General features: G+C 39.1%; 8 protein-coding genes across 12 annotated transcripts; 6 read left to right on the forward strand and 2 right to left on the reverse strand.

Moving 5' to 3' along the window:
• The first annotated feature begins 20,687 nt into the window (after positions 1-20,687).
• Positions 20,688-33,351, forward strand: xpnpep2 (X-prolyl aminopeptidase (aminopeptidase P) 2, membrane-bound). Its single transcript, XM_029441187.1, is given in 22 exon segments — positions 20,688-20,821; positions 21,498-21,559; positions 21,783-21,893; positions 22,003-22,066; positions 22,761-22,865; positions 23,797-23,883; positions 24,044-24,187; positions 25,026-25,127; positions 26,026-26,107; positions 26,767-26,920; positions 26,922-26,969; positions 27,679-27,768; positions 28,073-28,182; positions 28,343-28,420; positions 29,147-29,218; positions 29,312-29,372; positions 29,643-29,712; positions 29,892-29,996; positions 30,752-30,811; positions 30,941-31,017; positions 31,136-31,225; positions 32,877-33,351. Coding segments are annotated over 22 exon segments (2,028 nt in total). The 5' UTR covers positions 20,688-20,766; the 3' UTR covers positions 33,078-33,351.
• A 697-nt stretch (positions 33,352-34,048) lies between these two features.
• Positions 34,049-47,493, forward strand: sash3 (SAM and SH3 domain containing 3). Of its 2 annotated transcripts, none has more exons than XM_029441180.1 (9): positions 34,049-34,094; positions 36,916-37,031; positions 38,791-38,883; positions 40,536-40,670; positions 41,171-41,306; positions 44,113-44,270; positions 45,349-45,561; positions 45,652-45,796; positions 46,766-47,493. In XM_029441180.1, exons 1-9 carry the CDS (start codon positions 34,076-34,078, stop codon positions 46,969-46,971), a joined length of 1,221 nt encoding a protein of 406 aa, XP_029297040.1. In that variant the 5' UTR covers positions 34,049-34,075; the 3' UTR covers positions 46,972-47,493. The 2 variants fall into 2 exon arrangements, with proteins under 2 accessions (XP_029297040.1, XP_029297038.1); XM_029441178.1 differs by lacking the exon at positions 34,049-34,094 and adding an exon at positions 34,131-34,270.
• Positions 47,494-49,101: 1,608 nt separating this feature from the next.
• On the reverse strand, positions 49,102-73,885 carry zdhhc9 (zDHHC palmitoyltransferase 9). Of its 3 annotated transcripts, XM_029441181.1 has the most exons (11): positions 73,828-73,885; positions 73,373-73,550; positions 73,066-73,279; positions 65,082-65,242; positions 61,049-61,207; positions 59,473-59,610; positions 58,974-59,022; positions 58,036-58,138; positions 54,579-54,682; positions 54,211-54,382; positions 52,309-52,470 (listed from the first exon to the last, which is right to left on the reverse strand). In XM_029441181.1, the coding sequence occupies exons 3-11, from the start codon at positions 73,227-73,229 to the stop codon at positions 52,309-52,311; spliced, it is 1,212 nt and encodes a 403-aa protein (XP_029297041.1). In that variant the 5' UTR covers positions 73,230-73,279; positions 73,373-73,550; positions 73,828-73,885. The 3 variants fall into 3 exon arrangements, with proteins under 3 accessions (XP_029297043.1, XP_029297041.1, XP_029297042.1); XM_029441182.1 differs by having other exon boundaries at positions 73,066-73,288; positions 73,373-73,879; XM_029441183.1 differs by lacking the exons at positions 73,373-73,550; positions 73,828-73,885 and having other exon boundaries at positions 49,102-52,470; positions 73,066-73,229.
• A 2,071-nt stretch (positions 73,886-75,956) lies between these two features.
• On the forward strand, positions 75,957-80,908 carry tyw2 (tRNA wybutosine-synthesizing protein 2). The gene is made up of 7 exons (XM_029441585.1): positions 75,957-76,116; positions 76,309-76,477; positions 76,588-76,786; positions 77,314-77,464; positions 77,558-77,667; positions 78,119-78,276; positions 78,939-80,908. The coding sequence occupies exons 1-7, from the start codon at positions 76,064-76,066 to the stop codon at positions 79,317-79,319; spliced, it is 1,221 nt and encodes a 406-aa protein (XP_029297445.1). The 5' UTR covers positions 75,957-76,063; the 3' UTR covers positions 79,320-80,908.
• A 2,374-nt stretch (positions 80,909-83,282) lies between these two features.
• Positions 83,283-96,490, forward strand: sytl4 (synaptotagmin-like 4). Its single transcript, XM_029441854.1, is given in 18 exon segments — positions 83,283-83,517; positions 84,706-84,897; positions 86,554-86,665; positions 86,667-86,770; positions 87,276-87,385; positions 87,570-87,684; positions 87,782-87,949; positions 89,073-89,187; positions 89,280-89,370; positions 89,470-89,591; positions 90,165-90,257; positions 91,146-91,324; positions 92,075-92,177; positions 92,651-92,812; positions 94,637-94,742; positions 94,821-94,929; positions 95,016-95,224; positions 95,709-96,490. Coding segments are annotated over 17 exon segments (2,175 nt in total). The 5' UTR covers positions 83,283-83,517; positions 84,706-84,763; the 3' UTR covers positions 95,852-96,490.
• On the reverse strand, positions 96,360-104,608 carry srpx2 (sushi-repeat containing protein X-linked 2). Of its 2 annotated transcripts, XM_029441856.1 has the most exons (11): positions 104,500-104,517; positions 104,327-104,393; positions 101,347-101,424; positions 100,965-101,156; positions 100,445-100,621; positions 99,398-99,521; positions 99,187-99,308; positions 98,571-98,750; positions 98,317-98,450; positions 98,117-98,238; positions 96,360-97,078 (listed from the first exon to the last, which is right to left on the reverse strand). In XM_029441856.1, the coding sequence occupies exons 2-11, from the start codon at positions 104,367-104,369 to the stop codon at positions 96,898-96,900; spliced, it is 1,353 nt and encodes a 450-aa protein (XP_029297716.1). In that variant the 5' UTR covers positions 104,370-104,393; positions 104,500-104,517; the 3' UTR covers positions 96,360-96,897. The 2 variants fall into 2 exon arrangements, with proteins under 2 accessions (XP_029297716.1, XP_029297715.1); XM_029441855.1 differs by having other exon boundaries at positions 104,327-104,608.
• A 1,488-nt stretch (positions 104,609-106,096) lies between these two features.
• On the forward strand, positions 106,097-113,777 carry tspan6 (tetraspanin 6). Its single transcript, XM_029442319.1, has 8 exons — positions 106,097-106,364; positions 109,042-109,230; positions 109,313-109,387; positions 109,481-109,579; positions 110,532-110,687; positions 110,818-110,901; positions 112,759-112,843; positions 113,051-113,777. The coding sequence occupies exons 1-7, from the start codon at positions 106,278-106,280 to the stop codon at positions 112,825-112,827; spliced, it is 759 nt and encodes a 252-aa protein (XP_029298179.1). The 5' UTR covers positions 106,097-106,277; the 3' UTR covers positions 112,828-112,843; positions 113,051-113,777.
• A 1,592-nt stretch (positions 113,778-115,369) lies between these two features.
• On the forward strand, positions 115,370-117,486 carry mid1ip1l (MID1 interacting protein 1, like). The gene is made up of 2 exons (XM_029442386.1): positions 115,370-115,496; positions 116,873-117,486. The coding sequence occupies exon 2, from the start codon at positions 116,965-116,967 to the stop codon at positions 117,454-117,456; it is 492 nt and encodes a 163-aa protein (XP_029298246.1). The 5' UTR covers positions 115,370-115,496; positions 116,873-116,964; the 3' UTR covers positions 117,457-117,486.
• Positions 117,487-117,875: the final 389 nt, after the last annotated feature.

Raw genomic sequence — 117,875 nt, forward strand, 5'->3', positions numbered from 1 at the left:
ATTTATTCAAGCTTCATATCCTGGTTCACTGCAGATCTAATCAGTAAGTTGACTGATATTTGCTCCCTCCAGTCATGTTCTATTTCGCTCTCGCTCTAAAAATGGCAACATATACAAACAATAGGAGCTCTTTAATCAATCACGATAAGTTTATGCATCACTGGAACAATTTAGGTAGCAGATAATATTCAATTAAACATCAACAAATCTTTTGTTTTTGAGTTTTTTAAAGCCTCTTGACCCGAACGTCTTTGCCTTTGCTAGACCTTACTAACTGGCACAGTCCAAGTTTTTTGTTTGTAAAGCGGTACATTTTTTATCACCCCCTTTTCAGAGGACCCCTGATGGCAGGGCTGTGGCGCTGTATCAATCTGAGAGTGAATGCCTCTCAGCAAGTTCACAGCCAGCACACACACAAGCACACGTGCACACTGAATGGACACCCTTCACAACATTCAAGGAACTACAAAGACCACTGAAACGTGTCTTTTTGTAAAACAAATGAGCCCCATACATTGAATTTCAAGCAGCACAATAAATGCAACATCTGATCTTGTGTGACAGTGCGGTCAGGTCTCATGGGTTCTCCACCCTGTACAGCTCAGCGCTGCCCCGAGGCCACAGAGGGCAGGACCCTTCAGATTTAACACCTCCCAGACATGAACACCTGGGATTTATTAGTGATCGAGCCCATGTGGCTGCATGCAGACAAAAAGTCTTGGCCTTTGTCTCGAACAGAGCAGAAAAGTTGTAACTTTTGGTCTGCTTCCTTTCTTCTTTACCTACATTTCATCTGCCTCCCTGCCGCTCGTCCATCTTCGGGGAGCAGGGGGAGTCTTTTCAAGCTTGACTAATGTGGTTCAGATAGCGTGCAGGATGACGATGGGGGAGCACCTTGATCTGGGCCATGCCTTGTTTGTTGTGGCGGCTTTACCTCAGTCGATTCTGCTCTCCTTTTTTCACTCACTGCTGCTCTGCTTCAGCAATTCAGTCACAAGAAAGAGCAGCTGCCTGACCTCTTTACAGCCTTGTTTCTGGAGTTTCAGCAGCATGACAGGCCATCTCCAGCAGGATGTAGGCCTTGTCGTCACTGCGGTCGACAACACTTGCCTCATATCCCGGCAGCTCGCTGTAATCAAGCGCTTCTCTTATCATAAGGAAGCATTTCTGCAGGAGATATCTTTTTTGTTTGTTTGTTTGTTGTTTTGAAGCATATTCATTTCCTCCAGTGCTAACAATAAGACGACATACTCGGATGGGGAGGGGAGTGTGCCAGTGCTGCGTGCAGCTGGAGGTGACACAGCATGCTGTGGTACAGTAATGGAGTCATCCATCAACAGGCCCCATTAAAACACCTTGACAAGCCAGCTGAGGCCACTCCAGTGGCCATGGTGACCAGTCTAAGATGTTTGTTCTCAAACAGTGGCTGCAGAAACACGCTAAAATGGATCATTTGTTTGCAGTGTTTATTATTGTGTCATTTTATAAGCAAGTGAATTCACAGAGCAAGCGTCAAGTTAATTGTCAAGCGAGTAGAGAGCTTGCAGATAATTTCATTCTCTATGTCTACATACACAGCATTCCCTTTATTACCAGGGGTAAGCTAATAATTCACTGACACTGATACAGTTAGACGACTGATGAGCTACTCAGCAAGCACTTTGTTAGGCAATTTAGTATTCCCTTTCTTTTGCTTTTTCTTTTCCGGTAGAATTAATTTGACACGCAGGTGTAGCCATGTTTCAACAAGTCCTCCTGATCGTTCCAGACGTGCGTCATATGACACATTTTTCTGTGAAACATAGTCATGTTCAGAAGAGACAGATGTTGACTGACGGGACAGAAACTGCAGCATCTGACAGTCACACACTTTGTGGACCAAACCAATAATTCAGACCTCATCTCTTATATGTTTCACGGTAAAACAACATCACCTACTTCAAGGTTACGTCAGATCTGTGTGGAGCGATGAGCAGAGTATTTTTTGTCTTTTCAGCGGCATTGAAGTTACATGCTTCATTTATTCGCTAAATCTGTTTCCAGCATTTTGCTTTTATCGCACTATTCCACCTCAGCGTACCTTTACTTATTTGTACTAATTTGACTTATTTCAAGTTTATTTAAATGTTTTATTAATCTTTTTTAAATGCACCAACTGAAGAGCAACATCAAGTCAAAGTCAAGCTTCTCGCCAAATATTAGTCCAGGATTCTTTCACCGTTTAGCTCCTGACGAACACCTTGTCTTTCAGTTTGCTTAAACGGTGCAGTCTCCCCAAAATAAGTATTGAGAATCAGTCTAAATGTTATTTTAGTTTAGACAAAGTCATTTTGTTAGATATCTGTTAGACCTTACATCTGACAAAAACTAACTGTTTAGTCCAAGCAGGTCAACAACCCCGTGTCGTATGCAGATAAATCAAATCATAAATCAAATGATTTTATTTGAAGAACTCATGTGTTGCTGGTCAAAATGTCATTTCTTCTGTCCTTGTTGGTGTTTAAGAGCTTTGTTGTTTGTTCCCTGCACTTTAAGCCTTCTGAAAATTCACTCAAGCTGAGATAGAGCAATTATGTGCAATTTCAGCTCTCAAGCCCATCTCCAGCAATCACCATGGCGATATTTAAAATGTGGTTACAGTCAGACGGCAGACACAGAAAGTGGTAATATGTTCCCTTCTCTGCTGACTGCTTTTTGTTCAGTTGAAGTTTAACCAATTTATAAACAAATACATCCTTCCTTTAAATCCTTTTCACAGATTTCATTTTTCACCACAAAGTCAAACAGTTACGACCGGATGGCTTTAAATTATTGTGTTGTCTGTTTGGGACAAACATCGAATCCCTAAAGCCCTGTAGAGCCGTGTTATTCCTGCAGTTTTCAATCTTTATTTGTATTAGAGCGCAGCTGAAAAAGTCCCAGCGAGTGTAAACTATCTTTGACCAGTGATCAGGATCCTATTCAGACGACCGTATCTCCTCCATCTGCGACGTGTCGGCAGGCATCCTCCTGCATTCCAGTCCTTTTGTTTGCAGAGGTAGGGGAAGGACATTAATGAGTCTTCCATTGACTTAACATCCTTGGAAAGTCCGCCTTGGCCTCACACCTGCTGCCTATAAGCCGCTGGAATCTCTGCTCCATCACTGTTGAGGATGTGCTGCCTGCAAAATATGCGGGCTCCTCAAGGCCCTCAAGGTAGCGCAGCATGCGACGAGGAAACGGTGAAGAATGTCAACCTGGACATCGCCTCCACATCCACAAGGACGGCCAAGAATGCTGCCATTGTTTAATGAAAACGGGCTCTTCATCGCTGATATTGAGCACCGGTAGACTTAATATACTTTTAAGCTCTATTGTGATGTTGTTGTCCTTGTTTTGACTTGGCTGCGGAGGCAAAGGTCAAGATGTTAATAGGAAGACATAACTTGTTTTTGTCTTTTACGGATTTAACAAACAAGATTCAACATATTAATTTGTGAGCTTTACGCCAAGTTCACACCGGGCAGCGGCGAAGTACGGCCTGCGTCGAGCTGCCACGGAAAGACCACGGAAAGCTGCGGCAGCTGCGCCGACCTGCAGCTGTTTTCTGATTCTGCGGCGAGAGAGTACCTGCAGCCAACAGTAACAGATTCCGTGCTTAAACGGGGACTCAAGAAATGTTGTGTTACACTTTCATAAAGTTTGATGTCTCACAAGAGAAAACTAAAAGACGTGTGGTCAAAATCAAAGCAGCAGAGATATTCTGATATTCTTGTGTTGACATTTTTTTTACGCTGCAATGTTTGGGTTCATACCACAAATCAGTTCAAGTACAAAAGTGCAAAGTGTGTTTTGTATAGATATTTTATTGAAGGACAGATGGAGACTGATAAACAATCAAACACATAAAGCTGTATCAGAGGTGTCACCTGGGCCTGAAATCAGAGCTGAAATCCATCTTTCAGTGTCTTTTTCTAATTTGATCACAATATCAAACAGCATGTATGAGGGGGCACATTTATCTGAGGAGCTCGTGTTCAACTTAGGAATTGTGTCTGTACTATAGTATATTCTTGTCATTACTTTATACTGATTAAAGGTAACATGTTTATTAGTTGTAAATAAGAAATTCTATTTATTTCCTTCTACCCTACTTATTCTACTTCACACATCAGCACTTAAATCTGTCAAAAGAGTTATTTAATATGACTAAATGTACAGGACTGTTTAACTACGAGCCCCCTCACCACCGTATAACAATTGTAAACAGGTTTAAAGGGCTGTAACAGCTCCACTGACACCTGTGTTTTCTGTGTGTATATCTGGAACCAGTTTTTGTTACGAGTCCTAACAGACGCATAAGCCTGTCTTTAACAGCTCTGCAAAGCTCAGGACAAGGCTATTACCTGAAAACAGCGCCAGGCAGAACTATGTCTTTTTTACCACATATATAAGACAGACATACTTTTCAAGATCATGGGTTATTCAAAATACAATGTTTATTGCTTTCTTTCTTCCCTCTACTTTGAACTGCACTGTCTGTAACACGGCAAACATCATCTCCGCAGGCAAAAAGCATGTTACGCGCTGCAGGCCGTCGACAAAATTGCTGAAAGGTTAGACATACAATCAGGAAATTCTCCATGATGGGTCGAGCAGCTCAGCAGGAGTTCAGAATCCCCGCAGTTCCAGTGTGTCATGCCTTTCCCTTTCCTCCATGACCCCCAGACCCAGTAGGTACCACACTGCTGTGCTGCAGCGATGGCTGAGGATCTCAAAGGGGCCTCTGGGAGATTTATGAGCACCATGCTTTTGTTTGGCCAAGGCGTCCTGCTTGTTTTTGTTTCGCTGTTAGAGACTACGGGTTGAGATAATGAATCAACAGACAGGACTGAGGTTATGGATCCACAGAGAGCTGCTCCTCACTGGTCTCCTGGTTTTGTTCAGTTACTGTTGTTGTTGTATTTTTTATTTACAAAAAATGATCATGTAGATACGGCTCAAAAACTCAAATATAAAAGACTCCATGTTAAACCAAACATAATTTGGTACCTTGGTAGTATTGTAGTAAATTGTAATCTGGATCAAACAGCGTCTTTAGATTTATTGATTTTCATAAAGTCACTTTAGAAATAACAGATTGCATTCAGATACATTTTTGGTTTAATCTCCATAAATTTGCTGTCACACCTATTTATTAGGAACTGAATGTCTTAGGGGATGACAATGTCTGAAAGTCGTCCACCATCTTTGTCCCGACTGAAGTACCTCAACACCTTTTGCCATGAAGTTTTGAACAGACACTCATGTTCCCCAGAGGATGAATCCTATTGACTTTAGTAATCCCCTGGTTTATTTCTTCTAACGCAGGGATAGGGTAGTATCACTATTATCACTGAGTATGAGCTCAAAGCACTGCTGTGCATAGCGTACAGCTTCACCGAGTTGCTAGCATGTCTGTAGATCTCTTCATTAGTTTGCAGTGTTTATTATTGTGTCTTGCATGAAGCTGAATGGCGGTAGATTTGATTCTATGGTTAAAAGCAAGATGCTGAAATTAAGAGCCGATTCGAGACCTGAAGCTTGATTTTTGCCCTTCTCGTTGAGCATTTCTACTAACTACACTTGACACACATGGACACATATGTGTACTTTAGCACAAAATGACATATTGGCAAACCAAGTGTTGATACTCACACATGCTGTATATACTGTGGGGGATTTGCACAGTTGCCCTCTGGGTATGTCCACCATGCAAAGTCAGTTTAATCAAAAACACATTGACTCTGCCTGTATAACAATGTCTCAATGCACCTATTTTTCACTTCCACCTCTGAGATCCTGCAGTATCAATGAAATGTATCATGACCACAATGCTTTCCCTGTTCTTTCTTTTTCAATGATATGCTTGGATTGTCAGACTGTCATGGGCTGGCAGTTTTTAAAGGCTAAAATAACATTTGTTCACAGTGATGAAGCCTGGAAATGGGCGCTGGTTTAATCACTTTAAATTGTAGATAAGGGTACAGTGAAAGGTATATCGCAGTATTAACACAGCTAAAATGTGCTATAAATAGCATTTGTCATCAGAGCTGGGAGAAGAAGGTGTTTGAGCTAACAGGCAGACTGGATGATATGTCGACTGAGGTCAGCGCGTGCGTGCCGACTTCAGCAGCTCCATTTTTCCATTGGTCACTGTTGACAACCATAAAAGTCCTGCACATTGACAGGGTTGCAGCAGGGTCCCATAGTTTGTTTTTATTCTCCTTCCAAGAGAAGTTTTAAAGTCAGAGCCTCGAGCTAAATTTCAACTTCTTAACTGTATTGTTTTCTCAGACTGAAGCGACACGTTTAGCCATCTAAATGTGTTCTTTTTTATTGTAGCTTTTAATAGCGTGCTGTATATGTCATTCAGTATCAGCCTTGTTGGATGGGGGAATGATTTGTAGCATTCACTTTCATATTAAACACTCAACACGTGAATATTTTTGTTCTTTTTCGGTCTCCGTTTTATTCAGTAATAAATAACTGAAGTGTTTTCTTTCCCTATAAAACAATGACTCATCACTAATATTGAGATTTCATCCTTACTCAGAGGTGTTCTGGCTTTTTTTCACAAGTTTGTCTCCAAGTTTCCTTATTATCTTTTCTTTGTTGCATGGCAGTTTCCATGAAGAAGAATAATGACATTTTTCATTCTTTCTAACAAGCAAAAAAATAAAGATTTACTGTGTTTTTCCACCTTAAGTCTTTCCCTGCTTTCTAAATATGCCGTATCTGCATCAAAATAGCAGCTCAGGGGCTTAAAGCTCCCTGTGACAGCAGCCTCAGCTCTGTTTCACTGTTTTCCGGAGCACAGCTTAACCCCCAACCAGTGCATATAATGGGCCAACTTGACTGGCCAAGTTTGACACGCAGCCCTTCCTTTGTAATGGGGGTCAGAGCCAGCTATGGTGAAGCAGTTTACAAGTGTCAGAGGGGAAGAGGAATTTGTGGGGACACGGCCAAAAGCCCCTGGAACTGAGAGGTGGCTGCCTTTTTTCTTCAGCTGCTGTCTGTTTGCAGTAGTGCAGAGGCCTTATTCTGAAGGGTCAGGAGGTCAAGTTAGGCACCACGCTAATCCCTGCACAAGCCTATTATGAGCTCCTGAATGTGCGGACACGAGCAGAGCAATACTCTTAAATTGTAAGTCTAACCAAAGCTCTTGATATACTCGCAATGTCTCTGCAGCCATATGTTAAACTTGACGATCCCCGGTTTCCCAGTTAAGCCAAGTATTTAATGCATTATACATTAATATCATATATATATAGATATAGTTGTAGACTACAAGTCTGCTATTGGCATATTTGTCGCTGCATCGTGTTCTTAGCGCTTGTGATTGGTTTGACAAATAAGCCAGAGCGTTTTTTTTCTCACTTTACCCGAATGATAATATGTGGAGCCAGACCTTTCTCTAACACTGACACAGGGCGCAAAACCAAACAATGAGCTGAAAGATGCTAAACGCTCCTTAGAGCTGAGAGAAGCTGTAGAGCCGAGTGATTGACCCCATTTACCATTACACACAGTCATTTAATCTATTGTTATTGTACAAATATTGATTTGATATGCAGAATTGTGGCTCATTAACCTTGCAGTCAGCAAATGTTTCCTTTCATTTCTCATTAGATTTTTCATTTGCTTCCAACCTGCTGTTCCTCATTTACTTAAAACCTGATGATTAGGGATTTGTGGAAAAGAAGAATATCCACTTTTAATCAAGCTGCAGGAATTGAGACACGCAATGTCTGTGAGGGCTCCAGGAGCTCACGTGTTTGTGTCTGCTCACTTGGTCATCCATGGAGATTAGCGCGCACAATGGCATTCCTCCACAAACAGTAACATCCTACGTAATTAAAATGGAGCGAATTCCAAAGTGCAATTAATGATACCAATTATAGATATCATTGAACAAACAAACTGACAGATTCACTGACTCTCACACACACACACACACACACACACACACACACACACACACACACACACACACACACACAAACAGGATATCCGAAAGTAAGGAAACAGCACAACGGGAGCCGGAGTGTGTCCCGTGTCCCTGAAGGCACCGTGCACTTCTGCCAGGTGCCTTCCTCTGTGTATGTTCCTGTTTACCGACTTGCCTGCCTGCTTGTTTGGGTGTTTTCTTTTGGTCCCTTAAGTCAATATCTTCCTGTGGGCCGTGTAGCTCTCGTCTGACTTCACTGCTCTTTTCTGGCCACCGGACGTCATTTATAAGGCTCAGATTATCAGCCAGGGGAAGTGTGATAGAGTCCAGTGTGCGGTGCATTGTTTTTGAAACCCTGCTGGTTTGAGCTTCAGCTATTTCTGGAGCCACAGAGCTGCCTCCTGCACATCAACTGTTTTCAACTGTAAAGACAAAGTTATTTTCCACCTACATCCTTCATCGCCATATGAAACAATGCCATATCCAAGGACTTCCTTTGAGGATAAATTTATTTCCTCTCTACGGAGTGACAACTTTACCAGTGACTCACACATGGGAATGTTTTTCTAACTGCTGTGTGGAATAGTCTAATTTTAACACCTTAGAAACATACCATATTTCCATTTGTTGGTTATCAGAACTATTGATAAATGTGATGTTTATTCTAACAGATAAAGTTTTATCAGTGAGAAAATGGCCACAATTGGCCAATCGTTACAATTATTATATGAACAATGACATGTTAATCCCCTGAGTCTTCCTCTAGTGTCACCATGAGATTGACACTGGATGGATTACCATGAAATTTGGCACACACACACACATTCATGTCCCAAACAAGATGAATTATAATGTAACTTTTTATCAAGCCCCATCATGTGGTTAACATGCGAATGTGTTTTATACTAAGAAAATAAACATTGCCATCAGCCTTGAATTGTACTTTGTACAAAGATGGAAACATTCTTTGTAAGAAATAAGAATAAGAATGTTGTTTACCTGCGGATCATTCTTATGATAACTTTTCAAAGTAATCTCAGGAGTATTATAAACTGCATTGCTTTAACACTTTGCTGTTTTTGGTCTGAATGTCTGCTCAGTTTTGTTCTGATATGCCCATCAATGGTCTTCAGTGCAACTCTTTAGCTATCAGATTTGAGAGAACTCCAAATATTCTGATTCCTGATCCCTTTCTTGACCTCAGGTTGTGATATCTCTCAGATTTGGTTCCCTCACACTATCAGTGGGTCACTGATTGGGCCTTTGTTGTTTGATCTTAGTTTTAACGTGTTATCAGACAAACCGTAGACCCCCAGACTGCACAAATACCCATAAATGTCTGAGTTTGCTTACACACCCCAAAGCGTTGCTGCTTTCATCTCGACCCAAGACCAACTCTGATAACGAAGGATTAGTCTGCTGACTCTTAACATATCATACACTCACACCAGCGTTTATCAGTGGAAACCTGCTACTCCAACACTCATCTACTGTACTCTCCACTGATATGTTTCTCCCCTCGCCTGCAACAAGTCGGGTTATTCCCTCAGCGGTTTGGAATTTGACACTCTGACAGACAAATGAAGGCGAAACAAGTCTCCCTGGTAAGGTTCCTAAGCCCCCGAGTATTGGTACAAGACTCTGTCACCTCACACCAAGCACACACTGTTATCGTCCTGCACTCTGCCAAACATACCACCACCTCACCAGCTGCACTTGGGTCAGCGTTTCCTAGCCTCCCAGAATGACAGCAGCCTGTGCCCTTCACGGAACCACTGAATGACACTGAGAAAAACTACTTGCGTACAACTTCAGGAGAGAAAAAGCTCCAACATTTGCTATTACTTCTTGAGTGGCGCTTGAATCGTACACTGACCTCAGATCTCATTTCCCAAAACAAGGCTGTGAATGTGGGCATGATTATTGTCAAACAAACCAAACACATTATGTTTTCAACCTCATCTAAACATGAGATTGACCAAAGAACAAGCCTTGAGCTGAAATGGTGTCTGTGGTCAATATTTCTTTGACATTTCATCGTTGAAGCTCTTAGTGGGCAGAAATGTTGGCGTTATTCCAGACTTATTTGAGTTTTTCAAGGTTGTCTCAGTTTCACTAAAATGAAACACTTTTAAGTCTATTAATTCTTTTCACAAAACTTCTTAGAGGATCATGGATTCCTTCACCAAATACCTTCTGACATATTACCCCACCATGCTTCTTCTCAAGATCACAGTATTTACATAGTAGGTACTCACGAGTCTATGGAAAGTAGCAGATTGCATGTGAGGGTCTTGTTAAGGAACATAACTCAACCATGCCACAACGTTCTGCAAATTGCCTTAACCGTGCTATCTCAAAACCTAAACGTCGATTACATTATTGAAGACAGACTTGAGGAATTGCAGACTCCAGCCATTTGTTCCCCGGAGCCCCACACGCTGCTTTACTGTAAAATGTGATACCTCTTCATTAATCCTGCTGATTGGAGCGCAGCCCAGTAGGATGTATGCAGTTTGAGAGTTAACTTGTGGCCGTGCACGCTTGTACACACACACACACACACACACATATCTGTTTTATTTTTGAGCAAGTGTGCATGTGCATTTACATCAAAACGTGTGTCTGTGCATCGTGAGTGATGCATTGGCGCCTCGAGACTCAAACCCCTGCACCTCCGAGTGTGTATATGTGTATGATTTCAGCGCCAAAGGAGAAGTCTTGCATCCATCTCATCTGACAGCTCCCGACCTTCCAGTAATCCCAGTATTTCTCACTATCTCACTCCCCATTACCTCACACACACACACACACACACACACACACACACACACACACACACACACACACACACACACACACACACACACACACACACTGACAGCAGGCATGTGACCTGCCGCTGCATCAAAGACAGCCAGCTCATTCATCTGCAGCTGAATCGACAAGCAATCTCACTCAGGACTCTATCATCAGCTACTGGACAAAATCTGTTGTTATTCTATGCGCATTCTTGCTCTAAAGTTCGGAGTCCATGCGTCTATGTTATATCAGCTCTGCGTCCTGATTTAGTGGGGAATTTCATGTGCCTTCAGTCACTGGAGAAATGAGAGACTTGGCTATGATTGCATTTTGTCGGGAAACATTTCTACACTTCTTGTTAGTAGCCATGCTAACGGTGTAGCTCTTGGTCGCTTTGTTCCAGGCTGAATATCTTAACAAATGTGGGATTGCTGTGATATTTTGTGCAAACGTTCATGCTGCCCAGAGGGTAAATCCAAAGGAATTTGTGTAATCCCCTGACTTTTCATCTAGCCACTAGGCGTTCAAAGTTTTCACTTGTTCAAGGAAATCTCACAATATCTTCCACTTGGAAGATTCTGCACAGATTCTTGGTTCCCAGAAGATTGTACCTAATTACTTTGGTGATCACTTGACTTTTAGTGCCACCATGAGGTTCTCATTTGTGTTGTTTTGTGAAATGTCTTGATAGCTATTGGATAGATTGCCATTAAATGTGATACCAACATTCATGTTCTCCTCAGGATGAATTGCAGCCTAATCCCTTTGGTTGTTCTGTAACCTCTTCTCTAACGCCAACATCAGGTAGACTTTTCAATTTGTCTAATACTTTAGCTCAAAGCTCCTAAGAACATCTTCACAGAGCTGCTGGCTGTCGATTCCTCGTCTTGTTGATCTGCTGTGCAATGGCATCATGACTGCAGCTTACATTCGGAAACCTACACTGAAAGCGGTATATGGAGGTTCAATGAAAACGTCAACACAACATTATACAGAGCATAGTTTTACACAGGGCTATAACTCTCCTGGTTGTTGCTACCGCAGGCAGGTGTTACTCCTGTTCTATATGTGAATCTCCGGCTACAAACCTTTGTCTCCCAACAGCGTCTGATTTACCGCCTGTTATCTTCTGCTTCCTCTATCTCTCTGACCAATCTGGTTTCACTTTGGCTCCCAGCTCTATTTAAGAGCAGTTTGTCAGTGCAATGAGAGAAGGAGATATTCCTCCCGACCAAAGCGCCCCAAATTATGTATTGTGTCGTAAAGAAAAGAAAGGGAAGACCCATTTTATATGGATGGTGCTGAAATCTCATAATTTCTTCAAGATGTTGGGATTCTTTATGGCACGGATGAAAAGAAGATAAATGCAGCACATGTTGTCTGTAATCTCTCAAAGACAGATACTAGATGTTCCACTTGATACTGACACTGTACAGTGAACGTGGTAAATATCCGTGAAAACGTATTTATAAGGTTAAAAACATTAATATATATGATATTTATAATACGATAAATACATTTCTGGTTAACTTTACACTCAAGATCTGGATCTTCAGGATTGGTTTGCTCTGTGAACTAATCCGTTTAGTTTTAGGCGTGAGAGTTATAATCTGCCAACAAAGAGTTACTTTATTCCAATACCTTGTAGTACATGTTTGCCAGGAGATTCAGGCACGAGTATCATTATATATATAGTATAGTATAGTACTATATACTAGTATATTATTTTAACCCGGCTTTGACAATGAGACAAACTAATTAGGTCACATTTAAAAAAAGAAAAATAATTATTAACGATGCATCACATGACTTCTTGTATGAGAAAGGAGTCACACTATCTCAGCTTCACTAAGCTTAATATTGTCTTTCAGCTCTTTTGTTGTTGTTTTGTTTCTTCTGGCCTGCAAATGAATGGTTTTGGTTCCTCTCACCGCTGTCATCAGTATCATTTTTGGCCGCAGCGGACGACTATACTCAGCCACTGTACATTACCTACCCAGCATCAAACACCAGACAGACACATTTAGCGACTAGCTGGTGAACATAGTGGAGAATCTAGCATCTAAACAGCCAGATGTTTCCCTCAGAAGATGGTGGAGACCAAACTAGAGCGAAAGGAGAGTGAATATTGTGCTTTCTTTCATCCGGTTCACACAAACACAACTCAAATGAGCGATAATGTTTCTCAGTGTCTGCTGGATGTGTAAATACTGTAGGAAACAGTTTGCTTAGATGTTGGCCACATCAACTTTATAAGGTGATAATATATCAATGTTATGTTGATAGCGTGTTTAGCATGTTCCCCTTCCCCAAGATGATCAACAAATCTGTTATTTCAGGTTTAAACAATAACATAAGATTAATTAATCCCAGTATTGTCACACTTTAAAACTACAATTGTTACAATAAGAATACATATTTCTATAACATATATCATTTACATCTTTATTATATTGTATTTGCCTTTTCCCTGTCTGCTTTAATTCTGTTTCTTTCTTGTTTCCAACTATGTCCATATACCTTCTTGAGAGGTCATTGTGGAATAAAACACTCTCGGGGTTTTTGTGCAAATATGAAGTTAGAAAATCTGCATCAAGCCGTGCAGAAATATCCACGTGTTATGTAGCTGTAATCTGGGGAAGTGGCAAGATTTGTAATCAGCTTCTCCCTGCCTCTGCAGTAGCACAGCAAACAAAGGCAGCTCGAGAATTGGAAGCGAGTGACCCCAACATGGCCAGTTGTTGTTTACTTTATACAGAGAAGGCTGCATACAGGACTGCACTGTGTAGACGTGACTGAGGTCACAAAACCCTCCATACAACTGCATAACAGGACTGGACAGCCACTAATTAACTCTTCTTTTCTTCTGCATATTTATGGCCTTTCTCTTTCTCAATTTGTCTTAAAGTTTCCTCATTATCTTTCACTCGACACAACCTTTGTCCCTCTGTAGACCACATTAGAAGGACTAGTAGGGCTCTGGAGGCAGACTCCACTATCTGCTGCAGTTTAACTGATTTATACCTATTTGATAACCCTAAAAATCCACAACAACCATTATGGCCACTTTAAAAATATCCTCCTCTCCTCAGAGATACAGAAGAATGTGCATCATAACCACAGTACATCCCAGAGCAGCGGGGGGAACACCCATGTTGTATTCCCTCGACTGTTAATCCTTCATGTTGTTCAAACCCATTCAAACACTGCTGCACAAGTCATTAAATGTAATTGTTTTGGTTTTGGCAGCGTTGTGTGTTTGATATGTTTTTACTTAAACGACACAACGCAATCAAATCTCCGAATCCCTCAGTGAACCCCCCCCCCAATTATTCCTCAGCTGTAAGAGATATTTCATGTTGATTTGACTAGAATCCAGCCTGTCCTCTAAACTCTTGTTCTGCACAGATGTGACGCTGGAGGTGGTTTTCAGAGAGCATCCATGTTCGGCCACAGTGCCCTGCCTTCCCCTCTGCCTGAGCTCCTCTGACTCACACTGAACACTGTTGCCAGGGCTACCATTTATTAATATTGGTCCATAACTTTGAGCCTCATCACCAGGCTGCAGCCTGGACGATGGCTGACACTGACACACACAGATACACATGCATGCAAACACACATACACATGGCTTTGTGTCCAGTTGATGTAGATTGTGAATGAGAGCTCCTATAATGGAGAAGGTTTTTGAAGAACAGGGTGTTCACTGAGACTGAAGAGAGGACCGGAGGGGGAATACGTTAGACACTAGCGACCCCTTGTGGTCATGTGTGGTCGTGTGTGTGACATTTGCGCGCCAGGTTTAGTCATTTGTGTATCCTGTGTTTTAAATCCGCACCACATGCTCACTTTAATCAGGTTTTGAGTCTGAGGTGCACGCTGGAAAAGTGACAAAAATAAAAATGTCATAAGAACGCAAAACCCTGAATAGTTACCACTAAGTAACTAAGTACTTTCCTTCACTGTGCTTTACTTAAGTATGTCCATGTTCTGCTACTTTCTACTGCCACTTGACTACATTTCAGAGGGAACTATTGTATTTACCTGATAGCTTTAGTAACTTTGCACATACAGATTTTTTCTCCACATTGTTTATTAGTTTTCACATTAAAAAAAACATTTTGTATACAAAAGTAAAGGAAAATGTGTTTTCCTTTCTTTCAAGGAAACTGTATGTAACTTATGAAGTATAATAAGATAATAAGGTGTCCCCATAAAAATAAAAAGCACACACAAAAACCCAGACAAACAACAACAATAATAGAACATAACAAATACATTGTGTAAACAAATATGTAAATTATGATGTATTATAATAGGTAAAAATAATTGAACCCATGAGGGAACTTCACAAGCTTCCCAACTGTATAGAAAGTCATTAAAGTATTGCATGCAACATTAAACCATCAATATTTATAATGAAATAATATAATATATATTTGTAAATGGGCTACTCTGTATATTGAGTTCTTCTGTACTTGTTGACTTCCTGACGTTGATTTGTATTGTACCAGAGTATTTCTACACTGAGGTTTTATTACTTTTACTTTAGTAAAAGAGTATTTCTTACTAAGGAACAGGAACAAACTGATAAGTGAGGAATTAAGTTGTTCCTAAATAACTGTGACTCAAAGATTATATAGAGAGTGATTAATTACTGGAGAACAGACTTTAAGATACTCTATGAATGAATTATTTAACAATTAGTTCACATATATCTGTAAATGTCTTTTATTTATACAGGTAAACTCTCATTGAGACACAGGGTCTCATTCTCTAGAGAGACCTGATCAGATGGTAACAGCACCATACAAAGCTACAGACAGACAGCACACTAAACACACAGTCAAATAAAACATCATAAAGAAAGTCGTCATTCAAAATGCAAAGTGTGTCGTGTAGTGTAGTGTACGCCGTGAGACGTTACAACTTCATCACTCGTATTAAATGTTTACAAGTATATTGTTTTCGTGTATACTAACTGCAAAAAGAGAGTATGAAAACAATTCCCAAGAAACAAAAGCCTTTGTTCATTAATGCTTTATTTCTTGTGTTTTAGCATAAATAATATAAATCTACTGTCTGTAGTTTAACTGTGATAATACTTAATGAATTCTAAAACTGTCAAACTATGATGTTAGATGGAAAGTCTTTCTCCACAGGTGTGTTCTGCATCAGATTAGCTTCACATTTCTTAACAAATAAGAATTTCTCTTCTGATGAAAGAAATAACAATGGAGCTTTTCCACCCCCACGTGGTCACCTGGTGTAACTACACAATATATATCAAGTGTCCTCTTTTTATATGAAGAATCACATTAGATCAATGCACTGTAGACACACCTTTTGTTTATTGGAATAAGACATAATACTTGTGGAAGAGTGGAAACTGAAATATCTGCACAGAATACAGGAAATATGCTCTCATTTTATGAACTTCACTGGCATGGAGTTGATCAAGTTATATTTGACATTTACACTCGGACTGCATCATTCCTCTCAAGCATACACCATATTCAATACAGAAAATATTGAGTAGAGACAATATTAAACTTCCCTTTGGGTGAATTTCGGACTACAGGTGGATGTTGGAGCTCACCTGTGGGCTCACGTGCGCCCTCTTCAGTGCTGCAGAGTACTGTCTGTCTCACCTGGTGTTTTTTCACTGTGGTTTTATGTCACATCAGCAAGACTAAATATGTTCCACACATACACTACATACATTAACTGGACTATGGAAAGTCAGGACGCATAATAAAAGAGTCTGTAAACATTATATTGGCGAGATAGCAACAGGCACGTGCCAAATGCATGCGCTCAACCTAGTTTGCGAGGGGTTGCGCAATCCGACGGGAGGCTCAGCTCGTCGCTGCCTCAGCTCGCATCTCTCCTGTATCTGAACAGAGAATACGCAAATTCATACGCAAATTTATATTTATTTTATTATTATTAGTTTTTTTACTTTTCATGATGACGCACGTCCCTGGTTTATGAAATAATTATGATCAACAGACGCGCTCGTCGTAGCAGCAAGTGTTTGCCGAAGTGTTGCATCAGAGTTGCAAGTGATTATTGCAGCAGCAGCATATCGAATAGACGCTTTTATTTGACTGCATTATTGATATGGTTGTCACGGATATATATTGCAGCGAGTAGAGTATGTTTTGTTTGAGTTGTCTGCTAACTCACAGGTTTACAAGTTGAATTAGAACTTTATAGTTTTGTGCACCTAAAGGACCTAGACAAGCATGCAGCAGAAGCTGAGACAAATCTCACACAAGCAGATCTGCATACAGTGCATGAAAAACAAACTGCCAAGTCATCATCTACAATATGCATGTTAGCACAATCAACAAATACTTACAGTAATCCCTGGTATCTCAGTAGACCGTACTTTGGGAGTCACCATGGTCTCAAGTTGCAAAATGCCGGATAGCAAAGCCTGGATTTACAATAATCATCCTCTTATGTTGGTCACAACAATGATAACGGCAAGAACAATAATCTGTCTTATTTTTAAAAATTTGAGTGCTCAGAATATACTAAACATGATGGACTATTTACGAGTGGATTATGCTGCAGAAATGATCAGAGAATATGAGACGGTATAATACTTTTTTACTTCTACTGTCTACAGTTTCCTAAAAAAGCCTTGAGGTTCCCAGCAACAGTTTACAACCCTTGAGTCAAGTTACATAATATCTCTTTCTGTGTTTATTGCTTTTATTGCCATCTACTTTTCTTAGTTCCTTGTGTTATCAAGGAATTATTCAAACTAAACAAGCTTTATGGCCAACACTGGGTTTTATTGACCCATATTCAGTTCCCATTTCAATGCACAATAACAGATAGTGGCCAAACATTGACAGCGGTGTATCAGCCTTCTCTCTCCCCTCTGTAATGCAGGTGCTGGTCAAAGGTCAAAGCCATAGAGAGGCTTTACTGAACTCATTGTCAAGTTAAGAGTTGCAAAACAGAAGCCAGACCTTAGTTAGGGAGGTGGTTCTTTTCTTTACTTATTCTTTTGTACAAGAACGTGTTTATTTAGTATTGCTAGATCATTATAAGGCACACAGTAGGAACTGTTGCTGATCACTGACTATTGACTAATGCCGTCTGAGGCTTATTGTAGTGCTGTGGTTAGGTGAGAAACTGTATTGTGCACAATGTGGAAAATATTGTCTTTGGCTTCACCAAAATCAAAATGAATTACAAATAAGACAATAGTAAAGAAAAGTAAAACATTGGGAGAGCTGGGAATGTTGAAGTGCCAATAAATATCTCAATTCTCAAATAGTGGCAGAGACCTTCATTTACCCTTTTATTTAAAACGGGCTTATAAAAGTGTCAAGCATTTGTTTATTGCTTACCCTGCTCATCTAAACATGTTCACACTCGACACTGCACTACCTCGGGGCCTGAACAATACACCTACCATGACGCAGTTGCATCCGTACACACGTCATTTGTGTGCAGAAAAAGTCTTAAGTCGATCAGGCTTGCGTCAAAATGTAAAACGAAATAAAATGAACTCCTCTTTCTCATGTCAGCGGCTCAGTCTGTCAATCCACTCGGCCTGCTGCACATTAGAAGCTTATAGAAATGATTTCCAATGCTACACAGACTACAGGTGTTAATAAATGTGTCATGGATGAAGGAAGCTGCTCAACCTTTCCACAGTCTGTGATTCCTCCTTTTCAAAGCAGCTGTTCGAGCCCATTCGGTAAATCTCTCTCAGGTCAAAGTCAATCAGCTTATGTGAAAATGGAAAATGGAGAAAACAGATACTTCTTCTTTTCGTCTGTCTTCTTGAGATAAAAGATTCAATGCTTTGTATCGTTAGGGTGTTGGGATTTTAAAAAGTATATGTAATTAAAGCTACATTGAGCCATGTTTAATATGGATTCAAAAGCCTTACAGATATATGTGCACTGATAAGAACTCATTAGACGGTTTGTATCCAGGGCCTTTTAATGAATATCTGTAACTACATTCATTTATGGCAGATTTGTGCTGTCTGGTTATATATGCAGCAATATCTATAAAATAACAAAACAAATATAGTACACACAATTTCAAAGTAACACATAAGACACATTTATGGTTCTGTATTTTAAGATAGCAAGCAAAACATACCAGTAGGATATGAGAATCATCTAATTGAATCTGTTATACTTCTCGATTTTAATTAAGAGGGTTAGCGGAGCTCATAGCACAGGGTGAAAAAAGAGGACATTTTAAATTAAAGAGACTTTACGATTCCCTTTAATATTCATAGATGTTAAGGCCGACAGACACCTTTATAACTCACTAAGATACATTTCAATCAACCCCTAATGAAAGAAGAGGGTAATTAAAAAGGCACAGCTCTGTGATCACTATAAATTACTCATGTCTTACCACAGCACTGTAGTCTGAAGGTCTGCAAGGCTTTAAATTTATGATCAAAGCCGGTGGGTCCCAGAGCACTGTAGAGGTGTTACCTAATAAAAAAATATTCATATCAGGTAGGTGCAATGTCAGTCAATCACAAGCTGTATGTGAATGAATCTGGATTAATAAACCAGCAATAATAAGGCCGCATAGAGGTTTTGTAATTTCTGTGCACAAACTAATTGGCCCAGTGACCGTATGAGTGCCAAGTGTCCTGTCCTTTGATATAATAATGACTATATTAATAATTAAATTAGATTACAAAGTGCTTCACAGAAGGCATAAAATCAAACACCAACAATAATAAAAGCAAATGGAGAAACTTATGGGATCATCAAATACAGGCTGATACGCTATGTCTGTACGCTAAATACTGTATATAGCATAAAGACTAGAAACGGGGGAAACATTTCTCAAAGTGACAACAAGACTTCAGGAAGTCACTGTGCACGGCCAAGAAATAGTCCCACACATGACCCCCGTAAATTTGGCAATTTTTGCTTTTACACTTTTTGTACTGATTAGACAAACGGGAGCGTACAATGTGTTCAGTAGTGGGTTTGAAATGTGCAGGTGTCAAATGTTGTGACCTTTAGACAGAGCCAGGCTAGCTGTTTCCCCCTGTTTCAAGTCTTTATGCTAAGCTAAGCTCACAGGCTGCTTGCTGTACATTAATATATAATAGACAGACATGAGACCCTCTCATTTAACTCAAAAGTGATGAACCGTTTTTCCCTAAATGTCAAACTCTGTTTAAACTGAAGAAGAAATGACATCAAATGAATTCCAGTAAAATGAATGAAGATATAAAAATAAATCCCCCCTCCTCTTCCTCTCCTCCTCCTTTTCCTTTTAGCTAAGTGGCAGTATAAAATTGGCTTGAATAGAAGGATTTAAAAATACATTTTCTATGGAAGTCTCTGCAGGATTACAAGGATTTGTCTATAATATGTAGATGTACAGACACAAATACTTGTACATGCATTCATGTGCAAAATGTGAAAATCTACATCTACACACTCTCCAGTCACTTTTGCACTGCATGTAAACCGGCCTTGTCCATGTTTATGAATGCATCGCTGGCATCTCTCACATCTTATTGGTGCAAATAATTACGTTTTTATTGGATCAAAAACACGTGCAAGATGATCATGCATCTTAGGGGAAATTCCCAACCCACGTCCGCTGATTGTTGCATTATGACACAATGAAAAACCTTGAGCAACACAGCGAGATGCAGGGGGAAATAAAGGCAGGTGGGTGGTCATTGTGGCTGGACATATTGTATTTTAGGTCAGGAAGCAAAGAAATGTTTCTGAGCTCCAAGATCCACCCCCAAAGCCACAGCACATGATTCCTATCTGAGGGCCGCAGGGAGAGGAGATAGTGGCGGAGGAGGAGGAGGAGGAGGAGGAGGAGAGAGATAGGGAGAGAGAGAGGACAGTCATGCACTTACTAGCAGACACCCACATACACTTCCTCACATACGCTGCATACACATCAGAGCACCTGCTTTGTAGCCACTCTGTCTGTGGATCTGTTCGTGACAGGCTCGCAGTGCCATGATGCCTTCCTGTGGCTGGTTGCTGTTGGCTCTGCATCTGGCAGCACTAACAGGTAAAAAGTTCCTGCTTTGTCCTCACTATTCTGTCTGTGTGTGAGGGTCCAGATCTCTTTGTGAAGAGTTGTGTTGAGCTGCTGCACCGTGGTGATCAATGTTTGTATTTATTTATGACGATGACAGAAGCCGTGAAGTGGTGTAAGATGTTAAAAACAGATCACATGCATTTCAGTTTTAATTTAAATGTATCTTGCAAAGGGGGCATAAGAAATTGCCATCTGCTTTTGCAGTGTCTGTTGGTTTACTCTTTAGGATTTCTGTGCTTCAGCTTAGAAGGAGAAAACGGCTCTTTCCTTTTATTCATATTTCACATCATCTGTATACTTGGACATGATTGAACAACACTCTCTTGATTGATTGCATTGCGTTGATCTTACTGGACAAGTCGTGGTTAATATGATTGATATCATATTTTTCGTTTAGCCCAGCTGCCTTGTTTGAGCTTGTCCAATGTCCTTTACTTTGACTGACTGTGCTTTTGAATCCTGAGCTTTTAAGTTCAAAGATTGATTTGACAATCTCCATGTCTGAGAAGATTCACCACAATGTGTCACCAATAAAAAAAAAAGAGCAGCACTTTTCACTGATCTAAATATGTGCTTGCGCAGCTCAGCTGGGTCACTACTTTGTGTTACTTTCTAAGATCTTTTTTCTTTGCACTTCGCATTTTAGGAAATACTGTTGGTGCTGTTACATACGAGCGAACTGAGAGGAACTGCTCCCTGTTCCCCCCGGTAAGTGAATAGGAGAACTGTGATTAAAAGTCCTGTCATGAAACATGTTGCACACGTTTTATACAGTTACAGTTAACGATGACAGAGAGAAAGGGATGAATCAGCAGTTTTGCAGCTTTTAATTATAGACTTTTCACCCTATCACCCTCTCTCTCTCTCTCTCCACCTTTGTGTGTGTGTGTGTGTGTGTGTGTGTGTGTGTGTGTGTGTGTGTGTGTTACAGTACCTCCCCAGCACAGCAGTAAATACCACTCTCTGGCTGCAGGAGTTACGAGCGCTAATGCATCCTCTGAATATTTCTGCCTACATCATTCCCGGCACTGACGCTCACCTGGTACATCTGCTGTCCGTCATAATTAATTAATCCAGGGTTTAATGAGAGTGTGTGTGTTTGTGTTTCTTTGTGTGTGTGTGTGATATGCTAACCTCTGTTTCTCTTTCAGAGTGAGTATATCGCACCACGTGATGCCAGGATGGCCTTCGTGACCGGCTTTACAGGCTCCGCAGGTACAATCCCTTTCTACCTCTTCTTTTCTCCTCCTCCTCCTCCTCCTCCTCCTCCTCTTCATCGTCGTGCTCCTCCTCATCATGACTCAAACTCCCCACGTCTGAGTGCGGCGGTCATGCAGCTCCTCTACTTTCATCCCACATCCTCACCATACAGCCATCTCCTCATTCATTTAATGTCATCGCTTTCACTCGCTGCATCATTGCGTCTCCTCATTATTCTCGTTATCCTGCGTCGAGTAACTTCACCATTAAATCACAAGATATATATTCACGCAATAATTGAGAACAAATTAATGATCGTACATATAGCTGTTGCACGCATGAAAGAATAAGAAGACAGATGACATTTCAGTAAAGTGCTGTTTACACCAGGCAAACATGCCAGACTCCTGAAGTCTCCAGTAAGAATCCGATCAAATTTAAATTCAGGGATCTACTCAGCTGTTGCTACTTAAGTGTGTCTATCTCAAGTTTTGGCACAACGGTGGAATGATAATGTAAACCCTGATTATACATCCATCACACATCACCAGGTTTCTTTTTAACCTTCCTGTTTCTCGTCACACGCCTGCATTTTTCAAGATTAGTTGGCCCATCACAGATTGTTCCAAGTCAACTCTGACATTTAGAGTTGTTTGTAATTCACTGTCAATGCTTCCCGCTCCATAACGCAGCTGCTGTCTCTTCTCAGGCACTGCCGTAGTCACTCAGACCAAGGCCGCTCTGTGGACAGACAGCCGCTACTGGGTTCAAGCTGAGAGACAGATGGACTGCAACTGGGAGCTGGAAAAAGATGGTGGGGGGATCATATTGCGATTACTTGTTATGACAACGCAGCACGCATATCAAATATTTGTGGTTTTTGATGAACTGGTCTAAAAATATCTAAATGCTGCTCCCATTATCAAAGGATTTACACATTAAAAATAGCCCACGAACAAACTAAAAGTCACCGCATGTTTTGTCATTTTAACAATTATCACTTGTAAAGCTCAACATTTCATACAGTAGGCCAACTCTCGATTTATCTACCGCCAGTCACAACAGATATTTGGATATTATTGGAGTTATTGGCTTCACCTTTAGCCTTTTACAAATGACTAGCACTTGTTTTTGTGTGCAAGTTATCACGTTTATTTACATTTATATACATGTGTTTGTTTGTCGAATGTGTATCTTCATTTTCTTAAAGGATTAGGACTGGTGAAATTCTATATTTCTATACTACACGATTATCGTGGCCACAAGACTTCACAATAATGATATAATCGTGATATTTATAACTTTGTTTATTGAGGCAAATGAATTACACTAAACTTCCAGTGTAGGGAGTTGGAGAGAGTCTTTAATGATAACATTAAGCTTAGAAAAAGAAAGAAACAGAAATGATTTAAAAGGCACTGTGAAAAGAAAGTGTATTTTTTACTTGATATCAATAATAAAACATTTTAAATCACAGTTATTGTCAATACCAGTATATCGAGACACCCCTAATAAGTATCTGAAACATCATAATTAGATTGATAGAATCCATAATGTGTGATTTACATATTGTTATAAAGTGATTTCTGTTCATTTGATTTAATACACATCTAATTGGCAAACACCAAAGATGTTGAATATTTCTATGATGTAACTCAATATTCACCACAGGTAGGCCAACTGGTTTTATTCTGTCTCATCCTCTTAAGTCAATAATAACTTCTGTCATGTGTGATGTTCCCCAGTGTCCATCAGCAGTGTAGCAGAGTGGCTGATCTCTGAGGTCCCACCAGGCGGGGAGATCGGCTTTGATCCCTTCCTCTTCTCCCTGAGTAAGTCTGCATCCCTCCTGTCAGTCGAGGTTAACATCAATAAAGTGCTCGCCAGAGTGGATGGAGAATGATCGATGTAGCCTTCCGACGCCACACGGAGTCTTTTACTTGTCAATGATTCGGCTCAGTGTGTGTAATCATCTGCAATTTCCTCCATTAGAAACGCAGGAGGACTACAGTATCAATCTGGAGTCGAGCAATCGCAGCCTGAAGTCTGTCCCTGTTAACCTGGTCGACCAAGTGTGGAAGGAAAAGCCGCCCATCCCATCTGACAACCTCACCCGCCTGCCCGACAGAGTCATACGTGGGTTTCCTTTTATGTCTGCACACACACACACACACACACACACACACACACACACACACACACACACACACACACACACACACACACACACGCACACACACTGCAGTCTGCCTGTGTGGTGCCCTTTATCTATGTGCTGATAAATACCTGCAAACTGGACAGAAAAGCAATAAGCAGCTCGACAAACACAATCATAAACAGCCTATTCATGATTTTATGGCTGACAAATCAAACACTAACTTTGAGAGAATGGAAAAGTCTTCAGATAAGGAAGTTGCCTGGACGCCCAAGAGCCTTATTAGTCTTTACGGTCGGAGAATAGACAAATGGAGGGCATCATAAACCTAATGGTCCCTGTGTTTGTGTGCGTGCACGTGTGTTTTAAGTGAGTCTTTTATGAATGCTGTCTCATAGTTTGGGTATGAAAGCTTGCTCTCATGCAGTACTATTCCCATCTTTAGAGTTGCACTAATGATTATTTGTATACGAACAATAGGTCAAATTACTAATGTGAAAGGTGTTGCTCTCTGCAATTTCATCCAGTTTAGTGTTTTGAAATTAGAGCCTGCAACTTTACTGTTTTGCTTCACTCTCACCGCTCTCGTCAAACTAACTAATGCTTCAATAAACCCACTGTACGTTAACGCCTTTACATAAAAAGATAATACACAATAGAAGCTACGTTTAACGGAGCACCAGGTTCAAATGATTTTCTATAGATGTTCTTGACTCAGTACCGTATCTGAAATGATTTCCTGTTTAATAAGAATCATGTTGAACATACATAATAAAACTCAATGCCTGTCACAATGTCTGTAATTGAATGTATTTGCAGAAAGGTCCTGGCAGATGAAAGTGGAACATATACGGAATCAGATAAGAGAAAATCCATACGAGCCAACAGCTCTTCTGCTGTCCGCACTGGATGAAACAGCCTGTAAGTAACTAACTACTTTGCTTTCAATAAACTACATTACCGATTTAGAAAAGTACCATTGAACCACAGTCACTGAAAAACGTAGTTGATAAATGTGAATTAATTCATTTTTATTCAGTCCTGGCAGCACACAACACACATAAAAACACATTTGTTTACATAACAGATCATGTGAAACAGCTAAATGTTTCCTTCATGGCAGTTTGTAGAAGACCTTAAAGCTATTACATTTCTTTACTTTCTTTTTTGTAGACCACCCAATGGCTGCAGGGCCTTAAAGAGCTGCTTAGTTTTGCTAACGCCTCAGGCTAGCTCTGCATAGCACAAATACAACACATCTTTTAAACTGTAGCCTGAGGAGCTGCAGTCTGACGTGAAGGATTATGATAAGAATACAGTAAAAACTGCAACACAAAATATAGAGAATAGACTCTTGATGTATTCTTTTTATGAGCAAAACTCATATCACTTAAGAATATGTTAAAAAGAAAGACAAATACAAACATTACTTTTTTATTTGTAATTGCTTATCATCAACAGTAATCATGTGACTAAACTGATTTGATTTACTGTTTGCACACTGGCTGCTCAGTTTGATAAAAGAGCAGCAAGTTATTCAAAAGCATCTTTCTTGTAACACGTGTGGAGCGCTGCTGAGCTTCAGACCTCTCCTGACTTCGGATTTCAGAATTAGCGAGTTTGTTTTCAATGATAGGGACACAGAAGAAGTCACGTCCGTCAGACTCAAACACTAGATATAAACAGCGTATCTCGGCTCTGGTGGAAGAAGCAGATGATGTAAATGAATGCACAAGCTGCTGCTGACAGTCAGGGGTGGTGTGTGTGTGTGTGTGTGTGTGTGTGTGTGTGTGTGTGTGTGTGTGTGTTTGATTTCTAGGGCTGTTCAATCTGCGCGGGAACGACATCCCATACAATCCCTTCTTCTACTCCTACACATTGCTCACTATGGATGAAATCTGGTAAATCCAATTTTTCAGGGAGAACATGTGTGAACATGTGGGATTCCTTTCAAGTTTTCTTTCTGATGTCTCTGTTGTTGCGAGAGACGTTACATATACTGGTATATAAGAGCCGTAGCACCCAATAATGTAATGATTTAAAATGTAATAAAATGTCCTGATATTATAATAACATTTTTACTGATAATGTTCACACATGTAATCCATGAAAAACCTTATTATATTATTGGAAATTTATTCCGAAGATGTCTAATCTATGGTCTAATGGATGATCCTTGCTAAATGACCAATCAAATGGGCAAATTAAGTTTTAGTTTAATCAATCTTTGACCGATAACAACGTACCACCATTTTCAAACATGAAATCAGTGTCAAATCTGTGTTTTCAGTAGGTTTACACGACACTAACAGTATTATAAAATTGGTATACTTACCGACAAATCTTTTTTACATTATTATCAATCAAAAATAATTACATTATCAGTTTTGAAAAAAGGTCTAACATTATCAGAGAAAACATTATTAAAATATCAATCAGCACATTTTATTACATTTTCAGACGTTATATTACATTATCAGGAAATGATTACATTATTTTGTGCTACAAGGATATATAACATTTTTAAATGAACCTCTTTCTTATGAAATACATCTCCCAGGCTCTTTCTCCACACGGACAGAGTGACGGATGAATTGAAGGTGTACCTGAACGCCTCCTGTGCCGGGCCCCTCTGTGTGCAGCTGAAGAGCTACGACACTGTCCGAGATCATCTCAAGAAGTACGTGGCCCAGCCGGGGGTTAAAGTGTGGATCGGGCACAGAGTACACAAACTACGCACTTTATGAGCTCATTACACCAGAGGTACGCAGATATTTAATTTGATTATATGTACTGTACTGCATGAGTTCACACTTTGTTAGTGTTATATTTTCATTTAACGATAAGCTTGTTGTACATGCAGTACAATAACAGTATGTTAATCTCTTTATACTGCTGTAGTGATTCACCACTTGTTGGCTGCTGCTGGGATATTTTAGATGCTTGTTTTTACAGCAGCAGTAATCAATATTTTTACATTAAAAATTGATCAAAGGACTGTATTTAATGTTAAAGGAGTCGCTCCTGGTGAAGAACCCACAAAGATTCATCACCAGACTACATAGTCTCTCTATGGTGCGTTTCAGCAACTTTAAAGACACAGTCTTCCTGTGTTAATTCAATTAATTCACATATCTCTTGTTACATCCTAAATATGTGTCAATAACCAGCTGGCAAACAAAGTAAGCGACTAGCTGGTGAACAAAGAGGAGCATTTAGCAGCCAGATATTTCCCTCAGGAGGTGGTGGAGACAACAGAACAGAGCCTAATCCTTCCTCTGAGCGCTGCTCGTCGCGATGCGTCTATCCCATATGAAAATTACTCTCACTCTTACAAATGGGACTATTTTCAAAAGTAGAAAGGACTACTCTCCTTTCTAAAATGAGAGGACAAGGCCTCTCCAGGAACAAATAGTATTAAGGGATATATTTTGTGTATTAATTATTGCTATTGTTTTGTTGCATCATGTAGGAGAAACTAATGACGAGCACCTACTCTCCTGTGTTGACGACGAAAGCAGTGAAAGATGATACCGAGCAGCGAATCTTGAGGGATGCTCATGTACGTAATGTGCACACGGACACCCTCACCTTATACACAACCACACCTCCTCCATGTACATATGAACACAAATACTGTACTTCTATATCTGTGACTTCACTGTCAGGCTGGTGCGACAGGAATTGTTTTCATCCAGAGCTTTAACACTTGAGTGAACAGACACCCTGATCCATTTATTACCCTGTCCAAAGATGTCTGAACAGCCTTGCAACATATTCATGTGACTCGTCAGTCCGTGTGTTTCGTGTTGTTGTGATTGATGCCGAGACTCTCCTGGTCAGTGTGTCGTTGTGGCTCTGTGTAGGTGAGGGATGCAGTCGCGGTCATCCAGCTGCTGATGTGGCTGGAGAAGGCAGTGCCAGAGGGGAAAGAAACCGAGCTGACTGCTGCAGAATACGTCAATAAATGTCGCGGGTGAGTGCACACGAGATGGAGAAGAGTTCAGAGAGCAAATGAGCGCTGGAGAGCCTAGAAAACATATTATAAAGTAACATAAAAGCAGAAACTCAAACTCAGACATGTGCATTAATTTAAAAAGACACTTGAGTCTCAGCTAATATAAACATCTTTACAGCAAACAGAAAGACAGCAGAGGCCCAAGCTTTGAGACTATCTCTGCAAGCGGACCCAATGCTGCACTGGCCCATTACAGGTAAGCTTTATTCTTATCTTCTTACTGACAGTACATAACTACATCCTCGTTGCCTTTAACTTGCAACACTCTGAATTCAAAATGTTATTTAAGTAAAAGTACAGAAGTATTATCAACAACATGTACTTAATATATCAAAATATTCATTTCTGATAGATCCTGTTCAGTGAAGTGGTCCTTGTCTATCTTTGATACATTGTTTAAACTTTCAATAATGTGTTCATTATTAGTACTTATATTTGTATTGTTACTTAGAAGAAGTATTTTACTAGTAAGCATGTCATTAATAAAGTAGTCATTTCTTTATCACTTTGTATTCTACAGGGTAGATTAGTAGTATAGCACTGCATCATATCATGTAAGCATATTAAATGGCTTTTTTTATGTAAAAAGTAACCAATAACTATAAATGCCTCTGAAATGTAGTGGAGTACAAGTATAAGAATAGTAGCATGGAATGGAAATACTCAAGTTAATTGTACGTAAGTGCATTACTAAGTAAATGTACTTGTTACTTTCTACCACTGACAATCATAATTGTCCCGGTTCGACTCTGAAAGAGGATCTTTATTGATTTCTCTCTCACTCCTTGTGAGCTCTCCAACATACGTCTACTTGCTTTAGAAAATGGTCAGCAGTAATGTAGTAATTACACACTTGCATGTTCATTTAAGTGCACTACAACTACCATCAGCAGTGCTGCTTTTATTTCCTCTTTCTTTGCAGCCCTTCAGAGGAAACAAACAGGAAGCTGACAGTTGATGAGATGTACCTGGTGGACTCTGGCGGACAATATTTGTGAGTAAAAACTCCCTCTGCTCACAGACTCTCCAGTTTCACATCACAGCAGTTACATTTGAAATGAGTCATCATGTCTCTCACTACTATCAGAGACGGGACCACTGACATCACTCGGACAGTTCACTGGGGAACCCCGACAGCGATGCAAAAGGTAACACATTAGATATCATACTGAAAAGTGTTTGAAGGGATATTTACTTTTTCTCTGTCAAAACACAACATACGGCTTAAAAACAACTCTGCAATCGATCAGTGGAGTTTTTCTGTATCTGTTTCTTTATATTTATCTTTATTAACATCATTATATAAAGTAAAAACTCTGTTTTTTTACTGGACTTTTTGCTGTAGAGATCTTTGCAGTACATAATCCAAAATATTCCTTTAAAACCTTCTGTCATTAACCACCTGTCTCGCTTCCCAGGATGCCTTCACTCGAGTGCTCATGGGAAACATTGAGATATCTCGAACCATCTTCCCCTCAGGGACACGAGGTGGGAATGAAAAACATTCACACATTTTACAACCATCCTAACCTTAATTCTAGTGTCACCACTAGAGAGCCCTGTTTCTCCACTTTGTGATCAACATTTTTGAGTGGTTGAATTACATAAATGTGTCTGCAGCAGGATGTTTGATTCAAGCTCTCTGTGTGGCTTTTGTTTATCAACAGGTGTAAACATGGAGATGCTGGGGCGCCGGGCATTGTGGGAGGTTGGCCTTAACTACGGCCACGGCACAGGCCATGGTGTAGGAAACTACTTTGGAGTTCATGAGTGTATGTTCTCTTTTTATGTTCCACATGTTTTCCAAAGTTTGCAACACCAGTATGAAACTGATAAATGTATTTATTTGTAGTGTTTTCTGTCTAAATTTCAAAGAGATTCAGTTTAGTGTGATATAAAACAGAGAAGCGGTAAACCATCACGCTGGAGAAGCTGAGACCAGATAATGTTTGAAGTTTTCTCTTTAAAAATTACTCAAATGATCAATTGATTATGAAAAGGTTGCTGATTAATCGATCGATGCAGCTCTAGCTGTATTGCGTAAGCATTTTCTAAAGAATTGCCAATTCATGAAAGAACAAAATATAGAAATCAATGTCTGCACACTTGATTTCTGCTCTTAAAAACGTTATTTCACTGATAAAGGCAACAATTTGACACATAATCAAGATGAAATACATTATCAGAGCCTGAAACAATTACAAAAATCAGTCAAAGTAATCACACAAAAGATATCCAAAAATATCTTAGTATTTCTTTTTTTATATTTGTTGTAAAAGATATAGTCCTGAAAGAGAGATACAAAAGAAAAAGATAACACTATACAACATTTAAATAGACAAAACGTAATAGATCTCTATTAATGTCTTGCTTACTTGCAGGAAAATATGAATTGCAACTACAACAACGCAGCTAAAAATGAAAGTGTAAAAATGAATGTACACAAATGAAATGTGTTTAAGATTTGTTTTCAGTTCATGTGGTGTAATGTGTTTTTTAATGATGTAATATTGTGATATTTTTCCAGGGCCAGTCGGCTTTCAGAGTAACAACATTCCCTTCAGAATCGGCATGTTCACGTCTATTGGTGAGATCTTTTTAAAACAACTCTACAGTCCACACCATGTAACACAACATTATGATCATTTTAAAGCAAATGTTGCATTTCATGGCTCAAATGTTTGAATGCAGAATAACTGAGAATGATTTTCTTAAGAACCTGGATATTACAAGGAGAATGACTTTGGGATCCGGATTGAAGATGTTGTTGTGATCGTACCTGTGCATACAGAGGTAGATACAAGACATGGCTTTGTTGACAATCTAGAAACATTTCAGTGATTTCCTGATATTAATGCTTGATGTAAACAATGTAATTTGTTATTTGTGAATGTGCTTTTCTTTCCCTCAGTATGGTCATAACTACCTGACCTTTGACACTGTGTCGCTGGTCCCATACGACAGGAAGCTGATTGACACCTCGCTCCTCAGCTCTATACAGGTAAGACATTTTAGAATATTTTATTTAAGTAAAAGTAGTAACACCACAATGTAAAAATACGCTGTTACAAGTACATCCATTTTGAAATGTTACTTGAGTAAAAGTACAAAAGTACTACCATCAAAATATATTTAAAGTATAAAAGTACTCATTATGAAGAATGGCCCTTTTCAAAATAATGTACATTATATTACGATTATTTGATGCTTTAATATGTACATTACTTTATTTATTTTTTTTTCCACAATCTGTTTATATATATATATATATATATATATTCCAAATAGAATAGATAAACAAAAAAATAACATGCAATGTAACTAGCAACTAAAGGTATAAATAAATGTAGTGGAGTAAAAAGTACAATATTTCCCTCTGAGATGCAGAACATGGAAATACACAAGTAAAGTGCCTCTAAATTGTACTTACATGTAAGTACAGTACTTTGGTAAATGTCTCTTGTTATCTTCCACCACTGGGTTTGACTGCATAATCAACTGTATGTTAAGAAGTTACTGGAATTTAATTTAAAAAAGGAACTAAAAACAGAGTTTGTCCAACACAATACTGTAAATAAATGCTCAGCAACCAGCCATAACGAAAGCTTACTTCCCTAAAGATATGATCAGTTTCCTGTTTTAATTTGTTAATAAAACCTTTCAGCATAAGAGAGTGTGACATCAACCGTGTCTTTCGTTTTCCTGCTTTACTTCTGCTGGTTTCCTCTTAAAATCCCCCTTAACACTTCAGGTCGAAGCTTCTTCACAGCTCACAGATCAAAACATTCTACAAGAAAACAAAACCACGTGTGAATTCAACTTCTCTGTTTAGAAAAGAGCATTGATGTTGCTAAATATTAACTATTCAAATACAAAAGTGATTATGCATTTGTATGCATGACTTTTACCTGTAATGGAGTATTTTTACTTAAGTAAACAATATGAGTGCTTCTCCCACTACTGTCGGCATAACAAAGGTAAGTGGTCCAAGAATTGATCCCTGTGGAACGCCATATTTGTGTTGCACTTAAGTACACATTTGAGGTACTTGTACTTTACTAGAGTCTTTCCTTTTCATTATACTTCTACTTCACTACATTTCAGAGGCAAATAGTGTACTTTTTACTCCACTACATTTATCTGACAGCTTTAGTACTAGTTACTTTACAAATTAAGATTGTTGCACCTAAAACATAAGAAAACTTAAAAAAATATGGTGGTTTGTTATAAATTTAACTACGCTACAGAATATAGGCCCACAAGTACAGCTGAAATGATTAGCTGATGTATCAATTAGTTGATTGACAAAACTATTTTAATCGTTCATATACATTTAAAAAAAATGTTTCCAGCTTCTTAAATGTGAGGATTCTACTTTTAACACTTTGAGTAAATTTACCTGATCATACTTAGATATTTTACTTAACTAACTTGTAGCAGAGTATTTTTACACTGTGGTATTAGTACTTTTAAGTAAGTAAATTATCTGAATACCTCTGACCTTAGACCAGGAAGATAGTTTTATTATATATTTATATTTATGTGTGTCTGTTATCCACTCTTTACTTGATATTTGTTTCCCACATGCTAGCCATTTACATCTTTAGGCTTGTTTTATGACTTTCATTGAAAGTGGTCTTCTCTCGCTTCAGCTTCAGTGGCTAAACAAATACTACGAGACAATCCGGAAGCTGGTGGGTCCTGAGCTGGACAAACAGGGACTACATGAGGAGAAGGACTGGATGCTCAAACACACAGAGTCCTTCATGAAATCTGGATCTTCTGCGTCTGTCTGTTCCTCCTCGATGACCCTCTTCGCTCTAGCTGTCGCTCTCCTCCACAACATCATCTGAGCATCTTCTTAGACATTCACAGCAGACTTGCTCACTAATGTTACTCTTATGCAGGCTCTTTTGAGCAGCTATACCAGGTCGAGAGATGCACTGCAATTATGCTTTTTTTTTTTAATTGAAAGATATATTTGTTTGATAATTGAATTGCATGTGTAGATGGCTGATATTGTGGTGTTTAAAAGTTTAAAATAATCTTTTGTGTGATTTTTGGACATTTGTATGACCAATTTATATAATTTCTATTTTTTATTAAAGTAACACTCTTTAAAAGAAAGGTGCGGACACGAGTCATGAATCGGATAACTTTTAACTTGACAAAATCAGAAAGACTTGAAACTCGGCTTTGACTTTAGATGTCAGCTGGTGAATGAATGAATGAATGGATTATTTCTTGTAAACATAGTTATGTTTAAATTCAATGTTTTCTCACAACCAAGAACTGAAAGACAAGGAAGATACAGTATTTTTATATATCTCTATTTATTTGCGTGTTGTCCATTGTTGACAATTTCATAAATTCATCCAATTTATCTGGAATATTAAACCCTAGATACTTAATTTTTACATGCCAACAATGTAGAATATATATCTTTAGTCTCATTTATGACTTTTAGTGAGTGGTCTTAACACGAACATAATGGGGACCCACTTCTAAAAGGTAGTCCTACTACTGCACTTAAATTCAACTTTAAGTACATGGGTACATTTTCTACCACACTAGTTTTCTACACTACAACATTTTAGAGGGAAATATTGTTATTTTACTTTTACTGGTCCATATTTTATATTTAAAACATGGATCAGTTTATAAAACATGATGTATGTTTTCATAGATGAATTTAACCAACGGTATAAAGCAGTTAACATTAGCTCCATGTTGACAAACATAAACACCAAAATGCCCAAAGATTTAAAAAAATATATATGTTATAAAAGGTATGCAGCACCTGAGGAGGCGGCCGATACTTAGAATCAAACGGACAGCTGTCAATCATCCTATGTGGGCAGGAGGGAAAGGTGCGTTTGATATTGACACCAGCAGACAGACAAAATCATGATATCCGCATTATCGATACGCTGTGGTTACTAAAAAAAATGGACACGATAACATGCTAAACATATGGTTAAAAGATTCCAGGTAGATACTGAACAACTTACAAGTTTGTCCAACTCTAGATGCCTCACAAAGAGCGGTAAGTCGAGGGTAACGTTAATGTTCTTCGGCTAGCGGTAGTTTAAGCTAGGTAAGCTAACGTTAGCCACAGACTTGTTGGTTGCCAGGTAACTTAGAGGTCTTCTGCAGAGCGCTAACACCGTATCTGACAATACTCGGTGGATGAATATGATTATTATTATTATTATTATTAGTATTATATTATGTTATGATGATTGATCCCTATGAAAATAAAATAAAATAGTTCACCACGATCACAGTTTTTAGAGAAATTATGAGATTTCTTGTGCCATTGTTGCCTTTTCCTCCCCTCAATTTCTGACGGTGTTGGTGAGCATTCAAATCAGCAGCCACACTGAAATAACTAACTTCCTGTTGTTTCCACAACACCTGCATGCACCTGTCCCTTTCACCTCAACATACTGCACATTTACCTCAGGTCTTGGTGAGGTGCGCCTCACAGTTTGAAAACCTTTGATATAATATAACTACTTATTACATGGCTTAAATACTTCATTCTGATTGGTCAATTCCAGTATTCTGTTGAGCACAATGACCCATTTTAGCATCATAGATATTTGTACTGTATACTGGATTATAATTATTGGTGCATTTACATACTGCTGTATAGTTTAACCTATCATTATAAAGCTTATTTGATTTGAATGAACTTGCCCAGGTTTCGGTATAAAATAACAGCTATTAAAATGCCTCTATTAACTTAAGGACATATTTATATATTTTCTATAAAGACTACATAAAACAACAAATCATATTTCAACTCGTAAAAACAGCGGTGAGCGGAGAGCTCATGCTGGCAAATGGCCAGTTGCCTGGCAACTACTCTTTCCACGCGCCTTGAAGGTGTGAATGTGCAGCCATCACAAAACACCCTGCATCTGCAGGCTCAAGCTTCACTACAAGCACATGAAGAAACAGTTGACATAGAGAGTCGGATGGCTTTCAAGAAAAGGTATATCCATCCATATCCGCTCTCTGCGTTAGGGTTTGTGGTGAAGAGGCCCTGAAAAAGAGGAACAACAAGTATGAGATCATTGTTCTCTGTGAACAAAAGCCTCCTCCCCTGTGTTTGTGTTGTGTAGTTACATTTCAACATCTTCCCATGTAGTCATCTCCAGGGATCAGTTGCTTAAGTACATTTACTTACCTATTAAAGGTGCCCTGTCATGTTTTCTTGTTAGCAAACAAAAGCATTTCCTTTCCTTCTTCATAAAACAATATTTTTGAATCCTGTATTGTCTGTAGCATTGCTCACTAAGTAGTAGTCAAAAACTTCTCAGGGTATCTCGAAGTACTGTATGTTCTGGTACTTTACACTTCTAATCCACAATCCACGATCTAATCTGGACAGCATACGACACCCTCTGTCCTAAAACCCTCGCTTCAGATAGAGAAAAACTCCCAACACTACATTTTAGAAGGAAATATTGTTCTTTTTACTCCACTGCAATTATGTGGCAGGTATAGTTACTTCTGATACTTTTACTGAAGTAACATTTTGAATGCATTACTTTTACTTGCAAAATATTTGTATTATTCTATCGTGAATTATTGCTACTTTACTTGAGTAAATGATCTGAATACTTCTTCCACAAGTACCTCTGAGGTTTCAGGTAACCTCAGGTGGAATTTAAATCTGTGGCCTATTGTTTTTGTTGATCTGCAGACAGATCAGTTTATTGCCAACCTTAGGTTGAGTGTCAGGAAACTAAAATAGGGCATGCTCTTATCATGTGGTTTGCTACCAAAATAACAAGCTAAACTTGAGTTACATTTTACTTCCCTCTCTGCTTCCACTACTAATGTTTGCCTTGTGCTGCAGGCTGAGTGTACATTCAAACACATGCACATTTCTGTGACTCACTAAAGTTGTTTTATGCCACATTTTAAATATCCTCTGTTGTTGTTGTTGTTGTTGTTGTGACCTCCTGTAGCTGCGGCGGGCTCCTCTGCTGCAGCTGCACAGCTGTTACTGAGTTTCTAAATATGTCATCTTTAGATTTCTTTCACTTCCACACTTCAGGTGGCGATGACAAATATGTACTCTGTTGAGCGCGATGGCTGAACAACAAGCTGACACAGAGCTGCTGTGTTGCATGAAAGAGATGTTTCCTTACTTTACATTTTGCTGAAGTTGAAAGTTGGTGTCTGTGGAAGTAGAAATGTTGTAATAGTGACAGTGCAGCAAGAGGTGACGTGCTTTTAAAACATCTGCTCCTTATTGATAATCCATAAAAGAGCTTTTATCTGCCTAAATGTATAAATATGAGTAACCAGAGGTTGATTATTTGATCCAAACATAAAAAAAAGACCTGTATTGAGCAAGATTCACAGAAAAAAACCTGTTCAACCTTTTTCTGCTTATCTCTAGTGGCAGTCAAGACTGAGTTGTGATGGCATTTTCATGAACTGTTTCGTGTGTCAGTTCAGTTTGAGAGAAAAAAAAATCCTGTGTGTTAACCAGAGGACCAAAAACAGGGTTCAGTTTCTGAGTTTCTGTGTCGCCACGTGACTTCCTCTCAGCTTCTGCACTTTGTGTGGCTGCAGCAGAGTTGCAGCTCTACCTTTTTTTATCTGGCAACTTTGGCGGTGACAGCTCTGTGACAGAAACCCTTCGCTGATTTAAGTGTCTCGCTTTCACAGCTTTGTGTCCAGAGAGATCTCCTGTAGGACCGCAGAAGAAGAAGAAGAAGAAGAAGAAGATGTTGAGGCGAAAGCCTTCCAATGCCTCTGAGAAGGAGCAGGTGCAGAAGAAGAAGGTAAGATTTTGGTTACAAGTTTGTTTTGGGAGGCTTAAAGTGAATGTGCTCAAATGTGAGCTTTTGTAAGCGTAAATATTATAGACTGTGATTGTGAAGAGGTCTTTATCACACACTTTTAAACGCTTGATGTTTGCATTTTCACATCTCGTACAGCTGTCTTTGTGTGCACATCGCCTTACACAGGATGTCTGCAAACCCTTGTGGTGAAGCTGAACCAGCCCACACACACAAGTTAAAGTTCAATCTTTATGTTTAAACATTTTTTAAGTGTCTTAATCCTATCTCGCCTCAACATATTCTTTTAGAAAAGTAAAGTTCCTCTATTCTAGCTTTGGTGAATCATTGCTGCTGATGTAGTTTGAGTCATAGCAGGCTTTGTGGCTTCTGGTGTCTTCGTCTCCTGCAGCCACCATGAGAGCGAGCCTCCTACGCTCGACATCAGTGCCCTTATTTTCCATCAACTTCTTCACTCCTGTGGTCCAATTCAGGCGTCACTATTACACATCTCTGTCTTTGTGCTCAGCAATCATGTCCTAACACAATTGTCACCGGCCTTAATCGAGGCTGGAGAGCATCATTGTTCTCCAGCTCTACTCTCAGCTGTAATAAAAGATCGATTTATCTGAAAGCTTTGTGGCTTTTTAGGGAGGAGAACTGTGGCAGGAAATCAGACATTTACCAGCAAAACTCGTAAAATAGCCTCATAATAATGAAGGTGGTTAAATTCTTCAGGTTAGAGGCAGACAGACTGAATGTCTGCAACGAATGGCTGCCAGCAGTTGCTCAAGCTTTGCCCTGTTTCCTGTGGTTTCTACAAAGAATCGAGAAGGATGAACTGCGATAAGATCAGACACAGCGACGTTTGGTGATATTGAGAGTTTCCACTACAGCTAGAGGAACTAATATGTGAAAATGATACAAAAGATTACAAAGTTTTGCTTTAAAAGAAGTGTTAATTTGAAGTAAATGCAAGCGATGTGCTCACTTCATCAGTTCATTCATTTATTTGTTGATTGGCAGATAATTAATCAGCAGCTTTCTTTCATAAGTCATTTTTCAAGGATAAATTACCCAAATCCCCCAGTTACATCTCCTCAATTGTGAAGATGAAATGTGTTTATTTGTTAATTGAATTGTTTGGAGAAATTAAAGAATCTTGGGTGTCAGGAAAGTGTGAGAGACTTTAAGTTCATAAAAGAGGATTTTACACTAAGTTTATTCCATGTGCAGACATCCATCTTCATACTGGCATTGAGTTCAATGATGAGTTGTTGTTTAACACATTAGAACTTTTTATATTTTTTCTGTTCCTTATGTGTCGTTGGTAAGTTTAAAAGTCAGCCTTATTAATACAAACCATTTATTACAGAGATGGATAACCGCACATTGTTTCCTGCTGAACTATGTTTATGAGATGTTTCAGTCGAGCTACAGTGCCGTCTGCCACATGACCAGATCCGTGACTTTATCTTTGTATGGTGAGAAGAAACATGGGCAGTTGTTCCTTCTCAGAAATCTTTCTGCAGATTCATTGTGTGCGCACATTTGAAGAGATAAGAACATGTGTCCACAGCCCTGAGATGAGTGTTATCAGAGTTACAGTAAAAAAACACCAACCAACGGTCCCACATATCTGAAGTTCTTCTGGAAATGTCTTTTTGTTTACACCATTTGCTTTGTGGTGAAATTAATTTTTTTGCTGACCCTTTGCTCCGGGCCTTTTTGTATTATGAATTTAAAATATGTTTGTTTCCAGCTCACTCTGCAGAGGTCCAACAGCTTCAAGGATTTTATGAAGCACAAACCCACCTCCCCTGTGTCAGAGAAGGAGTTTACCTTGGAGGAGAATGTAAGTTGGACTCAAACATAAAACACACAAACACATCATCAGACACACAATACTGTCACTGTTTCCAAAAGTAGAAGTACATATCTTCTAAAGTATCCTAAATAGCAGATCATTTATCATATCGTTCCTTGTTTGTGATCATGTCACTCAGAACCTGACATTGCATCCAGAAGAGAACAAAGTGCACAAAGGACGAGCAGACGTTGTTATCAGTTACAGCTGTTACAGAAGTGCACAGTTTGTGCTTCCTGATTCAACTCACTGCTGCAAGTGTGGGCGAATGTGTTTTAACATTTCACAGCACTTTAATAACTTCCCAGTTACATTCAGCGTAACCTGAGTGGAAGTTGGAGGACAAATAAGTGTAGAGGTGTAGAAGGAGAGAGGAAGTAAGAACGAGAAGCATTGCACAGAGCACCGCAGCATGACAGCAGCGTGCAGACAGGATGTCCGTGAGTCTCTCAAGCAGAGAGCCTCTGTGTCTGACAGACAGAAGGTCCTCCCCCAGAGAAGTTAGGCATTTCTTATTCAATATTATGCATCGTTTTGTTTTATATATACAGTTACATCCCTCTCTGTCTCTGTATCAGCTGTGTGTTTATCAGTGTGAGTATTTAGTAGGGCTGTCCTCGACTAAAGAAATCCTTAGTCGGCTAATTGATTTAATAGATTTAGCTAGTTAGCTAGATAGCTTGTTGATTTAATTAGAGAATCATACAAAAGCACCATTTTTAATCTTATGTTTACCAGATATGTTCTTGGAAACAAGTCATTCAGCATGAAAAAGCATTAAGACCAATCAACTGAAGAAATTTTAGACGACTAAGATAAAAACGAGCAATTAGTCGACTAATTGACTAAGAGGGGCCAGTCCTAGTATTGAAATAGATTAACCATTATCTCTCTTCACTTTAGAGCTTAAACAAGAAAATCCAAACACTATTTAGTTTTGTTAGAGAAAGTCACGATCACATCTTGAAAATGTTAAGTTTAACATGCAGCGTACTGTATCAACATCTTACAAGAAAACAGCTCTGTTGCAGTTTATTATGGACATTCACTAAATATGATTAATACAGCCATCCTTCTGAATTAATGCTCTATTTTCTTTCAATCTAACAGCCGTCTAATTTAGTTTCCTTTGCAAATTATAGGGGACTTGACCTCTGTGTCCTCACACAACGCAAAGAGCCACACGGTACATTTGCTGTAACTAAGTGCCTCCATAATAAAAGTACTTAAAACTTCATTAGCTTTCATTACTGAGCCCACAGTGTTTGTCTGCAGACAGACTTATGTTTAGTATCGCTCTCAGAAACTGTGCGTAAATAGAGTGCAGGTGTGTGTGTGTGTGTGTGTGTGTGTGTGTGTGTGTGTGTGTGTGTGTGTGTGTGTGTGTGTGTGGGTGGGTGTGTGGGTGTGTGGTTACCATGCAGTGTGTGAATGCAAACCAAATTTCCGCAAAATCTGTTGATTTTTCTAGTTTATGAGAAGTGAAAACCACAATGAGAGTTAATTTATGTCAATGGCATAGTTTGTTTTGTTTTGTTTTTCACTAAAACTTTACTTTACTTTGCTTAAATAAGGTTACACCACATACTCTCAACACCTGTCGACAAATCATTCATGATTTTATTCTACTTTTTTCTCAGGTGGCAGAGGGTGTAACGGAAGAAGAAGTCGTGAAAAGTGGCAGCAAACTGGGAAAGAAATGGCGCAACGTCATCTCGCGTACCATGACCCGCAAAACATCCAAGATGGTGCAGAAGGCTCTGGCTGAAGAGGGGGTAAAATGCTGTTTATAGTTGCACTTCAGCTACAGTAACATGATCACTGTATTCAAACAGTAACAATATGTTTTAAAACTTTAAAACAGTATCTAGTAATGATGGATTGCTGATACAAAAACACAGTTTGACATCTTTACATTGAGCTGATGTCACAAAAAGATTTAAACGGTCTCCATCTAGTGGACAAATGTATGAACTGTGGTTTACAAAAGAGCATTTCTGTTGTTTGATTTTCAGTGTTAGAAAGTACATTTATCAAAATACCTGCGCCTAATATTTGTACTTATTCATGTATTTCCATTTCATGCAACTTTACACTTTTACTCCACAATTCAGAAGGAATGCTTGTACTTTTTGCCCACATATGTTTCACTTGTCAGATAACCTTTTACTACATTTTGTCAGTTTCAGTTCTTCATTATGTGATCTTCAGTGTTAATTCAACTTTATTATAAACTAATGAATTGACCTTTGACCTGCACTGTCTGCGTCTCCAGGGTGAGAGTGGTGAGGAACTGTCTCCGGTCTCTTCTGATTGGCTTCCAGATCTGCTTGCAGGACAGAGGACGTCTGTGTGCTCCACGGGGTCAGAGGACACTGCACCCAGCCCCATCGCCCACCAGCTCTCAGGCAGTAAGTGTTCATCTGTATCCCTGTGAGGTGACACACAAGACATGATACACATTTTAGATTCAGTGTTACTAACACTTCCCGAGGATATCACTATCTCTGACGTCAATAAGTTAATCAACATACATAAATCCGCTTAGAGATCATAGGGGGAGAATAAGATGCTCCTTATAACTCCAGAACTTGCCTGAAAAATCTTCACGTCTTTAAGTTTTCTTCAGTATTAAAAGTAATCATGTGGTAGTACACACCCTACAACATAAATAAACAACAAACTAAATACAACTGAAAATCCCACAACAAACAAACAACAGCATTACATAGAAAAGAAGATATATGCATATACAATATGTATACATACATTGCACAGGAATAGCACAGGCTAAGAAAACACAGCTAACTCACTCACTCCATTGCAACATTTGACTTCTTGTAGAAAAGAACATGTTGAATCTTCTTTTAATGGTCACACACATATACACAGCACACACAGTGACATTTAGACTCTGCACTTCACTCATCCTAGTAATGGACGCTGTGGGCTACTATTGTATCTGGGTAGCACTGTGGAGGTTGGTGCCTTGCTCAAGGAAACCTCAGCAGCCTCTCATGATTGGTCTGTTCGGGGATTTGAACCTCCAACACATTATGGGGAAATGTAGTTCCAAAAACCTAGAGCATGATTATCCTCAAATAAAAGTAAAACTAAGAAATCATAGGTGATATGATGTGATGGTGGTGTAACATTCGTTCAGAATGTCCCAACAACATAGCTCTTATTTTTCTCTTATATACTTATTATATATATATTATATATACAGTATATCTCAAAAGTGAGTACACCCTTTAGATTTTTGCAAATATTCTGTTATATCCTTTCAGGGGATAACATTATCCTACTGAAACTTTGATATAACTTAAAGTAGTCAGTGTGCTGCTTGAATAACAGTATAGATTTATTGTCCTTTGAAAATTACTCAGTACACAGCTGTTAATGTCTAAACAGCTGGCAACAAAAGTGAGTACACCCCATAGTGAACATGTCTAAATTGTGCCCAAAGTGTCAATATTTTGTGTGACCACCATTGTTATCTAGCACTGCTTTAACCCTCCTGGGCATAGAATTCACCAGAGCTGCACAGGTTGCTTCTGGAATCTTCTTCCACTCCTCCACGACGACATCACGGAGCGCACGGATGTTGGACACCTTGCACTCCTCCACCTTCCTCTTGAGGATGCCCCACATGTGCTCAATTGGGTTTAGGTCTGGAGACATACTTGGCCAGTCCATCACCTTAACCTTCAGCTTCTTCAGCAAGGCCGTTGTCATCTTGGAGGTGTGTTTAGGGTCATTATCATGTTGGAAAACTGCCCTACGGCCCAGTTTCCGAAGAGAGGGGATCATGCTCTGCTGCAGGATGTCACAGTATATATTGGAATTCATGTGTCCCTCAATGAAATGCAGCTCCCCAGTGCCGGCAGCACTCATGCAGCCCCAGACCATGATGCTGCCACCACCATGCTTGACTGTAGGCAAAACACATTTGTCTTGGTACTCCTCACCAGGGTGCCGCCACACACGCCGGACACCATCTGACCCAAACAGGTTTATTTTGGTCTCATCAGACCACAGGACATGGTTCCAGTAACTCATGTTCTTGGATTCATTGTCTTCAGCAAACTGTTTGCGGGCTTTCTTATGCATCGGTTTCAGAAGGGGCTTCTGTCTGGGGCGACGGCCATACAAACCGATTTGATGCAGTGTGCGGCGTATGGTCTGGGCACTGACAGGCTGACATCCCACTTCTGCAACCTCTGCAGCAATGCTGGAAGCACTCGCACGTCTATTTTTGGAAACCAACCTCTGGATATGACGCTGAGCACGTGGACTCAACTTCTTTGGTCGACCCTGGCGAGGCCTGTTCCGAGTGGAACCTGTCCTGGAAAACCGCTGTATGATCTTAGCCACTGTGCTGCAACTCATTTTCATGGTGTTGGCAATCTTCTTATAGCCAAGGCCATCTTTGTGAAGCGCAATAATCCTTTTTTTCAGCCGCTCAGAGAGTTCCTTGCCATGAGGTGCCATGTTGTCCAGCATTCAAAGAGAATTGTGCCCAAAACACCAAATTTAACAGCCCTGCTTATCATTTACACCTGAATCCTTGTAACACTAACGAGTCACATGACACCAGGGCGGGAAAACAACATCATTGGGCACAATTAGGACATGTTCACTATGGGGTGTACTCACTTTTGTTGCCAGCTGTTTAGACATTAACAGCTGTGTACTGAGTAATTTTCAAAGGACAATAAATCTATACTGTTATTCAAGCAGCACACTGACTACTTTAAGTTATATCAAAGTTTCAGTAGGATAATGTTATCCCCTGAAAGGATATAACAGAATATTTGCAAAAATCTAAAGGGTGTACTCACTTTTGAGATATACTGTATATATATTATACTTATACTTACTCTGACACTCCTCTAGCCATTCATAAGCAGACTACATGGGGGAGGTAAGCGGAGAGTGTGAGGCAGGTTATGAGTTTGAGGTCTTGTGTTTTCTTTGATATGTAATCAAGAACACTTTACTGCTGAACATATACACGTAGTAGTATTATGTTTGCAATTATTTTAATAATTAATGTTTCATTACAATTATTATGCTTTTTCTTATTTTGTCTCTTGACATTATGTTTGTTTATATGGAGAGTTAGCAGTTGCAGTGTGTTGAAACAAAGACAACAACACCAGTATCTTCAGGCTCAGGATCATTCTGACCCTGCTTCTTCTCTGCACACCTCAGGTAGCGACAGACAGAGCCTGGACAGCGGATACTGCCAGAGGGACAGCATGAGGCTGGAGGAGAACGGCGTCTCTTACAACGGACCTTTCTGTGGTCGCGCTCTGGTCCACACGGACTTCATTCCCAGCCCCTACGACGTGGAGTCGCTCAAACTCCAGGTGAGTGTCAGAGAACGCCTTCCTCGCTGTCTCTGATGTGGCCCTCGGCCTCTTCTGCCGTCTCTTCAAGTCGTCATCCAGGGAGCTTGTTACCCGAGTGATACAAGACAAGTCGTTGTGATTATTACTCTCCAAGGAAGAGTTTGAACTACACAACCCGTTACTGATCATTTCAGTCGTGATTGTGTCACTGCATTGCAACTTATACAAGCGCACACAGAGAGAGAGAGAGTCTGTTAAAGGCTAGAGAAATGTCTGGTGTTTAATAAGCTTTTCATTTCATTTGCTTTGCTTCTGTGCAAGTGATAATTACTTTGAGTAATTGGAGAGATGTTGGTTCATGAAGCAGTCAACTCGGGGGAGTATGAACAGATAAGAAGTTATATTTATCAGCGCCGTATCAAATAGCTTGAAGCTTCATTTTTAATGTTGAAAGTCGAATGCCGTGCAGCTTTTTTGTAGGTCTATTTGTTCCGTTTGAAGCCAGCATTTCTGAACATTTGCATATAAATGTTACACACTAATATTATTAGTATTATACTATTTGTAGAATGTGTAGGATTGTTTGTTTGTGTGATCCAAACATTTCCAATAACTCCAGAGCTATTAATAAATCCAAAAGTGAAAATGTATAATAATAATAAATCATTTTCTAAAAGTTTTATCTAACAAAATATTCTGTTTCAATCCATATTTGTTGGCGTTTAGCGTTTCAGAAACAACATTTTCTCTGCAGTCATAAAGCTCACCGATTGACGCACACAAAGGGAGGCACAAACCTGAATTAATGTGGGCGGATAGCGGCGATCTAACAGCACCATAAATTACATTTATATAACCAGAAAAAATCAATTTATTAAAAGAAAAAAAAGTTTGAGTCATAAATTATGACGACAACAGAAGCTTTCAGGGTAAAAAAGGCATTCGATACAGCCCTTTTATTTATATTGATTTCATAAACAAACAATGCTTGCTCTCAAGGTCTTTCTTTTGTCCATCCTTTCATGTGTCCTTTACTCTCCTCTTCAATAACATCATCATGACTCAGCCTGGCGTTCATGCGTCACCTCTCTTACAGAAAGGAGACATCATCTACATCATCGAGAAGCCTCCTGTGGGGACCTGGACGGGGAAGCTCAACAACAAAATGGGCTCCTTTAAGTTCATCTACGTCAACCTGCTGCCCGAAGAGAGCCCCCCAACCCGGAGGAGATGCTGCTACAGCAAGAACCGCCAATCCAAATCCAAACCCAGTACCCTGGAGGAGGTTCTGGACGGCATCGGTCTCATTGTAAGATACACAATGTTACACCGCGGCAGGGTTACTTCACAATCTACGTATAACCGTCTAAACACTCGTGTTTATGCTCTTGTGTTTCAGGAGCTGAGTTCTCTGCTGTCCATGCATGGCTTTCAGAACCTGGAGGACTTTGCAGGACTGAAGGAGTCTCACCTCAACGAGCTGAACATCACAGACCCAGACGCCCGCTCCAAGATCCTGAATGCCTCTGAACTGCTGAGAGACTGTAGGTGCACACACCGTAAAGCTGCACAAATCTTTCATTATGATGCTGCAATTAAAAACACACCTCTGATCCAGAATGTGAGAGAAATGTCCCAATGATGCTCATTTAAGAGTCACTTTGTGCCACTCAGACGTCAGGTTCAGGCAGTGTAAAGAAATGTGTCTTAAGGGAATACTTTATGCTGCCATCATATTTTTCTGCCTCAGCTGCACAATTAGCTACATTTTATGCCTCAGCTGCTCAGCATTACACCCACAGTTTGAAGTTAGGCTCAGTCGCTGGAAAGAAATCGTTCTGTCCTGTTATCTCAGCTCGTCTGAGCGCCAGACAAACCCTTGCACACCATCCTTTGGAACAACAGCTATATGTTGAATAGAGTTTATGGATTATCGTTACAATAAGCTGCAGCAAGGAAAGTTTGATTATAGCACATTTCAGCAACAAGGCATTTCAAAGTGCTTTATATAAAATATCAAAAGCATTGAGACAAAGTGGAAAAGAAACACGTCACTAAAGGACGTTCAGTCATTGAAGATCCAAGATAATAGAAAAATGGAGCTCAAGCTAAAATAGAGTAAGTATAAAATACAAGAATACAAGTTAAAATGCAGCCTTTGAAATTAATGATTATTTGATTTAATAAAAGGCAGCAACGATCCAACCTGTTCAGCTAGTTGTGTAGCAACTACTACATGGCAAGAACTAGGAAAACAAAACTAATATCTTGGAGTGGAGTTGACAACATGCTAATTAATACACTCTTTTATTGTGAAATTCCCACAAAGATTTGAATTTACTTGGATTTATGAAAAACACAAAAATGACCGGAATTGGTGATTATATATTTTGGCACAGCTCACACAACATGACTTTACACTTTCTCTCTGAAGCTGAAGATGAAAGGACTTCTCCAGGAGTCCAGGGTGGATTGTATTTCTGTATTAAAATATGAATCTTTGACCCGTGTAGCTGAAGACGAGTCAGAGCCAGAGGAGGAGAACGCCAAGGAGCCGAGAGACTCTGGCTGTTTCGAGAGCTCGGAGAACCTGGAGAGCGGACGTGAGGAGCCGAAGACGCAGGACAAAGCATCAGAGGAGCAGACGAACCAGGAGGAGGCCAAGAAACATGAGCAGCTGGACGCTCTGCAGGAGCTGACGCTGGACGAAGGATCCTGAGGAGTGATGGAAAAATACTTGTTTTATTCCTGGTTCTCAGGGACTCTGTGGACGGAGGTGTAACGCCATTAAAATGTCTCTTTATTAGAGAAGAGCGGACCGGTGATAGGAACAAAATGTAATGTTCAAATACCGTATGAACATGATGGTTTTCCACAGTTTGCTTGCGCTGTTGAGCGAGACGCATCTCTCTTCGTCTGCCACAGCAGAGTACGCTGTTTAAATGAACATGTTGTGTTGTTGTTGTTTCCTCCTGAGGATATCATGTATGGTGCAACTAAAGCATTTAAAAGTCTTCTATCCCTTCATTATGACCCCGTCTTTAATCTTTCGTGTCATACAAATATGAATGTAAAATATTTTCTGAAATTTTTCATGCGACTTGAATTTCATTGTAACTTTCAGTAGTTTTCTTTTATTTGTGTGGTGTGAGGTACTTTTCACTGATTTATGTCACGTTATGAGGAATTTAACAGTTGCTGTAAATAGGATTTCAATAAAAACATAACTCACTGAGATGTTGTTGATCATGTAGCCTATTAATTATTACTGTTGCAGTTTTAAAGGCTTTATTTTAAGAAAATGTTCATGATTCCTGGACGTATGTCAAAAATTATCAAGAGTTATAGTATAGTATGACAAGTCTTAAAAGAATACACAGAGTATGTCATAAAAAGTAGTCATAGTAAAGTATGTCATAGAAATATCAAAAAGGTCACAGTATAGTATGTATTTTGTAATATATTATGTTTTAGCATGTGTTGCTATTACATGTCATAAGTCCTTCAAAGGTCATAATGTAGTAAGTCATAAAACTCAGACCTTATAAGGACACCTTAAGGGCTTAAGGGTTACAGGTGTACAGACACAGTTGACAAATATTGGCATAATATAGTCTTGCAATACTAAACTTCAACAAATATCTTCTTATTGAAATGTGGGATTAATAAAGTACAACTATACCATATAATTTATTACCTGGATGTTTGGAAGACAATACAATAAAACTTAAATAAATACTTACATTTACCGTTGGTGGTTTATTAAGAATAATATTGAAGGCAACTTTTGCCAATCCACATTTGACACTGGAGTACACAGCATCTGAAAACATATCACAAACATGCTCCAGACTTTGTGGAAGTTAAGATACTGTAATGTAGAGAAAACATTCCCTCTGCTGTAACTCTGTTGCTCCTTGTTGTGTGGAGTCTGCTGCACCGACAACTGAATGGCAGTACGTATCTGTATTGTGCACCAGGAAGACAGAAATGACATCTTACGTATGGAAATGTTCAGGAAGGTAAACAATGTACTTTTACAAAAGTGATTCATGCATTCATACACATCACCTTAGAGGTCATCTTATCAGAAAGATCATACATGGAAAAGTCAAAACTCATGTACAAATATTGTATTAATACAGTAGTGGGCAGCGGCAGATCGAGTATTCAGACCTTTACTGAAGTAAAAGTACTAATACCACGCTGCGAAAACACTACGGACCCCTGAAAATTAAAGAATGTAAATTTCACCAAACCAAAAAACAAACAGTATTTCCCTTTTGTTCCACTTGATTTCTCTTTTTTGACAGGATTATACTTTAATACCCTGATCCACAATGTATTCTGTGAAAAAAGGCCATTATTACAGAGTTAATGGTTTAAAACAAGTCAAAATAACATGCAGTTTGACGCCATGAATAAAAAAAAAACTATTTATATGGACCAATTCTGTAATGAAAGTATGGGCCATCAGTTCCTTAATTGATAACTGATAAACAAATTAAGCAAAGTGATCATTTTATTTGTCATGTCAGTAAAATCTAGCTGTAGTTGAACCTTTTTGTCGCGTATTAAGGGTTCTGAGTGATTGTTAATATTTAAACCAGCTAACAGTTTTATAATTAATCTCATAAGATTATTTAGCAGTCTAATAATAAGCAAAAGGCTAACTCGTGCAAACGTGTGCATCACCTTTTAGTGTCCCCTGGAAACAGTATCCGTTGTACGGTGTCCTTGCATTTTATTGTTTTTCTCAATTTCAGGTTTCTTAATTTGCAGTGAGTTGAAGCTCTCAGGGCTTCCGTATGTAACTCCCATCGAAAGAAAACTTCTCTTAAAAGACAAATAATAATAAGACAATATTGTTTATTTACCAGACACATTGATCATGTAAAAAGAAGTGAAGTAAATTGAATGAAACACATATAATCACAGTGCTGATACTTAACAAGTGAACATAAATAAAGATTTCCATCAATGGTATAGTATTGTATCTGTATACATAATGCAATGTAATAGATTGATCAGAGCATTCAGATCTGACCATCAGGGCATTTTAACACAGGAATCATACGTACAAGAGCTCAGCTTGAGCTAAAAATTAAACTTCAACCGTCCCTTTTAGAATCTCCCGTCTCTTCTTTCATCAAATATCAATCATATACATTCTTGCTTCTCGGTGACAGCAACGCAAATCGATCAAATGCACCAAACTGTCGTCAAATACTTTCCACAAAGAAAGTTCAGCCGCTATGTTCAGCTTTAAAAACTAGTCTTAGTACTTCTTATTAAAAGTTTTCCAAACAAATACTCAGCAGTTACACTTGTTTATACTTCACAGAAACAAGAGTGCCACACAGTTCACAGCTTCCTCCAACTGAGAGGTGTCGTTAGCTCTCCTTTTTTCATTGAGATTCATCTTAAGATATTTATCAATTAATCCATTAGTTGGACAGAAAATTGATTGCAAACATTTTTTGCCCAACATGTGATAGTTCCAGCTTTTCGATTATAAATACTTTCAGATTTCTGATAGTAGGTTTTGGATTGTTGGTAGGACAAAAGCAACTTTTCTGACAAGAAAGTCCTCCACAGCTGAACGAATAATGATTAAAACTGGCCTAGATTAATCTTTTATCATCCAAGGTATCGAATGTTTTAAAGCTTTAAACTGCTCCACCAATATTTTTGGAGTTTAAATCTTCAGGGGAAATTGTGACCGTCTGGAGTCTTAATAATAAATCATGTGTGATACAATGCTCTTGACACACTAGAACTTTTACACAAGTATATTTCACAAACACCAACTCTGTCTTGCATACGACACAATCACTATTACAAACCCTCGCTATCAGCTAACATCATTGAAACACTAAGAATAAGCTTCACTTTCTCTCCCTCTTTCCTCTGCGTCCCCTCGAGCAATCTGTGACCAAAACAAGAACTCTGCAGCCACATGAAAGGCTGAAATACACAGATGTGTGAAAGGAAAGGAAGTCTCTGCCTCGGCTTTATATTCCGGGTGATAATGAGCCGGCTAAAGACGGCTGCAGTGTAGGCGACCTCAGCCTCGGGCGTACTGTCACAGCAAAGATGCAAGGAAAAGGAGATGTGTTAAATATGTAGGAATAGGAAGAGAGAGGGCTCGGAGGAAGATCAACTCGGGTGTGATCAGCAAGAGGAGGCGCTCGAGCTCACAGGCAGCATAACCAACTTCGGCAACAACAAAAAACAAAACCTTGCTGCAATCTTTCCTCCTCATAAATCAGCCGAGAGGTTTTCTGTACACCTGTTAAAACTATGTACAATTCAACAATGGCTTCGCTTAGTTTTTGCTTCATAAAAAGGTCTAATTCAGTGGTTCTCAACCTTTCAGCATTCGACTACCAGCAGTGACCAGTTATAACAAACAGTCCTTTTTCCTCAAACTGCTTAACATAATGTTTTAGGGGAAAGATTCATCGTATTACATAATAAAACTAGAATTACTTAGAATAACCCTTGCTGAGAGTTAGATGAGAAAACCCCTCTCTTGTCTGTACGCTAAATATGAAGCCAGCAGCAGGTTAGCTTAGTTTAGCTTAGCATAAAGACGGGATCAAGGGGAAACAGCGAGCCTCTGTCCAAAGTTAAAAAATACACCTACAGCACCTCAAATGAGCACTAATAATGTTGTTTAATGTGTACAAAAAATGAAAATGACGAGTTCCAGCCGTAAAAAAAACACACAAAACATTTTGTTTTTTGCAAACAATAATTCAATGAGATTTGACAGGCAGAGTCAGGCTAGCTGTTTCCCGCCGTTTCCAGTCGTTATGCTAAGCTAAGCTAAGCTAACCATCTTCTGGCTGTAGCTTCATATTTACTGTACAGACATGAGTAGTATCAATCTTCTCATTTAAAGCTCTGCAGGTAACCAAATGAGCCGAACTATTCTTTAAATCCTCTCGTCTTACCCCTCCAGGTTGGGAACCACTGGACTAATTAGAGTATAAACGTTGGCATTTCTCATTTTAACACTGCATCAGTGGTTAGAACGGATCTCATGGGCTTCTCTGTTGGTCGACCTCAGTTGCATTTGATGGTGCAACTGTTATGATAAGGCACTGTTACTACTAGTGTCTACTATCATCAGAAGTCAGACCTTTTCCTCTCACACATACAATGGACTGAGCGTCTCCTGGATAAAAGACTTTAACTGTACGTTAAGCAATTTCATCTATTTCAGAGCACCGGTGTCACACTGCATCCTCGATATATAAAAATGGAAGGACAGGCGTTGGTCTGTATCACTTAAAAAAAAGAAGAAGATGCATGTAAGTAATAACAGTACTGAATGCAGCAATATCAGAATACAAGGTCGATTTTGACTTGCATGGAAGGAGCCTTTAGGATATCTCAGTTAAGGATTTGCTTGTCCTCCCCCTGCCTGGACATCATGTGTACTTACTGCTGTCAACCCTTCTCATCAAAAAGCTGCTTGTCCAGCCTTCTCATGGTTTGCATAGGACATGTAATATGCACACAACAGATGATAAATGACTGTATGTATGAAGTTTTATACATGTCCAGAAGTAATATTGTCTTTGCCAGACACTTGCAAGGAATATATTTGAACTGGCCTCTCACAATAAATGTCATTACGCAATTTTAATTAAAGAACAAAAGTAGTACTGACAATCAGAGCGACCCACAGGTGACCTGCGGGGATGTCATACACTTGGAGAGTTTTTTTTTCCCTCTCTGCAGTTCTTCCTGCAGCTTCTCCCCCTGCGTGTCTTTTCCATGCAGTGTTCAGAGGAAGCTGCTGACTTTCCATTAAATCAATGGATCCTGCTCTGTCAATCAAACAGCTCTGCAGCTACTGGTGAGGAGAGGAGGGAAGAGGAGGAGCTACCGCAGAAACTCCGCTCTTCTGGTGGAATGTAGGGCGGGCGTCGGAGAATAACTGAGTCACCCACACGGTAATCACACATTGATTAATAATGTTTCAGCTCCTGAACAGGCAGGATGCCGGGGGAGGGGCTACGACGAGAGCCGCCCCCTCATGCAGCTAATGGGCTTTGTCCTTGGCGACGGATGCTTCTGCATCAGCCTCGGGTAGGACCTTTGGAGTTTCCTCTTTGGGAGAGGTTCTCTTCTCTGCTGAGGCGGCAATGCTCGGCTTGGCATCATCAGGTGTGTGCATGTTGAGGATGAGTGGAGCTGTGATTTTCTGTAGAGAAGAGACAGAGAGAGCCACTGATGAGAAACTGAGCTGCAGCAGAGCAGCGCAGGAATGATTACATGCAGACAACAAGCATGTCATTTGTTTCAAGCGATAACTGGCTAAACTGTTTCACTGTTTTAGGATTATTACTAGAGCTGCATGATGAGGAAAATATGTGATAACTTTGTTGAATATTGCAATAATGATATTTATTGTGATAAATAAACAGATATTCTCAGTTCTGCTGCTTTCAGTATATTGTTAAAATACAATAACTTGCTTGTTGAATTAAAAAAAAAAAATGATATTGTACAAACTGTACACAAAAAGGCATCAATAGACAAACAATGATAGTTTACATTTTAAAGTGCAATTCAAAATCCTTGAGTGCAATATCACAGTTGTCCGCAATGCGTTTATCCTTGACGATGAAAAACAATATATTCTGCAGACTTAATTATAACACACGTCTAGCAGATCAGAACTCTTCTCTACCCACTATATAACAAATCAATGAAACAACAACATTAAAAAAAATAGCCACTGGATGTTGCTAACAATGACACAGTTTTATGATCACTCAGCATTTAAGAGTTACACTCAGGTAAAAATCTCTATTTATTAATATTAAGATTAAAAAGTAGCAAAAACACACATTAGTGACATGTGACTAAGTACATTTACTCAAATTAAGTACAATTTTGAGGTACTTGTACTTTACTTGAGTATTTCCATTTTATGCTACTTTATACTTCTACTCCACATCTCAGAGGGAAATATTGTACTTTTAACTCCACTACTATTATATATATATATATATATATATATATATATATATATATATATATATATATATATATATATATATATATATATATATATATATATATATATATATATATATATATATATATATATATATATATATATATATATATATATATATATATATATATATATATATATATATATATATATAGTTATTTTGCAGATTTATATTATTAAAACAAAATAGATTTGTGCGCCCCAGTAGCTCATCTGTTAGAGCGGGCGAGTCCTTGCCTTAGCGGCCGGGGGTTTGAATCTGACCCGTGGTCATTGGAGTCATCCCCCTTCTCAATCTTAAACTATGCTATCTCCACTTTTACCAACTACAACATGAAAATGAATTATGAATTATAAAACAATAATATACTGTATATTATATGGAAGTCGGCCATTCTGCAAAATAAGTACTTTTACTTTTGGTACTTTAAGTGTATGTTGATGCTAATACTTTTGTGTTTTCACAATTTGAATGCAGGACTTTTACTTGTAACAGAGTATTTCTGCATCGTGGTATTATCACTTTCACTTGAGTAAAGGAGCTACGCATTTCTTCCATCACTGCAAACACAGCTAATGATCTAGCCATTAGCAGAAGATATAACAAATATAAATGGATCAACAATAGCTACTACTTAAAGTAGCTATTGTCGCACAAAATGGCTCCACATTTGTGCGTCTTAAAATGGATTATCAATGTCACACACACACACACACACACACACACACACACACACACACACACACACACACACACACACACACACACACACACACACACACACACACACACACACACACACACACACACACACACACACACACACACACACACACACACTTTTATGTCTGCTCTGTATTCACTATTCTGCTTTGCAGCCTCGATCCATTTTACAGCCAGAGAAGTGTGTGTGTGCTCACTGTGGTTTGTGACACTGGGTTGCTGCTGGAGGAGGAGGGCGAAGCAGACACAGCAGGCGCAGCAGACACAGCAGGCGCAGCAGGCGCAGCAGGCGCAGCAGACACAGCAGACACAGCAGTCGCAGAAGAAATAGACGAATCCTCCTGCATCATTCCTCTTCTGTCCAGGACGCTGGAGAGCGAGACAAGGCGATCAGTCACTGAGTCCTGCTCATTATTCGCAGGGGTGAGTTGTAGGACAGGGACAAATCTAAAAGTCTAATCTATCACAGACACGGTTACAGAGCTTATTGATAACAGTTAGAAGACACCATGATAATAGATTCAACAAAAAAAGGTGTCAGATTCGGTCTTAATCTGACAGTTACCTCGGGTACGTCGGCCCACAGAGCACCTCGAAGCAGTTTTTGAGGATGTTCTTGTGGCTGTACGGGTTCTGGACTCTGTTCTTTCCCGACCAGGATCCTTTAATCTGAGCAAAAACAAAATGTACACACAGCACTGTAGAGCAAACTCTTCCCAAACCACATCCCTGATTTTCCCTGTGCTTATATCTTATTCAAAAGCATAGTTCCTTTTTTAGATGTTACTCCCACAGGCTTGGCTTTGACCTACTAAAAAGGATCTTTAATGATTCCTGGTTTAACGGGAACTCTATGTGCCAACGGCTGCGAACGAGCACAGCATGATTACAACCACTTTAATAATTCATTGAAGAATCTGAGATTTAATACAAAGGATTTCCCCAGAAGTAATAAAGTCCTTTCACACTCTACTGTATATATGCTCTCAGACATGTGCATTACATGGCAGCTACTCAGAGCTGAAAATACACGCCCATATCTTCTGCACGTTATTAGGATTATAGAGAAAACAATGTAATCTACATGTTTACAGATAATATTCTCCTAAAACGACATTATAATAGAACATCAATCAACGATAAGACAGTAAAGCTTATCATTACTAAAAATGCAAACACATTTCAATTTCCAACATTATTGCTTTCTATTACTTTTGGGTATTTTATTGCTCTTTACTCCGTACTGTGGTAATTATCTGATTTTATGTTATTGCAGGTCTGACATGTTTTGGTTTTTTCCATGCAAAGCACTTTGTAACTTTTGAAGTGCTGTATTAATAAAGTTTATTATTATTATTATTAAAAACCCAACTGCTCTTTGTAGTAAAGATTCAAATACAATTATCATTGCTATGAAGGAAACAAAGGGGACTTTAAGCAGGGTTACTTTTTAAATCATAATTGATCAATTTAAGTGTAACTAAAAATACAGGTTAGATAATATTTGTATCAACTCAAAAGACATGCAGAAGAAGAAACGGTATATTGATTAATTGACATATATAATTGCCCTTTAAACTAAACAAAGTTTGGAGTTTGTACTAAATGACCCTCCAGCGAGTCAAAGAAAACAGCTTTGTTTTTTGCAGTAGATATAGGTCAACAGTCTGCCCATGAGGTACTTCAGCCTATGTGTACTATCTCTGTGTGTGTGTGTGTGTGTGTGTGTGTGTGTGTGTGTGTGTGTGTGTGTGTGTGTGTGTGTGTGTGTGTGAGACACAGCTGACAGAGCATGTGTCATCCTATGGGAGAGACCAGAGCAGCTACAGCACTCAAGGTGCCTTCTCTTGTTCGCCCTTATTCCAACATCTCCCTCCCTCCTCCCTCCTCCCTCCTCCCTCCTCCCTCCCTCCTCCCTCCTCCCTCTCCCCTCCTCCCTCCCACGGCAGTATTTCTGGCAGAGTGCCCGGCCCCTGCAGGTATCGATGAATCTATTATTAGGCCAATAACAGATATCGAAGCGGCCGGGCTGACAGCCATTGTTTCAACTCCTGGAGCAACATTACACTGTGCTGTAGGTGCTCATTGCAGAGCTTCATTACTGATTAAATGAAAAAAATGAGGCCAGCTTTCCTGCAGGAAAGAAAAAGGGGAATTGTAAATTAATCATTACAACAAAGTACGAGTGCACTTTCTTGCTTTCAGCCATCTAGAACCTCCCACCACCATCGCGGCTGCCGCTCTCTGCTTCTCGTCAGAGCGTCTGCATCCCCTAACAAAGCCTCCGATAACATAAACGCACTGTTAACTAGCGTACACAACATAAATGACTCCCTCTGTGGATTCATCCACCTGCATCATCAACACTCTGACTGGCTGAATATGCACATTTGTGTGGTGACTCAATGGTATTCAAGCAATCAATACTTTTATTCCTTATTTAGCCTCACAAGCGTCTTTGAAATGTCGCTAGCGTCAGAAACCAGCTGGTCCGTTTTGTTTTTATTGACACTAGCAGCTCTTAGTGCGTATTTTTAGATCATTTGACGACGTCGGCTCGGTGAGCAGAGGAGTCCAAGCATCCACCAGCCAATTTGTCATATGGCTCAGACTCAGAGCAGAATAAAAGTGTTCCTGCTGTATTTCACACATTTGGTGTCAGTGTGGTAGAGCTCGATGAAAATAGAACATATTGAATTCTAAATACAGAGAAAAACATTGTTTTTTCACGCACTGGTCAATTTTAAGAGTTTGGGTTAATTTGCTTCCATAACACGAGAGAAAATATTGGAAACACAGATTTAGGTGTTTTTTTTTTTTACTGACTTTGTCTATTTGCGTCTGTAGATTTCTCCTAAATTCACCAAAAGATAGCATTAACACAAGTAATACCAAAAACAATTGTGAAATGAAAGTAATCATCTTGGGATTGTTACCCTGTTCACCTGTAGAGCCTGTAGAGCCTTGCAAAATGTAAGTCACTTTACAAATACATATCTTTTAAGTGCGTTTTCTCAAAATAAGTTTTTTCTCATATCGCGAGGCAGAAATCTCCGCTTCAGTAGCACTGACGTACACCAAACGTTCATTCTATATTCTGAAGCTCATCACTGATGGGGTTTGTTCATACATCATTCATAGCCGGGTTTATAGAACATTTAATTTCTAAAAACATGGCAAATGTTATTATAGAATTATTTTTTATGGCCGTTGACAGTATTTACTGCTTTATCCAATAAGGTATGTAAATGAGCACATATTTAAAGATAATGCCTAACCCTAAACTTTAGAAAACAAAAAGAAATAATTCTCTTTATGCAAGTAATCGACTTGGGAAGTGTCATGTGAGAACATGTTTACCCTATTCACCTGCAGTGTCTCACCTTGAATAAAAAAGCGTGCAGTATTTCTTTGTTTTAGCTAGATAAATAGACTTGAGATCTTGTTTGCACAATCTATGCTTTCTTTCAACGCTTTATGTATTTGCTTTAGGAAGTTTACAATAGCAGCCTTGTTTAACGAGCTACAGTTTTACCAGCGCTCTGTCCCTCCGTGCTGAACGAGGCCGAGTTGTTGTCAAGGAAACAGCTCCGCAGTCTTAGAACTTGTAGTGTTTACGCCTCTGTGATGCACGTTTGTCTTTCCAGCCATGTGAAGCCTGTACTCTTTGTATCTCATCTGTAAAGAATCCTAGCAGTGCGGTAGGACTTTGCTCTAACATGACATTTATGGTACATTTCCAAGTGGTTCCAGTTTAAATTGTTAGGAGAGGTGAACATAATGGTGGCGGGTCAGATGAGCACCGACCAGCATTGCCAAAAGCTGCCTGAATATTTGGGTCTCAGTTCCCCCCCATTAACACTCGGCCACTTCCTGCTTCTTGGGTGAATGACAGAGCTATTACACACTAAAACCTTTAAATAAATAAAATAACAACGTTTCCATAAAGACAGTGTGAAGCAAACTAGATGCCCTCGTGAAAACAGTCGTAGATGTGACAGTGAGACGTATGATGCACTTACATCCTCATTGGTGGTCTGGTTGAGAGAGATCAGGTAGGTGTGGAAGCCGGTCAGTCCCACCACCGACCACAGGGTGAAGAAACACACCAACACCTCCAGCACAGTGGACTCCAGTTAAGAAAAAAGCAACAGATGTTTTCTGCCTGACTGAGTTGGTTGACTTTTTAAAGTTTCCAGCTTATTTGTTATAAATCAAAAGTCTTGTAAAAAGGGGTCTTGAATACGGACTTGATGGCTACATCGTACTAAAAAACAACTGAGGCGGTCCTTTCATTGCAGTGTAGAGCGAGTTAGTCCTAGTAATGTGAGTGTTACGAGTATGATAAGGAACATTTTAGGATCACTTATTTCGTTCTTACATAACCCCGTTTAGCTGCTTAGCTTACATAACGGCTCATATTGTCAAACTGTTTATTTTCTCTTTCAGTGTTAGAAGAGAAAAGGTTCTTAGGATGAAGACTAATCTGTTTATGATGTAGTGCTAGATCAGGTAACGTTGGCCAGGGTTGCTAAATTTCTCCAAATACACTAAGAGCAGGACAGAGACTATCGTCAGCCCAAACTCTTACAGCGTTCAAAACCGGCTTCCACACTCGGCTACTACTGTCGCTATTTACTAATTAGCTGGACATGATAAAAGCTGCAGCTCATGTAAGAGCAGATACACATGTTGTCTAATCCATTCTTTACACTTTGGCTTTTGGAAAAGGCCACAAAAGCAAATATTAAGAAATCCAAGCTTGACAGGCGTGCCGTGCCTCGTTACAGATGTTAAGCTATTATTTGGAAATCACTTAACAGGGAGAGGTTTAGGGAATGGCCACAGTCATCAAACGTATATTGATGTTTATCCAATTTTCTATTCCAGGCAATCTGACAAACATTTCCCACAGCAGCTTTTCTGCAGTGTATAATGTGGCCAGAGCTTAAAAGGATATGTTCCAGGTGTTTCCTTCAAAGTGTTCAAAAAGCCATTATCCACCGAACCTGTGAACAGAGCAACAAGGAGAGAAGTTCAAATAAGACTTTATAAAAATAATCTGACTGCTTCCTTTTTCATTTTGTTCTCTACTGAAAAGCACAATTACTCCAGTATTAAGATAACAGGCCTAGAGCTATTTATCCGGACTGGAAACACATTGATTTCCTCGCCTCTCTGTCTTCTTGCCGTCTGCGTTGGGTAGAACAAGGAAGCAGGAAGATGAGGATGAAAGAGGAATCATGTCAAGTTGTCAGTTGCAGTAACGTGTCGTGTCACACTGCAGTACAAAGCCTGGTCTGAATCACGTCCTATTTTCAGCACATATGCATGAGTTTGCATAAACTGTAGAAGCTGCTAGCGAAGCTTGCGTCACAGGTTCTTCCTCTTTTGCTACATTCTCATGTATTAATCTCCTACATATGTGCTCTTTATGATTGCACAAACAGGATACTTACGCATCACCACGTGGACGATGTCAAAGGTGAAGATATAAATGGTGAGCAGGGAGAGCGACAGGGTGAACATGTAGAAGTATCTGTAGTTCCTCTTGCCCACACAGTTGCCTACCCATGGACAGTGGTGATCAAAACGGTCTGCAAAAAAAAAGAGAAAAAGGTCTCCGTATAAATAGGTAAATTGTACAGGAGGCTGCACACACAACTTTCTTAGAGAAAAGACACTTTTGGAAATCAAACAAGTGTTAAAAATACTCCAGTATTTCAGTCAAAGAGGGCTTTGTGCGTCTAAATATAGTGAGCACTGCAGATGCAGATGAAACCAGGGCAGTGTCAAACAGACAAATGGATGGAGTTTTAAACAATATGCAGTAAACATTGAGGCAAAAACACAAGATGTGAAGCGGCTCGTAGATATAAGGCCAAAAATAAAATATTTTTTACCTTATAATAACAGCTTCAAAATCATTTGAATGCAACATTGACTAATTGTAACACAACGGGATCATATTTCTCTTTGATGACATACAGAGTGTCCTGATGCTTTACTTGTCTATAAAGTAACATCATATGCTAACGGCTGCTAACAGTAACTGCCGTTAGCCAATTAGCTGGTAGCTCAGTTAGCCGTGCTGGCAGGACTGGGAGCTCAGAGCACCGTTGTCGTTAACACCACTATCTCTGGAGCTTTGGGGAGGATGTTTTCAGGCCTGGGGGAGGGGGAAATGCTGGCTGGAGCCAGGTTAGAAATATCAGCTGGATTGCCATGTCTTGTTACATTTGCTTGATGTTTGGCTGTGTTAGTTGTTAACTCACTAGAGCTTAGCATTTAGCTCAAAGTACAGCCTCAAAGAGCTTCTAGCATGGCTGTAGACTCTTTGTCTTGTTATACATAGTCCCCCCCACATTCTTTATTGTATATAGTGCTAAAATCAGATGTGTGGTGCAAATCAGAGGTCTGGAGCCAGACAAGCACTTTACCCCCATAGTTATTGTTTTATCTTCATTCCAGTGTGCTGGAGCTAAAATACTAGAGGAAGCATTATAAACAAATATAGTTGATAAAGCAGTTTGGTTGTTTTTTTTATTAAGCTGCATATTCTGTGAGACTTTAACCGCTATAAACAATGTAAGGCTGAGGTAGAAAAGATATGACTGCAGTAAAAGAGGGACTGAGGCATGCTGCTGTGTCATACTGTAACTAAGTGTGTGTGTGTGTGTGTGTGTGTGTGTGTGTGTGTGTGTGTGTGTGTGTGTGTGTGTTCTACAGCAGGTGGACACAGATGAACTAGTGTTCACAATGACTGAGCGCTTATTCCCCTCACTGAGCCTCCACTGTCTCCTGTGAGTCTACACTCCTTTAGACGCATTCCACACACACACACACACACACACACACACTTAGTGTATTATGAAACGTCTGATACACAATATGCTGTATCACGTCAGGAAGCTATTTTTCCCCACAAAACATTTCTCACCTTTCTATTTCTGACAAACTGAAATAAACAGATTTCAATGAGCCGTCTCTTCACTTTTTAAAGCCTTTGAAGATCAGAGGACTTTTCTTTCTTACCGACGCAGTTGTCACAGATGCTGCAGTGAGATGCTCGAGGTGGTCGGAAGATCTTGCAGGTGTAGCAGTACTTGAGCTTTACGATCTGGTTGTTGATCTGAACATTGCGGATTCGAGGTGGGGGGCGCTGCCCTGCGGGGACGTTCCCATTGGCAGCCTCTGTTGAAATAAAAAAAACATTCATTAGTAGGTGTTGCCAATCTTGCTCACACAATGAACTAGAATGGCACTCTGGGAGCGCAGACCTACTCCCCCAGAGCCAATTAACATGCTCCTCAGATGGTCCCAGTGGGAAGTCATTCTTTCAACTTTGGTGTGTTCATGAGCTTTAAGTCGTACTGTGGAAACAACATGGAGGCTACAAAGAAGATGCGTTGCATTTTTCTCTCAGAGCGTTTAAACAACACGATATCTTCCAGAGTTGTCGTCCCGACTTGAGGGAACATAACATTTGATTTGCAGAAATGTTCAGATTAATCCGACACCACATGAATGCAGCACTAATGCCCTATTTTGCAATGCTAATGAAAGTAAAACATAATTTGTGTATCCGTGATTCGATCAGCTCCAAAATGTTATAGGTTCTTCCCTAGCCCATGCTACACCCTTCCAACTAGATTTTGCAGATTCTACCTTGGGAGAGGTAACAATTATTATAAAGATATTTTTATTTAATCATAATCTAATACAACAAAACCAGAAACGATGTCCAATGTCAAATTAACACCCTATGACTAAGTCTTAAACAGGCAGTGAAAAATGTGGGATTCATTGACGAGGACAAGAAAGAAATAGGACGTAAATCTTGACAGCTGAACCTTGAGGGTGTCACAGAATGACAGAATTGGCTCGATACAGTATTGATGATGCTGGTGGATTTCTGTGTAATCACTGTTGAGCTGTTAATATTGTCCTGCTGTTTGGGCTTCAACTAAAACCTTCCTAACACTGAAATATCTTTTAGGTGAGCAATTCAGATCTTTCTGATCATGAAGCGCTGCAAGAGCCGAGAGCGTAGAGAGGCTGGCTACTGACCAGAGGGCTGCTGGCTGGAGTCTCTCTGGAGAGAAATCTACCGTGAACATGCTGCACGGGGAAGCTGTGAATGTGGAGGTAATGGAAAAGAGCCACTAAGAATGCTCATTTGACTTCCTGGGGAATAATTAAGATAAGGAATGTGGCATTTGTGGAAATGATCTGGACTGGAGAAAGACTACAGCATATTGTGCATCAGACATCTCATAATACTCCAACTAGAGATGGCTCCGGGTATAAACAAATATAATTTGTAAAGCAGTTTGGTTGTTTTTTTATTAGGCTGCATATTCTGTGAGAGACTTTAACCGCTATAAACAATGTAAGGCTGAGGTAGAAAAAGATATGACCGCAGTAAAAGAGGGACTGAGGCATGCTGCTGTGTCATACTGTGTGTGTGTGTGTGTGTGTGTGTGTGTGTGTGTGTGTGTGTGTGTGTGTGTGTAGAGATGAACATAAACTAAAAAGGTGCACTTTTATCATTTGTATAAATCCCTAAATGATTTCTCTGTTCTGTAAAACAAAATAGTTTCTGCATAAATACATCATTTACAAGCTTGTATATCAAACCATCCATAACACATCTACGGACATAAAGATGGTGAAAATGACTTTATCCGACAGCACAAACTGCTCTGCATTATGAATCTACTCAATGTAGGATTAGTGGCTTTCAGGATAAACCAGCGGAGAATAAACAAATGAGTCATCACTAACGGGGGGGGGGGGTGATGCCACTCCCTCGGGTAGCAAAGCTCTGTCTGCTAGTGGTATTATATATTCCAAGAGGATGTCTCTCCTCCTATTACCATTCTCCCTCGAGACTTATGGCTAACAGGCTGAGGGGACAGAGCATCGAGGCAGCGGCGGCTTCATCAACATGCCTGCCTCAGCCTCACAATGAGATCCATACCTGCCTTCTCGACTGGCTGTTATCTGTTAGCGCACCCACACTCATAACCGCTAACAGCCACCATAACGCATTAGAAAACATACTGTATAAGAGATACAAGTGTAGGATGGAAGTTGTTAAGCTAAGTGCTTCATTGCATTAGTGCAAAGTCTGGATATTAAGTGATGAAGGACTTTCTGAGATGTGTTGGTGGAATGTACGACATGTTACCAAAAAACCATTAGGTGACTGCACTTGCATAGTGAAGTGCAGCTTAACAGTCAACAGCTTAACCCTTCATTCAATGTCTTTGGGTTGACTGTTGATCTGACAAAAAAGTAAATTTGACCTAGGGCTCCGGGAACTTCTGATGTAATTATAACTAATATAAAAATATATGACACACTTAACGATTCCTCATACAAAGGTTTGTATGATATCTTACGAAAAGTGATCAATAATCATGAGTTGCACCTCTATTCATATAAATAATTCCAATGAGATTTCCTCATATAAACTAGATGCTGTACAGGTCATCATGGCCACAGCTAGACCAGAGAGTTGTTGTCATCCGGCGAGGGGCATGAGTCACAGTCATGATGAGAGAAGTGCTGGCGGTCAGCTAAACAAATCTCAGAGGACCGACTGCCTCAGCCTTGCTTTTACAGCCCTCCTCCGTCATGAGATTCCACCAGCCTCCACCCATGTCTCTCGACTGGAGTGAGAGAGCACAAGTGATGGCTGAAGGACACCGTGAATCTTTAACAGAGTCAAAGAGAGAACATTGAATAGCCACACAGGGAGGGAAGGGCAGAGGGGGTGCAGATGCAGGGAGGGGGCAGAGAGGGCTGTTGTAGAAATATTGCAGAATAAAAAAAAAAGGTTATTCCTCCATATAATCTGGACAGCCCAGGGAGTGGACGTGGAAAATACACTGCTTCTAATGACAACAATGCAAAGGCTTTGTTGTCATTATAATGCAGCGTATAGTTTGTTTTGTGTAATGAGACAACAGGATCATTTGTAATGAATGTGTTAGACTGAGCTCTACATCCACGGATGAACTCAGCCAACCTTCAGCAACATAAAGAATAACAAACATGAATAAACCAACAGGACAGAGACTGTCCTCTCACTGCTTAACTAGCGTATATACTGAAGTATTTATGTCTCCAAAATACTTTCACTTGAGCTACTTTGGACATCATTTTATACAACAAAGAGCAAGCTAGAATAGATGATGATGATGATGTAGCGGCACATGGACTGTAATAAGCATTTGTCCTGAAGTTGACTTGACATTTGAATGAATGCAGATAAGGGATTTGTGCCTGGTGGTATTATCAGTACTGATTGTGCATAACAGCCATGCACACTTCAAGGTGAGGAGCTGGACTGTAATCACACAAGAAGAGGTGAGAACACACACTTCTTCAAACCTGGCAACAATCTGCAGTGGATCTGAGCATCATTACTGAATGTGCATGAATAAAGACACTACTGGGATCTTCTTCTTCTTCTTCTTCTTCTTCTTCTTCTACATGGACATCTGTCATTATGATAAATATCAGGCTCTTTAGCTGCTAAATGCTCCATTATGTTCACCAGCTAGTCCCTGTCTGTCTGCTGTTTGATGTTGGGCAAGTTGTATACGGCAGGTGGACACTGAAAACACAGCTGCCTGCTGCGGCTGAAAACATGAGCAGGGACCCAAAACAGTGAAGTTGCAGCCAGACAGTAAAACAATGAGCTAAAAACAACTCACTATACATCTTCATACAGCCGAGGGGAGCTGCAGATTAAGGTGATAATTCTCTGTAGGTAGTGAACGCTTTCACACTGATTACACATCGTCATTTGATACATTGCAATTAGAAAAATATTGATTATAGCACCTTTACAATATGTTTTCATCAAAGCCCTGACACCATCACAAAACAACATCGTTTCTCTCTGTAGTCAACATTTGAATGTTAAACTATTAATAGATAATACATGGATTATTCTTATTCAGTCACTGGATTTCAGACAAAGATTGAATAAATAAGTGCTTAAAAGTATGCTAAAATAAAGATAAAAACATTTCTCTGTGAACCGATAACTCACCTATTTCCATCTCGATGAATGTGGCTTCTTCTGGACGAGCCCGTAGCAGCACCCCGGGGTCACTGAAGCTGGTCCTCAGCAACATGGCGATGACGAAGAGGAAGAGCACGGCGGCAAAAACTGGGATAGCAGGAGAAAGATGGACAGCCAGGTACGGACATCTGTGGGGAAACAAAGGAAATTAAGATCCAGTCTTGAAGCAGGTAAAGTTTGTGTCTCGCTTTGTCACGATCAGAGCTGCTACGGTTAGTCGATTCATTTATTGTTAGATCAGACGGTCGCCAGAATATTGGAGTTTGCTAAGTGCAACTTCTCCAATGTGAGTATTTGCTGCTTTTCTTTGTTAGACTGTTGGTTGATTTGTCACCACGGACTTTGGGAAAATGTGATGGACGTTTTTTTAAAACCTTTTATAGACAAAAGGATTAAATCATCGTCAGGTACATTGAATAGTTAGTTGCAGCCTTACATTTCTTACCAGAAATATAACTCTCTAAATTTTAATATTTTTGAATCACACCTGCAGAACGACCTCAACAGAAGTGGGAGAGCTCTCTAAAACAACAAAAAGAGCATGTGCAGAGAGGGCATGACACGACAACATACATATTCTGAAATGGTGTTGTGAGCAGAAGGTCATGAACCACGAGAGCTGCCCTTTCTCTGGACCGTGCCGAAGTCATGGCCGTGAATAAACACCATGCCACACTTCCCTCACCTTCTGGAGAAACATTAGCATAACTCCGTTTTGCTAGGCCATTGAGATTAGAGCCAGCAGGGCTCCACGGAGAAGGCCTGCTGCTCAGAGCGATAACAGATGTGAGCTGCAGTGGCAAAGTGCTGCGACACAACAGAGCAGCAGCAAAGGCTGAGTTATAGGCATGAAGTTATTAATAGTTAAACTGTGCAGCCTCATCTCCCTCCCAAGCGGACTGGATCATATATTCATACTGCAACACTAATGCTGCACTACAGGATAGAAAGGTATTCTGCCAGATCCTGTACAAGAGGAACTTTTGTACTGCAAGTCATGCATAACGCCTGCACACACAGATCACACACACAAGATGGAAATGTGGACCATTGTCAACAACATTTTCAAAACTCTCCTCTGAAGACAAACACATCATGGTACAATACAGTTACATATTATTCTCTTTTTGTTTAAGTAAGACTTATTGGCCATAATTCACTTTTCCTGATATTTTACAGACCAAATGATCGATTATCCAAAAACAACTTAATCAGAAGATTAACAGATAAATAAATAAATAATAATTAGAAGCTAAATATAAGTAATAAGGACTTTACAATCTTTTTCTACACAAGATTGGTACACATGGTCCATTTGTGTGGAACATAATATCCCATAGGCAAAGCAGCCTTTTATCTGTATCACATATCAGCCATAACACCGGAGATACAGTTACATAAATGAGAATGAGCTATAAATTATTTTGGGTGGCCAAAACTGCTTGAAAGCAGCATTAATGCACGAGGATGTGTGATTGCATCTTGTTCAGTTGGGATTTGTTTGATCACATTTGACTCTTATAGCCATTTTTATTTTCACAATACAAATGTGCTGACAAAGCAAACAAAAATTAAATCTGTCCAAATACTTATGAACTGTACATGTGACATCCCATAATAAGAGCTGAAACAACCAATCATTTAATTGATTCAGCAACACACACACACACACACACACACACATACCTGTCAGTCAGGACAACATGGCAGAGAACAAAGTCCTTCTGTTTAGTGACACCTGTTCATGTAGATAAAACCATACAGGTACGTCAGCATACCTGTGCACTGATGAACCAACACACACACACAACACACACACACACACACACACACACACCTGCTGAACTGGTCTGAGCAGTTTCCCTGCAGTGCCCTTTTTCCACACTAATGGAAACTGCAGAGCAGAGATCAAATCAATAGAAATTTCCAGTGGACCAGGCCTGTGAAGCATGTTTGTCCCATTTGTTAGAGCAGAGCAGCCGATGGATTCAGGCTGAGGAGAGGCAGTCTGCCGATGAAGTGTAATTCCCGTAATGATGACTGGTAGGTATTGGAGGCACACTCAATCATAGGCTTCCCATCAAGCTCTCTACGTCCTTCCTGGATGTGACCGTTTCCTCTGCTGTTGAGGAGCAGTCGTGTCTGCTGCGTGTTCATAAGTCACCGCAGAGGCAGCAGAAAAAAAACTGGACTTAATCAGGCTCATGTGGGGAAAATGTTTTCATCAGTGAGGCGATCAATCAGACCTCCAAGTGACACTCGCATGCCACTTACACATTCCCGCTTTTTCTGCCTCTCCTTTGAGGCTCCCTAATAAACTAGTTCCCGTGGTGTAAAGCAACTAAGCACATTTACTCAAGTAGCCCAGCCAGCCACAACATGAGAATGCTACTTATGGGATAAAGAGGTAGTTTGGATATTTTTGAAGTGGTGTTGTATGAGGTACTTATCCATCGTCAGCGTGTTACATACTGTAGATGGCGGTCGGCACCCCCACACAGTTTGGAGAAACAAAGAGGAGGACCAGCACGGATCTAAAAATTGTTCTGCTGTGAACGGGGGCCGCAGCAAAATGCATTTTAGCCACCTAAAAGAAAGGCCCACTTACTGAAAGAACTCAATATCAGTTTAAGTGTACGCTATATTTAGAGTATTTTTACCGCTTTACCTTGCCGTCAGACAGCCCTTTCCGACGGGGAACTGAAGCCGTTAGCTCTGCTCTCTTCAAAGCCACTAAACTCCTTTGACTAAACAGTATTTCACCTCCCAGAACACGGGAGCTGCTATAAAGCTCAAGGCCGGAACTGCGAGCCACTTTCACCCCGGCCCTTTTCAGGACTGGAGGAGTGGCTGTCCCTAACCCGGCGAGCAAATCTTTATTACACCTAAGTGTTTTTTCCATATGCTATACTTGTATGCTTTTTTTTTTTTTTTTAAACTTAATGGGACCTACACTATGGTCATAAACTCATTAAGAGGGTGACCATTACGTTCGCAGCTCTTAGAGTATAGAAAATAGATTTTTTTATAGTTTAATAAAAGGGACCCTATAAGCTGAAAAACCTGCAATCAGCTGGTCATAAAGGACAATCACATAAATGTATAATGATTACACAGTGCTACATAAGAGCTAGAGATAAGTGACATACAGTACTGCTGATTCTACATGGAGAGTGTGAAGTTCACGTCACTTCGTGTGCATTAGATGCATTAAGGGGTGTCTACTGTAGACTTTTGATCCAGAGGATGTCCCCTCTTAACTCAGGAAGCTTCTAGAGTAGGAGTTCATGCTGAATTAAAATGTCCTTTAACTTTTCAGCAATAAAACCGCTGAACCCAGGATTATTATGTCACCATGTCATGACTCATGACATTTTACCTTTGTTGAACATTTCAAGCCATTCCTTTATTAATACTTAACAGTTGTAAGCTGTTGCAGATCTGAATGAATCATACAACAGATTAATTATACACTTGCTGTGGCTGTCAGATCCACAGTGGGCCTCAGTAACCCTGTCATACAAACAGTCTGTGGACTGTGACTCTGCCGGTTTCTAGAGCACAAATATTAAACTCAATCTTTTTGGCTTGTTGCCTCTTTTGTCCAATATTTCACAACAACAGTAAAGACCAGAGAATATTCCATAAAATCAACTTTACTGGGGTGACCAGGTATCTCACCATCTTCCCTTTATCATCTCACAACCCTTCAGATTCATCTTCTGGCTTTGAAGACTTGATCCAATATATGAATTGGTTAAAAAGGAGGTTACACTTAAGTTCCCGAGGATTCACTGTGTTGTCCAGTTTATATCAGTCTTCCTTGTTATGCAACACATAAACACCATATGAGAGAGATGAAACATGAGAGCCAGGCTCATGTTCCTTTTACCAGGATTAAAGCTCGGATTAGAGATGTTGCGTCATAGAATATTCACAAAGTGAAATGAAGAATGATGATGAATCTGATGATTTCATTTCAGCCACGTGAAAAATAATATTAGTGATTTAAGAGCATGATTAAAAGATGCAGTCATCTCTACACGTTTCTTCTAGGAGAGCGACTATTTCAAGCCAAATAGAAGAAGACAAAGTGAGGAAACATGTAAAGTAAGCCTCCCCGTTTGGCACAGGATGTAGGCAAAACTATAACGTCGCCCTCAACAGAAATACAGACCTCTCCTCCTACCAGAGAACAAAGCCTGTATATCACGGTTTCTGTAAATGGTGCATGTACACTGAATAGGGCATAAATCATGTTATTGCTCATTTAGTCAGGGCTGGCAGCTGCTTTCTGATTGGCTCACAGGGAGACAGGGTGGGGTTGGATGCTGAGGGAGGCTCAGGGGTCGGTTACAAGATCTCCTCTGACTGCAGCCGCTCGCTCTCTTCAATACGAGTTCACATTTTATGATGCTGACTAGAGGACGGGTGGTCAGCCAAACACACTGAATGCAGCATATGTAAGGAAGTAGATAACACACACACACACACACACACACACACACACACTCAGTCTCATTACATGCACATATGGTTCTCCGACTCCGTAGCTCAGCGTCCTGCGGTGGACAGACAGATGACATACTGTCCTTGTGTTTCAGTTTCTTGTTCCTTTATCCAAGCTTTATAGGAGACCATCCACATGCACATATGCATGCACGCACGCACGCACACACACACCACAATTACACAAACACACAAATGGGCCTTTTATAAATCATAGGTAAAATATAAATATGTGAAAATCCCATTTTAAATTAAATGGGCAAAAGAAACAACAGGGTGAGGACACGCAGTGCTAAAATTGATTCCGCTTGTAAAAAGGCAAAACAGGCCGGGCCCACCTCTTCACTGAGTAATTTGTTTAGTTGTTCCTAATGGCTTTTTGTATTTGTGTATTCAGCTGCTCGTTTCTGCAATTTAGCACAAATTAAAGCACAGAGAGGTTTCCCTGCACAGGGTGCTGATGGCTGGTAATAAAAGTGAGATGTCTGCCTGGCTGGTGTTGGATGTGAGCCAGCCCACGCCAGGACACTGCCCTCTCTGTTCACCCATCAATGGCCCGGTGCAGCTCACAGCTCAACCTCAAGCCGGCATGTGAGGAACGATTCCTCCAAAATAAGAAAACTACGCTCCTGAGACAGAGGATGTGATAACAGAATGATGAACAACAGCTAAATGCACCAGACACAAAAAGCTTTGTTTCCTAAAATGTGATTATAATGATGCAGTGTTGTGCATATTTAGTTTTTAAATCATTGACAAGCCTTTTGCAAATTTAGTTTTTGATCAATTATGGCCACTGTATGGTGATGATATTATAAATCATATTAGCTGGAGCTGTTATTAGTTGATTTCTTACTATTTTTGATAAAGGATTAATTGTTTCACTTATCTTTAGCACAAGATGGGTGAAACAATCCACTCAGTTGTTCTCAAAACAACCAACTAACAAGACTAAGAGTCTATAATCATGCTAATATTTGCTAATAATTAGCACTAAACTCAAAGTGCATCCGAGGCTGATGGGAATGCCTTTAGATTTGCAGTATTCAGCCAGAAACCAAAAGTAGTGCGCAATTACAATTTTGACCCGATGGTGGCGCTGCATGAAAATTCAGGGTATCACTAAAGCGATAATTCATTCTAAAGGGGGGGGGGGGGGGTATAAATGTCTGTACCAAATGTCATGGCAATCCATTCAACAGTGGTTTAGAGGTATATGATCTTTGGGTTTTGGACTGTCGCTTGGACGTGAACATCACCCGAGAAATCAAAACGGGCCTTTTCCCACAATTTTCTAACACGTATAGAAAAGAAACATTTAATCTATCGAATGTGAAAAGAATCGTCGCTGATACTATCTGAGGATACTCCACTCCACAATATGCATACGAAGAGAAGCTGGACTTTTAATGTTTCTATTAAACGTAGTTGCAAATGGGCAGTTTGTGAACGCATTAAACTTCTTTGAGCAGAAGGCTTTTACTCGATCAGAGGTTTGAATAAGATACGTATCAACGTGCTGTGTAATGGGGAGTTAGAAAATTACCCCCATGTTGTCTGGGCCCAATCTCCGCCTTAATATCCATCCCCCACAAGAGAGATAATGATGTTCAACTGTAATATGAACATGGCATGCTAACAACCCTGCAGCCATTAGTCACTGCAATGCCTCCTCTGGGCTCTGGATGTTCGATGTGAGAAGGATCAGCTCTCTCTTTGCTCCCAGCCGGACAACAGCTCCTTGTGTGCGGACTCAAAAGCAAAGCAGGAGGCCATTAAAGTGCAGAGCAGATAGAGATGGGAAGGGCCTGGCACTATGTGAGAGCAGCTACTTCTCTTCTCTGCTATGCTCCAAATCCATTTGGCCTGGTATCTGCAAACATGCACGTCCACAGTCAAGAGGGGTTACCGTGTTGCAGAGGAGGGTTTTTTGCTAAATCATTGCGCGTGATTTGTCGGCTAAAAAAACTGGCGAGATAAGAAAGAGGAAACGAGTGGGACAAAGACAAAAAAAAAAGTAAATGCAATCTAAATGAGAAGCAGCACTGCTTTACGATCATTCAAAGTCATGTTCGTCATTTTAAAAACAATCCTCTGTGCAGTCTGACAGGCTTTGGGTTCACATGCTGCGTCCGAGCCGGTGTTCGCAGTGCTAATGAATCCACTGGGTTTGTGCGAGTGGTGGTTTGAGACAGAACTGCTGAGACAACAAAACAAAGCAGCTTTCCTTTCTTAAACCAGAGGAGAAGCTGGGCAGCTAGGGTTATTAAATATTTAACACCTCAGTATGTGGTCAATCATAAACCTTCTCTCTGTCAGGGACTGCATTTTGAGCAACAAAACATGGATCCACATTGTGTCTGGGAGCAAATCCACAACAGAAATTCTTCTTGTTACAAATAAAAGGCCTGACACAGATCAGCTTACAGCGAGACTGCACAAGAAAACACTGATCAGAGAATTACATTACCTTTAAGTATATTTCAGAAGCTTACAAATGTCCAATACTGATTTAAAAGTATTGTCTATCAAACACATATGAAAGATAGGGTTGAGATGAGACTAAAAATAACCAACTATTTAGACAGCAGGTTCATTATTTCAGTATTTTCACGCACAAATATCAAATATTTGCTTATCAAATGTGAGGATTTTACCATTTTCTTTGTCTTTTACGATAGTAACCTGAATCTATTTGTTTTGGATGGCTGGTTGGATGAAGCAAGCCATTTAAATGCATTAAATTGAGTTCTGGGAAAGTATAATGTATTTTCATTACTTTCTGTCATTTCACTGACAAAACAATTAGTAGATAAATAATTGCCAGATCATTCAATAATGAAAAGAATCATTAGTTGCAGTCCTATACTAAAAATGGCATGATTAATCTCCATTTCCTTGATTATTTTTGACTAAACATATCAAATCACAAGTTCCCAGAGCCCCAGGTGACATCTTCAGAGGTTTTGTTTAGTCAAAACAAAAAGATATTTTGTTTACGATCACAGAGGACAATGTAAACCAGACAATATTCACATTTGAAGAGCTGGAAACAGAGCATTTTGACTGGAAACGATTAATCTATTATCAAAAAAGCTTCCAATTAACTTCAGTCGATCAACTTATCGATTAATGGATATTGAGCAACCAGTGATTTAGATTATGCAATTGTAATTTTATAGTTTTACTGGATGAACGTGCTGGTTGTTGATGTGTGCCTGTAGGTTTTATGCATTGTCCTTGTTTAATAAAGACCAACAATGAAGAGCACTTAAGTTGGATGTTAGATAAGGTTACTCACTAGAACATACTGCCAGCTACTATAGAAATATTGGGAATTTGGGAGGAGGCACACGAGCCCTAAAGTGACTTATGAGCACTTCCTGGAGCAAATCATAATTCATCATTTCATTATGGAGCCAGAGACAGGAAATTGACTCACTCAAAGGCGAAGAAGAGGGCGCAGGTCCCGACTATGAGGAACAGGGTCAGGTAGAAGACTCCCTTCTGCCGGGCCATCATCACCCGGCCGTCGCAGCAGAAAGTGTTTTTCCCCGGGAGCTTCTCCCATTTTCGCACCTTCCGTGTGATCATCACCGCCGACATGGTGTCCTCTCTGCAGATCGCCCCTCAGTCCTTCTTTGGGTTGATGTCAGCTGTTATACCGTGAAACGATTCAGACTATAAACTGATATTGCTTAGTCAATGTGACACAGTCCACTGGCAAAAAAAACACCCAAATGACTTACTGGATAATATTAAAGATTTCAGAACAAGGCGATGATTGTAAAGCATCTTTAAAAGTGTCGCAGTCACATCACCGTTGTTTTCTAATCCAATATTATTTCCCCGTCTTTACTGCAGCATGTCATTCCCACAGCGTGGATCCCACGCCGACAATCTCAATCCTCTCACCAGGCAATAATACTAATTACAAAAAAATATATATTAGAAATTCATCCAAATGCTTGCGGCAGATGTTTCCCACCAGGAGCTAGAAAATCCAGCCGGGGCTGTTGCATCGGGAGCACGGAGCTTGACCGAGTGACATTCATATCATCTCGAGAAATCATAAATGATCGCACAGGCGTTTCACAGACATCAGACTGTGACCATGCTGCTTGGACGTGGTCAGTATGCCTTCATGTATAAAAACATAAAAATCCTTCATAAATAAGAAATGACCGCTTGTACGGACGCAAACCTGTAAAGCTGTTTGATTCCTTTTCCCCCCCCAGCAGGACGCCAGCCCTTGCTTTTAGTCAATGGCAGCAGGAAACACGCCTAGATTTAAATGTTTTATCTTAAAGGGGCAGGACAGGTAGAACAAGAAGGAACAAAGGACACAGATGAAGGTCCTATTTAGATCACATTATGCTGAATTGCTCGCCTGTAGTATTACCCAAGGGACGAGACTGTGAAGGATTGTATTTGGTGAAGATAATTGGTTCTAGACACCAGATGCGTTAATCCCCCCAAGAGTTGCTCCATGTGTAGTTTAAAGGAGAGCAGAGGTAAACACCGCAGAGGTCCTCAGAGTAAATCACGTCTAAAGAAAACACTAAGATATGTTGACTTCAGCTGTGGCCCTAAATTGGGGAATAGTTTTGCTTTACCACACTGCTATTTTTATTTTACTATATTATTTTCTTAATGTCTGTGTTTTATTTAATCTCTTTTTAAAGCACTTTGGTCAACGTTTGTTGTTTTTAAATGTGTCTATAAATAAACTTTACTTTTTTGAATTCCATACATAAAATATTTATTGTGTTTAATGCTATTTATAGTTAATTCATTTATTGCTTTTCATATCCAATATCCAACTTTTTTTTTTGTCTATTCTTTTGAATATCTAGTGGTGTATTGTATATTGTTGGAGTATGTTGTGTACATGTTTATGTTGTACTAAACCAATAAATTTTGAAAATACAACAGAGTAGTGAGTAGTTTCGCTTCAGATTTATTTATAAATCTAGATACTTTGGGATATTAGTTCCCAAAAATGTTCCTCATATTCCTTATGAATAATGTAAACAATGTGTGAAATTAATGTCATCTATAGGCAAACAAAGAATAATTAAAAAGTGAAACTTAAAACAACACAGATTCCTATTCTCACATCTGAAGTGCCATTTGAATGCAACTTTCAAATTATTATTTGAACTAGTTGAGGGTCGCCGAACTGTGTTGGTCAATAGGACCAAAAACGTGTAGTAAAATTAAAGAAGGAGACTTTTTATCATGTGTGGTTATACCTTATTTACAAATGGAAAGCCTGTAATCAATAAAAATTACAACAAAATTGTGTAAAAAGATGAACGACTATCATATATATCTAATATTTACTAGCTCAAACCTTTGCAAAAGTTATTTCATATTATTAATGATGATACATTATGACATCTGTAACAAGCTCAGGTCATGGAAGTCTTGGGTCACAAACTAACACATTTGGCCAAATATTGACACAAAGCCCTTATTTTAATAAATATTTATAAGTTGATATAATCATTTAACAGAAGATTGCCATTATGGATTTTGTATTGATTATCTCAGCCTTTTTTTGTAACTGTAAACTCGGCATGAGCTTATAATTTAAAGTCTGCATGGTTATGTGTTCACGGCCAGTAATAATAAAGACATTTACACTGACCATACAAGCTGTATTATAACCCCTGCTAAGACATACAAAGTGATATTATGATGGTTTAATATTGGCTCAGCTCAGTCATACAGCCATTAGAGCCTCCTAGTTGCTACACGGAGGCAAGAAGACGGCACTTGAGGAGGGCTGGACCATAAAGGACCCAGAGAGTGAGCCAAACATCCTTTTCTCTCTCTCTCTCTCTCTCTCTCTCTCTCTCTCTCTCTCTCTCTCTCTCTATCTCTCTCTCTCTCTCTCTCTCTCTCTCTCTCTCTCTCTCTCTCTCTCTCTCTCTCTCTCTCTCTCTCAGTCTGTCCTGAAGTTATGGACCAGAGGTGGAAAAGCGATTGGACGTCTCCATCAGTCAGGATCCCTGCTGTTTTACATCTACTGCAGAGGAGGACATTATTAATACAAGACCTGTCAGATGTTCCTTTGACCAACCTGCCAACTCAAATGTACTCAGGATCACTGCAGACAGCTGAAAGTTAGAATAAACAAACCTGCAGCCCTTTTCATTACAAAAGGAGAGATCAGGGAGGAAGAGGTAGTTTGATCTCACTGCAAGCAGAAAGCTTTAATGTGTCACTGACGTAATTTGCAGCAGATAGACAGATGACATGAGATCAAATGAGATGAGAGTGTTTTGAAACGTCCGTCGTGTATTATGATCCGACTAGAAACATGCGCTGTCTTCGATGTTGTTATTGTAGAACTGTCCATTTTCGTCGTAGGTTAAATTAGTGCTCTTGAGCCGTCAAACAGAAATGCAGTGGATTTGTTTGTTTGCTTGTAAATGGACGGTGTGCCTTGCCTTCGTGTGTCGCAGTGTCATGTACAGCAGTTTAGGTAATCAGCCATCTAGTGAGTGAATAGATGGTTAAGCTAAGTCAGCTAGCAGTTAGCATGGGAACCAGATACACTGATGGGAACTAAAATGTGGACAGAAAGATTGTTAGATATGTTTTCTGTGACTGCCATTAATAATTGTAACAATTATTTATTTAATCTTGTATCACTTTTAAACGTATCATCTTACAGGAGATGTCTACAATCGAAAGGAGCTCTTGATCTGAGTTTGTGCTTACTAAGAGAATCAGAGGAGACTGTCCTCTTGCCCATTTTACCATCTTGTCTGCCACACCTGGATCTGCGATCTTTTAGATCATTGGTGTCTTCAGACGGTGCTTGTGAAATAGTTTGGAGTCAGGTAATTAAAGCTGAGTTTCACTTGAACGCAATTAGCAGCAGACAATACTATACTGCAGCTTTTAAGTATGTTTTTTTTATATCATGTTGTCTGTCCTGTTTTCACCACAGTCTCCTCTGCTGTCAAAGAAGAAGAGAGGAAGAACATGTGGTAATAAACTTGAGAAAATCCTCCAAGAGTTTTTTGAATCTCATGGTGTAAGATGGACAGAGGAGCTGAGGGGGGACCTCCCTCGCAGCTTCCAGAGGCATGGAGACCTACTCCTGCTGGGCGACAACTGCTTCTCCCTGCCACTATGGAAGAAGATAGGTACTGTATTTGTACTAGGTGTACAAAATAATTTACGAGGACAGTAAACATCCTACCTAATCATGTTAGGTGTGCTCCAACAATGTCATTCTTTAAAACTAAACTGAAAACATTCCTTTTAGTCACACCTTTCAATAGTCTGGTTTGCCTGGTTTGCCTGTCTTAATTATTATTTTTATTTTATTCTAACTCGCATGCCTTTTTATTTATTTTAATTTATTTTTAATTTCTATTGGTCAACTGTTGGTTTTAATAATTTTATTTAATTCTTACTTTTTAATCATTTTTAATTCACATGTCTTATTCATTCTTATTGGTCACTTGATGGTCTTAATGATTTGATAGTTAATAGTTTTAACTTGTACTCGTGTACTTATGTCTAGTGTTTTATCTTTACACTATCACAATGCTGTGGCTGCAACTTCCGAGGTAGCTCAGGCATTGTGCTTCCACATGGAATTAAAAATTATATATATAAATAATATTTTTGCTTACTTATTGATTGCTATTTACTTCTTCTTTTTTAGATCAACAGCTATGGAGTTCTGTGGCCAAAGCATTGGGGGCAAAGCGGCTGGCAAAAATGGGTCGGATATCCAGGAATGGATTTCGATCTCCCGTGGTGACGATGCTGTTAGGAGAGCACAGCTGGGTGAAACATGTGGACAATAGGATTAGGTAAGTCTCAGACCTAATCAATCATCAGCTTATTGCTGATAATTTGCTGAATGAAAACATGTCTGAACATAAATCTTCACCTTTTGTTTTAAGGTATGAGTTTGATGTCACCCGATGTATGTTCTCAGCTGGAAACATAACAGAAAAGCTCCGGGTGGCTGGATTTGACTGCAGAGGGGAGACTGTGGTGGATTTGTACGCAGGTGAGATAACTTAGTTAATGTGTGACATGTTTTTACAATGATGAAGAATACAGTATGATTATTTTTTACTTCAACATCAACAAAGGGGGAAAAATAAAACGCATGTCCTATATCATAAAATCCATTCTGAGCACATTTCAGCAACTATGCAATTTAATGTGCTTTACATCAAAAGCATCGAGACAGTACATAAGAAACAAAAAAGAAACAGACTTTCAAGAGCCAAGAGAAGAGGAAATTAAAATGGGCTAAAATAGAATAAGACAGTTATAAAACACAAGACTAAATCAATAACTATCTAATTTGATAAAAGGCAGCGGTGCACAGAGAATTCTTGAACTGATATTTGCAGCGGACCTGCAGTTTTCTGTGAGTTTGTTCCAGATATATGGTGCAGGAGTAATTAAACATAATTTGAATGACTAACTATCACAACTGTATCTTGTTTCAGGTATTGGATACTTCACTCTTCCATATCTGGCCCACGCGGAGGCCAGTCATGTTCACGCCTGTGAGTGGAACCCTGACGCAGTTGAAGCTTTACAGAAAAACCTCGTGGCAAACGGGGTGTCTGACCATTGCACTGTTCACCAAGGAGACAACCGACAGGTAATGTGTTTACATATGCATCCCGTACTGCTTATGTGACATGTATTGTTTACACACGTACAATATCCGCTCTGTCTTAATTCAAAACTTCACTACAAGTGTTGACTTCTGCCATCTAGTGGTTGTATACGTTCATATCTCTGTGTTGTCTTTAATAACTGCACTACAGAGAGCCATAAAGGGTTCATTAAAATATAAGTGGTATTGCTGAATTGATATCACAATAATTATATTAAATCATTTTAGAATTTAGGCCATTTTCAGTTGAGAAACTCAACTTATAGTGTGTCTGTCACACAATTTTATTATTTTTATTCTTATTATTATTTAAAAAAAATAATATATATATATATATATATATATATATATGTGTTTTTAAAATAATAATAATAATAAAAAAAAATATATATATATACAGTTGTCTTGGTTTTAACATCCCATTGGCCATTTTTTTAAATCTGCATTGCCTCCAAAATACCAAATATTTCACAGGAAATCACTGTAAGTCCCGGCCTTTAGCAGGAGTCACAAAGTCTGACTATGTAAAAAGCATGTGCTTCTAGTTCGTTTGCGCACTGACTGCTCTGTTACAAGTTCATACAAGTTTTAAGGGAAATAATTTAGTTACCAGTATTGAACAGCTTTTTATTTATTTATTTCAGCTTCACTTGTGTGACATTGCTGACAGAGTGAACCTGGGTCTAATACCGAGCTCAGAGGACGGCTGGCCTGTTGCCTGTCGACTCCTGAAGAGAACAACTGGGGGCATTTTGCACATTCACCAGAACGTCACCTCAGCGCTACCGAACAATGCAGCAGTTCCAACAATCAATGCTGTCACCACTCAGAGGGTTTCAGGGAAGAAGGCTGACAGAGAGGCGTGGCAGGCCTGGGCCGATGACACAGCAAACCACATTACTTTTCTTTTAAAGGACATCACTGGAGCACCGTGGTTAACGCACATCCAGCACATAGAACATGTGAAGTCATATGCACCTCATGTTCATCATATTGTGCTGGATTTGGAGTGCAGACCGTCCTGAGCTGAGGAGATGAACACAGATACTGAGTTGACTCCACGGCATTCATGTTTTAATGTGCTGCAGTCCAGAGAAGAAATAGGCAGCTGTATGTTTCCAATGCAGCCAAACGCTACACCAACTGGTCTCTATGGCCCAATCCCAATCTCCACTCTAAAGCCTCACAGTCTTATTTGACATTCCTTGGTAAGTGCTTGAGAGTACGAGAGAATGCAAGGGATCGAAATGGTATTGAAAGAAATGGGACAACACTTTGCGGCAACAAATCCCGTTACTTTGACACCAACCAAGTTATATAGGCATAATTGCAGGTTTGGGATTTTATTTTTAAACTTTTTTTTACTTTCTTACTTACCAAGGCACTTAGAGGAATACTTCACCCAAAAAATGATCCTTTATATATCTATTACTCATCCTGTGTTAACTCAAATTTGTGAAGAAAACATTTTTCTCACATGCCTCCGACAGCAAAACTATATCAAAACATGCGTTTACAAACTCTCACACAACTCGTGCCGTATAATCCAAGTCTCATTTATCCAGTCGTATGCTCACTACTTCCCAAACGCATGCATTTGCACTAAAAACCTTATTGTTTAAAACGCTTGCACATAAACAGTCTTGCGCTTGCACAGGCGCGTTACTTGTTTTTTTAATAGTTTTAATAGTTTAATAGTTTTTGTAAAAAACAGCATTATTTAGCTAAATTAAGAGAAATTGTTGAATAATAAAATAAGTGTAATATAGCCTTTGCTTACATTCCTATGATTTCATATGTAGTGTTTCTTTGTAAATTTAGGCTTCCAGGCTTCTCCTGGTTACCCTTATGTTTTAGTGTCACTAAATGCCCTCACGCACTTTGCGGGAACACGCCTCAAACTCTGTGAGTGTGGACATTGGGATTGAGCCTATGTGTATTTCATCTGTCAAGTAGAGAAATCAGCTGCTGCAGTGTTTATATAAACCTTTAATTATCCAGGGCAGGTTCACTAAACACAAATGTTTATTTTTTTAATATATATAAACGCCCTGCTTCACACTATATAACCCCATCTGCGACCAGTAGTGGGTTTAGGTGCCTTGCTCAAGGGCAGTTCATTGTTGTATTCTACTCGCTGAATTCCCCTTCAGTGTGTGATCCCTATATCCCTTGTAATTGTCTAAAATGAAAAGTTATAGACTGAGACATGACTCACGACAGTGTGCTGGTAAATAGAGGAACGCCCAAACCTATAACACTCTTCCCAAGAAATATGATATCACAGAACATACAGAACTACTCTGTCAATATATCTTTGGAACTTCAGAAGGCAGCAGCCAATTTAATCAATACTAATTAATGGATTTAATACTACATCGCAGTTTCACTTTGGAGCTATAGACGGGTGACAAATTAAAGTTATTATTTTTGGAGGCACCGAGTGATAACGCACCTAGTGTGTGATCACCAATATGCAAATAAGCTCATGATGTCATTTTAGAATCGGAGGGATGAAACCTTCTTTTTAATGGTCACACATGCAAAGCACACAGCACACACAGTGACATTTGTTCTCTGCTTTTAACCCATCCTAGTACCAGGAGTCTAGTACTAGGAGCAGTGGGCAGCTAATGTACAGCGCCCGAGGAGTGATGGGGGAAGGGGGATGTCCGGTGCCTTGCTCAAGGGCACCACGGCAGGGCAGGAGGTGAACAGGGACCTCTCCAAGTAGCAGTAACACTCCATTTTTTTAGGTCGGGTCGGTGACTTGAACCAGCAACCCTTTTGTTTTGGTCATTACTTGGCACAAGAGTTGACACCACTGAATTTGGTTTTCCAAAGCTGTATGTTGTAAATCAAGCCTTTATTTCATGGTGGCTGACAGAATGACATAGTGAAAGCGAGGCTTATAGGAAACCAATCTAAACGCTGATGGTGTCTTTATTCTAAAGCCATTACGTTGTGCAATCAACCTTTGCTTCATGATGATAAGTTAAAGAAAAACACTTTGTCTATTGCCACTTTAATGGAAAAAAAACCTAAATGTAAGAGTGGAGAAACAAAGACCTATGCATACATACCGGGTGGCTCACTGAATGGTTTCATGAGCATGGAAATGATGTGAATCATATGATGCCTTCACAGTCAGCAGGTCTGAACCTGATTGAACATCAATGGGAGATTTCTGGACTCAAATTAGTGAATGTCTTCTGGATGAATGGTGTTCATCCTTCCAGTTAAAGCACTGAAGCTACTCTGGCAGCTTGCGGTAGAAAAACATTGTGTTACTAGAAAAGTTAATGTTTCTTTTCGTTTTCTTTGTATCTGATGTGGAGGTAGCAGGGGGTGTCTTTGCACTACTTGCCGAAAGAGCCATATTAAACAGACACGGTTGGTTTCTTAGTGATGGTCCGTGTGAGTTTCCTCCTTAAGTGTGGTATTAATCATATGACATACAAAGTCAGCAGAAATATCCAGGGTCACCTCTGTCTGTTCTCAGTCACGCTTTACACCTCAGTATGAATACATGGAGGTACCGGGTTGTGCACATTTAGTTAGTTGGAACAAAAAACAGCAGAACAATTATCTATAATCAACTTGATTATAATTCATTATCATCAATCAGATGTTTGAGCCATGAACATTAATGTAATATTTAAATCAACACATTAGCTCCTATTTAAATAAAATTAGATTTACAATGGGGTCAAGAGACCAAATGAAAAAGTTTATTAATTTATCCTTTTTGGGAGAAAACCTATGACATACTGACCTCTTAGATACCAGAGATTTATTATAACTAACCCCACACTTTCACCAATCATCAAGCTCCCACAATATCTGTCGCCTTATATCTGTTCTATATTTATACAGCTTTTCAGGAAGAAAAGGTGGACATTTAAAACATATTTAAATATTCAGATTGTTAAGGGAACAATGGAATCATAGTTTAAATCAGATTAATGAATACTATATATTGTCTGACACTTTCTAATGCAATTTAAAACAGTACAGAGGTTGCACACCTCCAAATCTAATATAAGTATATGGTTCCCCTCTATTCCTTATCTATGGGATAAGTGCTAAGAAAGCCGCTCAGCAGTACACCCTTAGGTAACGTGTCCTAAGATTCAGATGTATTGATGCATATCATTTCAAACATTCTTGATTCAAGTATTGAGCAGGAGCCTATTTTTAATACTTCACAGACCTTAAACAATCTCACATTGGCTCGTAGACGAGTTATCTTTTGCCTTATGTCAGCTAAGACAGGCGTTTTGATGTTGTGGAAGGTTAAACACATTCCTAATGTTAAAATGTGGCTTGACGATCTTGTCAATGCACTTGAGGTGGAGAGGATTAGATATATCAGAAGTGATGCCGGTGACCTGGCAACCTCTCATTCAATATTTGGAGAAGAGTCTAATGCTACCAACATAATGTAGGATCATTGGGTTTTGTTTTGGGTGTCTAGTTTGGCTAGCTTCTTTCTTTTATCCTTTCTGTCCCTTCTTTTCTTCTATTGTGTTATTTTCTGTGTCTATATTAGTTTTGTAAATTCACTAATTATCTTCCTATTGCATTTGTATATTCACCAATAATTCACATTTGTGCATACTGACTACACCCTCAATAAAAATGTCAGAAATGTGTTTGTAAGTCTGGCTCTAAAACTGTTGTGCCTTTTACAGGCAGTTTTTATAGGCCGAGTAATCATTTGCTTAACAATGTGTTGCTCTACCATCACTTTACATACGCCTAGACAATAAATAATGACATAGTGTATACTAGAGAACTAGACACACCATCAGTTCTGTAGTGCCTCTTTTCTTCAAAAGCAATAAATGTCTCACTATTTGTTTATATATTGCATTTCTCACGTTTATTGTCTGATACAGTTAACTCACTTCTTCAAAAGTAAAAGTGTTCCAAGTGTTTTGGAGGGTAAAGGGAGCAGGGGGAATTAATGGAGTGTTTCAATGGGTCACATTTTCCACATCGAGCCCTCCTGTGGTAAATAGAGCTAAGGAAATGCACCTGTCATGGAAAATGGGGAAAGGCGCTCTTGCTAGTCTGCTGCAAACTTTCATTATCTTCCGGTAGTCGAGACTCCTCGAGCGCACAAAGTCAACAGTTTTTGGAGACGGGAGGCAAGAAGAAGAAGAAGAAGAAGAAGACGGAGTGGGAGAGGAAGGGATATGACCATAACCGACCAGGAAAGTGAGTTAACCAGATTATACTCACACGGAAATGTAATTATCTTAAATGTACTGTAAACTGCTACGTTTTTGTTGTGTTTTCTGTCAGGAATATCTCGCTGTCTGTCGCCTGTAGTGACGCTGAAAGCCGTGTAGCGGTGGTAAAGTCGTCTTTTAACAACAAGTGTGTGTCATTTCATTCTGTTTTGTATTATTTGTCAGCCGATTTCAGTGTTATTCACTTAGTAAAATAATACAATCGTATCCCCAAATATTCAGGCTTCACAGTTGGATAAAAGCAAAATATCTATAAACATCATGATAACATGACAACATCGTGGATATGAAGTAACGCTAGCATATTAATGTTCAGTTGGTAACGTAACGTACGTAAACGTTCGACCGTTGGAGTCGCAACCGTTAGCAGCTCATCATGGACTTCTGGAAATCTTAATTTCGACATATTTTAATCACAGTTTGGTGCTTTAGCTACAAAAACAGTCTGTCTTGGAGTTTGTTTGTTAATTAAATTCATTCGGATAAAGTAATTTTTAGTTTACACTAAGGCTACTACACTTTTTCAGCTCTTTTTTTAGACGAATTCCCTCTTTCAATATCCCCTGTTAAGGATTGTTTATTTCAGTTAGTGCACTATCTCTATGACGCATGCGCCATTTCCTTGAAGGTTACCTAGACAAGTTGCTTTGCAGGTATTATTGAATTTCTGCTAGAGTTGGCTCCAGTATTCAAACTATGAGGAAAAAGGTGTCAACTTTCCAACTGTGTGTTAGGTACAGTTCCCTCCTCACTTTAATTTCCTTTGACGCAATTTAAATGAAGTGTAAAGTTTCAGATGGAAACATGACAGACAACCAGCTTGATGTTGGGATTAAATAAATGTTTAGAAACTACTGAACTCCACCCGGCTGTCTGTATCCTTAGAGGGTGGGAACCCGGACACAGAAGCCAAGTTCATGTTATTTTAGCCTGTCCCGCTCAAAACAAGCCTTAAATTCTCCCGCATCCTGGTTCCTTTTAGTCATTTATCACTTTCCAGCGCAAAGTCACTAAGTTCCTCTTTTCACTGCATAGCTCTGCTTGGGTTGCATCCCATACGATAATAGAAAAACAGGTTTTGTCTGTATTTAATTAAACGTTTTTGCAGTGACACAGTGGAGAGTTTATTTCTGATGTTTTGTTTTGTCTTCAGGAGATCTTCTTGATGTAACATTGACTGAGTTGAGCCAGTTAACCTGCGCTGAGGGTTCATGGTTAAAGACACAATGCCCGAGGCTGCTGACATGATCAACCTGGGATTCCTGTCAGACTCTGAGCGGGAGCTGATCCTGGAGGTGCTGCAACGGGACGAGGATATAAGACAGGCCGAGGAGCACCGTGTGCGGTGAGAAGAAAGCACTTCTTGTTAATTGTATAAATGGTTAACTTACTAGTGTTACTTCCAGTTCAATCAATTCAAGGTATTACTAATTTAAACAAATTAATTCAGTTTAGACACAACCTAATTTACCCTGTAATTCACAGATATTGTGAACAGAATTATTCTTTATTTTAAAATGACAATATTGAATATAGAATTTAAAAAACAAAAATGTTTTATGTATTTATGAACTCTGACCCTTTAGGGACGCACGCTAAATCTCCATTTCCCTTTTCGCTGAGACAAGCTAGCGGGAGCAGCTACGGTGGGGCGCTGTTTTTTACGCTAAACATGGCAGAGAAGCGAAAGAAAACTAACTATTTTCACAATGATTGGGAGGAAGAATTATTTTTTACAATAGTGAAAGAAAAGTGTGACAGTTTCCAGATTTTTTTACAGAAGTGATACTTTGTACTAAAATATAACTGGTTTGATTTTGAACAAAATGCTACAAATGTGCTCATTCATACAAAACTGTCAATACAGATATTTACAAAAATATCAGAGATGTGATAACTCTGAAATAGATTGAGAACATAAATAAATAATGTTGCATGGTTAAATATATATGTTTCCTACCATAAATCATTGTTAACAATCATTGTGAGGAATAATTAACATTAATATGTGATCAGACAGTCTCTTCACATATATGAATATTTATTATTATTAATGATATTATCATTAAAGGTGAACCGTGCAACTATGTTATTCAGGAAGTTTGTATCAAACGAGTAGCCCTTCGTATTATTCAGCACCTTGAAGTAGCTCTCAGTATCAAAAAGGTTGGTGACCGCTGTACTATATGCTTTGATATTTTGTTAAGATTATTTTTTATTTTATGTGTTCATATAGGTATTTGATATCTATTAAAGGGATGTCTTTTTGTTGGTAGGGCTGGTTATTGAGTATCTGAGTATCATCCAAAATGTGTTCATAGAATTAAGTATTAAAAAGCTGTCGAGTATTAAAAGTTGGGATCAGATTTTTAGTCTTGTTTACTTGTTCTTTGATGATAATGGATGTGTATATAACAATTTCATTATCATTTTTCTTACTAAGCAAAGTTCTTGTACAGCTGCTTGTAGTAGGACGTTACACACTGCTCACTTGGAAAACTAAGGTAGTGAAAAGTATCATTTTGATATCAGTAACCGATACCCAGTTATCTTATTGGCACCAATATCAAAAAATTCAAACCATACCCTGCCCTAGTAGCTGGGTGCCGAAGACAAATTTACACTAGAGGCCATGCAGTGGACGACAAAGATACGGTATATCTCATATCTTAATGTACAGATGCTTTATTTATTGATTGAATTGTTTATAATCTTATTTTGTGTTTATTTTACAAGAATATGAAAAACATCCCAAAATGTATCCTATAACACTTTTTCATTATTGCATATGTAAGACGTACTCTGTCTCACTCCTGTAGATGACTGGTCACCTGCTTTCTCCAGTTACTGTAAATGAAAAACAATAATGAATGAGGTTTATGTCATTTATTTTAGTGTCGTTGAGTCATACAGGAAAATGTACAAAACTCGAGACTACTCAAGAAGTTTCTCAAAGGACAACTTCTATTCTCCTTTAATATTTTTTGTTGTTGTTTCTCAGGAGTATGAAGACAGAGTTGCTGGATATGAAGAGGAAAGGGGCCAAACGTGGCAGTGGAAGATACAGTCAGCGTAGTTGTGGCCGATGCCAGGAGCCTCTGAGTCGACTGACATGTTTTCTCCAGCCAGTGTAAGATTTGCAATCACCATGTGTGCAGAAACTGCCGAACAGCCCTCCCCGAAGGATCCTGGCTGTGCAGCGTGTGTGCCAAAGAGTCGTAAGAGATTGTTTTGTTTACACTCTTTAACTTTCCAGAATAATTGTGTTTTTACCATTTGTTGGGGACTATTCAGGAGTTTGGTCTCTAATGTCAGAAGATAGTAAAAAAATGTCCACCCCAGTTTGTCAACGTCCAATGTGATGTCTTTAAATGTCTTGTTTTGTCAGTACAAAACCAAAATATTATCAGTTTAATATAATCTAAAACAGGAAAACAGCAGGAAATCAATATATTTTACAGGCTGAAAGCAGCATTTTCTGCCATTTTTACAAAAATGACCTCAACAATCAGCCTAATTGATTATCAAATTGATTGTCGTTTGACTGATCGTTGCATCTCTATTATGTATGAATCCTACCAGCAGTGCATAATATGTTGACACATTTTAATGAGCTTAACAGTGTTAACCATTAACCTTGTTCGAATGTGTTATTTTACTGATGAATGAGTGTACGTTTTGTTCAATTTAGACATTTAAAAAAATATTTATATTGGATTCCAGGGATCTTAAGAAAATGACGGGTGACTGGTTCTACGATCAAAGGGTCAACCGTTTCTCCACCACGCCTGGACACGACCTCGTGAGAGTTTCCTTGAAAAAGAAGCCTCAGGGTGAGTACAGGAAGAGGAAGTTGTGGGTATTGACTGTTAGACCAGGAATGTAAACGGCTCTCAGCCTGCGCCAAATAAAATGTCCACAGTCACTGTAATGTAGTCCAAGTTCAACAGGAGGAGAGAAATCTTGAAACGGCAACCTGGTGTGGAAGTTTGATTTAACTTTTGTTGTGTGTTATAGTAAATAAGCGTGAGACAACAGGAGAAATGCTGTTGAGAAGTACTGAAATAAACCCAGATCTTCCCATTCCTATACCGCGGGTCAGGCAGAAAAACCAAATAGCGGATAACAAAGGGTGCGTCATGATTCTTCACATCACTTTTGGAAATGTTAATGAATGCATAGACTCAGAATAGGAACATCCCAAACTTTTGTCATGTTTTATTTTGCAGTCATTCAAAAGAAAATTCAGCATCAATTGCTTCAAGGGAGTCATTTGAATCAAAGGAGGAAGTTTGGTCAAAGCCAACACGCAGTGACACAGAGTCTGCAGAAAACGACAGCATAAGCAGCCGTAAAACAGACACTGAGTCTGGCCATGTGACACCTCAGCAACAAAGGTAAATTCACCTTTTAGTTACTTTAAAAGGTACAAACACTACACGGTAACATCAAAGCAGCTTTTGAGGCAGATTGTGTAATGTTTAGCCCTCCTCCCCCAGAGCTGGTCTAGTCTGGGGCTGAGACCGCCAGGCTTGGGTCAGATAATTTTTACAAACTATATGCAGCTAAATACCAACTGCATTGTGGGTTAAGGAGCGCTACAGTATGCCAGATCCAACGCCTCCACTGCAAACTTTGCGGTGTCTGTTCTGGTTTTGATGCTCCATTAGAGATCGATTGTAGGGTAAGAGTTAGGAAGAAGTTCTCCCAACCAATATTTTCCTGTAGTCTATCAGCTGTTGAGTCATCCCACATTTTCAGGACTTTGCCAACTACCTCATTTACTGTACGTTATTAATTGTGTAACCTGCAATCTATACATTTGCCATTCATTACCGTAATTAATTTTATACTTATATTTATTCATTAGTCTGTATATCTTTAGTAGTAAATACATTCTTCATTTACAAGGAACCTGATTACGTGCTTTTGAGTGTTTTTAAGTATTTACACCTCTGTACACGGAGTGAACTCTTTGACCATTTCAGATTTTGAGCATGTATTAATACATTTTGCTATTAAATGTTCTCTTGTTATAGAGTGGTGCCCCGTAACTAGTTAACTTTATGTTAAATTATTTTATTTAAAGTAAACTTTCAGTTTCCAAAGCCAAAATAGAGTGCTTGTACCAAATTACCAAACATTTTTATGAATTCATTATTAAATCTGCAAATAAATCAGAAAATGATGATAAATCGGTACAGTTAATGAAATGATTTACTCGTGCATGGATGTTTTGGGCTTGGTTGTAACATTGTTGCCTATTTGCACACTGTTCAATCATCTGCTGTTTCAGGCACAAGTAAATCATTTCATTAAAGTGCTGTCATGTTCATCTTTATTTGCGGTTGAAGTAAAACCCACGTCCTGCTTACAAAACCTGCTGAGAGTTTCAGGCTAATTGGTTAAGAGTGTCGACATGTAGGATAGGTCACGCGCACAATTTATAAAGTTATTTTATACGAGTTTGAATGTGAACAATGTATGCTGTAATTAATATTGTTTTGTATCATCACACAGGAGAGAGAACTGCTCCGCTCCGTGCAGCCCATCAGGGTCCACTGTTTCCAGTCTGACCACTCTCGTCAAAGCAGACATCGCTAGCGTTGTCAGCGGCACCTCTGAAGCTAACACTGTACGATTCTTTCAGGTGACATGGTCGTGTTTCTTTCTCAAACTCTTTTCTCTTCTTCTCTGTGACTGTGACTTCCTGTTTCTGTCAGACAGGCCCCAGAAATAACAACAGAGAGTCCTGGCCCGGAGATAGAAGTTGATAGACTCTTCAAGAAGAGCATCAAACGAGCTCCGAAGCCTTCTGGTTAGCATATACTACCACATGCATTGTTCTTCTTCCAGAACCAAATGAAAAACACTGTGTGTATCGCTGCTTAATTGCTGGTCTGTATGTTTATAACAGAGTTTGTATCGACACTGGACCTGCGTGACGAGCGTGACGAACGTGACGAACGTGATGAACATGACACATCAGGGGCCTCAATGGGCAACAGGAGCCGCTCTGTACCAGGCCTGGACGTACAGGTAAGAATCTAACTTATGAATCTGTTTTTCTTTTTTTTTAAGAAAGGCTTTTATTTCTTTTTTTCCCCCATCAACTGAAATGACTGGAGCTTGCCATATTTGTAAAGGTAGTCCCTATGGAAGTTTCAAATAACATTCACTATATACTTCAGGTGGAGGTTTTACACAAGTCAAAGAGTGACATTAGATATAGCGACCAAGCAGAAGTTACAGTGAGAGCGACACAAAAAAGACACTCCATCCTCTACGAAACATGTTAAGTGGCTGCATTCAATTCTGGTCTATTGAGGCCATGTCAGGCTCTTTCCTGTGGTGAATTATTTCCCGTGTTACACTGCTGAACATCACTAAATGGAGCCCATCCACTGATTGTAGACGATAACACTAAAAGGGCTGTAATTACAGTTGCTGTTTCAGATATTTTAACATTTTTCTGCTATTTAAATTGATTTAAAATGTCTTTATTTGACTGTTTTAACAACACAAGCCTTATTATTGCTGACAACAAAAATACTATGATAATAATCCCCCTGTGTGTCTATGATTTCTAAATCCTTTCTTATGTTGACACAGGAAGATGGAGAGGAGGAGGAAGATATTGACAGCTTGGTTAGCTTTCATAAAAGGACAATGGCTTCAAGCTCCTTCAGCCTGAACAGCTCAAAGGTAAAGTATTGATATTTCTCACAGCTGACATTAGTCCTCTAAAGACTCTTTGAAAGGCAGCTTATTATGTCTCTCAGAACGGAACTGCTGCTAGATAATCTGGACGAGCATCTATAACCTCAGGATATCCTCCAGCAAGTTAGAAAGTGTGAAATTGATTTGCAAAGTTTAAAATGTTTCTATAGTTACCAAAGCCATCTGGGGAAAGCAAAGCTGAGGCTGCCTAGCATGACTTTCACGCTGTCACTCTGGATTTAGATATTGACAGAAACATCCTGTTCATTGTTCATTTGTCCCTTTCTGTTTACCCTTAATCATTTGAGTTATGTTTAATTCTTGTTATTTCTGTTTTGTGAACCCGTGATCTGCACCATTGCGCCTCTTTATAGTATGTCAGTCCAAACAACATTAGTTTAACGTCAATATTTGGTATTGTCAATATTTGGATAGTTTGAACTGGTGTACTTACTCATAGTTAGTGTATTACTTACAGGAGATGACGTTCGGCACCCACCCAGTTTAGAGAAGCAGGGGTTACAACACAGAAGCAAGTAATGTACTGCTGTGGAGGGGGGCAGCAGCAAAACTTACTTTAACTACCTTTAAACACCAAAGTCACACAATAACACTAACTAACTAACCGATAGACGCAGCAGTAGATCGGCAACTTCTGTGTTTTTGTCAAAAGGCTTTGAAGACTGCAGAGATAACAGCTTCAGTTCCTCCTCGGAAAGGGCTGTCTGATGGACATTCAATATAACAACCCCCCTTTTAAAGCATCCAAACTATCCCTTTTAATTTCAATATTTGGTATTAATGAAACTTTGAGCAAACACAGGAATTGCTGATGATTATTTATTGAGGTCAGATGTGGGTATGTTTCTCCAGAGCACACTGGGCAGCCTGATGAGTATATACAGTGAAGCAGGAGACTTTGACAGCGTGGAGGTGAGCGGAGACCTCATCTTCTCTATGAGCTACAACGAACCCAGCCAGAGCCTCAATGTCTTCATCAAGGAGTGCCATGGGCTGGCCTTCGGCGATGCCTCGGGGCAGCTTTCCCACCCGTAAATATTCAAATAAGTTTGTTTTTTTCAAGTGTGGCTGTAATGTGAAGCTCCATCATTTGTTGCAGTGTTCTCAAACTTTGGCCTTCAGATTTCAGGTTGTGGCTCTGAAATGGTTACATATTTCTACTGCACACATTCCCCTTAGTGATGTTTACACAGCTTTGATCAGTGTAGATAAGAAGTTGTGTTTACAAAAGTCTTGATAATCACATCCCAGAGATGATTACTTGAGCTTCACAGGAAGTTGAATGTCAATAGATATTTTAAGCATTTAGTCAGTTGCAAACTGATTATCATGAAACAAGCAAAGTATTATTTATATAATTAATGTATAAAGTAAAAAATAAGTGTGTGTGTGTGTGTGTGTGTGTGTGTGTGTGTGTGTGTGTGTGTGTGTGTGTGTGTGTGTGTGTGTGTGTGTGTGTGTGTGAGAGAGAGAGAGAGAGATACATATATTTTGTTTCTCTTTTTTTACTGTAAATATCTATTTTTGAAAAGGGTAGGTTTAATAAGCTACACATTTACTTTCAGCATGAACATGCTTTAGTTTGTCACTTCTTCAAAGGTAATGACTTAATATTGTTGTATTATTATTATTATTATTATTATTATTTTTGTGTATTTGAGTTTTATAGATAGAAAACAACAGAAATAAACTTACTACTATTATTAAGAATTACAGCAAAATAACCTACAGCCATTTCTGTGAGAAACACTTTAAATATTCTCTCTGTTTTTGTGTTTCAGTTATGTCAAATGTTATCTACTCCCTGACAAATCTCGCCAGAGCAAAAGGAAAACAAGTATCAAGAGAAACACGGTCAACCCTGTCTACAAAGAAACACTGAAGGTGGTGCTTTATTCCTTGCACCTCCTACTGTTGACCTTATTCTGTTGACTCTATGATTAGTGACCTTGTGCCTTGCCTGCTGCAAATAATGACCACACCTACAGAGACTTTAAGATCGATATTGACTTTGCAGATTAGAATAGCTGTTGTCAAATATTGATTTTGTTCCAATGTACAGTCAGCTTCAATATAGCGGCACACAAAGCTTCTGAAAGGGAAGCAGCTGGATACGGTAGTTTGTACAAAAGTATGACACTGTAAAATGTGCTCTTTAAAGAGGAAGAAGGTAAATATAATATAATACGATTTAAAATGCAACTTCTGATAAGATTTGAATTCATCTTCTGCATTAATTTATGTTCCATGTTTTTATTTTAAAACTCCCTCAGCACCAGAGCATTAAAATAATATAAGTTTTCAGAATTGAGACCTTTTATCCATCCTGTCTTCTCCTTCTCGTGTCCCACTGCCAGTACTCCGTCAGCCGCTCTCAGCTCGCAACCCGCTCCATGTTGATATCAGTCTGGCATCATGGTCGCTTTAGCCGCAACGCCTTCCTGGGAGAGGTGGAGATCCCTCTAGACACCCGAGACCTCGACTCCCCGCATGAGGACCGTGTGGCTCTCATGGCGAAGGTAGATTAGAGAAACTCGATGTAGTTGTTTTGCTTTAGCATACTGTGATGACCTCTTTGTTAAAGGTGGCCTGTGGAGTTTTCTACATTCAGTGCTCACATAATCGCATTATTTGAATCTCTGCGGTTCAACAACTGATAAATAAATTTCCTTCATAAGAAATTTGCAAAGCTTCTTAAAAGCTTGAAACATTGCATTGTTGCCTTTTAGACTGCTTGCTAGTAAACCTGGATGCACCATACTAACAAGCACTCTCACATGATACCTCTTGTAGAGGCTGGATTCTTTAGTTGTTCTGTGTGTTGATGCATTATGTGCGTAACATAGTGTCGAAGAATAATACAAAAGCCTTTAGGAAAAGGACTTAAAGGAGTCCTGTGGCGTTTTTCTTGTAAACAAAGTTTCTGTTAACATTCAGTATTTCTCACACTTTATGTTCATCCTTGTGGTCTAACAAATGGTTGAATGCATTTCCTTCCTTTTGCAAATTGTTCTTAAAATGTTGAAACCTGCATTGTTTGTATACATGTAAAAAAAAGACCTGTGATGTTTACCTGCTGGCATCTTCTTCCATGTTTCTGCTGGTGCATTGCTCTTTCATAGTGCATTACCGTGACCCGTAGATCTGTGGAAGAGTGTGAGCGCTTTTGCAGGAATATGAACCACGTTAACCGTGTGCACGTGCAACATTATACTTATGTGCAATATCAAACAAATAACGGGCCCACACGTAAAATAGTCATAACAATTTTTCCATTAGTGTATAATCTCCTGAAACTAAGAATCGTTGTGTTTTCTTAGCTTAGAATGAGCCCTTCATATCTACATAGGGAGCGGGTCCTCTTCCACGGAGTCCGCCATGTTGCACCGCCATGTTTCTACAGTTGCCCAGAAAGTTTGTACCATGACGTTACCATGGTTTTGCACTCACTGACTCTTTACTGCAGTCTTGAAAAGGTCGGCTGAGCGGAGGGGTATTCAGCTGGTTGGAATCTGCAACTGCAGCGATAGATGCCACCAAATCCTACACACTGTCCCTTTTTAACTTAAGTTTTTCTCCTAAATATTGTTATAAAACATGTTTAATATTATGTGGAATACCATTTGTCAGAGAAAACTAAAGTCTGGCAATCAAAACTTGAAAGATCAAAAAGTGCACCAAAAAGGCAAAATCACGTGTGCCAAGATTGCACTTAGAATATGTATTAAAAACTAAAGATGAAGAGGATATTAAAAACTAAAGATGAAGAGGATATTAAAAATCATGGCAAAGTGCATCAACAAGGAGGAAATGAGCTGAAACTAACCAACAGAAGTATTACAGAGTTGCAGGATAAAGTAGTGACAAATGAAGTGTTTGTGTTTGTGTTCTCACCAGTTCACTTCAGCGTGTTTAAAATCAGCGCTAGTGACCTAAAATCATAGCAAATCAAAACGAGGTGAAGATATTTATTTAGAGCCGAACATGTTTACTGTAGATCTTGGTTTTCACACATATCTGGGTGTGAATGTATATGTTGGTTTAGAAAGTGAGAATCCTTTACATATTTTATCAAGCTGAAAACTCTTAACCTAAAACAGATGGAGGGGGAATTGTTAAACAGCACACTTATTTTTTATAAATCTAATAACTAAATTACGAGAAACGTTTTGTAAGTGTGGTTGTCTATGGTAAGTGTTTATTAGTTGGTATTTTGTTTGATGATGTCGGAGCGTGGAAGAAAAATCACAGTTTCAGCCATCCATTGTTAATCAGGTTTTAGTGCAGAGGCCGGCATGTTTGCTGTATTGTGTCTCTAAATATAACATACTTTTCTTAAACAGTTAGCCTCTCCTGTGCCGGCTTCAGCTTTTGCGCAGTACAAAGGAGAGTTGATGATCTCCTTGAAGTATGTAACGTCTAAAAAGCCAACAACTGAGAAAATCAAAGGTAAGACTGTCAAGAAGCTCTGAATGTTTGATCCACTTTGCCTTAACTTTCTAAGAGTGTCTGTCGTCTTCTCCTCAGGCAAAAAGGTGGTGATCGAGGGAGGGGGAGAACTGCATGTTCTAATTAAAGAGGCAAAGAATTTGATGGCAATGAAACCAGGGGGTACCTCGGATAGCTTCGTAAAAGGGTAAGTGATAAACTCTCCAGTCTTAAACGGACATGTTGCGTCACATACAAGCGTTTCTCTGTTCAAGAAGTTTTGTGGTTCTGCAGGTACTTATTCCCAACTAAGGCAAAGACGACAAAGAGGAAGACTCCAGTTGTGAAGAAGAACCTGAACCCCCACTACGACCACACGTTTGTGTACAAAGAGCTGCCTCTGGAGCAGCTGGAGGAGATGTGTCTGGAGCTGACTGTGTGGGACAGAGAAGCCATGTTGAGCAACGAGTTCCTGGGAGGAGTCCGTCTCAGCTCCGGAAGGGGTAAAAGATAGACTTCAATAAATCTAAATAAATATTTGTATTTAATTTTTTGTGAGAATCAAACCGATATCTATCTTATTTCTCCTTTTTGTGTGTTTGTTGTATTGTAAATAGAATAATTCACCTTTTTGTAAATGACACCAAAGCTGTCAGGGTGAGCTGCAATTTATTTTAGCGAGTCCGATTTAATGGAGCCGCTGTTTTGTGCCTCCTCTCCCCTCTGTCCTCCTGCCTATGACCCGGAAATTGATCTCATTATTTTCTAGATGTGGGCATAACACTGCAGTAGAAGAGAAAGTAATACTATATACCCTTTCTTTCTTTTTTTATAGTGAAAGAATAACCTTTTGTGAGAAAGACGCCTCATTTTAAAGACTGAAAATTCAGGGATTAAAAGGAATTTGCCATAAAAGACTTTGCACTTGTTTTCCATTTACAATTACCTTCATGTAATCTCTCCGTCCCCCCCCGTCCCCCCCTGCAGGGACTGTGAAAATAGGAAAAGCAGAAGTGGAGATGGACTCTGTTGGAGAGGAAGTCAGTGTGTGGGAGAAGGTGATGAAGTACCCCGACTCATGGGCAGAGGGCACTCTTCCACTGCGCTCCACTATGGTGAAGGGCAAATGAGGACAGCACACAGACGAAGGGAATCCAGAGAATGAAAAGGGGAGAAGCTGAAGGGTGTGAGACAAATATGAGATTGTGGATTGTTATATTTTTGTAAGCTTGTCAGAGCAGAGGCGTGTCTGCTGAGGTGAACTAACACGCAGCTTAACATCTGCCTCCCTGTGTGGGGTTCATCTGTAGCACCGCCCCCCCCCCCCCCCCAGACTGGTGTAACTGTTGAAAATGTGCCAAAACATCACAAACTGGATTTATTTTTGGCATTGAGACCGTCATTCTTGTTTTTAAAATGCAGGCTGTATATGTTATTGCATTTCAAATTTCTGAACACTTATGAACACGTAGCACAGAAAGAGCGTCACCTTTTTTTTTTCTTTATAATTGTATACAGAAGTACATTGATGCGTGGGAAAACAAGTCATTATAAACTACAACGTTTCTGGTGTTGCATCCAACAAATAGTAATACTATCATGTAAAAATGATCTTAACATACAAGTTGCACAAAAAGCTTGAAATTATTAAATGTGTTTATTTGCAGATATAGATTCTTAAAACCTTTTAACTGTTTGTGATCAGAGTCGTGTTTACTTCGAGGTTGCCTTTTAATATTCTGTTCACCCAATAAAATATGTGCTGAAGACATGCTTGATCGTCCATACCAGCTGGATTTAACAATAATCCACCCAAGTGTTCCTCAGTCTTAGCTTTCATTAAATATCAGCTCAGAACAGGGGCTCCTTGACGAAACTACTAATCCACATCAAACTTATTTTATGTATCTATGGTTAAAAAAGGAACTTTTACTCAAGCTTGTCATTTTCTGTGTCCATTTTCTGGCCTCCGTGCCTTTCAGATGATTATTCAAGAGAGAAAACAGTGGTGGCACTTCAGTGTTGTTTAGCGATCACATTTGAGGAACTGCCTTCGTGTCCTTTTTTCCCTCCTAACGTCCCTCTGGACCTGGTTTCTGGTTGTTTGTCCTTCCTCATCTTGCCTTTAGTAATACTGATGAGTTTATCGCTGTGGCAACCGGAGAGGTTTATTAGATTAGTCACAGAAGTCCCTGTGGAGCTCCAGCCTCTCTCGCTCCTCTTCATCCAGCAGGAAGTTGTCGATGTAAGAGAACAGCTCATCCGACGCCATCGGGGTGATGAAACGCTCTCGGTCCAGCCCGAGCTTGTCCAGCAGCAACATGCTGAAGTAGGTTCTGGAGATTCTGAACACTTGTCTACAGAGAGACACAAATTAGATCATTAAAAACCTCTGGAGTCGAGGTTGATTTTTGACTTCCTATGCATTACTTGTTGTCTTTGTTTAAAACCTTTTAAACTGTATTTAACCCACATGCATCAGAACAAAGTCAGCTACAAGTCTGAACAATCTCACATATTGATCTCATTAAAGCAGCTATAATCAATATTCTTATAACAATGGATTAGGGGGTTGTTTGTAGTGACACATCCACATATGGTTATTATCTGACTGCATTTTCCCTCAGCTCTTTTACCTTCAATGTTTTGATTTCTTTGTTGGCTTTCAGTTGCTGCCTTTCGCAACTGAAATAATACAGTACAAAAATACTAAACAAATAGCAAAAGCTCTCACTCTTTTTGTAAGAATGAGAACAAAAACACTGTATCCTATTACAAAACTGACGTTTTAATAGTGAATCAGTTAATCGTTGCATCCCTACTTCTACCTCAAGTGAGGTCTGCTTGCCTACATTTCCCAAAGTGCTTTGTATTACACTCAAAGAATGTGTGTCAATGTGCTCACGCTGTGGGACTCGTGTGTTATTGAAGAGACTAAAGAGAATTTCCAGTCTGGAAAAAGTGAGCAGCAGTACCCCTAACTCAAATTACACCGTTGGTGGAAAACATCCATATCTTTGCCTCTTCTAAGACGAACTAGTCCCTACACGCAGTGTGCAAAACGGTAGATTATAAAGTAATGTCTTACTCTTTGATTCTCATGAGAACCAAAGCAAGATGTTTATGTTTAACATTGATCATCATTATTCAGTCTTGTCAAAATCCCATTACTGCCTCCCTGGGATTAGCATGTTGTTAATCCTTGAGGTGGATTTCTTCCACAGAGGATCCCTTTTTATTAGGAGGCTCCTGACATTTAAATAGAGTGAGGAGAAACAACTGTGCAGTTATATCCATTTCAGGATGGGGTTTTTCAACAAAATTAACATTTTCCCCTCCACAGAATGAACCGTAAAACTGCTGAATAACTAAGTGATGCAGTATCTCACTTTTACCTCAAACCCTCGATGGCTTCAGAGCTGAGCAGACCTTCTTTAATGCGACCCGTCTCACGAGGCGGGGAGCCCAGGAGCTCGATGACGGTTACGTGTCGCAGGTCTAATCCACAGTCTGATTTCTAGTTGAAACAAGGAAAACAGATTTTGTTGTTTATTTAAACTTCCTTAGTAACACCAGCAGACACACATTTCCTCACTTGTATCATGAGGTTCTGCAGCTGGTAGTCTGGGTCAGATATGTTGGGTGCCGTCAAAATCAGCAGCCTCCTCTTTTCATGGAACTGATCCAGGAGAGCGGAGACCGTCTTCACATCGGATTTAATCTCCATTGCTGCAAACACACAAAGTCACAATTGCATCCTGCATTTATACCTTCTTACATACTGTATGTGCACTATTATGTCTGTGCAGCAAATTCCTAATCATGATTGCAACTTTCATGCAGACTCACGAACACACTCGGCAGGCTCTCCTCCCCAGCTGCGGTTGAACTGGCAGACACGAGTAGATACGCCCCTCGGCTCATATCCTCCCTCACAGTGGTATTCACATGTTGCACCGTAGTTATTCCCATCAGAGGAGCAGGTGAGGTAGCCTTGCAGAGGTGAAGCTAACTCTGGACATCTTCTCACTGGAGGGAGAACACAGTAAAAAAAAATCCAATGTGTCATCAAGTTATAATGCTGATACTGGGCACAGACCCATGGGTCTAAAGTCAGGGTCCCCCCTAGCCTTCACCTACAAAATGTCACTCAAAGACACATACCAATTAAGAAGAGATTCACAATGACCACAAAGAGACATAAAACAACTACAAAGAGATGTAAAGAGACTCACAATGACATGAAAAGTGGCAAAACAACTACAAAGAGACATAAAAGAACTACAAAGAGATGCAAAATGGCCACAAGGAGACACAGAAGAACTACAAAGAGATGCAAAGAGGAAGTCTTGCTCCTATGTAGGAGATATGACGCAGCCTTTGTCTGTGCCCAGGGGCCCATTGTCTGATACTCCGTCCTCACGTGTCTTTAAGTTAATGTGTAGTCATTTATAAGTCAACTTACCCTCAACACGTACAATAAACTTGCAGGCCGCTCTGTTCCTGGCTTGGTCGTACACTTTGTAACGGATGATGCTTGCTCCCGCTTGAAAGTCGGTGCCCGGCTCCTGGCCTACTAATATTACTCTGCAGAGAGTCGAGCACAGCGAAGGCAGAGAGTTTAATTCCATTCAAAAGCGAACAGGAAAGGGAAGCGAAGGAAAGGAGCGACATACTCGAGTAATTTATCAGCAGTATCTGAAGCAGCAGGGGGGTCCCAGGACACCATAGCAGAGAGTTTTCCAGGCTCTGCGACCTTGAGTCTGGACGGAGGGCACTTGATCTTTGGAGGATCAGTATCTGAAATAAACAGTTGGAAAATTACAACATTATTAGAGATTTTGCAGGAAGGAAATTCTAACTGTAGCAGAATATGAAGACTAAAAGAGAGCAGACTGCAGCGCTGGATTCAGTCCAAAGAACAGAGGAGCAGGAAATGCTTGTTGACACACAAACACACACACACACACACACACTGGCTTGTGAAAGAATAATAAAGAAAAACAGCTGTAAAAATAATCTGCAAGTAAAAATCATGCATTGAAAATGTTACTGAAGTAGAAGTATCTAAGTAAAATCAGGAAAACATAAAGTATTAAAAGTACTCCATGCATATAAATGTTCACTTTGGCTGTTATACTATCATATAATATATAATATACATCATTAGAGTATCATTACTTTTGCATTCATAGAAAAGAAAGAATGTAACAGTTGTAGTTGGTTGAGGTGGAGCTCATTTATGATCTTTATTATGGATTTATTTGCAAATTATTTTCTGCATTAATCGATCGATTGTTTAGTTTGTGAAAAATATTGAGAAATGCCGTCATAATTACCCAGAGCCCAAAGTGACACCTTCACAATGTTTGTTTTGTTTAACCAACAGTTCAAACCTATGTATGTACATATGTTTTCAATGCAAAAATGTTGATTTACAAGCTGTAAGATACATTTTGTGGAGTAAAAAGTCAAATATATATCTCTGAAATGTAGTGGAGTAGAAGTAGAAAGTTGCATGAAAAGAAAATACTCATGTAAAGTACAAATACCTCAAAAGTATACTTAAGTACAGTACATTCCACCTCTGACAGCAACACAGATGGCCTTCATTTAGACTTACTGCCTGTTATGGCAGTAAGTCTGGCAGTTGAAAGACTTTTGAGTTGAAACATCTGGTTATCTTTATATGGATCAGCAAAAATAAGACCTTTGATATGTACCTTCACAATCAGGCTGTGCTCCGCTCCACGACCCCCCACGCTGACAGGTGCGGGAATGTTGCCCCCCGATGCGATAGCCGGCGTTGCAGGTGAAGTCACACCTGGAGTCCACCATGAAGCCATGAGTGCAGGTGTATCTGCCGTGCGGAATGAGGGGCAGCACATGGCAACGCATCTCTGGGGAACATCAGCACATGTACATGTTGAGTGTAAGGGTTGAAAGGAAGAATACATATACATATCTTAAAGGATGAGGCTGGCAGAGATCACAAGTAAGTCTCAAGTCTTTACACTTAAGACTGACAAAGTGCTAAACTTTGAGTTTGGAGTAAATATAATGCTATTTTCGACCGGCACATTTTGCATACTGCATTTGTTTTTTTGTTGACCACCGCATAGTTTTTGTAAGGTAACAAAATTATCGTTGTACCCTTTGTAATGGTATGTTTTGAATATGAAAAAGTAGAACATCACCAGATTCATTCTCATTTGGGAATTTAAAGTCTTATCTTCCACATACTGCGGCAGTAGGAAGTCCCAGACCAGCGTCGGCTGGCGAGGCAATGAATTGAGCTCTTCCCCACCAGTCGGTATCCTCGGTCGCAGCTCATCTCACAGCGGGTGTCCAACGTGCTCCTGTAGGCCGCACCGCGAGGGGAGTGGCAGGTCACCTCCCCATTGATCAGACCCGGAGAATGACACCAGTGTGGATCTGCGTTTAAAGAGCAACCAAAACCCCAAAACTGTGTGAATCCTTTAAGATAAAAACTTAAAAGAGGCGATCCACTTGGATACAAGAGCTACCATATAGTAGACACAATATAGAAAGATCTGTCACAGTAGACGTCGTAGTACTGTAAACGTCTGATAATATATATTATATCGTCTTTTTCCATACGCACCTTTGTAGTCTAGCAGAGGACCGTAGTCTTCTTCAACAAAGTCGTTGTAGCCGTCATACTCTGTGGTCGCAGAGCCAGCTGAAAAAAGAAATGTGAGACGTGAGAAAAAATCTTCTCCACACAATCTCCTTTCCAAAACTTCTGGTGAGGTTTCCTCTCACACAAGCTCAATAACATTCCTGTCCATACACACCTGGATTTGCAATCAGTGATGCTAACGGAGTGTTTTAAACCTGAGAACTGGGTCGGAAAACATGGAAATATTGCAAATGGCATAAAGATTTTGTAGTTTTCTTAAAAGGGACAAGGGATGAGTGCAGAGAAACCATGTTAGACTTTATATTGCAACATTTCCTGACCCTTTAAGTCAACAATAACTTTCCCCACAAATCAGGACAAACAGCATGTTTTCATTACGCATGTGGAGATTTTCCCTCTTACTCATCTCTTTCTACCTCATGTACTAAGTAGAAGGGTGTGTGTGCTGTACTGAGGCCTTCTGAATTGTGTCTTTCCATGAATCATTTACACTGTTGTCCTCCTCTCTCAGCAGTTGTGGTTCAGCCACATAATCCCTTTTGAAAATCATGAAAATGACTCCATGTGAAGAACTGAGTGCCAAACTTTCCAGTCAACCTCCACCCCCCGCCCCGAGGCAGTTACTTAACTGCTTCCTTTGCTTCCCTCTTAACACGGTTTCTAATAATAATAATAATAATAATAATAATGCATCACATTAAACTTCGCCTTCTCAGGAAGCTGCTTCAGATTGTTCCAGCTATGTGCGGATTAAACCTATCGTCAGCATTTCTTCTCATAATGAGCCCGATGTTCCAGTTCTCAGTAACACTTCGCCAGACTAATATTTCCAGAGTCCCCCTCACAGGGAATTCGTCACAGAGGAAATAAATATGCTAAGCTCATCAGTCTGCACTGCAGGACTCAAAGAGAGACATTACTTCAGGTGACATGCACCATCATGCACCATGGTAATTAAAAGTCTGTGTTTTTAATTACATTCAGGTAAAACTACTGCAGGGCTGAAAAGTAACCAAGCACATTTACTCAAATACTGTATAATTGAGGTATTTGTGGTTTAGTTGACCATTTTAAGCTACTTTAAACACACAGATCACAGCGTTGGGTCAGATTACTATGAAATATAATCAGTTACTGAATACAAATAAAGGTAAAATAATCTGAATACTTCTTAAATACTTTAAAACCAAGCATTGAATATATATATATATATATATATATATATATATATATATATATATATATATATATATATATATATATATATATATATATATATATATATATCACCTTAGATGGAGCCACATCTTTTTAAACTCTAAAAATCTCTTTAAACATGTCAAAACATGTTCAATACAAATAAAATGCATTTATCATATTCAGCTTTTACAGTTAGTCAAATTAAACTATCCTAACACAAACTGTACACTGGCACAAACTACAGATGCACTGTAGTTGTGTTGCTGCTGCTTTTTAATCGAAAGGCGACATAATCCCGATAACATATAATCTGTTACTACCCAACCCTGACTACTGATGTGTCTATAAAGTACTGAAAACTAACTGTTTATGTGTCGATGCATCAGGATTGTTCTGCAGAACAAGTAGGGCTACTTTTACTTTGGACACTATAAACACATTTAGCTGATAATACTTCTGTTCTTTTACTTAAACAGGATTTTGAATGCAGGACTTTTACTTGTGATGTAGTATGTCTACATTGTTGCACTGGTACTTCTACTCAAGTAAAGGATCTGAATACTACAAGTGTAGAATACCCCGACACAGACACACACGATGCATCATACACCGCTCACAGTGTTGACTTTACCACAGAGACATGCAGCTGTCGGCAGAGTGAGTCCATGAAGCAGGGATGAGTCACACCAGAGGAAGGTGTGCAGTTTGACAAATGTAGAAGGCTTCATGTATCTCTAATGACAAAGGTGATCAGCATCCTTTCAACTCAGCACTAGCTTCTGAGCTGGACCTCAGGTCTGCAGGATTAATGAAGGCTTTAGCGTACTTGGCCCAGAAGAGGACTCCTCAGAAATTAACTGGCGGTGATTGGAGCCGAGCTGTAATTAAACTGCCTGGTCAGCAAAGCAGAGGGGCTCCTGAAGAGGGAGCTCAGCTACAAGCTTAATTTGAGTTCATTTTGACTGCTGCATCCCTTCAGCTCTCACTTCCTGAAGGGAGGAGTATGTGCTCCATTTGCATTCAGACAGTCGCCTCAAAATTCACATCTGCATCTAATACAGTTGCTGTTACTGCTGAGATGAAGGCAGTTCACTACCACAGACAAAGGATTTGCATGTTTGAGGGACTTGCTAGCAATCATGATATTAGATGATTTATTTTACAACTTTTTAGTGAAGAGTCAGTTTGACTGAAGGCTGAATTTAAATAATAGGTTATTCACAATTCTGGACAAAACATTATTCAGTTTCCTTATATCATATGTTCATAGCGTTGCTGTCCTGTGAGGACCAGGTATGTCTAAAAAAACAGAAAAACAGCTGTTTTTAGCTTTGTGAAGATGCATTTTCCAGCTGATCCAGGATGTTTTATGTAAAGTTTATTTAGCTTAAGAAATGGGACAATCTTCTCAACACATAAAGGAACACCTTATACGTAAGTGTATCACACAAGGTAAAACTAAATGATCACATCTGGAGATACATGGTTTTCACAAAAAAAACTGTAATCTGCAAAGTAACTAAATCTTTCAGACAAATGTAGTGGAGTTAAATGTGCAATATAACTCTGAGATGTAGTGGAGTAGAAGTATAACGGTAGCTTAAATGATAAATACTAAAGTAAAGTAGCTATTAATAGGCTACTTAACATTTGTAGGCTAGTTAAGTACAGTACTTGAGTAAATGTAGGTCTACTCATTAATGTTCACCACTACCTTTATTTATTTATTGTTTAAACTCACCTGAGAAGTATAAAATGAACACAGCAGCAAAGAGGAGGCGCATGTCAGAAACACAAAGATGAGACTCCTGGAGAGAAAAAAAAAGTTTCTTGCGCAGGTTGGTTCAAATCCAAGAGTCCAACAGAAAGTACAAAGTTGTAATCCAGAGAAAGTTTACAGTTAACAAAAACAACCTTTACTTAGAACAACCGCTGCGGACAATAAGCGCTCCTGTCATACCAGAGTCTCCGCAGTTTATGATAATGATCCTTTTACTTCATCATTAAAGTCAAACCACTTGGTGGCGTTAACGGACCTTTTGTGTTCGTGTGTCTCCTCCCACCGATGCATTAAACATCTGAGCCATTTTATAAACCCCTCCTACAGCTCATAAAGCTAGAAAGTGAAAGTTATTATAGGCTACAATTGAAAATACAGGTATATATTGTTACCTTATATATATACAGTCCATTTTTGATACCCATTCAGTAGAATAGTCCTTTTTAATATTATATATTATAACTGATAGTGTGACAAATGAGATCAGAGGTGACTTGTAGTGATTTATATTGATTATACATTTTTAATTTCCCCTGATTATGATACTCTCATCCTCAGTCATCATAGGAACTTCATTGTTATAATAAAAAATAATGTATAACATCCTTTATATATATATATATATATATATATATATATATATATATATATATATATATATATATATATATATATATATATATATATATATATACACATAACTTTTCAAAAACAAGTATGCAAAGTGCTTAAAAGACATACAAATGCAAACTGTGCAATTACAAAATATATCACAGGTTTGTTGTCATATGACTCACACGATTTAATTCAATATTTAGTTGTTTTGGCAGTGTATTCACATGTAGTTTAGTTAATATATGTCCCACAGGAAGGCTAAACAATATAATGCTGGAAGAAAAGTAAAAAAATAAATCTCCATGTCTAGCTAATGAGCATCGTTATGAAAAGTTGCATCACTCAACTGATGTAATAATTCAGTCCATTCAACTGTGTCACATAACCAGAGAAATAATGCATGCCATTATAAAGTTAGACAGCACGAGACAGGAAATAACGCTACTGCCCTCAAAATAAAAGCATACATTTGACCAAGGTGGAAAAAACAATAAAATAAATGTTGAGTAAAAACTAAAACTATGAGATAGTACAACATCAAAATTATAACTTACTATCTCATCATGTTGTCTTTCACAGTCAAAATCAATTACATTACTAAATCATATTTAAAGTTAAGAACTTGACTTGATTCAAAATTATGAGACAGTTTTGAGCCACATTTTTTATTGACTAAGTCATATGTTGTTACTATACTGAATTAAAAAATATGGAAAGTCAAAATCTTTAACCTTTTAATTAAAATGTATTAGATGGTATGGCTTATATCTCATCATTTTGATTTATCATGAGAATTGTTTTTGTCTTTATTTCTCTTCTTATTTGTGTATCACAAATTACAATCATATAAGAGTTTGAATGCAGGACTTTAACTTGCAACAAAGTATTTTTATATATTATATATATTGCTACTACCACCACAGCCTCAAATGTGTGTTTAAAATGATGGAAGTAGTGTTTTCAGGTGTTTATTTTATTTTGAAAGCTGTACGTTTGTGTTTTATTTTGAAAGCTGTACGTCTGTGTTTTATTTTGAAAGCTGTACGTCTGTGTTTTATTTTGAAAGCTGTACTTGAGGATGAACTGTTGATACATATAAATGTCGCTGCTGACTTGACTCTGGATCGTTTAAAGCTGTTCTCCCTCCAGGAAAGTGAATCTGGGTTAGTGACGACACTTCCCCTTCTCCTCTCGGATTTATCCCAGAAGTTTTTTTTCTCCCCCCTCTCACATCCAGTGCGCTGTGAAGTCAACTTTTCTCTCCTTTTTTCCCCCATTTTAAAGTAAAAACACCATCATGTCGCCGCCGTCTCGACGGCTTCAGACGAAGCCAGTGATCACCTGCCTGAAGACTTTCCTCATCTCCTACAGCCTCATATTCTGGGTGAGTTGCATGTCATGTAATGGGGGACAACAAGCTAAAGGAGCAACAATGGGCTAAAGGCGGCGGTGCCAACACGGCTAACTAACAAAACTCCTCAAATCACGACAGGGACTCGAACACACGTAGTTAAATACGTCGAGTAAATGTTTTTAACATTTTAGTTGAGCTGGTTTCGTGTTGACATTAAGAACCACTTGTTGAAAATGTAATGTACCGACCGTTGGAGCAGTTTGTGTTGTTCAGTTAGGTTTATACAAACTGCCTGAAAACAGCCGTTAGCTATTTTCAGATTTGGTAAACATTTCACCTACAGGAACGTTAGTTAACTACAGTTAAACTTAGTTATAAGTGATGTAGTGTCCATTAAAAGTACGATTTAACAGTCGTTCTTGTTATTCTGCATTTTAATTTAATTATACATTAAACTGCAGTGATTAATCGACAGCTGTTTTGATAATTGCTGATTCGTTTCAGTCTTTTATTAAGTTCAATTAAGGCTGCAACTAACGATTACTGTCACTATTCTTTCTGGGGGTTTTCTTGAATAATGTTTTGGTCTTTAAAGTGTCAGAAATAAGTCCAAAATACAAAGATAGCTACTCTTTGCTATCATAAAAGAAGATAACCATAATATACCCTTTTAAAAGCTGGAACAGAAAAACGTCTGCATGTGACTTATAACGATACATTTATTATCAAAATAGTTTTCTATTGTTTGACTAATTAATGCAATTGTTTTTTATTGGAAACTTTATTCTCCTGATATGTTGGATTGTTATTCCATAACTTTTGTCCAAAACTTTTCCTCGCACCAGATTTATAATTGTTTTAGTACCTGGCACTGCAGCTCCTGTTTTTGTTAGTGTGAGTTATTATTAGAAAGTTTTAATGTGCACTCACTTAAAAACCTATTTGTTAGGCTGACACGTTTATCACACTCTATTTCTTCTCAAAATTAATACAAGGTTGCATAAGTCTTTCAGGAACCTTTCCAATATCCTATATCCCAAGGGACATCTTCACATGTGTCGTTTGTCAAAACCCAAATATATGTTCAGAATTATAGTCTCATAATAAAAAGAAAAGATGCAAATCCTCATATTTAAGAAGCAAAGACGAGGGACTGTTTGGTGTTTTCTCTTAAACAACTTAAAGATTATTCACATATCAAAATAGTTGCTTTAATTTTCTGTTAATTGAAATTGCTGCCACTTTTATGCTTTTCTTTGTCAATTAGGATAGTAAACTGAATATCTCTAATGATACTACTTTCTTAATAAAATGATTAATCAAGATAATAATCGGCAGAATAATTGATAATGAAAATAACTTCTAGTTGCAGATGTAATTACATGTTAGGAAAATCAAGACACAAGCTTGTCTTGAAGAAAATGAGCAGTTATCGTTGCTTCCTCCTTTTTAATCTTTGTACTGAGCAAACAGCCATCTCAGGCTGCTGCTAACACAAAGTTCATGTCAGAGCCTCTATCTGGCAATTTATTGCTCTTGGCTGGTTGAGCTGATGCCTCCCCTCAGGCTAATGACTTGTGTGGGCAGTCGTAAAGGAAAAAGATGCTGAGATGATTAAACCTCAGGCTGAGGCTAGTGGGGTATGCCAGATGGGGTTTTATTTTAAATGTTGACAGGTAAATGCATAACCTGCAGGGTGTGAATAATGTATCTTATGACCGACACAAGGAGAGTGATTGTCAACAGTAAAAGAGGTTGTATGTTCTTACTTAATATCAATATGTGTCAGCGCTCCAACATCCTCTTCTAACTCCTCTGCTTCTCTTTATCTGCACTTGAATATAGGAAATCAATTAAGGAAATTGTGTTTTTCTTGGATTCAGCCCATCATGGTCCTTAATTAAAAGTATCCCTGATGTTAGCCTGATTCGGTGCAGATCACTAGTCCAGCTGCATGATCACAGCTTGGTACACAGACAAACTAGACCTGTGTGTCAGAGCGATTTCACCGAACATGATGGAAGAGATTAGCTGGTGTGAAGGGTTGGGTTTCAATTAGGGCTGTAACTCACGATGATTGTCATTATCGACTTTATTTATGTGATTTGTTTGGGTTATTAAATGTCAGAAAAGAGTGAAAAATGGCCATTACAAGTTTCCAGACCCCAACGTCTTCAGATTCAAACAGTCAAACTAAAAGATATTAAATGTATTCTCATTTACAGCAAGACAAAGAGCATTTAGAAATGGGCATTTTTGGGGAAAATTACAAACAATTAATCAAAGTAGTTGCTTACTAATTAAATATAATCACAATATAAACATTTTTAAAAAGCTCAAAATCTTCACACTGTAAAAAAATAAAAAAATCTGATATTTGGTTTCGAACCAGTTCCAAGTTTGTAAAACTATCCTAATTTTTTAAAGCCCAAATCTAGTATCTTCCCTGTTTATATTTACAAAAATGTACAATACATTCAGGTAGTATATTAACTAAATCACACATTTATAAAATCTTTACTTGTCTGAAAGTCAATCTTCTAAATATGAAGTTATTTTTCATTTTTTAAATCATTGAAACAAAAACATAAATACTGTACCCGTGTGGTTTTGAGCCTTTAATCTCAGATTTTGGCCCTAAAAGCCTGCTCATCTTTGTCTTTGGCTCTTTGATGCTGGAGCTGACTCTCCCTGCTGTCGTCTTCAGTTCACAGGCGTGATCCTGCTGGCCGTCGGCGTGTGGGGGAAGGTGAGCCTGGAGGCCTATTTCACTCTGGCCTCCGAGGAAAGCACGAATGCACCATATGTCCTCATCGGGACCGGAGCCACCATCGTTATTTTCGGACTGTTCGGTTGCTTCGCTACATGCCGTGGGAGCCCATGGATGCTCAAACTGGTCAGTGAAGGTTCAGTAAATTCCCTGAAATATTCTCTTCAGACGCAACCTTGTTTAATTTTCTTTTTATTGCTCTCCTCAGTATGCCATGTTTCTGACCTTGGTGTTCCTGGCCGAGCTTGTGGCCGGCGTCTCCGGCTTTATCTTCCGACATGAGGTCAGTTACTCGTCTAAAAACATCAAATATAAAATAAGAAAATGGATCACATCGGCTCACTAAAATATATATTCTTTGTTTTGAATTCAACAGATCAAAGACAAGTTGGGCGTTGCCTATAAAAACGCTGTGGCGTCCTACAACAACAGCACAGACAGCAGCAACATTGCGGTTGACGCCATCCAGAGGACTGTAAGTGGCAGGTTGTCCATCACACATGGTGTTACTCTTATCTGACTTAGTTTGCGTCTCGCTGCACAAACCAAAGAACTGTTTATTTAAGAACATTGTAAATGGGCAACTGCGCACTAAACCCACAGAGCAGAGAAGTGCTGCTCTGTGGGGCTTTGAGCGTGTTGCTTGTGTCTGCAGGTGTTTTCCCAATCGAGTGCTGCAGGGATTACGTATTTTTGTGGGTTTACCCAGAAGTTAGCACCGCCCTGTTTCCCTCGACAAAAATCCAATGGGATCTTTCATTTGGAATGTAGCAGAAAATAAGTTCTGTGGCAAACTAATGTTTATGATACTTACAGGTTCTGTTCAGCAAGATCATTTTCACAAATTAACTTTTATTATTTTAGCTGCATTAATTCAATCGGCAGAAGTAAAAAGCTTCCAACTTGTAATTTGATTTTGTGTGATTACCTGTTCTACAAAAGCCTTCCCTCTCAACGTGACCTGATCTAACTAGTGGTCATGGCTGTGTCTATTGCCAGTCTTGCATCCTTTTTCAAAGACAATTGAAAATGTGTAAACAACACAACAAGGCTGTAAAGGCAGACTTAGTGGTAACATTTAATGTCCCCAACAACCTTTGTTGTCTAATTTAGTCACGTGTTAGCAACTGCTTTTTTTTAAGACGTGCAAACATTTCAAAATTCACGCGTGGGGAGCTAACCACAGGCTATTTTAGGCATCTCATCAAACATTCAGTCAAAAAACCCATTGACTTCCAGACGTGTGAACTGGAAGTGCAGAAATGCGAACACATTTTCAGATTTTAGGACTAATTCCTGCTGCACTATATATGTGATCCAAAACATCTTCGGCGACGTCACACACAAATATCTGGCTGTTTTTATGTTTTTTTTTTTCTTTCATTATTAAAAACATAATATTTTGTTGCTGACATTTATCCATATAGTTGCATTGCTGCGGGGTGAACAATTACACTGACTGGGGCGAGACGGCTTACTTTAAAGACAACGGCATCCCTGCCAGCTGCTGTAAAGACGACCTCAACTGCCCACCGGAGACCCTGCACGACCTCGAAAAGGCTGGGAAAGAGGTGTACACAGTGGTGAGTTCACTGCCTTACACCAACGCTATATATTTGTGTAGTTTTAATGGCTTTGAGTTTATTTTTAGAAACAAGCAGGGTAACGTAAGCTCAAAAACGTACCTGTAGTAAATGTATTTTTCTGCTGTAGGGCTGCTTCGCACGAGTGACCCATGTGATGGAGTCCAACCTGGGAATCATCGCAGGGATTTCTTTTGGGATTGCATTCTTCCAGGTACATCACATAGTTCAGATACTTTGTCTCAGAACAAATGGGATTGTGCTGCACATACAATTAGTTTATTTACAACATTTTAAGGGCTGTACCAAAGAGCTCAAAGCTTCATTTATAACGTTGACTTTCAAATTCTAAATCAACATTTAAATGCTTTAATTGCATTTAATTGCATGTCTCTTCATTCTGTTTAAACTCGGTATATCTGCACCTTTGCATATACAAATTAGGCTACTCTAATATTATTAGTATAGTACCAGTTGGAGAATTAGATTCCAGTGGTGGCTCTGTAGGATTGTTTCCGACTTGTGTGACCCAAACATTTCCAAAAAACTCCAGAGCGTTGTAAAGTCCAAAAGTCAACATTTATTGAAAATAGATCGATGTAATCATTTCCAAAATGAACATGTTTTTAAAGAACTAAATATTCTGCCTCAATCCATATTTGTTGGCGCTAAGCCTTTCATAAACAACATTGTCATTGCGGTCATAAACTGTTGCCCTCCTGCTTGCTGCACACAAAGGGGGCTAACAGGGAGGTCTAATGGCACCATAAATTATATTTATACAACCACAATAACAAAATCTATTTTGGCTCTTAAACTATTATAGTAAATTACTTAATCCATCCAAATAAAGGCTCATATTGTTTGTGTTGACAACACTGAGTTATATTCAGTAAAAAAGTTGCTTTAATACAAATTTAAAACAAACTCATTTAATCCGATGAGTCACTTTATTCAAATTGAGGATTTAATTGAATTTTTTTTAATAATATCTCTGATGAATAAAATAACGAAAGCAACGGCCAGACATTTTTGGAATAAATCCCAGTTTGATTCAGACACTGACCATTGTTAAGAGTCCGGCAGGGGACCTTTGTTGCATGTCACCGCCCCGGTCTTTGTCTCCCTTCATTAGTTTGCTTCATACTGCATACTATCAAATACCGGCCAAAATGATCAAAAATATGTACAAAAACATCTCGTACAGCCGGTGCTCCCTCACTCCTCTTGCATTTTAAAATAAATATGCTGATATAGAGTGTTCTGGCAGGATTTCAAGGTATAGTTATCCTTTTAAATGTTTGATCATTTTGAAACCAAATCATTCCTTTTCTTCCGTGCCTTTGCCGGCGCGTTGCTGCGTATCTTCTCCATTTTTCTTTCTTTTCAACAGGAGTTTGTAACCATGTCACACGTCCTCGTGTGCAGGGATATTAAAAAAATTAATAAAACTGGGACACTCATAAAATATGAAATCACTGCTCCATAGCATTACCAGCGGTCAGAAACTCCACAGGGTACCTTTTCATTTAGCTAGTGCGCTGTATTTAAAATCTCACTTTACTGCTCCCGATAGAATAGTGTCTATAATATAGGAAGTAGTGAATGAGTTTTTCACAGATATGACTAAAAACAAACGTAACCAAACCAACAAGTTGATTATTATCAACCATCACATTGTAAACTCGGTACAGCAGGTCAAATTTAAACCAGATAGTCGCTTTGCGGAATCAAATAACATTAACAGCCAGTAATAACTTCAACTTTGTTTTCGTTTTGAATGAAGGGTTTAGATAACATAGTTAATGAGCACGGTTATTTATAGCCCGTCTGAGCCATAATGTGGTCGTTCTATGCACAGCTGTATGTGCAGGTCTTTGCAGTTAAGTTATACAGTGTCATGTTTTTTGTATAACGGCAAAGCAGTCCCAACGATTTAAGAAGTGGACAAAGTATTTTCTTTTCTATTTCTTTATAACTAATGGAAAACATAATTTTCCTTATTAATTTGGTGTGTTTGGAATTGTCTGTTTTGATAAATCTACATTTTCTTAAATGCGTTTCCTCTCAGCTCATTGGGATATTCCTGTCCTGCTGCTTGTCTCGATACATAACCAACAACCAGTATGAGATGGTCTAACAGCGACCTTCCACAGGTGAGACTTGTTATCAGCTAAGTTATTAAATATTGGGGAACTGTTCTGTTTTTTGTTGGGAGACTAAATCATGTACAGATTGTACTAAGCACAAATTGTGAAATCTGCGACGGTGTTTAAATGATCCAATGTTCAAATGCAAATATTAATTAGCTGCTTCACGCTGTAGTCTTAACGTGTCTGATTTTTTCCCGTCTGTCTTCGCAGGTCACTGATGGGCTGCTCCTGATGCAAACTGAGTTGAAAGAATCTCCTGTGATTTTAATATTGTGTGCGTATTAGTTGATATTATTTTAGAGAGGGAAAAACACTCGCTGCTTCTTCTTTTATTCAGTAAATGGCAAATGAGCAGAAAGGAAATAATGTTAAAGGAAATCCAAAAAGGGACGTCATCTGCAGTGTAGTTTGACCAAATATTTAAAGGGACCTTCTGAGATAATTTGTTACTCCTGAGATATAATTAGGGATTTCTATCAAGCGTAGATGTTACATTCATTTGAGTGAATTAACTCGACCAATTGTCAACATTTCTATTTCTTGTGTCTTTGTATAATGCAGCTGCCTGTTTTTGTAATTTTGCTTTAAAAAAACAATTTAGCCTGTAGCCGAGCAGATGAAATCTAGTCAATAAGCTGATAAATGTTAAACTTCTCTGCAACACTAAGTGAATTTCTGTGAAACCAACATAAGTCTGAGAGACGGACGAAGAGGTCGCCACCCTGAGAAGAAGTGTGTGTGTGTGATTCACAGTAAGGACTTGAAAAGGAGCCTTACTGATTACGTAGGCCAGTATTGTTGAAAGACCGCATTCATGTGTGCCAATTACAGTTGCCAACTTTATATCTTCTTCAGTGTTCAGTGTTAATTTGTTATTCGTTTGTGAATGCATGTGAAATACTTGAAAGAAAAAATAAAGATTGAATTTAGTATCTTTTAACAGTGTGCGTGCTTGGGGTTCAGCTCAGGATGTCCCACAGCTGTTTTCTTCTACATCTGAAAAGATTCAAAAAACATTCTTGCAGGAGATGTTCTGGCAGACAACCGACTGCTATTTAGAGCCTTGTGAGAGATCCATACAAGATGCAGCATGTGAAAAGCATTTGTTTCACAATATGCAGGGCAACTTTTAATTTGAATTCAGCATAATATTTAAGAATATAACACAGTAGATGGATAGTTCAGATGCCTTTAGTGTAGTGTGTTTGTTATTGTTAGTATTAATTCATTTTGATTGAAGAGGTTAGAAGTTTCTCAAATATTGTGTACAATAAATGAAAATGTGACAATATTTGAGGAAATGCATCCAGATGTTTATACTCTAAAACTTTAAGAAAGAAAATGTCTGTACTGTACGATCAAAATTTACTCACTTTTCAGTAAAGCATACATTTTTTATAAATTAAGATTATACCAATCTAGAGTAGGACATGTCGACCAGAATTCAAACTAAAGTGATGCTCAAATGTGAAATAAAATGTTTACAGAGTAAGTTATGATTATTAGCAGAAAGCTTTCTATTAACTTCAAGGATATATATTAATAATACTTACTTAATAATTTATATATATTAATACTTATATTGTATATTTTTAATTTATATATATATATATATATATAAAAAAAAATATATATATAGATATATACACATATACATATATGTATACACATATACATGTGTGTATATATATGTATATATATGTATATGTGTATATGTATGTATATATGTATATATATGTATGTATATATATATGTATATATGTGTATGTGTATATGTATATATGTGTATATATATATGTGTATATATATATATATGTATATATATGTATATGTCTATTATACATATAATATATATATCTTTATCTATATATATATTTATCTATTTATATTATATTTTATATATTAATTTTTATATATATATATTTTATTATTTATATTTTATTTTATTCTTTTATATATATATTCTATATATTTATATCTTTATATATTTATATATATTATATATGTATTTTATATATTTATATATATATATTTATTTATATATTTATATTTATATATATATTTATGCATATATATATAGTTATATATATTTATATATATATGTATTTATGTATATGTATATATATATAGTTATATATATATATATAGTTATATATATTTTATATATATATGTATGTATGTATTTATGTATATGTATATATATATAGTTATATATATATATATATAGTTATATATACTGGTATCTCTATTATAAGTAAAAGATGTGAGTCCTTCCACCTTCTTCTGTGGGTTTGAACTGTTAAAATCTAATAAAAGCTTAGATAGACTTCACACAAGATCGAGGCTATCACAATATTTAAATATCAACATACTAACCAGATTTAATTTAAATATCCTGCTATACCTGAGAGGGGACTGTAACACTTTGTCTGTGGGTTTTCTGATGCACATGTGTGAGTTTGAACCCAAAGTAGGTTATCATCACAGGTGTAACTAATAACCTTGATGGTGTTCTGCCACACCTCATTAATGAACTCAAAGACAACTGATGTCACACATGTAGATAAACCTGAAGGGTAGACGCCTCAGTGCGGAGCATTAGTGGCACTGCTTTATGTTGAAGGTGGACAGTGGAGTTTTAAACTAAAACTATCAGGTAAAACCAGGCGCTTTCTTTAGATTGTGGATTTGTGTCTTTGTGCTTTTCTCTCTATAACGTTTGTCTTTTTAGGGTTTTTTCGTCACAAGGTTGTTTTACCCCTTTTCATAGTTGTTGTGATTCTCTCTATGCAGCAGTTTTGCATCTTTTGTAGTTGTTTTGGTTTCCTTGTAGACTTGTGTTTCCATATGGGCATGCTGAGTCTCAGAACGTGTCTCTTTGAGTGATATTTTGTAGATGAAGGCCAGAGGGGCCCTGACACGTGGGACCCCTGGGCATGTGCGCGGTGGGCCTGTGCGCGGTAATACATTCATGACTGTAATTGACAAGTAAATATAGTAAAGTGATGAATGGCGTCAGTGTGGTGATGCGTTTTTGTTCATAGAAAGATTTATTAAAATCAAACCACCAGGTGGTGGTGCTGTGTAACATAATACACTGAAGAAGCTGTGGGGACGAGGGGAAAGGGGGGGGGGGCGGGGGATACCATTAACTTAAGCAAGGAACTTTGCATTATTTGTTTGTATTATACAAAGGTCAAACACTTGTAAATCACACACCTGTCGGAACAACGTGCATCCCTTTGCAAGCTTGCACCAGTGTTGCCTTCAGGCTGCAAACGGCCTAGAAAGGGTGAGAAATGAGCTGCAGATAATTACAGACAAACGTGTACAAATACATTTTGACTGGCAGCTGTGATCTGACGTCTGATTGGTCAGTTTTGGATCAGATGCTATGAAGGTCCGCCCACATCTTCCATGCTGCCCAATGGGTTTGGTAGAGCATTACCAGGGCGGACTTTACTTTTTTTCTTCCTTGCATCCTTACCCGGCTTGTCTGGTATAAAACGGAGTTCTGCCGTTAGTCTGTTGGGGAATTTTTTTTAACTTTCCTTCACGGCGGGTGGTGTGCAGAGCCTAAGAAGACTTGGTTTATTCTACCAGCACGCCAGGAAACATTTACCTCAGGTTACCTCTTGGTTCAGGTCAGTCTGCATCCTCTTTTATGTCGTGAATAGATTTTAATCTCAGGAAGTCAAGGTCATATTGATGAGCGTCGGGTGTTAACGATGCGACAAAATGAAGATTATTATTCTTGTAGTAGTCGAAATGCATTGTGTGCGTTTATGTAAGTGCTAGAATCAGGTTCGGTTCTGCGGATGCGTAACGAGCTGCCTCTGTTTCATCACATTTCCTGCCTAGCTGCACTCTGTGTGTGCGTGTGTGTGATGAATTGGTTGCCTTTGTATCCATGCTGAATGTGTGCACCCTGTTTCAGAGTGCATCAGGCCTAGATTTAACTTTCTCTTTCTTTTTGCATAATCTGATCAAATCGTTTCTTTACTGCATCCTCATGTTTCCTCTTTCTTGCAGATTACCACCCTCTCAAAACACCAAGCAGCTCTGCCTTAACAGCACCACCTGCCAGCTTTACACTGTAACCAAGCCAACCTAAAGCCTTCAAAATGATGCAGATCAGCATCGACTCGGCCAGCAACAAGCACTCCCTCATCAACGTCATGCATCGCTTCATAGCAGCAGCCAACAACATGGACGAGACCATCATGGTGCCGAGCCTGCTGCGAGACGTCCCGCTGGAGGAGCAGGCGGCCAGTAAGGTGGAGCCCAACAACAATCAAGAAGCACCGTGTCCCAACAAGCAGAGGGACATGTACGAGCACTACCTGCTCCTCAAGTCCATAAAAAACGACATGGAGTGGGGGCTGCTGAAGAGGGAGATGAGCAGCGGCGCCAGCTTCCTGGAGATGGCGGTGAAGCAGGAGGAGCAGCAGTCTGTCACCGGGGACCTGCTCCCCGACGAGAACTCAGACCTGGAGAACCAGTTTCACTACCACCTCAGAGGACTGTTTGGAGTTCTGTCCAAGCTCACGTTGCAAGCCGACCACCTCACCAACAGGTACAAGAGGGAAATCGGAGGTGGGAACTTCATGAGATAGAAGTCTCTACCTTTTTCTTTCTATTGTACCTCCCCCCACCTCACCTCACCCCCCCCCCCCCCCCCCCCCCCCCCCCCCCCCCCCCCCCCCCGGGACTGCTTGACTTGCACAATGGGATGTGTTGAGAAGGGCCCCCTCTTCCTAATGGATCTCAATGGACAGTGAACTGACCAGGGCAACCACTTTGTGACTTCTCTCACTCCTTAGTAACGACACTCCAACTACCCCAACCAAAACGCACCTGAAACCAGTGATGCCGGCACGTGTTCCTCTGCCTGTCTCAGAGGGTGACACTTTGTGCATGGTGGAGGTTTATTGAATCTGTCCCCAAAAGTCCAGATGAAGCGCAGCACTGGTTTATGCAGAAACTTGCCCTCCTTTCTTTTTGTCTTTTCATTTCAATATGAATTTGTCACCAG

This window comes from Cottoperca gobio, chromosome 10, assembly GCF_900634415.1.
Source record: "Cottoperca gobio chromosome 10, fCotGob3.1, whole genome shotgun sequence".
NCBI classification, from domain to species: Eukaryota; Metazoa; Chordata; class Actinopteri; order Perciformes; family Bovichtidae; genus Cottoperca; species Cottoperca gobio.

What these genes read in the sequence shown, in the direction of transcription:
- zdhhc9 (XM_029441183.1), bottom strand. Translation starts at nt 73,229, where the DNA reads ATGTCGGCGGTGATGATCACACGGAAGGTGCGAAAATGGGAGAAGCTC. An exon ending in GCCCTCTTCTTCGCCTTTGA is followed by an intron (nt 65,243 to 73,065) that starts GTGAGTCAATTT and finishes GTTTCCCCACAG; the next exon opens with ATGTCCGTACCTGGCTGTCC. An exon ending in CATCGTCCACGTGGTGATGC is followed by an intron (nt 59,023 to 59,472) that starts GTAAGTATCCTG and finishes CTCTGTTCACAG; the next exon opens with GTTCGGTGGATAATGGCTTT.
- tspan6 (XM_029442319.1), top strand. Translation starts at nt 106,278, where the DNA reads ATGTCGCCGCCGTCTCGACGGCTTCAGACGAAGCCAGTGATCACCTGC. An exon ending in CCTACAGCCTCATATTCTGG is followed by an intron (nt 106,365 to 109,041) that starts GTGAGTTGCATG and finishes TGTCGTCTTCAG; the next exon opens with TTCACAGGCGTGATCCTGCT. An exon ending in TTGGGATTGCATTCTTCCAG is followed by an intron (nt 110,902 to 112,758) that starts GTACATCACATA and finishes GTTTCCTCTCAG; the next exon opens with CTCATTGGGATATTCCTGTC.
- sash3 (XM_029441178.1), top strand. Translation starts at nt 34,198, where the DNA reads ATGGTTAAAAGATTCCAGGTAGATACTGAACAACTTACAAGTTTGTCC. An exon ending in AGCAGGTGCAGAAGAAGAAG is followed by an intron (nt 37,032 to 38,790) that starts GTAAGATTTTGG and finishes GTTTGTTTCCAG; the next exon opens with CTCACTCTGCAGAGGTCCAA. An exon ending in AGTTTACCTTGGAGGAGAAT is followed by an intron (nt 38,884 to 40,535) that starts GTAAGTTGGACT and finishes CTTTTTTCTCAG; the next exon opens with GTGGCAGAGGGTGTAACGGA.
- srpx2 (XM_029441855.1), bottom strand. Translation starts at nt 104,369, where the DNA reads ATGCGCCTCCTCTTTGCTGCTGTGTTCATTTTATACTTCTCAG. An exon ending in TCCTCTGCTAGACTACAAAG is followed by an intron (nt 101,157 to 101,346) that starts GTGCGTATGGAA and finishes CTTTAAACGCAG; the next exon opens with ATCCACACTGGTGTCATTCT. An exon ending in GTTTATTGTACGTGTTGAGG is followed by an intron (nt 98,751 to 99,186) that starts GTAAGTTGACTT and finishes TTCTCCCTCCAG; the next exon opens with TGAGAAGATGTCCAGAGTTA.
- tyw2 (XM_029441585.1), top strand. Translation starts at nt 76,064, where the DNA reads ATGGACGGTGTGCCTTGCCTTCGTGTGTCGCAGTGTCATGTACAGCAG. An exon ending in GTGAAATAGTTTGGAGTCAG is followed by an intron (nt 76,478 to 76,587) that starts GTAATTAAAGCT and finishes TTTTCACCACAG; the next exon opens with TCTCCTCTGCTGTCAAAGAA. An exon ending in ACCAAGGAGACAACCGACAG is followed by an intron (nt 78,277 to 78,938) that starts GTAATGTGTTTA and finishes TATTTATTTCAG; the next exon opens with CTTCACTTGTGTGACATTGC.
- mid1ip1l (XM_029442386.1), top strand. Translation starts at nt 116,965, where the DNA reads ATGATGCAGATCAGCATCGACTCGGCCAGCAACAAGCACTCCCTCATC.